The sequence below is a fragment of the Enhydra lutris genome, unplaced genomic scaffold (genome assembly GCF_002288905.1).
Source record: "Enhydra lutris kenyoni isolate GAN:26980312 unplaced genomic scaffold, ASM228890v2 scaffoldscaffold12, whole genome shotgun sequence".
NCBI classification, from domain to species: Eukaryota; Metazoa; Chordata; class Mammalia; order Carnivora; family Mustelidae; genus Enhydra; species Enhydra lutris.
The window spans coordinates 55,731,180-55,874,179 of NW_019154096.1; the positions used below are offsets into that span (position 1 = coordinate 55,731,180).

Sequence of the window (143,000 nt, forward strand, 5' to 3'; positions counted from 1 at the left end):
ACAATCATCCTCAGGAAAATGAACACGTTGAGGAAATACAACGAAATGCATCCAGACTCTACGTTATCCAAGGCGCACAGACTGCCAGGGAGATGTTCTTTGTCCCCTAGTTCAACTGCCTTCTATGTTTCCACAAGTAGAGCAAGGACACAAACCCAGGGCAACACAACAGAAAGCAACACCGCTAATTAGAGCAAAGGTTTGGAATCCAAAGTTCAGCTTCCCAGGAAATACCCAGCTTGGCCTCTTAACTGTGGAGACTCTAAGAGCTGCACAAGGCAACAGATTAAAATGCTTACATTAAACTCAATGAAAAAACTCAAGACCCACAACGCTAATTGCTGGTGTCCAAACTACAGAAATCCTTTATTTAGTTTGTATCATCATGAGGAGACAGAAATTTTCTGATAATAGATATTCAGCCCTGAGTACCAAAAGGCCTTTTAAAATTCCTGTTCTGAATATAAATCTTGTCAATTATTTTTCATACCTCCCTGTCTTCTTGGGAGAGTCTTCTTTAACATTAATCTCGTCTTTTTATTTTTTAATTTTATTTTATTTTAAGATTTTATTTATTTATTTGACAGAGACACAGGGAGAGAGGGAACAGAAGCAGGGGGAGTGGGAGAGGGAGAAGCAGCCTTCCCGCTGAGCAGAGAGCCCAATGTGGGGCTCAATCCCGGGGACCCTGGGATCATGACCTGAGCCAAAGGCAGATGCTTAACGACGGAGCCACCCGGGTGCCCCTGGCCTTTTTATTTTTAAAGGTATCGATATAACCATCTGCTACCATCCATTGCTATTTACGGCTACGCCCTCCAGTATCAGGTGTCTGTCCCTGATCAACAAGGTCATATTCTAATTCTTCTACCTCCTAACTCCCCATCAGCTGTCATTCGACAGTATTCATCAGCTTCATTCCTACATTTTGCCTCATTTTACACTCAGTCCACGTCGGTGGCTCCAAGGGACTCCTAAGAAAGGACAAGTGTATGGGCTCCATAAGCGTCCCCAGCCACTCAGAAAGGCTGCCGTTGCTTCAAAGGCAATGATCAGCTAAGTGAGGTCCTTCCACATAAACCCCATGTCAGACACAATTGTTCTTACCTCCATAACTGTAGAAAGCATCTTTTTCTCTCCTTCCAATTACAGTTCCCAAGATCTCTACCTGCTTTATTGGGTGCCCCTTGTAAAAAAATACACCTGAAATTTAAAAAAAAAAAAAAAAAAATCAGTCCTTGACAAATGGCAAGCCCTAAGAAATTCAGATGTCTTTTCCTTAAGGGTCCAAAATAGACAGTTTGGTTTTAAAGAAGTCTGTACTACTGCAGAAAAGAGAAAACCAACGTTGCCCAACTAGATTTGGTTAACCTTCTTTCCGTTTGCGAAAATGAAATGTGCCTTCTTGTGGACCTCTCACAACAGGCCTGAAAATAGTCATTAGATTATGAGACCAAATCTATTTTGAGGGATTGCAAAAGAAAAGAGGACATCACAGGAAAGGCTTGATTTTTTTTTTACTAGCACTTTTCTAGAAAGCCAGTCATCATTTCTATGAATTAACATTGATTTTTTTTTTTTAAAAGAGAAGATAAATTAGGTTACCAAAAAAAAAAAATGCTGCTCTTTGGAGCCAGCAGATTATAACTCAAAAACTTCTCTCTTTAAAAAAAAAAAAAAAATTTTACTTATTTGAGAGAGAGGAAGAGAGCACATGTACACAAGTGAATGCATTGGGGAAAGGGACAGAGGGAGAGAATCTTGGAGTAGACTCCCTGCTGAGTGCGAAGCCTGATGCGTGCTTGATCCCAGGACCCCTGAGATCCTAACTTGAGCCAAAACCAAAAGTCAAGTCAGACGCTAATCCAACGGAGCCACCCAGGTGCCCCCCAAACTTCTCTTTTTTAAAACTATTTTCCAAACTCAGAGGACAGATGCCAGCAGGCAGGTGCCCGCCAGAGGAGAAAACTGAGAGGAGAAATCTTACATGCTTTTTTAGACCTGGGAAGGGACACAGACAGAGGGACTCCTGGCTGCAGGGACTCCCTGATTCCGATCCTGGGTCCCAGTGCTGTCCTGGCCCCTGCAGGCTTCCCATCTGCAGCCCCCCGATCTCCTGACCCTTTTGGTGTAAGCTACTTGCACATGTGTCTGTCTCCTGCAGCTCCTAAGTCCAGACTAAAATCTTCTCCAGCCTGTTTTTTCCCCCATGATGGCTGAATTCTTTACTTGCAGAAAGAGGCTATAACTGTCTAAGTGGCAATTTCCTTTTTCAATGAAGATTGGACCTGTAAACAAACATTCATCAGCAAAGACTTCTAGCCACCTCCTCCCTCCCCACCAAACCTGGTCAGAGCCTCTGTTCTCCACATCCACGGGGTTAGACGGTGGGACAGATCTGTGGCCTGAACCCCAATGCCCTTCAAAACCCCCAGATTGGCCTCTGCTGATGGTTCTCTTGTATCCCATGTGGATAAAGGGGTTGGGAACAAGTCACTCATGGGGAGTCCCAGAGGATGGATAAGGAAGCTCTGAGCCTCAGCCCGCTGGAGATTCTAGGAGAGTAGATGTGGTTGGAAGGGAAAAAATGGTGGTAATTTAGCCTAAAGAAGGGCCCTCTCCCAAGCAGGGCATCTTTCTAAAGAATACTTGGTCGGTTAGAGACCATGCGCGGGGTAACCGTGTGGGCCATGAGCTGAAATGGCAGGGCCACACAAGAGAAGGAGCCGGAGTCAATGTGTCATCCCCGAAGGAGGGTCACCCTCTTCCAGGAACACAGGTAGAATGGGGACAAACTGGCTCCACAGAAAATCCATGCAATTTTAAGAGCAGGACAGTTCCAATCGACTCCTCCTGAGTTCTTAGGATTGCTATCTAGGTCCCTTAGTTACTACGTTTGGTGAGACCCTTGGGGCCTTTGCCCCCACCTGCCTCCACTGACCAAACACAAAGGGAAATGGGTGACTTCAGAGGGAGAGCCCTGCAGGACCGCTGTAGGCAAGCTCAGACTTCCCAGCGGCAGAAAGAAGGGTAAATCGGGAGACTATGGGCCTCCCCTAGGGATGTGGACACGGAGTCCTCTACTGAAGTGTTCCCCAGCACCATGGCCTGACATGCTTGTGTCCAGAGAAGAGCTATGGCATGGCACTAGTGGGTCTGCTACGGGCTGGGGGGCTTGGAGTGGCCTGAGCTCCATGCTGTTTTCTGGCTGCAGCAGCCCTTTCTGCTTCCCCAAAGGCACTGGACAGGTAATAACACTGTCTACTGGTGCACTGAACAGAGCAAAGTTAGAGAGAACCGTTTTCTAGAACCTGACTGGTCTTCCCCTACCCCCATCTCAATGGCTGGTCTGTCCTGGTTGCCAGGCATCTGTTGGCATTAGAGACAGAACACTCTACAGGGTTCCACGTGGTCACTTGTGGCCCCCAGGACATTAGTAGTAGGAAGCAGAACTATGGAGGCCTCTGGACCCATTGGATAGCCCACCGCCTATCCCTGAAATGTCTTCCCAGCCACTGCAGGGTGCTCTTCTGGGGACGTCTGGAAATTCAAGATAGTCCCAGGACTCTCTGGGTTTCCCTGGGACACCCTGCCACGCGCTACTATGGTGGTTTTATAGTAAAGAGCCGACACACTTTAAGAAGGGAAACAGAGCTAGCCAAAAGGTGTTTTGCCTGGGTTGAAGTGTATGAAAAAGGTGATAAAAAGCCAGGACTAATGACACAAGCCAGTGAGGGTGCTCAAGTCACCTGCAATGGAGGCCAACCCTCCAAGGTTACCAACTGTGTCAGGCCACGAGATAAAAATCTGAACAGGTCTTCATCTGAAGACACAACAGACTCTCTCTCAAAGAAAGCACTGAAAAGGGCGCTCCGTAAACTTTTATCTTCTATGCTGACAATGGTTCGCCTTGAAGGGCAGACAGAGTCACTCAAAAATGCAAAAAATCCTTCCAATCTCAAGCAATTGATATTGAAAACATCTCTAAAGCATCTCTGAATAAAGGAGAGCAAATTCAGGAGAAACTAATGCATGGGTTGAATCAAAACAGAGGAAATCAAGTGAGGAGAAAACACACTGCTTGGGAATAGAGAAGACAACGTGTCCACCTGTAGAGAAACATGACTACACGTATCAGAAACGCAACCATGAGAAGAAGCTGAAGGGACAGACAAGAAGTGGAGAGGACCACGTCCTTCTATCAACAGAAGATTCTCTTCTACGACAGAAGAGCTTAAAAATAGTTGGAGACACCTGGGTGGCTCAGTTAAGTGGCTGCCTTTGGCTCAGGTCATGATCCCAGTGTCCTGGGATCGAGTCCCACATCGGGCTCCTTGCTCGGCAGGAAGCCTCTGCCTGCTACTCTGCCTGCCTGTGCACTCTTTCTTTCTCTCTGACAAATAAATAAAAATAAAATCTTAAAAAAAAATAATTAAAAAAAATAAAAGTTGGATGGTGGCTCTGTCGACTGAAGGAAAGCTCAGGAAGCAAACAACCGAAAACCACCCAAACAACAGATACTGGCTGACGGGGGAGTTCAAGCTGCAGCCTTCCCCACATGGTCCTTCTGTTCCTGCTGCCTCTGTTTCACATGCAGCCCCCAGAAGCCCAAACATACTGGGGGATCTCCTGGACCATTAGGTCCCCAGGAAGGAGTAGGGTCATGTGGGGAGGGTTGAGGGACCTGGGTCACACAGCAAGGACTAAGTCAGCTTTCACGGCAGCCCATCCCCAAACTGCCACCACCACAGCAAGACATTCACCTGGTTTCTCTCTTTGAAAAGTACTTTTGATTGATCTCTTTTTAGTCTGCCATTATCTAATTGATGTCTAATAATATTCAAGTGCCCAAGATACTATTTTGCATATAATTCTTACAAATGCACTATTCCCACTTCATCGGACCCTCTAAAATTAGATAATATAAGTAACATTTTTTTTTTAAAGATTTTATTCATTTATTTGACAGATAGAAATCACAAGTAGGCAGAGAGGCAGGCAGAGAGAAGAGAGAGAGAGGAGGAAGCTGGCTCCCCGCCGAACAGAGAGCCCAATGTGGGGTTCAATCCCAGGAACCCGGGATCATGACCTGAGCCGAAGGCAGAGGCTTTAACCCACCCAGGTGCCCCTAAGTAACAGATTTTGATTTAAACATCAGATTCATTATTTATCCCATTATTAAAGTCTGACACCGATATTTAGAATAATAAAGACTATTTCTACATGCTATAAACGAAAAGATAAAGCAAAAAAGACCCCAAAACTGGGGCACCTGGGTGACTCAGTTGGTTAAGCAGTCAACCCGTGATTTTGGCTCAGGTCATGGTCTCATGGGGGTGAGATCTCATGGGCTCCATGTTCAGTGGGAAGTCCACTTGAAGATTCTCGCTCTCTGCCCCTCCCCCAATGCTCCTTCTCTTTTTCCCTCTCTCTTTCACAAATCTTTTTTTAAAAAAAGACCCCAAGGGGCACTTGGGTGGCTCAGTCATTAAGCCTCTGCCTTCGGCTCAGGTCATGATCCCAGGATCCTGGGATCGAGCCCCACATCAGGCTCCCTGATCCCCAGGAAGCCTGCTTCTCCTTCTCCTACTTCCCCTGCTTGTGTTCCCCCTCTCGCTGTCTCTCTCTGTCAAATAAATGAATAAAATCTTAAAAAAAAAAAAAGACCCCCAAACCTATAAATACCACCACCACCACCACAAACTTGATACTATTTTTTCATAATATTTTTTATTAGTTTAAATTTGCAGATTAATTTAGAGAAGTAGACATTCTGCAACCATTTTTCAAGGCAATTCTGATGGATGGCAAATACAAAGTCAGGTCAAATTTCAAGTCAAGGGCACAGTCTACCACAAAATTGCTTTCTTCACTCACCAGCCCTGAATCGGGGTGTTCTCAAGCCACCCACACTTCTGACCAACTGGCTACAACTTCAGGGGGCCTACAACTCTCTCAGCTTTGGTGTTTTGTTAGAATGGGACACAACTCAGGAAGGTACTAGACTTATGACTATAGTTTTATAATGAAGGGTACAAACCAGGGCTCACTCACTAAAGAGATCCATCGGACAAGGTCTGGAAGAGTCCAAGCGCAAAGCTTCCACACCCACAGAACAGATCACCCTCCTGACAAATCAATGCACGATTGCCAACCAGGAAAATTCACCTGAGCCTCGGTGTCCAGAGTTTTTATTCGGGTTTCATTTTGCAGGCATGACTGAATCGTTGGCAACATGACAACTCAATCTCTAGCCCGCTCCTTTCCCCAGGGGTCGGCATGGACAACCCCTCTCCTCAAACCAAACCAGAAACAACAATGAAAACAACACAGAAAGAAAAACCCAGACTAGGGGCATTTCCCACCCCTTGAGCCCTACAGTATAATCTCAAGATCACTCTCTTGCAATTATGGTTGGTGCCTGCTTCAAGCATGATGTTTCATTTTAAAAACTGTTACAGTCAGCAGTTAGGTTTTTATAGGATGCCTGGAGGCCAACAAAGGGGGAGTCATGGCTAGCTATGGGGGAAGTCAGAGACCTGTCCCTGCAGCACTCCAAAAACAAAGCCATAAGAAGCTGGATCAAATCAGACAGTCTCAAGACAAAGAGAGCCAAAAACCTGGATCAAGTAAGGGGGAAAAGACACAAAGCCCCGCTCCTCAAAAAAATGCCTCCCCAAGTAATAAATATTCCAACCCCTAATTAACACCTGTCAGTAAAAGACAGGAACCCAAAACCTGGGATGCAGCTCTCCCTTGAGCTCGCCTGCATTCACTTTATTTTTTTTTAATTTTCTTTAAATTTAATTTATTAGCATATAGTATATTATTAGTTTCAGAAGTAGAGTTCAATGATTCATTGCATACAACACCCAGGGCTCATCACATCACATGCCCTCCTTAATGCCCATCACCCAGTTACCCCATCCCTCCACTCCACCTCCCCTCCAGCAACCTTCAGTTTGATTCCTAAAGTTGAGTCTCTTATGGTTTGCCTCCCTCTGTGTCGAGAGTGTACTCTCACTTTAATAAACTTTCCGATTTGCACCGTTCAACCCTTGCCTCGGGTCTCTCCTTGAATTCTCTCTTGCAATGGGACCAAGAGCTTCTGGCAACATCTCTGGGAAAGGATGGACGGAGGCCTCGGGGTCAGGAGTCTCCCCAGTCCACCTGGCAACAAAATCACATCTAAAATAGCTTTACCAGTGACCTAGCAAAGACCATCAGGATCCGTTTTCCTTGGTTGGCTGTTAATACATCATGAGGTCCTTTGCCCGCAGAAAGAGTTAAGCCCCTATCATGCCCAGACATTTCCTTGAGCCACTCTATAAGAACTTTCTTTCAAATGCAAAGCTGGCATTTGGTGTGAATTACTTTCTTCCTGAGATGAGCTATGAAGAATACCAGCCTGTTCTGGAAAATGGACAACTGTGGGGGAGGATGGCTGCCTTCCAAGAAAAAACACAAAAAACCAAACATAGATCATTTCCAACAATAATTAGGAAACCAAGGTGTTTTGCACACAAGGCTTTAGAATAAGGTCCTCCAAATATATTTGTACATAGAACTGGAAACACACAAAACATCCTCTCATTAAAACCGTGAGCTTCTTGACTACTTGATAGTCAAGTAGCTTGACTTGATTCAAATACTTGAGCTTCTTGACTACTTCTGACTCACAGCTTGCTTTTCACTTAAAAACAGCAAAGAGTTGAACCAAACTTTCCACCTAGCACCATAAACATGTGAAGATCCACACACAGCTATGTGAATTACTTAAATCTACCCCAAATTATATTTGTTATGTTTCTAGGCATGAAGAACCTATCTTTAGTAACCACCTTTAAAAGAAAAAAAATGATTTCTTTAACTTTACATTTATAATACTTTGTTGCTCCAATTACTTTCTGAGGGCCCACCACATGCCAGGCACAGTTCTAAGCACTGAAGTTATGTAGATGAATAAGACAGATAATGTATTTCCTCTCAGGGAGTTTATATTACTTGGTTCTGAGTAGTTGAAAACAAAACAAAACCCCACAAGAAAATCAGGCCTGGTTAATCTCCATTTTTTACAAAGAAGACACCTAAGCTTTGCAGGTGAGTCACATGTCCAGGCCAGGGAACAGGCCTGGAGATGTCTGGTCCGCTGAAGCTTTCCACCAACAGCTGTCCCAGAGAAAAACACTGAGCATGTTAAAATATTAAAGACCTCAAAGCCAGACCAAAACCAACAAAACAAAAAAACCAAAAAACCCCAAACATTCCAGGGTACAAAGGTTACTTCCTCACGCATTTATTTTAAAAAATAAAAATAAGACTTAGATTCTGTAACTTGCACAGAAAAGTATTCATTTGAGAGTCCACGCTAGGTCATCTTCAGAGCCTGCAGCAGGAAGGTTCTCCTGAAAGCCACTAAGCCCCAGCTTCCTGCAGCTTTGGAGAAAGAAGGGTGAGGTGCAGGTGCAGCCCTTGGCATCCTCCAGGCCCACCAGCCACATACCTGGTACCTGGCGGGACTCCTTTAAGTCCAGGATATCCCCGATGTAGAGTTTTGCAAAGGCTACAAACACTGGATCCAAGCCCCACAAGAGGGAAGGGGTCTCTTCTTCATACTGGCTGGATTCGGGCTGCATCGGGAAGCCGGGGTTTGGCTCGCAGCCAACCCTGAAAGGCTCTGCGTCACTGAGTGGAGGATCTAAATGTGAGACACACACACACACACACACACACAAAATCAGGATGCAATGCTTTTAAAGGGTGAAATCGGCATGGCCCCGAAGCCGCTCGCAGGTGGCTATGCCGAACTCCGGGAGGGATACAAGCAGGGGTCCAGGGCCTGGCAAATTCGCGCCACGGGCCTAGAGCAAAAAAGCACTCCTTGGGTGAGGGCCTGTGCGTTCCCTACGGCTCTCCCTCTGGCATCTCCTCTGCCCCCACGGGAGTGTTTCTCCTTCCCCCCAGGTACGAACTTCAAAACGGCTAAAGGCTAACTTTTCACCTTGGGGAGCTGTGTCCATACAGGCGTAACCTGAAACCGCTTGGATGGGCGAGGTCTAGGGAGGAATGGGGGCCCGCGTGGCCAAACACAAGGGGGTCCGAGTGGGTGGGACTGTGCGTCGCTCGGCCCTGGCACCTTCCGGTCTGGGAACGAGCCTCAGACTAGGAGGAAAACGGAAACGACTAGCAGACCCGCTCGAAGCCCCTCCCGCCGCGCTCCCGCCGCGCTCCCGCCACCAGCCCCCGGCCCCCAGGAGCGCGCAGGCCCGGCCCTTCCGGGAGCTCCGAGGCCGCGGGCGCCTCGGCCCCGCCCGGCGCTAGCGCGCGGGGGCCCAGGGCACCTCCCGAGTCGCCGCGGGAACCGCTCCCGGCCGGCCACCGACCCACCTCTCCCGGCCGGGGCCTGCCCTCCTGCGGCCCGCGCCTCGCCACGGCTCCGCCCCGTCGCGCCCGCCGCTCCGCCCCAGCCCGGCGAGGCCCCGCCCCCAGCTCGCCGGCAGGTGGCGGCCCGGCTGTCTGCGTTTGCGGGGTCCAAGCAGTCCTCTGGTCCCTCCATCCGTCCTTCATGGGCTTCCGCTGGAGCACCGAGCCCGAATCTCTGAGGCCTGGGACCTGACTCTGCAATTCCTGCTGCCCAAACCCCATCCTCCAAGTCTCCCTTTCACCCGGTCCCCCGCTGGTGGTAGGATGCTGAGTCAGGCCCCCCAGGAGCCTGGGACCGGCTCTTGCGTGGGTGGAGGTGGGAGTAAGGGGGAGTTGGTTCCTGATATATTAAATAAACAAATAAAAAAACGCAACACCAAGAGCAGGATTGCCCTGTGGCATATTTTAAATGTTTATTTACACTTGGTGAGTGATCTGCTAACACACACACACACACACACACACACACACATTGGGATTCTACAGTCTCACTTGGAGATCATGTCAGTATCCAAATGTGAGCTCTTGAATGAATGTGAGCACTTGGTTCTCCCAAAGCTAGCCCCACACAATTATGACAATAAATTTTGTCTTCTTTCCTCTTATTCCATTTACACTCTGGGATGTTGTGCATATAAAGATTTTTAAAAACTGACATTCTGGTAAATCATGGCTACCTTGAGGTTGCTTGTCCCCAGTGGTCCTAAGTTAAAGTGAGAAAAGATAGCCACATTCCACTCCCATAAATAAATAAATAAGCTACATCATGACATTACTCAAGATGACAAGAGTTCTTCCTAATTTATAGAGACTCTAAAATGGAAGGAGGAGTAGAGGTCGTCCTGGCAGGCCGTTCCCTGGGGGAGGCAGGTAGTGGTCAAAGAGATAATTACTAAACTATTTAGCAGAGAAGGAACTTCAAGCAGCTGGGATGGAAAATGTGTATCATCGGAATGCTGGCATTTAATTATATCCCTGACCACTGAAGAAGGTGAAAAACAGAATCCTTGGCAAAGTACAGCATTGCCCATATTTTATTGCAATGAACAGTTGTTTCTATGGAGCTTAAAATACAATTAAGAGAAGACACCTTTTTTAATAGAAGGGATCTCTCTTCAAGAAAGCATATCCAGTAGGACACCCAGAAGAATTGGTGCTTCTGGCTGACCTATCAGATGAGGAGAGACAGGTCGGGTGACATTTTCCTGATTGTACACATCTGCTCCAGGGTGGAACCCAAGAAGGAAATCACTACTGTGCATCCTCAGAGCCTGAGACTTCAGGAGTGACTCCTGTGGTTCACCCAGGGGTAGAGCGCTAGCGATAAGAGCCCTTGGGGACTCCAAGCTTACTAAGAGCCTTGGGGAGGACCATCCCCATATGGGGGTAAGCAGAGTAGATTGCCTCTGAAGTCATCTTTACGATGAAGGGTGGATTCCTTGGGGAACAGGGATGTTTCCTTTGATCTGAGCTCAAAACTTGAACTAGCAGTTTACAGCTGAAACCCACGGTGAGATGTGGGACAGAATTTCCAGACTGCAGAAGAATCTAGAGGAGTTTGGGAGGATCTTCCTCCCGCCATCTTCATCAGGATAGACTCCAGGTTCTCCTATCCACCGCATGTGCAAAGGGATTCCTGAGATCATGCACACCGGAGGGCACTTCAGCTTGGGACTGCATGACACAGCAAAGCAGACATTTCAAAACCCAATGCTTCATGCTGGGAGACTTTCTTAAGGAACCTGCCTCAGCGCTTCTTTGTGTGAGATAATGCTGGGTTTTGCAAGCACTTTTGCCAGGCTGGACAATTTTTCTTCTAGAAAGTTAAGATTTTTGCAAATTCTTCTGGAAATGGAGGGGTTCGAACTGCATATCTCCTACCTCAAACCTCAAACTATCTAGCCTTGACCATTTTGACATTTTACTGGTTGAATGGCGTTTGACCCCTTGTATATTGGGTTCGATTTTCTGTCTGTCTGAAGTTTAGAATAAACATAACTTATCAACATCTAAAAAAATTTTTTTAAAGATTTTATTTATTTATTTGACACAGAGATCACAAGGAGGCAGAGAGGTAAGCAGAGAGAGAGGGAGGAAGCAGGCTCCCTGCTGAGCAGAGAGCCCAATGCGGGGCTCCATCCCAAGACCCTGGGATCATGACCTGAGCCAAAGGCAGAGGCTTCAACCCACTGAGCCACCCAGGCGCCCAACATTTTTTAAATTCTTAAAAAGATTTTATTTTTTTATTTGACACAGAGAGAGAGAGAAAGCACTAGCAGGGGGAACAGCAAGCAGAGGGAGAAGCAGGCTCCCAGCTGAGCAAGGAGCCAGATGTGGAACTGAGCTGAAGGCAGATGAGCCACCCAGGCGTCCGCCTTATCAACACTTTTATTATGTGAATCTTATAACCTGGGGGGAATATCTTTAGTCACTCAGCATACCTTGAACATTCTGAGTGCTATGGGGGAGCACTAACAATTTTCACTTCACTGGAGCAAAAAGAGTGATGCATATAATATATCAAATAACAAAGCAGGAGTCTAAATTTCAAGTAAACACAGAATGTGTGTCCTGGTTCATAAGTACTGTATGAGTTACAGGAGGTCAATGGGGGAGGGGACTCATTAAGTAAGATAACATATGTGACCGCTGGCACAAAGGAAGCACTCAATATATATCAGCTATTATTATTATTATTATTATTAACTAAGTAGGTGGGATTTAAGCTGGGGTTTGAGAGCGTGGAGGAGCTGTTCGTTTATTAATGAAACACACTCATAAACCACTTGTCAAGCACTACACTGGACACTGGGGGCAAGAAGGGGATAGGACAGACTGGGAAGAGCCCTCATGGGGCTTCCATTCTGTTGGGGGAAGGAGGGAAGGACAATAAACAAAATAAGCAGAGAGAGTTCTCAGTGCTTTGAAGGAAATAAAAAATGTATTATGATCGCTCATAATGGGGTGCGAGATGTACTCTGCATAGATCGACTTTCATCACATGAGATGAAGCGACATTCAGGCTGAGACCTGAAGGTTGAGAAGGAGCCAGCCACAAAAAAATGCCAAAGAAAGAGCATCCCAGGCAGCAGACTCAGGGCGAATGTCTGAGGGCAGGAAAATACTATCCCGTTGGAGGAGCAAAGAAGGCATGGGGGAGAGTGGTTTCAAATCCAATTGGAGAGATGGGCAGATGGCACATTCCTAAGGGTCCTGTAGGCTAGGATAGGTTGGGATTGTATTCTCAGTCTCCCTATATATACAGAGGGGGATAATATTGTGATAGGGTGGGAGCAGGGCAAAGGAAGCGGGATGAGCCAGGCACATTTGTGGGCAAGTCAACACAGCATCCTGACCAGAGAGGACAGCCACAGTGGAAAAAGGAGCAGCCTGTGACGTTAGCTAGATGCTAAAGGACTTGAATGGGTTTCTACATTCATTCCCTGTCAGCAACAGAATGTTGTTGAGTCTGGATCAGAGGAATGATTTAATACATTTTAAGAATCATAGGCATATCTGCCCCATCTAGCATGCTATGGTAGAGAATACAAAAATATGTAACAAGAGTTCTCTATCTAATTTACTGAATCTATCTTAACAGTTCTGTTTTAAGGATATTTGTCAAATGATGGGGAAGCTACTAGAGTCAGAAAACATTGCTGGGCCTGTTATCATGGGCCTCACCTGTATCACATCTCCTCCTGTCTGCTCAGTAGCGTTGCTCAATCCCCTGTGATGACACCTTCCCCCCACCTCCCTCTGGCTTCTCTCTAGCACATTAAGTGTGCTCTACCCCTCTCCTGAAGTGCCATCCACCTTTAAGGAAACAGCTTCTCTGAGGACCCCAGCCCCTTGAGCTACTGCCCTATAGTTCTCTTGCTCTCTTTTCAAAGCTGAACTACTTGCAAGAGTAATAGGTGTCCACTATTCACATTTGCCTCTCATTCAACTAACCACAGTCTGGCTTACCTTAACTTTCAACTAACTTTGCCCCTCTCCACCCCTCTACTAGAACTTTCCCCCAAGGCTAGCAATTCCATTCACATTCTTATATACAGTGGCTACTTACCATTCCTCATTTTTTTCTGATTTTCTAGAACTTGCTGTTGATCTAATCATATTTTTTCCCTATCCCATCTTGGCTTCCTGATATCCTTTTTTTGGTTTCCCTTCTCCTTCTTCTCCTTCTTCCTTTTCCTCTTCCTCTTCTAAGTATGCTCCATGCCCAGTGTGGAGCCCAATATGGGACTTGAACCCAAGATCCTGAAATCAAGACCTGAGCTGAGATCAACAGTCAGGCATTTAACCAATTGAGCCACCAACGCGCCCCTGGTTTCCCTTCTACTGCTTCATTTCTTCCTTCTTAGTTAATCCTTCCTCTGTTGATCTCTCACATATTGATTTCCAAGGCTCAGTCTCTGCTCACTTCCTTCTCACCCTACTCGCTCTGAATCACCTCATTCAAACCTCTGACTTCCACCGAACCAGTATTTCTATGACTCTCACCTCTTCACATCCACCCCAGAACTCTCTGGAGCTTCACATCTGAATTTCCAACTGAACTTTCCTGAGTACCTCAAACTAAACCTCTACCCCCACAGTTCTGCCCATCTCTTCTCTGTCAAATGAATGTCATCACCACCCACCAACAGTCTAAGTCAGAAAACTAGAACGTTTCATGGATACCTCCCTCTCTCTCACCCTTAGATGAAATTGATCATGAAGACCTGTCAATTCTGTTTCCCAAATATGTTTTCTTAGTTCAGTCCCTCCTCCTCACTCCTGTTACCACAGACTTAGTCTAAGCTTTTATCATGGGCTGCTGCCACCACTTTCCCAACCAGTTCTTCTGCCTTGAACCTGGCCTTCCTCCAATACATCATCTATGCTGTTGCCAGGATGATCCTTATGAAATGCAAGTTGCACAATAATACTCCCTTGTCTAAGTAAAATTATTCAATGACTTTATGTGGTCTGCAAAAATAAAATTCAAATTTCCTAGCATTTCTTACCAGGCTCCTTGTGGCCTGGCTCCTGCCTACCCCTCTGGGCTCATCTCCCACAACTCTTCACAGCTATCCTACTCTCTAGGTTCATATCTCCCCAGTGCTGTTCTGAGGAGCACTTCTTCAAGATATTATTAAAGTCTGGTCAAATCGGTTTGAGAAAGGATGGAAACAAATTTCAACACAGTAATGGACATTGAGAATGTCCAACAAAGGAACGCAGTGGGTTTAGTTTGAGCACTAAACTCTGTTAACAGCTCAAGGAATTCAGTTTCAGAAATGCTACTGAAGGCATTTGGAACATCTTAGAGTTCCTAGAATATGCCATATTCTCTTTAGTTTCTTGCCCTCTGCCTGGAATACCAGTCAGTTGTTGGTTAATTTTTAAAATATACTGCATATGCTAAAGAGTGCTCAATACTGGGCATGCGAAGGGCAAAGGGGCTCTGAGTGAGCCAAACAAGTAAATGTGTGATTACAGCATGTCAGTATAAATGCTGTGCAACTTGGCCGGACAGGCAGGAGACCAGAGTTGGGAGGACGGAGAGACAGCAACCTTATCTTTGCCTCTTTCACCTGGGTTAACTCTGGGATAGGCATCCATTTTCACTTCATATATTTTGAGACCTACTTGTTAAGTGCATATATATTTATAATTGTTCTATCTTTCTCGGGTACTGACTCTTCTATCATTATGAAATGTCCCTGTTAGTCTCCGGTAATATGTGTCTTTAAATCTACTTTGTCTGAGGGGCGCCTGGGTGGCTCAGTGGGTTAAAGCCTCTGCCTTCGGCTCGGGTCATGATCCCAGGTCCTGGGATCGAGACCCCCAGGTCCTGGGATGGAGACCCGCGTCAGGCTCTCTGCTCGGCGGGGAGCCTGCTTCTACCTCTCTCTCTGCCTGCCTCTCTGCCTACTTGTGATCTCTGTCAAATGAATAAATAAAATCTTTTAAAAAAATCTACTTTGTCTGATATTAATAAAACCAATCCAGTTCTCTAATGATTATTGTTTGAGGGGTATATCTTTTCCATCCTCTCAATTTCAATCTGTGTCTTTGAATCTAAGGTCTCTCTTAAAGACAGTGTATGGTTGGACTGTGTATTTTTATCCAGTCTGACAATCTCTGCGTTTTGACTGGGGTGTTTAGACCTTTCACATTTAATGCAATTGCTGGTTTGGTTGGATTTGGAGTTGCCATTTTTCCCTGTATGTTTTCTACATGTCAATTCTTTTTTTCAGTCGTCTGTTCCTCCTTGACTGGCTTTTTTATGTCAAATATTTCAATGTATCCTTAAATTACTTTGTTAATTTTTTAAAAAGATTTTATTTATTCATATGACAGACAGAGATCACAAGTAGGCAGAGAGGCAGGCAGAGAGAGAGGGGGAAGCAGGCTCCTTGCTGAGCAGAGTGCCCGATGTGGGGCTCGATCCCAGAACCCTGAGATCATGACCTGAGCTGAAGGCAGAGGATTAACCCACTGAGCCACCCAGGTGCCCCTACTTTGTTAATTTTGAAAAAAAAAAAAATTAGTTACTTTTTTAAGGATTGTAATTTAAGGGTTACAATATGCATTTTAATTTATCATAATCTAGTTCAGATCAATTCTAATTTAATTTTAGAAAAATGTAGAAACTTTGCTTTAATAAACCTCTATTTCCTCTTCCCTTTTGTTATTATTGTCATTTTTATTACATTTGCATATCTATAAGTCCAACAATACAATGTTATAATTATTGTTTTGTATAACTGTATGTCTTTTAAAGAAGTTAAGACAAGACATGAGAACAAGATAACTATAGTCTTTTGTACTAGCCCACGTAATTAACATCTCTGGAGCTCTTCAAGTTTCCCTGCAGGAAGGGCAGACCAAACTGATGAACCCTTTTGATCATGGCAGAGGTAGTGCTGGTACTCGTGACCTGTTCTGCCAGAACATCATCGACACTGGCCAACCCAGGCTTGGGGACAGGGAGGGAACGGGGGCAACCCCAGGCCAGAATGCCGCAGACACCCACCATTCTTCCCTCAAGTCCAAACATACGTGCTTTTCAGATTGTTGTGGGCTTTTCATCGATTCTCAGAATACTGAAATAATTGTTCTAGTCAATTTTGTCCAGTTTTATGGCTGAATTTTGCAGAGTTTATTTGCTGACTTTTTCAACTAGCTATGGTTAAAAGTCCCTGATGGTAGGTCTTCTTTTAAGAAGGGCCACTGGGTTAGGCAAGGTGAGGTGGCTCAAGACATAAGGGGTGAGGGACTGAATCATAAAACAGGTCAGAAATTACCTAGTGTGAGAAAAGAGTCACTCACAGCCCATCCTGCCTCATGGACTTTGAAGAAGATTCCTAAGTCAGCATGAGGCATGGTGTGAACCAGCATGCAACTCACTGGAACACTCTAGAATGAGAAGAACCAGAAATGACAACAAGAGATGGCTGAGGGTGAGATACACTCTAAGTCCTTAAATTTAAAACAAGGAACTCCTCCTACCTGCACAAATGGTCTGAGATGCCAAAGGGAATCCTGAGGTTAGGGTGATGACCTTTGCAAGGATGAAGAGAGGAAAAGATAATGGGCTGGAGTTCATCCTGGAGAGCAGAGAACGACCTTCTTATAAGGAAAACTTGGGTCCCCAGAGCCAGGATTGAGTACATGAGCAAGAATTTTGTATTTTGTAATTTTTTTAAAAGTCTGTATCTCAAAGAAAGTGGAATGGTGATTGCCAGAGACGGGAAAGAGGGGGAATGGGGAATTATTATTTAACACTGCAGAGGTTCAGTTTTGCATGATGAATAGAGTTCTGGAGATGGATGGTGGTGATTGTTGCACAAAAATGTGAATGAATGTACTTAATACCATTGAACTGAACACTTAAAAATGATTAAGAGGCTAAATTTTATGTTATGTGTATTTTACAATAATTTTAAAAACTGAAAAAAAGAATGTCTATCTCAGAGCAACACTGGGTATAATTTGTGGCTAATAGTATGTAAATTTCTGTGACGGTTATCTGTGCACTACATTATGCCTGATCATTCAAGCCACAAATCCACACAGCATTTTGCTAAGAGTGGAGGTTCCCTTATTTACTGGGTGGCTTATGAGATAAGTGGGCTATTTTCAGCTGAACTCATGCTCATAATAAGGTGAGCACGAACAACCCAACCTTGCTTCTTCACTGCAACTCTTGGGCACACACCCACTCTTCTGAGAAAAGTCCCAGAGTATCACTCTGACAGATGACAGATGTCCTTACAGGGGCAGAGCTGGCAACATAACTACTTTCCTAATGGCCACCAGCTACCAGCGAGCACACCAGCTGAAAAATAAACTGCATCTTATTCCTGTATTTCTCTTCTCATTATAAAGGTGCTGCAAAGATGGTAAGGCACTTGGGGCTGGCTAAGGATTAAATTTTGGAGAAATGGGATAACAGACATAATATTAGGCCAGGATAAGAGGATTAATAAAAATATCAAAAAAGAAATGAGAACGTTTCTTTTTGCTGAGGACCTTTATAAAAGCTTATAACCTTGATCAAATAAATTGTGCACAAGCACATGTGTCATTTTAAAGCTAATGAAAAGCAATCGTGTGTTCTCCAATTTTTTAATGTGGGGTACATATTATCTATTTCATAACAAAAGTCATTGTAAAATTAGCATCCCTTGAATTTTGCAAAGGTAGTGTTGAGTGATTGAGAGAAGCCAGATACAAAAGAAAGCAGATACTGTATGATTCCATTTATATAAAGTACAAAACTAGGCAAAACCCCTCTGTGGTGTTAGAAGTACAGATAGTGGCTATTGTTTGGGTGGAGGGGGTCACTTTCCAAACGGGAGTGCGAAGGGGGCTCCTGGGGATACTGGTTATGTATCCTGATCTGTATCTATATTATATTTCAATAAACTATTTTTTCAAGTTTTCATCCCTAGTACTTGAATTAGTGGTATTTGAAGTTGAGAGGAATTAAAAAGCAAAAATTTACTAAATGTATGACCCTAGATTTTGTGCCATTAACACATGCATAAGAAAATAGACCATTTCAAATGCTAATGCAATTCAAGATATGAGCTACAGCATCACCCTGAATTTTTCCTAATTATTGGACCTATGCCTATAGGCTCAAGTAGCCAGGATGTTTCATAAGCATGATCATAAAGCTGGGCATCTGAATAGAATTTTGTTTCTCTTATCAATTTATAATTCTCCCCAGGGCTACTTTCAATCAAGAAAAAACTGAACTCCCCAATGATGTCAAAGACAGCATATTGCAGAGGTTAATTAACAAGTCATCCAGAGAAGATTGAACAGCCATTGTGCTGACACATTCAAGGGCTAATCGGTTCTGATGAGGTAATTTGCAGTAGGGCTTGGTGTATATTAGCCTGATGGGTGACAGCTGCTGTGGGCCCTGATGATTAAAGTGTGAGGCCTGGGGGTGGGGGTGGGGGCGGGGAGCAGTAAGTACTTTCAAATGGAGAGAGACTTTTATGGAGCCAAGTGAATACAATCTGGTCATGCTGTTACCTTACCTGGAAAGCCTGCTCATCTCATCTTTATTCAACAGCTTTTACTGGGCCTTACACAATCCCAGCTCTGGGCTTGTTTCATCCAAGACCATTCCTGTCAACAGTGATGCTCCCTTCTCCAGCCTCCTGTGCTCCTTACAGTAGGCATTATAGACTTTAACACTAATTTCTTTACTAGTTATTTTAGGAATGTTCATTGCGTTCCCCCCACTTGAAGGTAATCTATTTAAGGACACGAGTTTTTTTCTGCATTCCCCCCCACAGCATGGAATAGAATGATAGGCACAAAAACTAAATGAAAAAACAATTGGGGCGAAATGTTGATAATTGTCCAAGCAGAGTGATGGTTATATGTGGGTTTGTTCTACTATTCCTTTTACTTCTGTATGTTTGAGAATTCCCTTGATAGCCATGTTGGCAGATTTAGCAAATAAAAATGCAGGGTGCCCAGTTAAATTTGCATTTCAGATGAATACTGAATAATTTCTTATTATTCATAATTTATATTTTATCATAATATACTATAATATTCCATACCATTTAATTTAATCATATAACTTATAATATTATTCATATATTCTATTTATTATAACATATTGATATTATACTTTTATATTATTTTATATATTATCATAACACATATTTACATTAAGAAGTTATTGTTTATCTGAAATGCAAATTTAACCAGCTATCCTGTATTGTACCTGGCAACCTGACTTGCTAGAGACTTAAAAATGTCATTGATGATAAACCAACGGGCTGAAAGGGAGGGGATAGTAGAAACAGTACAGCGTCTCTTAAAGTATGATCTAATGTCACTTGCACTGGAATCCCGATGAAGCCCATTTAAAAGGCGGCTCCCTGCGGTCCCCTACCCTCACCCTAGAGATGCCAAATCAGCATTTCTGCTGGTAGGATTCTGCATTTGCAATGAGAAGAACCCCAGGTTTTTCTGGTGCTTTTGCTAGCTGACATGGTGTCAAGACATCTAGGACGTTTGTAGTTTTTCTGATACTAACTTTTATTTCCTCAGAGTGGCCTTATTTGAGCAACTTTTAGTGTGTTTTTCTATCAGGGGCCTAACATAAGAGAGGTGGATATTCCTGTTCCATGACTTGCCCCCTGAAGATTATAAGTCAAATTATCACAAATACTCTAGCACCCTTTTGTAGCTAAGCTACCCCCTTGAAAATTCATCCAATGGCCCAGCATCTTAACTGCTGATGACTATTCCACAGATACACATTTATTGTCACAGAGAAAATCGTAGTGGGTAAATTTGCAGCTCCCATTAGTATTTTGAGGTCAGGAGCTGTAGGGCAACCAGATGTCCAAGCTCATTTAGGACTGGTTCAGTTTTAGTGTTGATATTCCCATGTTCTGGGCTATCTCTTACTCCTGGTTGGCCTTGGTCATTTATCTGTAGTAGATGTCATGGTGTACCCCCAGATCTCTACTTCAGAACGAAGACACTCATTTCACCAGCTGTTGGTAGCGTCAGCCCACTCAGGAAGCTGTCTCACTCCAAATACGTCCTGTCCTCAGGAGCAGTAACTCACTGACATGGTCTCAATCCTCAGTTCAGGACACCTCTGACTGACCATCCCAGCTCCAGAGCTCCCTGTGGCCCAGAGACCCAGAGACCTCTGCTCCAACTGTCCTTCAACTCAACTTCTCCCTCAGGGTAGCAGATCCGGAAAGCACTCCCTAATATACCCCTACAAGCAAATCTCAGAGTCTGAGAATGGGGAAGATCCTGCCTTCCAGTAGTTGGTATGGAGGTGGTGTGGTCCTGGGAAACACATTCTAAAATAAGATTTTGGAGATGGGTCACCTACAGACTGGAGGGTAATAAGAAGCCTTCACTGGTGGTAGGCAGGGTCCCTGATAAGTTAGAGGTACCATAGGAAAATTTTTAGCAGTGGTGAGCTGGGCTGGAATGCCACCAGGAGGCAATGCCCTGGAGGGTTCGGCCTCTGAGGGATCTGGAGCTTCAGGGAAGGTAGTGATGGAAGGACAGTGGATGGGATGGCTGTTACTGGTCACTGAGAGAGACAAGAAAGCCTGGGAGTGATTAATCACCAACTGAAGAGGCCAGACCTTGTGAGGCTGAGGCCCAGAACTTAATGTGTAAGGTAGCTGAGCCGCAGTGAAGACAGAATTCTCAATCCTAGCGAGTTAGCTATGCCAAAGTCATGCCCTTAATGAAGAAGGAATGAGATCCTGAGATATGGGGTAAGGACACATGGGTTGATGTTCTTGCAAATCTTGACTCCCCAGATTTCCTCCCGAATCCTCTGGGCTGTAAAAGGGGCCCACTCTCCAAGTTAAAATTTAGCACTCTTCACTTCTGAAGTTGGTACAGAGATTTTTGCCTTATGGGAAAATACCATTTTCCCTCAGAGGATCTTAACCCCCTGCACAACCCCCATCTCATACCCCCAAACTGATAACAAGGGTTCGGTCCAACATTACCGACAGGCCTGCTAAAGGGGAAACCAGACAATGCCTCAAAGGAGCAAAAGTAGAAGAGGGTGTGTAGATCCCGAGTGCAGGGTTAAGGAGGGGGCAGAGAAAGTGAAGTTGAATAAGGAAGATTTTGCTGGTAAGAGCATTCTCCCATGACACAGAAGTTCACCCTGGCAAGGGCCCCAGGAGATGGTGTCACCACGCTGCTGGGATGACTCTTAGAAGCTTGAAGAAAATATCCCTTCCAATTGGTCTGTTCTATCAATGAAACCATATTAATCACACTGGTGAGCCAGAAGAGTAAGTTGAAGGCCTCAGTAAGATCCTTGTCTTTCAGAGGGTGGAGATCCAAGGTTCTGCTGTATCTGTGAAATGTTTAGGGGTCTAGAGGCTGGCCTGTACTGAGACGTTCCCCCAAAGTAAAGGACAGATTGTTGCATTTCTTCCCTTCCATTACTAAGAAAGAAGCACAGAACCTGGTAAGCCATTAGGGTTCTTTGGGCAGCGTTTTCCACATTCATGAACGCTGCTTCAGCCCCTTTCAGGGGACTGAGATGGTTTCTAGCTTTGAAGCAAGTCCAGGATGTGGTGACAGCAGCCTGGCCACTTGGGCCTTTCTAGTGAGTGGAGCTGTGCACCTGAAGTCATCTGTGTTACCATGTAACCACCCCGGCCACACCCCCGCCCCCATCACTCCTCTGAAGTCTTTTTTTTTCTTTTTAAAGATTTTATTTATGTATTTATTTGACAGACAGAGATCACAAGTAGGCAGAGAGGCAGGCAGAGAGAGAGAGAGGAGGAAGCAGGCTCCCCGCCAAGCAGAGAGCCCGACGCGGGACTTGATCCCAGGACCCTGAGACCATGATCTGAGCCGAAGGCAGAGGCTTAAACCACTGAGCCACCCAGGCGCCCAGTCCTCTGAAGTCTTAAGTGAAGACGTGGCAGGGTTTCATGTCTAGGTTCATGTGTGACAAAATAGAGTCCTAATTATGGAACGGTAAAGCTCCAGGCCATAGAGAACGTAAGTACCCTGAAAACCTTCAGAAAACCAGGGAAATTGAGCCAAAGATGAAATGGGCAGGGAGGCCCCAGTGGACCCCCGGTCTGCATACCTAATTCCTCATTATACAAGTTGAGAAGGTGGAGAGAGGGTGTTGAAAATAAGCCAGATGAGTTATAAAAGGCACCAAAATATTAATGCTTTTTACTGTTGTCCTCAAACAATTTGCCTAGAAAACATAAAGGTGCTGCTGAAGCTTTAACCCGCATTTCCTGGCTTGCCCATAACGGGGATCATGTTGGGATCCCCCTACAAAATCGTGTTTCTCTGGCTCTTTCCCCAGATACCAGGTGTCGCCACTGGCTCAGGTCCAGCTCCCTGGGATTCTGTCTGGGTCTGAGGCAGCTAATGTCTGGGCCAAAAGTGCCCAGTTTTATTTTGCAGGTGTCCTTGCTGCCCCAAGGGCAGAGCAGAAGCCGCTGAGGAGGCCAGCCCAGCCTAACCATACTCACAGACTTGACCTCCCTCCCTCACAGACTTACCCCAGGACAGGAGCTGGGCTGGGGGACAACCTGGGGACCCACTCTCGCTTGATCTCAGCAGTAGCATATCTAGTGATTTCCAGCGGGTAGGAACCCAGAGGGGACAATTTCTAAACATCCTTTTGTATGACAAAATTATTTTCAATAATAATCATGAAACAAAATGAAAAGTGACAAAATTGAAAAGTGACAGAAGTGAAAATTTTCTTCTTCTCTTTTATTTAAAAAATTTTTTGAAAATTTTCTTCTTTTGAACTTTTATAATCATGCTGGTAAAAAAATAAGAAAGGGGGAAAAGGACAAATTTCAGCACAAAAAAAATTAATAATATTGCTTTTAATTACATGAGCCTATTTTCTTTATTTTATATTTTATAATGAATTTCTATCATCCATATTTTATATTTATAATGAATTTATATTTTTTATTTTATTTTATATGAATATTTTATAATGAATTTTTTATATTCATTTTATATTTTATTTTATATGAATATTTTATAATGAATTTTTATATTCATTTTATATTTTACAATGATTTTTTTCAAACATAGAGCAAAGCTTGTGAATACTTACATGTGCAGCACTAGATCTTATCAGTAATATTTTACTATATTTTTTCATCACACAATTGCTGATCTATCCATTCCCCTATCCATAAACCAATCTTATTTTTTATATTTAAATAAATGCGTAACTTGAAAATTGTGTTAGATTTATAAAAAAGTTGCAAAGAGGGGACATAGTGTTCCCACATACACTGCAGCCAGTTTCCTCTATTATTAATATCTTAGATTAGTAATTAAATACAAATAGATCGGTAATCTATTAACATTAGATGAGTAATTATAAATTTAAAATTCTTAAAAAGTATAAAATAACTGCAGAAACTAATGGGAGGGGGTGAAACCCTGTATTTCTCGGAATTTGGCATTATCCTAGCTACAGGGGGAAAAAAGTGCAAGGGACACAGAGCACAGCAAAATGACAGGTGGCTGATATCCTGATGACTTCCCTGCCTGGTAGGGAAATAACCTGAGTCCAAAGATCGGACATCGATGTGAGGAATACAATGTATGATAAATACGGGCATTTTTGTAAAACTAGATGAGAAAGCATTCTAACAATTTGAGGGAAATATTTATATTGAGGATTGGGCCTGGGAGTCATCTTGGACTTCTGACTCCTTCCATTTACGTATCTATGATATGTAATACCATACATATGTAATACCATTACCAGGTCCTATCAATTTGGCCACCAGAAGGTATCGCCAATATATAGACTTTCCGCTCCCATGGCCTTCACCCAAGACTTTACCACTCATTACCCCAGACTGGGATAATCCCTCCGGTCTAAATTAGAATCCCTAGTGGTCTCTATTCCCCTTCACAGCACTCCTTATTTTTCTTCATAACTCATCCATATATGAGAATAATTTTTGGTGTGCTTGTTTTTTTTTAATTGTCGTATAACCGACATACAGTGTTCTGTCAGCTTTATGTGCACAACAATTCTACAATTCTATCCATTACCCTAAACTCGCCATGGACAAGTGTACTTACCAACTGTCACTATCATCGTTACATTATTACAATATTATCGATGATATTGCCTTTGCTGTACTGGTGTGCGTGTTTGATTAATGCCTACTTCCCCAGCTGGACTATAAGATCCATGGGGTCAAAGACCATGTCTGTTTTGCCAATCATCGACCCCCCAGCTCAAACATTTGTGTTGAATGAGTGAATGGACTAGATTGTGGAACTCACTGGAAAGACATAACTGTATATTTTATGGCAATATTCTTAAACTACACTGAGGAGAACATAAGGAGAGAAGGTAACAGAAGCAAGTGTGTACTTGGTCATGGAAGGCGGTCTGGGAAACACGCTTAGCCTTTTTTTTTTTTAATTTGTTTGAGTAATCTACACCCAACCTGGGGCTTGAACTCACGACTCCGAGATTGAGTGACATGGTCTTCCAACTGAGCCAGCCTAACACCCCATACTCTGACTTCCCCGAGTGAGCTAGGTGTTGACAGCTATCAGTCTAGTTGCTCCAAGGAGGCACAGGACTTCAATATTAATAAATGGAACAATCCCCCTTTCCATTGGGAATTGTTTCTATTCTGCTCTTACATGCAAGATTGAAGAGCTTATTTGAAGACAAAAGGTCAAAGGAAACTGTATATATTATTCTTGCAGCTTTTCCCTAACAAGTCTCTGCAGGCTGAGTATGAATCGGGTGGAGTTTGTGGTAAAGTTTTATTTCAGGAATTTCCTGAAATAACTCTCCAGAAAAATTCAGCTCTCATAACCGAAGATTACGTTGACCTCAGGCACCGCTAGCACACATTTTAAAACTTACTGGGAATCAAAATCATTATGAAGAAGTTTCCAGTGATTATGTGACCAGGTTATAATGGTCAGGAGCCCTTTGTACAGACTTTTCTTCACATCCCATTGTAATAATTGTCACGTATTGCAATAATTTGTTTATTATCTGTTTCCTTTAACTTTGGACTCCACTCTCCTCAAGGGCAAGAATAAAATAGGAGCTCAATAAATATTTCTTAAATGAATCTCACAGTATCTGGATTTGACTCTTGAAAGAAGAGTTTCTTTGAGACAGTTCTGGCCAATTCACAATGTTATTAGCTCTCCAACCCTAGACAGATGGTTTCATCTCTTTTCATTTTCCTCCTTTTAAGAAAAATTTGAAAACCGTGAAAGTAAAGAATATGAAGAATAATACAATTAACATCTATCTACCACGAAGTTTCATGAAATTTTAATATTTTGTGAAATGTGGTGGAGAGAACGCCACGTGTTTATCAAATCCTGTTGTGTTTTCCTCTTCTCAGGCACACAATGGTCTGCATCTCCCAGCCTCCTTTGCAGTTAGACTGGTACCGTGAGACTAGATCTGCCAATGGGCTATAAGCAGATGTGGTGTGTATTTCTTCCAAGGTAAGCATAGAAAAATGGCAATTTTTTGTGCTGTCTTCCCCAGCTGCGGGGGCCATGAAGCCATGTTTTAAAAAGGCAGAATGGGGCGGGGGCTACTTGGTTCAGTTGGTTAAGCAGCTGCCTTTGGCTCAGGTCATTATCTCAGAATCCTGGGATCGAGTCCAGGATCGGGTTCCCTGCTTCTCCTGCTTAGAGGAGGGGAGCCTGCTTCTCCTTCTCCTCTGCCTTCTGGTCCCCCTGCTTATGTATGCTCTCTCTCTCTCTCTCTCTGTCAAATGAATAAACAAAATCCTTAAAAAAAATAAAATGGCAGAATCAGAACTCTGGAATCTCCATCAACCACCCCCCTTCCCCCCTGCCCACCAAGTTTCACTACGGATCAGTGTTTGAGAATCTCCCTTGCTCTACATCCTGATTAACACTGAGTTTTGTCTGCTTTTAAAGCTTTTGTGCCAGTTTGATGGTGTGGAATCACTGCTTCAATTTGTATTTTATTGATGACGAGTGATACGGAGCATCTTTTCAAATGCTCGTTTGTCATTGGGTTCTTCTTTTGTGAGTCCCTGTTCTTATCCTTTACCCATGGTGATAGTGGAGCTCATTAGCCTAGTGGTTCGTAGGAATCCTTTATACATTTTGGAATCTAATCAGTTACACTTCCTGCAATACCTTCCCCAGACCTGTAGCTTATCGTTTTTCTTTGTTTAAATTATCCTTGTTATAATGGAAGTTTAAATTGATCAGTTTTGTTCTGCTTTGTGTAAGAATCCTTTCCTACCTCAAGGTCACAATGACATTTTTTTTCTGTACTTCCTTTGGAAAGTTTCAAAGATTTGCTTTTTATTTTTTTAAGTCTTTAATACACCTGTAATAATGTGTGTGTGTGATGTAATGTAAGAACATTATTTTTTCCCATAAAAATAGCTGATTACCCAACACCATTTCTTGAGTGGTTCATTTTTTTCTATTCCATTGATGGTGATACACATATCAAGTGTCTGTTTATGCAGGGGTCTGTTTAATAGGCTCTTTAGTCTATTTCCTTGGTTATTTGTCTGTCTCTGGGTCAAGGCCATGCTGTGTTAATTACTATGATTTTACAAGTCTTGATATCTAATAGTGTGAGTATCCCTTCATGTTGATCTGCATAATTATTTATTGTTGTCCCTTTGTATTTCCATATGAACTTTAGGTTGATCTTGTCAAATTCCACAAATAATGAGACTGGGATTTTGGTTGAAATTGCATTTGCATATTGTGGTTGACAAAGAGTTTTTTTATTATAACATTTTCTGGTTAGCATCAATGATGCAGAGAAACACTATTGATTTTCCTTTTTTTTTTTTTTTTGGTAAAGATTATTTATTTGTTTGTCAGAGAGATTGAGAGCACAAGCAGGTGGAGTGGCAGGCAGAGGGAGAAACAGGCTCCCTGGTGAGCAAGGAGCCCGATGTGGAACTTGATCCCAGGACCCTGGGATCATGACCTAAGACGAAGGCCGACACTAAACCAACTGAGCCACCCAGGTGCCCTAGGCATGTGATAGTATTATGAAAGAGAAATTCAGGAATCGAAGGTTTCTCATTTCTAAAGGTTAATAACCACAGGAGGGTTGCATAACCAACAGCATATGGAAAGTCCATTCTAATTGGTTTATTCTTTCTGTGCATTTCCACAAAAGGTGAAAACACAATGGTATGTGCTAAGTGAAAAGCTACATCGGACTTATACAAATTTTTATTCTTTATTAGTAAATGCTTTGTTTATAAATTTATCTCTGTTATTATACTGCTAGCTGGAAATGAGAACTGTGAGCACAATTTTCATAATTGGATTAAAGGACTTAATCTTAAAAAGTCCTTCCAGCAAAGTACGCGGAATCTTTTATTTCTGATGGATGAGAATTGAGATGAATCATTGATTAGTCATCCTCTCACAAACAAGAACAAATGAACACTAAACTTACAAAGTAATTGTAAAGTACTTAATTTTATTTTGTACATTTATATTGCTTCTCATATTATATTTCTTATGTTCACATCTTCTGTTATTAATCTACGATTTCATGTAAAAAGGGACCTTGCTGAGTTCTTCTTCTCTAACATTTCCTCCTGCCACTTCCTCCTACCTACCACAAATCCCTGCCAGTTTTTACCCTAGAATATACAAATTTTAGACAATAAAGATGAAAATATAAGGCACATGTAATTGCCTTTGGACACGTTCATTTACTGAGAACTAGATGATCAACGAAACTTAATACCTGGTATCAAAAAACAAACATTCTATATCCTGGAAAGATTTTGGGTTTCACCGTGGTCCTTCATGATGCTTGTCACTTCCTGCTCTTTGACTCTTCAGAGGAATGGACATGCTCCAACTTTGTACTCCCACTGCTGGGCTTTGAGGAAATGTGTCATAACATTCAGAAAAGTCTGATGCTATTTTCTCCTCCAACCAACTTTGCTAAAATCGAGCCTTGAGGCTCTTATAAAAGATTAAAAGTTCAGCTAGTGCCTTGCTGTGAAGGGCATATGCCATTATTTTGCTCTAATCTGCAACCACCTGACAGACTCAAGAAGCAGTCACAGCCAGGAACCCAAATCTCAAATATTATAAAGTCACTGTTGCTTTTCCATTTTGATTTAGTCCATTCAAAAGCTATCTAATAAGGATATTTGCATTACATAAAATTACATCAAGAAAGGGAGTTTACAATACTATGAGATATGTATATATTCATGCATGTATATGTGTGACATCAGGCAAGTTAGCAAACACATCTAAACCTCAATATCCTCTTCTGTAAAATGGAAATAAGGATAGTATCCATCTCATGCAATTGTGGTCAATGTGGAACGAGGTAATCTATGCAAACTTCATAGCACAGTGCCTGGTAAGAAAGTGTACAATTATATGCAGTTTATGTAGAATATATATTATTACCAATATTTTGGAACAAAGTCTGGATGGATATATGCTTAATCTTAACAATGCTTATTTTTGGGGTGGTGGGATTATGGGTGATGGCTATTTTCTTTCCTTTGCTTTGATAAGATTTCTAAATGTTCTCCTATAAGCCGGTATTATTTTTTTCTTTAATAAGGAAAACACAGAAGTTAATCTTCCTTGACAAAAAATACTCAGGGGGTTCTCACTCCCTAGAATAATGGGGGGTATAAATGGGATGAGCGACATTAATGAAGTGTATAGAGCTGCCTGAGGGAGGTCATTATCACGGCCCCTGGAGGAATGGCACCTCCTAATGTCCATGCCCCGTTGCCATGTGACTTGGCTGTTCTTACCATCAATAAATGGAGTCTAATTTTCCACCACTTGGTCTGGTTTTGTGCCTTGCTTTGACTAACAGAATGTGATAGAAGCGATGCTATGTGAATTTCAGAACCTAGACCTTAAGAGACCTTGCAGCTTCTGCCTTTACGGTCTTGAAACCCTGAGACACTCAGTGCTGTGTGGAAGCCTGGTTTAGCCTAGATGAAGGAGAGCCACTGGGCCCCGACAGCCAGCCAGCACCAACTGCCAGACACTAAGTGAGACCATCTTGGACCCTCCAGCTTCAGGCAGGTGGTGAGAAGACTGCAGCCACATAAGTGACCCCAGCTGAGCCTGAAGCACAGGAGCCCAGATTGTCAACACATAGGATTGTGAGATGTAACATATCAACATTTTATGTTACCATGTTTTGGGATGGTTTGTTACGAAGGAGTAGATGTTTGAAGCACTGTTCTCCATGATGCTGACATTGCCCATGTAACTCATACCTCACAGGGGATGCAGAAAGAAGGGATTTCTCTCCAAACATATTAATTTACCAGGTGGTTAATAGAGAGTAAAAAAGTACTGCCTTTTATTTTTGCTTTGTGACCTAAACTTAACCTCACATTGCTATAATTCTATAAAGTTGTCACTTGGTAGGTATGGAATTGAGGATTTCCTCATCTGTCTGCCCTGGAAGCATGAATATTCATTTCCAAGAGTCTGGTGTTTGAAACTTTTGAGAAACATCTCACTCTCACTTCTTGTTATATGACTCCCATTTTCTGGGGGTATGCTGGCTGGGCTATCCAGGGATCAAACATTTATTTGTTAATCCATTCCTCACATGTTTATTGAGCACATACTATGTATGAGACAAGGCTAAGCAATGAAGGCAAAAAATACTTTAAGACATAGTCACTGCTCTCTACAATAGGAAGATAAGATACACAGATAATGCTGATAGAAAATAATCCAGGTTAAAACACTAAGTGAGTTTACAGGCAACTCATAAACCAGGTGAGTTGAGAGGAAGGAGGTTTTCCAAATAGGAGGATTGGATTTATAAGAAACATGCCATTTTATTTTAGTCCTAAAGATTGAATTAAGCATTTGGTGGAGGTGAGATGGTGAGAAGCCATCCAGACAAGGGAATTTTCATGGACAAGGGCAGGAAAGAGACACAAGACACATTTGAGAGGTGTCCAGGAGACAAATTTAACTGAAAAGGAGGATTCATTTGCTGATTTATTTATTGATCTAATGACTATTAACTGAATGTCTGTTAGGTGTCAGATCCTCTGCTAGTCTCTGGAAATACTAAGATAAATGACAGAGGGAACTTCGCTAAGCAATAAGTAATCGAATTGTTTGCAGCAGCAAACAAACCATTATAGTGAATAGGATAAGTTTGTAGCTATCAAGGAAGATAAGTCCGGGAAAGCAGATTAAGAACAAACTATGGAAAACCTTGAAAACCAGGATTTCCCGTGGCTCAGGGTAAGTTTCACTTAAAAAAAAAAAAAAAGAAACTCTTCTTCAAGTTAAGTTTTATTTGGAACCACAGCATAAGAGACTGCTGAAAGAGGAACAATTCTGATTGAAGAGTAGGGTCTAGAAGCCTTACTGGACTTCTCTCTCTCATGGTCCTTTTCCCTGTGGCAGCCCCTGGGTGCCTCTACATTTCTAAGGAACAGTTTCAAAAATAACATTATTGTGCAGGTGGAAGGGAATCACTGGAGTTCGTTAGGTTAAATCAGGAGCCACATAATGTGTGTACAACACACAGTCAACACAGCTCACAGTGCTCCCTAGTTGAGCACATACTAGATAGTGGGCACCATATTAAGTGTTTTTCATATACTATATCTTTTAATCTTTAACCTCATCAGGGAGGTAGTGCTATTGTTAGCCCCATTTTAGAGGCAAGGAGACTAAGTTTCTGAGAGGTGAAGTAAATTATCCAAGATGCCCAGTTTGTAAGAGGCAGAGAGCAGAAGCCAGACTAGAATCAATGAGACTTCAGAATGTGTGCCATAGGTTTGGCACAGCTAGTGAGTGTGTGAGGCCTCCTCATCGGCTCCCCGTATCCTAGGCACTGAATTAATGATATCTGTTATCATGATCATTATTTCTAGTGCTCTTAAAAGAGGGCAAGTACCTAGGAATTACTTCATACATTTGGATATACAATTTTAGTTAAGGTTAATGAGCTAATGGCCCGGAACAACAAAAGGTAGACAGGACTTGTTTTCATACAGTACGTCAACTACCAAATCATATTATTTACTAGTCATCTGTGCCATTGCAATATCACCAGATTTATGAAAATAGCGCCTTGATGGGTTTTCAGCTACTCAGAATAGCTCTCCATAAAGAAAAAATGAAAAATAAATGGCCAATAAAAATACTGAGGGTTGTATGGACTAGACTCATAGTTAAAGAAAAGCAGTTTCAAACAATGTGTTTTCAGCCCTGCATGCACAGTTGCTCAGTTTGAGCGCTATGCAAATGTGACTAGTCAAGGAAGGGAGTAGGGTGAATGTGAAGTTCTCAGTGCCAAACTCCATGTTCTGGCCTGGCTTCTGTCTACTTAAAACGTTGAAGGACTGTAAGGGTGGCGCAAAGAATTTTTAAAATTCATTCACCCACGGGGACACCTTTTTAAAATTCATACAAAGGCACCCCATGCGATTGCAGGGGACCTGTGAAATAATATTTCACATCTATTGTTATTGGCAAAGACTAAAATGTTTGTTATGTCCATAGCTGCTGAGGGTGTGAGGAAAGAGGCATTCTCTTGCATTGATTTGGGGAATTTTTGGAATTTAAATTGGGGCTGCTTTTTAGGGAAGCAATGTGACAATGTCTTAAAAATTTTTTTTAACTCTCACAATATTTGATCTACAAATTCTATTTCTAACATTTATGCTATAGATAGGCCGCAGAAATGGGGAAAGATAACGTTCAAGGATGTTTCCTGCAATATTATTTGTGAAAGAGGAAACCGAAAACTACCTACTTGTTCATGTAGGAAAGTCTGGTTAAAAAAATTATGGTTTATCTATACAATGATATAATATGGAACCACTCTGCAGAAATCTGTAATGATATGAAAAGATACACAGAATGTATTTAAATGAAGTCAATCAGGTTGCACAACCCTTACATAGTACACTCTCAGTGGTAAAAAAATATATAACATGTATGTATATGTGGTTGCAGACTTAAAGGGCCTTTCTGGAAGGAAATACAAGCAATAGTTAAAAGTGGTTCCTTCTTGGGGCCCCTGGGTGGCTCAGTGGGTTAAAGCCTCTGCCTTTGGCTCGGGTCATGAAATGAGTCAGGGAGAGAAAGACAAATATTGTAGGATATCACTTATATGTGGAATCTAAGAGCTGAACCCATAGAAACAGAGACCAGAAGGATGGCTACCAGGGGTTGCAGTGTGGGGGAAAAAGGGAGACGTTGGTCAAAGAATACAAGTTTCCAAATGAATACGTTCTGGGGATCTGTGATTATAGTTAATAATAATGCATTATATACTTGAAAGTTGCTAAGAGGGTAGATCTTAAAATGTTCTCACCACAAAAGAAGAGATGGTAATTATGTGAAGTGATGGAGGTGTTAGCTAAAGGCTCTGATGGCAGTCATTTTGCAATATGTAAGTGTATCAAGTCAACATGTTGTACACCTCAACGCTACACAATATTACACGTCAATTATGTCTCAAAAAAGCTGGGGGAAAAAGGAGGCTCTGGGGAAGCCAGCTCAAAGACAGAGATAGGTGTGCTGGAAGTTTATTACTTGGCAAGCACTTTTAGGTTCAACATGCATGGAAGAGAGGGGAAAGGAAGGAAGCAGGATCAGGTGGGAATAAGGTACACTGTGAAACAATTTCAATGAAACCCATTGTGATCTCTGGGGCTGGGATGGCCCTTCAGAGCTGTCCTGACTCCCAGGGGAAGAGCCTGGCTTCATGGACCCTGGCAGCAAGCAGTCAATGGCTGAAGCCATCTCAGAAGAACCAGGTGACCTGGGGAGAGGAAGCTTTTGAGTGGAGCCATTTCTGGAAATGGCACCTGAGGAAATAAGCCCTTCAGAAAAGGGAAATGGGTGACACATTCAGCACCATTTCTGTAGCAAAGCCCATTTTCTGCAGGTCTGACAACACTCTGATTTGTCGGTAAAACCCCACACAGCCCTTTCAAAGACAGCTGATACAGTTAAGGACAGCACTGGCTTTGGGCTCTTGGTCCTCAACTCTGGCTTCCCATATTAAGGTATCAACCAACATCATTAAAAAAAAAAAAAAGACATTTTATTTTGCAAGAGAGAGGGACAGGGGGAGGGGCAAAGGAAGAGGGAAAAAGAGACTCTCAAGCAGATACCCTGATAATCAGGGATCCCGGCACATGACTTGATCTCAAGTCCCATGAAATCATGACCCGAGCTGAAATCACCACTTAACCCGTTAGGCACCCAAGCGCCCCTCAACTAACATCATTTAGTTGTCAGTCTTTTTGAACTCTTAACTCTCATATTCATCAAATTGTAAATGATGAAATGTAAATGATGAAATGTCTTCTATATCAGAGACATCACTTTCCTGGGGTGCGTTGATGGCTCAGTCTTTAAACATCTGCCTTCTGCTCAGGTCATGATCCCTGGGTCCTGGGATTGAGCCCCACATGGGACTCTCTGCTTGGCAGAAGGCTTACTTCTCCCTCGCCCACTCCCCTTCCTTGTGCTCCCTCTCTCACTGTGTCTCTCTCTGTCAAGTTAATAAAATCTTAAAAAAAAAAAAAAAAAAAGAGGCACCTGGGTGGCTCAGTGTGTTGAGCCTCTGCCTTCAGCTCAGGTCATGATCCTGGGGTCCTGGGATCGAGCCCCGCATCGGGCTCTCTGCTCAGTGGGGAACCTGCTTCCCCCTTTCTCTCTGCCTGCCTCTCTGCCTACTTGTAATCTCTATCTGTCAAATGAATAAATAAAATCTTAAAAAAAAAATCACTTTCCTCCCTCCCTCCCTCTTTTCCTTCCTTTTTACTTTTCCTTCCTTCCTTCTTTCCAAACCCTACTTCCACCCGCTCACTGTTTGAGACTGCTACTAAAACAGTTGTAAATCCTCTGGTTCATTTGTTACCTGATCTCCCTTAAGAGAAGACTGAATTTTTCTTTCTGCATAGCATGCAAAAAGTAATACTTTGACTACACAGAAACCCTCATTCTTTAATAAAAATGATGTTTCACTGAAGCTGAAGAAACATCACCTTACAGTGCTTTTACATTAATAATCCAGCTAGCCTGTTTTGCTAGCTCAATAAAGGGGTGAGTAATTTGAAAATAATTCAGATGGCCTGGTTTACAGGAGTGTACCACATTGTAAATGAGTTTATCTGGAGAATCTGGATGCTATCAAAACATAATGGAACATAACCTCCCTTTGGGAAAGTAAATCATGGGACTCGAGAGGAAGACAAGGAAAGCCTTCTGGAAGAGAGCTATTGCTTCTGAGTTTGTGGGTTTAGCAAGATTGGTTGGTCTGGTAATACTTGGCTTCAAAGCAGTCTTTATCCTTTAATAATTTCCTAATCCTCGTTGTTATGCGAACCAGCAAACATCTGAAAGGCAAAGCTGTACAATGGAATTAGGATGGTCTCTTGAGAGAGGCAGGAAGTTTCAACGGAAGCAGAGCTTGCAGGGTTCCACTCGGAGTCCATGTTTTAAGAAATTGAATGAATACTGCTTAGAAGCAAAATGTTCTACAAATCTCAGCATAATTATTGGTGCTAATCACAGGTATGAAAACCACCCAAGTGGTTTCCATATTATAGGAAGGGTCACAAAAAGGCCAAGTCTCTCCTACTGGTGACCCAGAATTGTATGTGGGGATGGGAATCTTATTAATTTGGAACTGGAAACCAGAGGACTTACCTCCAAGCTTTATTTACGTAGCATTTTGTGTAACGTTGAGAAAAACTACATCTATAATATTTGTCCATTTCAAAGAATGGAGGGCATGGTTGCCAGTAGGGATAATGGGACTACCAAAGCCCCCTCAGTTCACCCCTCCATGCTACAATTTGTCATTTCTATGAAAATGGATTTTCAATTTTCAATTACCAGTGAAGGATCACTTTTTAATGTTTTGCTTAGGGACCCTGAGTCTAAACGTTAGTTAGGTACATCCGTGATATAAACCTGGTTTTATTATTATTATTATTAAGACAAACCTATGAGTTGATTTTGAATAAGGTACAAGGTCCCAATAATCATGAATTGATTATAATAATTAGATGATAATTATTATTTGATTAGATAACATGATTAAAATGTGGTTTTCCATTTCTTTCCCTTTTTAAGATTTTATTTGTTTGAGAGAGAGAGAGAGAGAAATTGACAGAATGAGTGGGAAGAAAGGCAGAGGGAGAAGCAGACTCCCTGCAGAGCAGGAAACCCAATGCAAGACTCAATCCAAGACCCCAACATCATGACCTGAGCCAAAGGCAGACACTTAACCGGACGGAACCATGCAGGCACCCAGGTTTTCAGTTTCATCAAGGTATAACTGGCACAATAAATTGCATATTTAAAAAGTACAATTTGGTAGGTTTTGACATATATATTGACCTGTGAATCCATCACCATAATCAAACTAAGGTACATATTTACTGTCCCCCAAGTTTCCATGTGACTCTGTGTAACTGCTCCCCCCCAACCCCAGACAACCATTGATGTGCTTTCTATCATTATATTTGAGTTTGCATTTTAGTTTCCATTTAGTGTATAGATGGAATGTACTTTTTTTTGTATGGCTTCTTCTACTCAGTACAATTTTTTGTTATTGTATGCATCTAACGATTCGTTCTTTTCATTGCAGAGTAGTGTTATGTGGTATGGTGTGATGGTTAACTTCATGTATCAAGTTGACTGGGGTAGGCAACGCCCAGCTAGCGGTAAAGCCTTATCTCTGGGTGTGTCTGTGAGGGTATTGTGGAGGAGATCAAAATTGGAATTGGTAGAGTGAGTAAAGGAGACCCATCCACAGCAAGGCAGGCGGACATCATCTACCTGTTGAGGGCCTGTATAGACCAAAAAGTCAGAGGAAGAGTGATTTAGCTCTCTGAGCTGGGACTCCATCTTCTCCAGTGAGGTATATACAACATGTTACAATTATTTTAGATTTTTCTCTGAGGAAAAAAAAATGACCTCATTAAAAAGTGATCATAGTTTTCAACTCTTTTAAAAGTTGTAAGAGAGGTCAATAGGACTTACCTTTAAATTTTAATTGGGTGTTTGGTCATCTCTCTGAGTGAGGGGATGATGTCCAGGAAGATCAGAAAAAACTGAAGAGTCTGCTGTCGCAGGGGTAGGTGACAGCTTCTGAGGTAGAGATAGGCCACCAAGTCCATAAGAAGAGGAGAGATAGCAAGAACAGAATATGGAATCATAGAACTTGAGGGCACAGACTGTTTCAGAAGTCACTCGTCAAATCTCTCATATTTAAAGGACATGTCTGAAATACTATGGAATGGGACAGAGCCTGAGGTAACAGAAAAGATAGGAAAGAGAATATCCTGGGTGTTCAAATGATGCCCCAGAGGCCTAGCTAGAAGCCAGTGCAAACACTACTTTATAAATCACCTTTGTTATATCCAGGAAAAGATGTCTCTTTGGGCTACAGACTCCCAGGCACTCAACCTCGTTAATGAAATGTGGCCTGGATTTCAGCCTTCTCCTGCCCTTTTGGTGGTGTGCTTCTGTGTGGTACACAAAAGCCTAAATGAAATGGTCTTTCCATTAGCCAAAAAGAAATTTAGAAACCAGAATTCTTAACTCAGTTGGTTTGGGAGTGCAGTGATTACTGTCAGCACAGTTTGAAGATGAAGGTTCACACAGACGATAACTTTTCCAGCAATCAGGTGTAGATGAGGTGGCTAAGATTTGGTGGTAAGGGTCTGAGATGGAAAGCAAGGCACTGTAGGTCTAGAGTGAGCATGGACTAAAGAAGACTGATTGGAGAACTCTACCTCCAGAGATCAGCTTCCAGCAGAGGGTGTGAGAGGCTGAAGGGGAATGATGCCAACGGGCTCCTGTGGGAAACTGGTCAGCATCTTAGCCTTCATAATGCTATGCATTAACACCATGTTTTGTTTTGTTTTGTTTTTTTAATATTTTATTTATTTATTTGACAGAGATCACAAGTAGACAGAGAAGCAGGCAGAGAGGAGAGGAGGAAGCAGGCTCCCCGCTGAGCAGAGAGCCCGATTCGGGGCTCGATCCCAGGATTCTGAGATCATGACCTGAGCCGAAGGCAGAGGCTTAACCCACTGAGCCACCCAGGCGCCCCAACACCATGTTTTATTCCAAAGTTTTCTCATGCTGAAATGAAATGCTTGGGCTGAGACATAGGGGAACTGAGGATTGTTGGTCTTTGATACGAAAACCAAAACAAAACCTCCATTTGATTTTGGATGATGACCACGAAGAATAAACTTGAGTTCCACCAGACATGAGACTTTCTCAATTTATCCTCATCAGTCCAATGTTGCTTTTAAGGCCTACACAAATAAACAGCCAACTTTGTATCAGGTTGTATAGTTTAACCCAATATCACGTAAGAATTTAAGGAAACATGGAAAGCACTTGGTAACATTCAACATCTCAATCAGAGTATACATTGCTGCTAATATTTTCCAAGTAAAATGGGATTTAGTGTTCTTTTTAAAAAAGTATGTAGCTGGAGTGCCTGGGTGGCCCAATGGGTTGAGCCTCTGCCTTTGGCTTGGGTCATGATCCCTGGGTCCTGGGATGGAGCCCCTTGTTGGGGGAACCTGCTTGCCCCCCCCCCCGCCTACTTGTGATCTCTGTCTGTCAAATAAATAAAATCTTTTAAAAAATTAAATTAAATTAAAAATTTATGTAGCTATTGATTATGACCTTAGGGACTTGAAATAACTGCTGGTATGTCATCTAAACTTTTTAACTACCATTAAAACTTTTCAACTAATTAAAAAATATTTCATTAGGCAAATTTAAGGTATTTTACCTTATTACCAGAATTAACTGTATTACATATGAATTTTCCAGTTCAAACTATGCTGATATTAACTCTGAATTACTGAAAGGTTAGTGTAGTTTTCTTAAGTTCTGGCCCATGGAGCCCCAATCCTCCCAGATTATGCCTTAAAACACAGATTCTTGGGTTAAAAACGTTTGAGAAACACTGGCTACTCTTCATGCAGAAACACAAAGCACATTAGCCCATTAAAAGTTCCATAGTAAGAAAACGTTTAAAGTTTTATTTAACCAAGCATTCCCCAAAGTTATGTGGCTGTGGTCCTACTTTTTAAAGTAAAATTTTTATTTACTTAACATTGTCCCAGTTATAGACTATTGCTTAACAAACTTCCCTAAAACTTCATGGCTTAAATTAACAACAGTCGCTTATTTAGTTCATGAATCTGCAATCTGGGGAGGGCTCAGTGGCAAAGGCTTGGCTTTTCTTCACTTGATGTCAGCCAGGGTGGTTTGATTAGCGGCTGAAAGACCAACGTCCGGATGGTTTACTCACATTGCTGGCAGGTTGATACCAGCTGTCAGGGGAGGTCAATCAGTTCTGAGGGTCTGGGGCCTCTGTTTCTTTCCACACAGGTATCTCCACCCGGGGCCTCCCCCGAGCTGTTAAGGCTTCTTGGGCTCATGGTGGTTGCATTCCAAGAGAGGTGTCCCATGTGATGGGAAGTGGAGGATGCTGATTTCTTAAGGTCTGTGTCTGGAAGCTGGCACAGTCTCACTTCAGCTCTATGACATTGATCAAGCAGTCACAGATCCAAGATTCAAAGGCAGGGGACATTGACCCCTCATGTCTTGATGGAAGGAGTTTCAAAGAATGCAGTGACTATGTATGGTAAATTATACCTACAGAAACAGAAATCACAAGAGCAGTGTTTAGTGGATTTTTGCATAAAAATTTCACTCATGTAATCAGCTTCCAGAAGCCTCCCCCACCTCATGCCCTCTTCCAGTTACCCCCGCAAAGGTAACCAACATTCTGACCCCTAACCCTAAAGATTAGTACAGGGGTTCTTGATCTCAGCTGGATAGCTTTTTGTTGGGGGTATGGTGGGGGTTGTTCCTTAAAGCCTGGGCCCGATGTTTGGCAGAACCACTGGCTTCTACCCATCAGACACCAGTAGCATCCCCCTCCCTAGCTGTGACCACCAAAACTGTCTGCAGAAATTGCTAAATATCCTGGGGGCCTGGGGAACAGACAAAATCACCCCTAATTGAGAATCACTGGGCTAGAAGATAATATCTCTTTTATTATTTGTTTAAATCCCTCTTATCCATTTAGAATATAAATTCCAAGAAGTATAGATTTTTGTTTGTTTTATTTGGTCTGTTTTGATTCTGATACTCCAGTCCTTAGGAGATTGTCTGGCATATAGCTGAAAATCACATTGTCAGTTCAGTGAGGGAGTGAATAAAAAGTAGCAATTCTTTTTTTTTTTTTTTTGTACAGGTTCCACGCCCAGCCTGGAGCCCAAACGTGGGGTTTGAACTCACGACTCTGAGACCGAGAGCTAAGCTAAGGGGTGCCTGGGTGGCTCAGTCGATTCAAATTCTGCCTTCAGCTCAGGTAATGATCTCAGGGTCCTGGGATGGAGCCCCACATAGGGCTCCCTGATCAGGAGGGAGTCTGCTTCTCCCTCTCCCTCTGCCACTTCCCCCCATCATGCACAATCTCTCTCTCTCTCAAATAAAATCTTAAATAAATAAATAAATAAATAAATAAATAAATACCTAAGCTGAAATCAAGTCATTCAACTGACTAAGCCACCTGGGTGCCCCTAATTTTAAATAGTTATTTAAAGAGTCAATATGGGATACATATTTTGTATCCAGCTGAACACTCCATCACAAATAATCTGTCCATTTTTGTTAGAAATGAAGTTCACAGGGATATAGAGAACAAATATATTTCTAATAGGAATCTATATTGGTTCATTTCTTCATGTAGCAATATGAAAGATGAGCCACCGAAATAGAGAAGATTGTGATTTTCCAGACAAATGAGGAGTGTCTCATGATTGTGTTAATAATTTACTGTAATAAACCACAAACTGTGGTTTGTAATTGCTGTGATAGCTTTGTGAAAGAGGAACTTGCAGTCGCAAAGTTTTCATTAAAAACCTGGGTGAGATGTCAGATTCCGGAAGAGTAGAAGAGGAAATGAGGAAGAGTGCAAGAAGGTAGCAAGGACCTGGGAAGTTATTTCTTTAGAGCAAAAGCCTGAACATTTCTCGTAGAAGATAGGCATTGACTTTACTCTGAAAATATCCCTCCTTCCCTAGATAATGCATGTAGTAGGATTTCTCAACTCACTTGATAAATTTCTTTTTTTTTTCTTTAAAGATATTATTTTTTAAAAGATTTTTATTTATTTATTTGACAGACAGAGATGATAAGTAGGCAGAGAGGCAGGTAGATAAAGAGCGAGGGGAAGTAGGATCCCTGCTGAGCAGAGAGCCCGATGCGGGGCTCGATCCCACATGACCTGAGCCGAAGGCAGAGGCTTTAACCCACTGAGCCACCCAGGTGCCCCTAAAGATATTATTTATTTGAGAAAAAGAGCATGTATGTGCACGAGTTGGCGGGGGGGGGGGGGGAAGAGGGAGAAGCAGACCCTCTGAGCAGGGAGCCAGATGTGGGACTTGATCCCAGGACCCCGTGACTGTGACCTGAGACAAAGGCAGATGCTGAACTGACTGAGCCACTCAGGCGTCCCTCACTTGGTAAATTTATTAAGGGTCATCTCAAGAAAAATTTTCAGGGATGCCTAGGTGGCTCAGTTAAGCATCTGACTCCTGATTTCAACTCAGGTCAGGATCTCAGGGTTGTGAGATTGGGCTCTGCACTGGATGTGGAGCCTGCTTAAGATTCTCTCCCTTTGCTTCTCCCCCTGCCTCTCTCTCTCTCAGAATAAAAAAATTTTTTTTCAGTGTATATAGGATTCTCAATGATTTTTGATAGATACGTCCTGCTTTCTTAAGTTCCAGCTGCATTTATTTACTCTTTAGTCACAATTAGATCAGAAAAATGGACACAGGGTGCCTGGGTGGCTCAGTGGGTTAAGCCTCTGTCTTTGGCTCCGGTCATGATCTCAGGGTCCTGGGATCGAGCCCCACATCGGGCTCTCTGCGCAGCAGGGAGCCTGCTTCCCCTCTCTCTCTCTGCCTGCTTCTCTGACTACTTGTGATCTCTGTCTGTCAAATAAATAAAATCTTTAAAAGAAAAAAAAGAAAAATGGACACAGGTACTAATACGTAAGGCAACTGAAGTTAGGCTCACAATGAAAACAGAATTTTATAGTTGCAAGGGCTCTTAGAGATCATTTGATCATTTTGAAGAGGGAAACTGCTACAAAAAATCTTACCTGATCAGTTTTCCTATTTTCTGGGTGATTCTGAATGGTTTTATTTCCCTGAAGCCGTCTCTGTTAAAAGCTCATGTGTAAGACTCAGTGTTGAGAAGCCACTTGCCCTTAGAGCCAGTTAATGATGGGACAAACAATTTTGAGCCAGTGTTCTAAAGTATCAACATATATCTTATGAAACAAAGACTGAAGACATATAATACATAAGAGTACGGAGCAATAAAATAGCACAAAGGCTTTCATCAACTCCAGAGGACTGACTTACCAAATTCTGCAGTTAGTTAATGTCTGAATGAAATAAATTCCATATTGACCATTCAAGTCTTTATGGTTCAAAAGATGTTAGTGTCTACGTTTTTTAAACTGTAATTTGAATGCCACTTGTAAAAGAAGTATGTCTGTAGAGTTTCATTTTTTAATTTCTCCAGATCTGAACATGTTAAGACTTGCCATTACACTGCCAAAAGCTTATGATTCATTTCAGCAGAAGTAGCTAGGAATGAGGAGAGGGTGGGAGTGTGAGTGTACCAATTTTGTATGACGCAAAAAGGGAGATGAAGTAGAAAGGAGGATATTTTTAGATTCCCCCTTTGAAACAAAAACAGCTTAAATCAGGTGATTTGTTTACTTTAAAATAGGAAAAAATAACCAAAAATCAGATTTGGAATTCCTGAAAGACACACAATCTTATTTTAGGAGAATAATTGCTATAATTGCAGGTTATTTTCTTAAAATACCTGAACAAATGCTTTCTAAAAATATAACTCCACAAGGACAGAAAAAGGTATTTACACCACAGAGCACTTGAACACCAAAGGAATTTGCTACTTCCATGTAACCTATGCAGTAGTATTTAAAGAATGTGCTGGTAAATTTAGTGCCCAAGTCAGAAATAAGGAAGAGGAAAGAAATGGACATGTAATTTACTTTCAGTAGGTATAAAGTTCTTTCAGTTTCATTCATTATTCAACAAAAATTTATGGAATTGGAAGACACTGAGTTTGACACATGGGATGTAAGGGTGAACAAGAACCAGTCCCTGCCTTCAAAGCGCCCTGGCCTAAAGAGACAAACATACACATATCCTCACATATACACATTTTCACACAGAAAAGTACCCACACATACCCATATACACATACATTCACATACCTATACATACATTCACACAATATATGTACGCATGCTCATACACAAATATACATACATGTATACTCACATACATATACACCCAGAAATACACACCCACATACATGTGTGTTTGGGAGTTAAAGACATAGAGACAGTGAGTAGAGAGTATGTTTTCAAATTAAGAAGGGCAGGAGAAAGAAATCTCAGTGCTAACAGTCCTGTGAGACAGCTATTACAGAAGCTCAGAAATGCTAAGGAAATGGTCTCAAAGGAGTTGCTAAATGCTAGGGAGTATGGTTTCCCAAGATTCAGATTTAAGTTCCAATCTGCCGTTATTACCTCTGAGGCAATGACCATGTTATTTAACTCTGTCTCAGTTTTCCTTGCTTTTCTATCAGGTCAGCAATAACACCGGCCTCACTGGTTTGATAGGAGGTTGAGATGAGATGATAGGTGAAAACCACTTAGCACTTAGCCTGGCATGTAGTAACCACTCAATACATTTTCAATTTTTGATGATATCCTAATGGTTATCCGTGAAGGTTAGTCATCTCGTAAATTGTGAAGACGGGTCTCCCCTCACCCAGGTGTTAGTGAGAATGTTTTAAACTATTTTTAAGGTGGGTGGAGCCAAAATTTGTGTACTAAATGAATACATGGCTGCTGCTTAAACTTCACTTTTAAGGGTTAAAAATTCAAGGAAGCCAAATTATAATTTATAAATAAATAAACATCTCGATATCATGGTCATAACTGGGAAAATCTAAATCTGTCTACATGACATCTCCTCGGTATTATTAAATAATTTCTGTGGCTATAACTTCATGGAAAAAATGTATAAGCTATTATTAACTCCACGATCATCTCACCAAAACATGTTAGACTTCATCACCTCATTGATACAATACTAACATCATTTGATATTATTGATTGATATGATAAGTAGGAAATAAAGGCAGCCAACATACATATGGAAAGGGGTTACACCACTAATTATCAGATAATTGCATATTAGAGGTTATTTTGGGTTATCAGCTTGGCAAACATTAAGAATATGGGACAATCCCTTGGTGCTATTGAGGGTATGGTAAAACTGGCACTCTCATACGTGGTTGGTAGAAGTATACATTAGCACAACCTTGTAGAAGCCAATTTGGGAAAAAGAAGTTCTAATATTAATATAGTCTTTGACCCAGCAATTCCACTTGAATTTTGTAGTAAGGAAATGTAATACACAAATAAAATACAAAGATGTTTGTACATGCATGCTCACTGCAGTGTTATGATGTCCCAAAATTGGAAACTACCTATACACATAACAGTAAAGAAATGGTTAAATAAATTATGGTAGAGCTGTACACTGGGACTCCCTGCACCCATTAAAAAGGATTAGACTGATCTATTTGTCAAGGAAAGATGTCCATGATCCATACTGGATACTATTTTTATATTTAAAAAGTGTATGCATTGGGGTGCCTGGGTGGCGCAGTGGGTTAAAGCCTCTGCCTTTGGCTCAGGTCATGATCTCAGGGTCCTGGGATCAAGCCCCTCATCGGGCTCTCTGCTCAGCAGGGAGCCTGCTTCCTCCCTCTCTCTCTGCCTGCCTCTCTACCTATTTTGTTATCTCTGTTTGTCAAATAAATAAATAAAATCTTAAAAAAAAAAAGTATATGCATAGAAAAAATATGGTTAAATATATCTGTATAAGTCTATCTAACTTTTTAAAAGCAGCCTTATTATGGTTTAATTTATACGCCATAAAATTTCCCATTGTAAGTGTACAATCGAATCATTTTTAGTCAATGTATGGAGTTGTGCAATAGTCACCACGATCCAGGAGTGCCTGGATGGTGCAGTCAGTTAAGCATCCAACTGTTGGTTTCATCTCAGGTCATGATCTCATGGTTGTGGGATCTGGTGGCCTGTGGGGCTCCCATCTTCACACTGTGCACTCAGTGGGGAGTATGCTTGGGATTCTCTCCCTCCCCTTCAGTCCCTCTCCATGCTCTTGTGTATGTACACGTGCTCTCTCTGAAATAAATAAATCTTTAAAAAAATGACCACCATCCAGTTTTAGAACTTTTTTGTTACACACCCACCCCCAAAGTTCCCAGATGCTCATAGGCTTAAATATCACAGTGTCAGGATGGAGATGAAGTCGGGGAGGGGAAAGCGGGAGGAGAGAATGACAGGCAGCTTTGTAGTTTATAATTTCTGTATTATTTGAATTAATTTACAACAAGGATATGCTTGCTCTCTTTTAATTTGAGAAAACAGTAAAGGGTTTTCCGTTTTGAAAAGAACAAAAAAAAAAAAATAGGAAACAGGTTTATACCCTTTGACCCAAATCTACTTCTGGCAATTTAGTCCAAGGAAATAATCAAATATGTGGAAAAGTATTTGTGAACAAAAGTATTTATCAGTGTTTTATCTAAAACAGAGAAAAGTTCTAAGTAATCTAAATATCTCATGATGGAAGAAAATAATTACTAATAATACTGGAATATGAAAAGTACAGGATGTAAACTCATATATGCAATACAATTTTATCCTGGTTTTAAAAAAAAGCTAATGCACAGCCAAAAAATTCTGTTTGGAAATACTGTATGTATAATAAAATCTTACCAATGGTTATCTCTGGATGGTAGAATTACAGTGCTTTTTATTCCTTGCGCATTTCTTAATTTTCCATAATGAGTATGTTACCTTTACATGCAATGCCACCTACATAAAGGACACTAATTAGAATGGGTTATGATATTGTTTTCACAGGTGTATGCATTTTTCAAAACATTAAATGTTCATTTAAAATACATGCAACTTATTGCATGCCAATTATACCTCAATAAAACTATTTGAAAGACAAGGGGATCTTGAAAAACAAAATCATCATAACCTCACTGAAAGAGGAGTTTATTGTGCCATTTTGGGGCTGGAGGGCAAAATGGTTGGGGGTGGGTGTTATATAGATAGCAACACAACATTTGCTCTGATAACCAACCTACCTTCCTTCCTTCCTTCCAGGGATCTGCCTTCCCATTATATGTCAGGAATGTTGCCAGGGTCTTGGATACCAAGATGAGCAACAAATCACTGCCCTGAAAGAGCTCTCTTCTGCGGGAGGAGGGGAAGGCAGGTCACCAGCGGCTGATTCCAGCCAACGCCCACATGGCGGCCCTAAGCAGTCTTCCACTAAGGCTGTCCAAGGGGGCCGGAGCCAGATCAAGAAGTGAAGTTCTTAGTCAGTGGTTCAGATGGAGTCACGAAGGGTGGCACCAGGGTTACGACTGTGGAAGTGGATAGGAGAAGGTGGATGACCCTCAAGGGAGTGTCGCGGTCATCACTTGAGAAGTGCGCTTAAGCTGTATTTATGTATCAATGCCTCTCTTACCGGCACACTTGTACCAACAGCAAGATCGAAAACAGCGTTTGCCTGTGCAGGCAGCATGTTAAGGGCTTACATCAATTGCCTCATTTATTCTTCGCCACAACTCTCCTGGGTCTGCATTTCACCATGAAGAAACTAAAGCTCGGAGAGGTTACCCGCCCAAGGTCACAGAGCTGGCAAGCTCTGGCTCCCAAGCTCCCAGCCACAAAACAGACTCCCTTCTCACAATACTCTGGGACCCCTTAGAGAGGAAAAGTTCCACCTTCGGGCCCCAAACATCAGCTCCCCTTTCACTCTTTACATAAATTTTCCAGATCCACAACGGAGGCAACATCGGCTAGCACAACCAACAGGGTCGTGTCCACCCGGCAACGCCACTAGAGCGGTGGGCTGACAAGGATTTGGGGCTCGGAGAGCAAACCTGGAGCGACCGTCAAGGGGCCAGGAGCCCCGGCGCCCCTACTGCACGCCCCTCCAGGCGGCCTGCAAGCCCCTCCCCGCCGCCACAGGGCCGAGCTCAACGCGCGTGCGCGGGGCCAGAGGGGACGCCCCCGCGCGAGCGCGCGGTGAGCGGGGCGCGCGGCCGCGTTGCGGCGTCGGCGTCTACGCGCGTTCCAGGACGAGGCTGTGTGGGCTGGGGAGCGAGCGAGGCGGCGGCGGCGCCTCAGAGCCGAAGGGACGCGCGGGCCTCGCGCCGCGGGAGCAGACGGCTGCGGAGGCGACCCTGGGCTAGTGGCCCGAGGCGGGAGAGCTCGGCCTGTCGACTGCCCGGTTCGGGGGCCGTCGGCCGAGTCCCTCGCGCGGAGTGGTTGCCGCCCCAGGAGACTCGCCGTGACACGGGCCTAAGCCGCGGCGACCGCGGACGTCCGGACCGCTCGAACCCGTCGGGCCGGCCCGGGTGGGGACTAGCGTCCGGGCAGGTGCCGCCCCTCGAGGGCCGGCCGGGCGCCGGGCGCCCACCCGCGCGGCACGCGGGCCGGGCTCGGCGGAGGGGCCGCCCGTGCAGCCCGCAAAGGGCCCCCCCTCCTCGCCGGGAGGGCCAGAGCGGGAGTCGCGCCCCGCCCTCCCGGGGCACGGCCCGGCTGGAGCGGCGGGAGCCGGGAAAGCCCGCGCCCGCGGTCGCCGCCCGCCCGCCGGGCTCGCGCGGAGAAGAGGGAGGAGAAACTTTGCCTTTTATTGTTGCCTTTAGTCCTTAAGTGCAAGGAACTCTGCCAGGAGGAAAAATGTCCTTCTTCAATTTCCGTAAGATCTTCAAGTTGGGGGGCGAGAAGAAGAAGAAGCAATACGAACATGTGAAGAGGGATCTGAACCCCGAGGAGTTTTGGGAAATTATAGGAGAACTGGGGGACGGAGCCTTTGGAAAAGTGTACAAGGTAAGAAGGAGAAAATGGGAAGTTGCACTTGTAAGATAAAACTGCCCCTGGTCCGGAGTGGCACGAGGATTTCTCGCTCGCCGGGTCCGTTTCCCGTCTCTTGCCCCTTCTTTTGACTTCGTAAAGGTACATTAGAACTTTATTGATGTTCTCATCCAAGGAGTCGCTAAGACCGGAGGGTGTAAGGTTGAACAAAATGGGGCCTGTTTGTAGTTGAGACTGATAGCTAAAAGGAGGCAGGGTTATAGAGTCGCCTCTGTCAAACTTTAAAGGAAACGACGGTGTTCGTTAATTTAAAGGAGGGGTCTGGTTTTTAAAATCAGAAACTCGGTTTGCTTTTCAGTGGATTTATATTTGTCTGTAGCTGTTCGCATTCATCTAGTATGCCTGGACTAAAGCAGTTCCCTTTTTAGGGTCCAGGGGCATGTAGTTGGTTTTATCTATGGCTAATACACAGCCAGTCTCCTTGGATGAGAGCAAAGTGATTGCTGATTGCAGGCTCTTCTTCAGTTGGTTGCTTGACAGCATGCTATAAAACGGAATGGAATTTCTGATCGAAATTTTCCAGAAGAAAACCTGCATCTGGTACTAGTTTCTAAATATAATTACAGCAGTCACTGACTAGAAGTCAATACTGGTGCTTAAGAAATTTTAAAAATACCCATATTTGCAGACATATTTTTATATGTATTTATTTCAGTTGAGTTTTGATGTCTCAACGTGAAGGATTAGCGTTAACTGTTTGTTACTTCATAAGCAGTATATGAATGATGTCATTGGAATATTTTCATCCTGAAGGGTGAGGTTTTTATGAGACACAGTTCAGGAGGAAGGACCCACAGGGTTGCCTAGAAGTGAAAACATAAATAACTTACTTTTGTACAGGGTTTTGCAGTTTTTAAGTCACTTTCACATAATTCGGCCCCCCACCCCCAGACCCTGAGACTCAGAAAATTTTTAAAGTCACTTAAGTCACAGTCTAGATTTGAACTCTCATCTTCTGACCCTGTACTTACTGTTGTTTTTTACTTACTGTCCATTGGTGGAAAGGATAACATTTTTCTCCTAAGTATCATCACACTTCTGCCTTTGCCCTGCCTCAAATGCCTGTCACAGCTCCCAGTCCTTATTTTTTCACTTAAGCTGGAATAGCCACTCCTCTCTGTGTGCTTTCAAAACATGTTGTCACATGGCTACTATAGCACTTGTTACATATTGTAGTTAATGATAAAACTAGGGCCCAGAATTATGATACACATTTGTGTGATATTCATGTATTGCCTGAGCACATGGTGCATCTCTGTATCTGTTGGATTGAAAGAATGTTTGTTACCTGCATGTGAATGTTATGGAAGCTCTCCTATGCTGTCAACGTTGGCAAAATAAACTTCAGTGTTTGTGTGGATTGCAGCAAGAGCTTACAGTATAGTCTAAGTAAGACAGGAAGAGCTTTTAGTGCTGTGGGAAGATCACTTTTGGGAGTCGAGAATTGTCTTTTAGTGCTAGCTGTCACAAACAAGCTTTGTGGTCTTGAACAGAACACTTAACTTCTGTGGGTCTTCATTTTCTTAGCTGGAAATTTCTGCATTTCCTAAACATTTGTTTAGGTTCCTTCATGAATTATGATACCATGAGTATGCAGTTATCTAAGAAAGGCAAAAATAAATCCTCAGGGCATCTGGAATCCAGTAGTTAGAAGGCGGTAGGTGATTATGGGCAGTTTTCATGGTATAAATGTTTTATCAAATAGAAACAGTGTAGTATTAAGACACTGGCTCTGGAGTTGGACTACGTATGTGGGCTCTCTCAATAGCAGCCTGTGACCTTGGACAAGTTCCTTAACCGTTCAATGCCTCACTTTTCTCATCAGTAAGACTTGCTTGTCAGTGTGTGAGAACTAAAGGAATAAATGTAAGGCATGTGGAAAGGGCTCAGCGAGTGGTAGGAATTACTATTATTACATTAAGAGCTCAGAAGTAAAATAAGGGATGAGACAGGAAAAGGGGCCTACAAAGATAGTAAACCATTTTCTTGTTTTCCCATGGCACAGGCAGATTGTGGGGATTTCATTTTTTTTTTTTTTTTAAAGATTTTATTTATTTATTTGACAGAGAGATCACAAGTAGGCAGAGAGGCAGGCAGAGAGAGAGGAGGAAGCAGGCTCCCTGCTGAGCAGAGAGCCCGATGCGGGGCTCGATCCCAGGACTCTGAGATCATGACCTGAGCCGAAGGCAGCAGCTTAACCCACTGAGCCACCCAGGCGCCCCGGGATTTCATTTTTTAATGACACTTTCTGCAAAATGTAACATATCTTCCTATAGTGAAACGTCAATTGAAATTTTTCTGAAAAAATAAGAGGCTTACCCCATGTAGTTGAACCCTACAAAATTGTGGTAAAGATAATATTTGTGAGCTTGATTACTATTTTAGGGTGATATTTAAAGAGTATGTGTTCTTTGCATTTTACTTTTTCATTTCACTATTCTATACTTCCAAGGAATGGGCTCAGATTTTTTTTTTTTAAGAAAATTTAAAATTTAAGCTTACCTGGCCTGCTTTGCCTTTTTCCTAAAAGTTTTTTTGTTTTCCAAGATCTCTAGAAATTTTAAATTTATAAACTTCCTTTTTGTGGAGGAACAAGCTAGCAAACCTTAATATTGTATGTAGTAGTATGTAGTAGAAAACTGTTTCTAAAATGATTCTGTCATTTGCTCATAAATATTAGTAATTGTTACAAAGATCAATGGTGAACAGGCAATCATCTCATGTACATATTTAGTTTATTTGAAACATTTTTCTGTCATACAGTTGTATTCCTTCGACTCCGTTCAGCACTATTCAACTGTAACAGTTACTTTCTTGCCTGAAAAATCTTCACTATTTTAAATTTATTTTCTCTTTTAAATGTAGTATTATTTAACTTATGAACGAAGATACGTAATATCTCTCACAGTTTTTTATGTTTGGATTGACATAAAATCATGTATTGAATAGAAACTGAATTCCTGACTGTGTGCGGGATGAAAGTGATTCTTTTTATGGCCCTGATGGGCATGTGCCTTTTTTCAAAAAATAGTGAAATATGCATGTGAGGTTCATCTTTATCACCTACAGCTGTAGTTTATTTCCATTTTGCATGGATTCCATTTTATGATTCTATCACCATTATTTACCATTGTACTATTAATGGATATATCATTCCTTTCCAGTTTTGGGCTGTTATACACAGTTCTGGTGTATTTATATAAAGTTTTGCTAAGAGTTAACTCTGGAGGAGAATTGCTGGGTTATAGAGTAGTGTAACTTTAATATCACTAGTGATACCACACTGTCAATTTACATACCCACCAGGAGTGTATGAGTATTTCCTTGCTCTGCATCTTCTTTTCCACATTTGGTATTGTCAGAATTTTTAATTTTTGACAATCTGATGTGACGTTTTTCATTATGGTTTTAATTCATCTTTCTCTGACTACTAAGTAATTCTTTTATAAGCTTATGGGTAATTGGATTTCCTCTTTTGTGTTCAAGTTTTTAATTCATGTTCCTATTGGATGCCCTTTTCTTGTTTATTTGTAGTGTATTCTGGATTTTAACCATTTACTAAATATATCCTTATTTTGTGACTTGTCTTTTCATTTTCTTTATGGTGCCCTTTTATGAATAGGAAGTTCTTGATTTTAATGTGGTGCAATTTGTCAGTTTCTTTGTTTCAGTTAATACTTTCTGTACTGTATTTAAGAAATTATTTCCTAACCTGAGATCATGAAGATAACCCCTTGTATTGTCTTCTAAAATCTTTATGATTTTGCCTTTAACAGTTAAGTTTCCATTTCACCTTGAATAGGTTTTTATAAATGGTTTGAAGTAGGGTTCTAATTTCATTTTTTTACCTTGTCTGAATGCCCAGTTATCCCAGAACCCATCATTAGGGGTAAACTTTTTTTTCTCACTACTTTTCAGGGTCCTATTATATAACATCTGTTTCTGTGATCTCGATTTTCTTCCATTGATCTGTTTCTGTACCATTTCTTACTTAGTTAGGAAAGCATTAAAGTCCTCTGCTAGAAGACAACTTCCCCATGTTCTTCATCAACAGTATCTAGTATGTCCTTGGCTCTTAGTGCTTGCATGTACATTGTAGAATTAGCTTAAGTTCCACAAAACCCTACTGTGCTTTTTGGAGAGATTTTATTAAAATTATAAATCAATTTTGAAAAAATATCTCTGATATTGAGTTTTCCTATTTATGCGTATGTTTAACCTCTAGGTCTTTTTTAGTATTTCTCAATAATGGATTATAATTTTTCTTCCTAGAAGTGTTGGGAGCTCAAACTGCTTCCAGAGTGTCTTTTTTTTTTTTTTTAAATGGATTTATTTATTTGTGGTGGGGAGAGAGAGAGAAAGAAAGAGAGCAGGATACAGAGCATGAGTACACGGAGGGCCAGAGGGAGAGGGCGAGAATCTTCAGTGGACTCCCTGCTGAAGCACAGAGCCTTGACAACCCGATCTCACAACCCTGAGATATGGCCTGAGCTGAAGTCAAAAGTTGGACACTTTTTTTTTTTAAATTTTCATGTATTTGAAAGAGAGCAAGTGAGCGAAAGACAGAATGAGCAGGGAGAGGGGCAGTGGGGGAGGGAGAAGCAGGCTCCCCACTGAGCGTGGAGCCCAATGTGGGACTCAATCCCATACCCTGAGATCACAGCCCAAGCTGAAGGCAGACGCTTAACCAGATGCTTAACTGACTGAGCCACCCAGGCACTTCAAGAGTGTCTTAAATGCTTTGTATTTCCTTTTGGAGTTTCCTGTTTGTTTTGGTTTTATATAGTATTGAGTTAGTCTTCTGAGAAAGGATCCATGGGAAGGTACTTTTTAAAAAAACTTTGTCTTTCTGAATACATCTTTATTATAATGTTATGTTTGATATATAGTTTGGTTATAGAATTCTAGTTCAGAAATAAGTTTATCTGGGGCACCTGCCTTTGGTGGGGTGCCTGGGTGGCTCAGTGGGTTAGGCCTCTGCCTTCAGCTCGGGTCATGATCTCAGGGTCCTGGGATGGAGCCCCTTGTCAGGCTCTCTGCTCAGCAGGGAGCCTGCTCTCCCCCCACTCTCTGCCTACTTGTGAGCTCTGTCTGCCAAATAAATAAACTATTGAAAAAAAAAAAGCATCTGCCTTTGGCTCAGGTCGTGATCTGACTCGGGGTCCTGGGATCAAGCCCTGCCTCGGGGCTCCCTCTTCAGTGGGGAGCCTGCTTCTCCCTCTCCCTCTGCTCCTCCCCTTGCTTGTGTGCTCTCTCTCTTCTCTCTCTAACTAATAAATAAATAAAATCTTAAAAAAAAAAAGAGCCCCATGCTATTTTGTTTTGTGATTCTTTGTGGTCTTTTTCTTATCATAGCTTTTAAGATTTCTTTTAATCCCCTCCCTGTTCATGGTGATACATTTTTTTTTTTAAGATCTTATTTATTTATTTGAGAGAGAGAGAGAGAGTGCACGCATGAGAGGGGTGAAGGTCAGAGGGAGAAGCAGACTCCCCATGGACCTGGGAGCCCAATGTGGACCTGATCCCGGGACTCTGGGATCATGACCTGAGTGAAGGCGGTCACTTAACCAACTGGGCCACCCAGGCGCCCGGTGATACAAACTTTGATACAGGTTTTCCCTGTGCTTTTCATTTTGCTGGCCTCTTGGTTAGTTCTTTCAATCCAAAACCCATATCCTTTGGTTCTGTGACATTTTTATATTATTTATTTGGATCAACCCCCTAGGTAATGGTTTTTGCTATGGTCTCAGGATTTCCCATGTTTCTATATTCAGTGGATACTTACACCATACTTTTATTCTCAGACGCATTTGAGACATTTGACCAGTCCTTTTCTTTAAAAAGCTCATCTTTTGGTTTTTAGATCACCACATTTTTTTATGTTTTTCCCATTTCTGTGTCTACTCCTTGGACTTTTGCTGGCTTTTTTTCCTTTTTTGACTTTTAAGTATTGGGCTACCACAGGACTTGGGTATAGGCCCTGTTTTCTTTTTCTTTTCCTATGAGAGTCCATCTTCTCCCGTGGCTTCAGTTACCGTCTAAATGCAATTTATGTCTCTATTCCAGGACCTCTTCCCTTTTGAATTCTAGATGCAAGTATCCAAGTATCTATTAGAGATTTCCACTTAGATATCCCACAGTTTTCTTAAACAGGTCCAAAATACAAACTAACTGAACTCTTGATGTCAGCTCCATATTTGCTTCTTTTATGTTCTCTGTTCAGTAATTGACATCTTTATCTACCAGTTACATAGGCCAGAGACCTGGAGGTCATTCTTAACACCTTCTGCTTCCTTACCTACCAAACCCAATGTAATTACCAAGGCCTGTTAATTCTATTAAATATTTCGTGAATTATCTTTTTTCTTCACTGTCGCAGTACTATTCAAAACTGCCATTACCTCTTACCTAGACTACTGCAAGTTATTGGTGCATTTTGAGCTTCATATAAATGTGATTATTTATGTGTTCTTTTGTGTCTAGCGTTTTTTGCTCAACAGTTTAATTTTTTCTGTATAGGCATCCAATTATCCTGGCACTATTTACTGAAAAGTCTATCCTTTTCTTACTGCTTTGCAGTGCCTCCATCATATATCAAGTGTCCATATACATGGTATAACTTATTTCTTTAGGACAAATTCCTAGAAGTAGAATTGTTAGGGCACAATAGAAATCATTTATTAATGCTTGCTATGAAATTATCCTAGAAAAGTTGTGCACATTTTTTTTGCAAATTTATTTTTCAATTAATTTTTAAATATACAATAAAGAATGTCTATTTATTATAAAAATTAACTTACTAGAAATAAATTTAGTCTTCTTGACCATTACTCCAGTTACTGTTCCTTCTTTATATCCATAGTTGTACCTATTACCAGTTTCATATATATACTTCCAGATTATTTTTGTGTGTACTTTTATATGTGTACATGAGTTCTACCTGTTAAGACAGCCCAACAGTGGTCTATTTCTGTGCCTTTCTTCCTTAACCTGAATTCAGTGTTCTTATTCTTTAAAAAAAGTTATTTGGTTTTTCAGTGGGCAAAGTATCAGTTTATTTCATTTTACATTTCTTTGATTTCTAGAGAGAGTACACATTTAAAAAAATAATTGAATTATTCATATTCTAATAGAGTGTTTTCTTGTTGATTTGAATGTACTTTATTATTAATTTTTTAAAGATTTCGTTTATTTGGCGGGGGGAGCACTGGTTGAGGGGAGAGGCAGGGAGAGAGAGGGACAAGCATACTCCTCACTGAGTAGGGAGCCCTATTCCGGGGCTCGACTCCAGAACCCCAGGATCATGACCTGAGCTGAAGGCTGACTGAGCCACCCAGGTGTCCCTGAAAGTACTTTTTATGTACTATGGAAATGAATACTTTATCATAGATGCTGCTGTTAGTTTATAGTTACCTTAGTTTATGCTGCCTTTTTTTTTTTTAAAGATTATTTATTTATTTATTAGAGAGAGAGAGAGAGATCACAAGTAGGCAGAGAGGCAAGCAGGAAGAGAGAGAAGAGGAAGAAGGCACCCCGCTGAGCTGAGCAGAGAGCCCGATGTGGGGCTCGATCCCAGGACCCTGAGATCATGACCTGAGCCGAAGGCAGAGGCTTAACACACTGAGCCACCCAGGTGCCCCCTGTGCTGCTTTTTTTGATATAAAGACATACAATATTCCTTAATCTAGAAGATCTGTCAGTGTGTTACTTTGTTCTTGTTTTTTCTTTGCTTTCATGCTTAAGAGAAATCTTTCCTACCCAGAAATTAGGTAAATATTTATACATTTTTCTTGACTTTTTAATAGTTCAGTTATAAAGAATTTTACTTTTAATTCATCTGGAATTTAATTTTCTCTATGGATTGATATGAGGCTCCATTTCTACCCGAAAAAACAAAAAAAAGTATATTTATCATTTCCAGAAATTTAAATGCTATTGTTTTGAAAGTATAGCAAAGTATAAAGAATATATAAAAAAATTTTACCATCCAGATAATTTTTGTTAGCAGTTTTTTAAAAACTCAAGGGGGTAGGGGCGCCTGTGTGGCTCAATGGGTTAAAGCCTCTGCCATCGGCTGGGGTCATGATCCATGATCCGGACCCTGATCGAGCCCCGCATTGGGCTCTCTGCTCAGCAGGGGGCCTGCTTCCCCCTCCCCCTCTGTCTGCCTCTCTGCCGACTTGTGATCTCTGTCTGTCAAATAAATAAATAAATAAAATCTTAAAAAAAAAACAAACTCAAGGGGATATTAATATGGTTAGATTTTGAGCAGTACAAAAATGAGAAAATTAAAAAATGAAAGCCTTCCCCACCAGTTCTTCTTCCCAAACGGGAAAGAATTCTTGTTAAATAGGTTTGTTACTAGTAGTTATATTAATATAATTCTGAAACTACCTTTGTATATATTATAGGATAGAGCAAATGAGTTGATATATTGATGTTTTAGAAACTAGGGTTGAAGTTCTGGGAGAAAGGAGTTAGAAACTTGGAATAGGGAAAAGATGAGGAAGAACTCCGTGACGTTGATTTTTGAATTTGCAATTTCAGTTTTTTAGATAATAAATATACATACACACATACACACACACATATTTCTGTTCTTTCTGAAGTGGCCTACAAATAATTATACTATGACTGGTATTCCCAGCTCTTGGCTTCTTCTTTTTTTTTTTTTTTCTTTTAAAGGGACTTTAAATATCTGTTATTTAAGTTTTATTTATTTTTAAGTAGGCTCCGTGCCCAACATGGGGCTTGAACTCACAACCCTGAGTTTAAGAGTCACATGTTCTACCACCTGAGCCAGCCAGGTGCCGAACTAGCTCTTGGCTTCTAAATACCATTCCCCACTAAAAAGAACCAGAGCTCATTGAAATGGCTCATCCAGGTGTAGCGTAGGAAAGTACAGAAATGATAAAATTGAAAAGTGTGAAAGCCTTCCCACTAGTCCTTTTTTCCCCAAAGGAGCCTGGAATATGCCAGAAAGCAAGGACATGCTCAAAAACTAATGGGGACAGACCAGAGATTCACAATAGTTTGAACAAAAAAAAATCAATGACAAAATAGTAACTTAATAGAAGAATGGTAGTTAATATACACAGATTGATAAAACTAGAAAAACCACTGTTTTGCAACCTTACTATAATAATTCAGGCAAAGATTATTGATAGATGCTAAGATCATTGTGTGAAAAGTTTTGGAGGAGCAGGATTTATATACATGGTTTGAAAGTATCACCCTATAAGGGTACTTTTTACATTAGAGAGATCTTGTGTGTACTGTCTTAAGTGATCAAATAAGGTTAATGACCAGTAATAGGACAAACTGTCATTATGTGTTTTCTGATGTAATTCGATAGGAAATACATAATCATCTAATGTAGTATTCTTGTCAAAAATAGTTAACTTAAATCTAATATAAAGAACAAACAAATCCAGATAATGGACATTCTACAGATAAAAGGTTAGGGGCGCCTGGGTGGCTCAGTCAGTTAAGTGCCTGCCTTTGATCCAGGTCACAATCCTGGGGTTCTGGGATCCAGCCCTGTGTCAGGCCACCTGCTCAGCATGGGGTCTGCTTCTCCCTCTGCCCCTGCTCCTCTTATCTCTCTTACTCATTCTCTTTCTCAAATAAAGTCTTTAAAAAAGAATGTTAACAATAAAGGATTTTTTTAAAGACATTTGAGGAAGGACAGCTTAGTCTTTTGAGCATCCAACTCTTGGTTTCAACTCAGGTCATTAATGTCATGGGTCTTGGGGTCAAGCCTTCTGTTTGGGCTTCCCGCTCAGTGGGGTGTCTGGAAGATTCTCTCCCTCTGCCCCACCCCTCATGTGTGCTCTCACTCTCTCTCTCTCTCTCTCTCTCTCTCTCTCTCAAATAAATAAATAAATAAATCTTTAAAAAAGTAAAGACAGGGCGCCTGGGTGGCTAAGTGGATTAAAGCCTCTGCCTTCAGCTCAGGTTAGGATCTCATGGTCCTGGGATTGAGCCCCCGCAGCGAGCTTGCTGCTCAGCAGGGAGCCTGCTTCCTCCTCTCTCTCTGCCTGCCTCTCTGCCTACTTGTGATCTCTGTCTGTCAAATGAATACATAAATAAAATCTAAAAAAAAAAGTAAAGACATTTGAGGACATTTGAATATGGAATAATATTAGATATTAGATCTATGTTAAATTCTTTGGGCATGATAATTGTGGTTATGTTGGAGAATGGCTTAGTTCTTGGTGGACACATGCTGAAGTTTTGGAAATTGAAGTGCAGCTTACTTTCCATATGGTATAGTAAAAAAGAAATACCTGTATGTGTGTGTCTGTGTGTACATATCTATATGTAAAATATATGTGTATGTATGCTTGTGTGTGTATATGAGAGCCAGAGTACCAGATGTGACAAAATGTTAATAGTTGGTGACTTGGTGAGGGTTAATATGAGTGTTCAGTGTTCAGTTCATTCACTTTCTCTGTAGGTTTGAATATTTCAAAGTGAAGTAAGTACTTTTGTTATTAAACATTTTAAATTGAGGTGTAATTGATATATAACATTATATTAGTTTTGGGTGTACAGTGCAATTATTCCATATGTGTATATATTGTAAAGTGATCACAATAAGTCTAGTTAACATTTGTCACCTTACATAGTTACAAAAACGTTTTTTCTTGTGATGAGAACTTTTAAGATCTAGTCTCTTAGCAACTTTAAAAAAAAAATTTTTTTTTTTTTAAGATTTTATTTATTTATTTGACGGGAGAGAGACAGTGAGAGAGGAAACACGAACACGGGAAGGAGGAAAGGGAGAAGCAGGCTTCCCACTGAGCAGGGAGCAGGATGTTGTGGGGCTTCATCCCAGGATCCTGGGGTCATGACCTGAACTGAAGGCAGATACTTAACAACTAAGCCACCCAGGCACCCCTCTAGCAACTTTTAAATATACAGGGCAGGGGCACCTGGGTGGCTCAGTCAGTTAAGCGGCTGCCTTCTGTTGCAGTCCTTCTGGGATCAGGCCCTGTATCAGGCTCCAGGGAGCTTGTTTCTACCTCTCCTTCCGCTGTTCCCCGTGCTTGTGCTCTCTTTCTCTGTCGAATAAATAAAAATCTTTAAAAAAAATAAATATACAGGGGCGCCTGGGTGGCTCAGTGGGTTAATAAATAAATAAAGCTTCTGCCTTCAACTCAGGTCATGATCCCAGGGTCCTGGGATGGAGCCCCTGGAAGTCTGCTTTCCCCTCTCTCTCTCTACCTGCCTCTCTGCCTACTTGTGATCTCTGTCTGTGATATAAATAAATAAAGTCTTTAAAAAAAAATTCAGTACAACATTGTTAACTATAGTTACCATGCAGTATATTCCATCATTATGACTGGCTTTTTTAATAACTGGTAGTTTGGTACTTTTGACCTCCTCCACCCATTTCTCCCACCCCTTACCCCCTGCCTCTGGCAATCACCGGTCTGTTGTCTGTGTCTATGAGCTTGGTTTTTTGTTTTTACATTCTGCGTATAGGTAAGATCATATGGTATTTGTCTTTATCTGTCTGACTTAACCTCACTTAGCATAATGCTTTCAAGGTCCATTTATGTTGTCACAAATGGACCCGCATATACTGGGTCATACTTTTAAATACTTTGCACCATTATTTTATTTCACTTAATAGTTCTCCTTTTCACATTTTTCCCTCCCTCTATATATTCATTCATTTTTTTTTTCTCCTTTTTTCTATGAAAGGAAAAAGTCTCCTTTCAGGCAGGTGACTACTTATACTATACTGTGAAAATTATTTGGCATTTATTAAATATTATGCCTTTTATTCAATATCACATGAAGTCCAGATTCCTAGCACATATATATTTATATTTTAAAGAGGTAGCTGAAACTTTGGACTGTAAAAATAACTTTAACATGCTGGCTTTCTGTTTTCTTGTACATTTCATGGTGAGTTTCTTACCTTAATAGCTGGTGCATTTTGGTCCTTTATAATTTTAGTGTTGAGAATATTTGTGTGGAAATGATCTTTGCCATGTAAACACCTTTATTTTTCTTGAATGAATTTTCAGAAGTGTACTCTTTGTCATTTAAATTTTTTTTGTAATTGCCTTTTGGGTTCTCTGTTTTCCGTTTTTACAACTATGCGATCTGTGCAGATTTTTATCAGCTATCTATCACACAGTTGTCAATATGTTTTAGTTTATTCATGCTCCTCAGAGTTAGCAAGTCCTTGAAATAAGTGGGAGGACTGTGTGATCTGAGATTGGTAAAACATTTGGAAAGTGCAGATTTAGCCAATGTTAACTTACTGACATCATTTTGTTGGTGGTTATCTTGACCGATCAATGACTGAATTTTGAATAAATAACCGTAACACTGTAAATAAAATAGTTTCTTGAAATAGAAGGAGAATATAAAGTATATTCTTTTATTTCTGCAGAATTGAGAAAATGACGTGAAAATGATTTTTAAAGAAAGGATTTCTGTAATATTTTGTAAAAATTTTAGAAAAAGCATGTACAGTTAGTCCTCATTATTTGCAGATTCTATATTTGTCTACTTGTTAAAATTTATTTGTAGCCCCAGAGTCTGCACTCAGTGCTTTCATTCATTTGCTTATATGTGCAGAGCTGGGGAAATTGAGTCCCTAGACCTGCACATTCCCAGCTGAGATGGAACTTGTTTTCAGCCCTCACGTCGACTTGACCAGAAGATGGGAGACTGTAGAGGGCAGTGCAGTGTAGTGTAAGAAGTCTGGCTTTGGTGCCAGTTGGATGGGATTTGAATCCCAAACTCTGGCACCTACTTTGGGGCAGCTTCAAGCAAGGCATGTGATACTTTTGAAACTCATTTTCTCTTTTGTAAAATAAAGAGGATAGAATCTACCAGAATGAATTGTATTTAGTATGTAGGATTATGATCTATATGAGAGATGTGTGTTTGTGTACATATTTCTCCTAGGAGCACAGTGGGTCAGTATTTGCTAATTTAGTGTTTGCAATGACTTTCTAGGACATAACTGCCACAAATAATGAAAGTCAGCTGGATATCTTTATTAAGTTATGTTTAATAATTTTACTCTAGGGGCGCCTGGGTGGCTCAGTGGGTTAAAGCCTCTGCCTTCGGCTCAGGTCATGATCCCAGGGTCCTGGGATCGAGCCCCACATCAGGCTCTCTGCTCCATGGGGAGCCTGCTTCCTTCTCTCTCTCTGCCTGCCTCTCTGCCTACTTGTGATCTCTGTCAAATAAATAAATAAAATATTAAAAAAAAAATTTTACTCTAATGCTGACACTTGTTCCTACCAAAATCTTAGCAGGACTCTGAAGAGATCACTAGAATTAGCATATAATTAGAAACAGATAACAACAGTAGCAGTAGTCTAAAAGTATATTATATGCTTTCTTCAGTGCTGTTTCCTTTCTTTTCATTTAATAGCTCTTTGGAACTCTGTAGATATTTTTTACCCAAATACTTCATACTACTCTGTTCCTTCCTTCTCTCATCTGTTATCCTCATCAGTTTTAGAAAGATTAAGGATTATGCCAGCAACTATTAAGTTATTGTCTTTCAGCTCAAACACACCCTTCCATGCTCTGCTTTATAATGCTGTTCTCAGTATTTGCAAACCACATTTCTGCCTTGTCAGCTGCTCACTTTTAGGTTTCACATGTACAGGGTGCTAGAGGTAGGCGGTAGGGAGGAGGAGAAAGAAGGGACTTGTATGGATTTTCTCTTTTGTCTCCTGTGGGGTCCTTTTCTCTCTGCTTTTGTGTTAGTGTGACCACCATCCTAGTAGAGTTGTTCACCCCAGCAACAGCGGTTTCTCTCTGTAGCAGCAGTTGAATCCAGTTTGTAGTTTTCCAGGACTCAAGAGCTGGCCTCATCAATGTCTTTCATAACACCAGCTGTATTTGGCTAGCCCTCTCTTCCTTGAAAGACACCCCAGTCCCACAGGACCCCCTCTTCCAAATCAGAGATGTTGGCACCAGCCAAGCAGCACTTTCTCCTCAGGGATCTGAGTTTCAGCTGTGTAGAACCTTCCCTGCAAGCCTTGGGGTCTTACTGATTCCAGTCTTCTACTTTGGCTCCTCTGGTCCTAAGGATGGTAAGTTTCTCCCTGCACTTGTTACCTCCCTCATCTTTAATATTCTTTCTTTATCTTTTTAGTTACCTACATACTAACATAATTAATAATGATATTAAATTCTGTTGAGATACCTTTTTTATTTCCCTGTGTCTGGACCTTTTCTGATACAAAGATTAAATAAGTTAATAAATAGGAGATTTATAGTGAGATTTTTTATAGCCTGTTTCTTTGCAAAATACTAAAATTTCCAGCTTACATAGCTCAAAAAAACATAATCATTGGAGTCATTAATTTCGATTTGCTCAAGTGATCACCTTCTCAGTGAGGTCTAACTTAACTACCCTCTTTAAATTGTAACCTCTTGGGGCGCCTGGGTGGCTCAGTGGGTTGGGCCGCTGCCTTCGGCTCGGGTCATGGTCTCAGGGTCCTGGGATCGAGTCCCGCATCGGGCTCTCTGCTCAGCAGGGAGCCTGCTTCCCTTCCTCTCTCTCTGCCTGCCTCTCTGCCTACTTGTGATCTCTCTCTGTCAAATAAATAAATAAAATCTTTAAAAAATATATAAATTGTAACCTCTTTCCTGTGTACCTGCCCACTTGACCATCTCCTCATCTTACTACCCTATTTTTTCCATAGTACTAATTGCTAATGTATTTTTTATTTGCCTATTGACTGTCCTCTCCCCACAATTTTTAAGTGCCATGAGGGCAGAGAAATTTTTTATATTCTTTACATTGTCAGTGTCTGGGACAGTGTCTGACATAAAAGGCACCCAATAAGTATTGAAAGGATGATTGATTTTAGCAGATCAGCTCTTGAGTGCACTTTAATGGATTGTGTTACTGTGTTTCTTTCCTACAGCAGATTTTTGTGGAGTGTTGTGTTTGTGTTTCTACAGCTTTGACCAATGACTGTATGTAGTTGATGTTCATTAGCTGTGATATGGATTGTTTAGTTTTTATAGTTTGTTATGGTTGCATGTCCTTATGCACTGGACAGTTAGGGTCTTACCTCTTGTGTTGGTGGGGGGAGGAGTATCTTTGAGTTCTCAACCTTTTGTTCAGATCATCCAAATCAGTAGAATCAATCTCAGTGCTTATTGAATTCTTCTCTTTCTTTTTTCATTCTTTGTCTTTTAGGTTCTTTCTCTGTTTATCCTTTTTTTTTTTTTAACCTTCCCCTTTTGATTAACTGACACCTCTCTGGTACTAAAGAAGTCCTCTAAAATTTTTTCTGTGCTGGTATTTCAATTTCCAGCTGACAATTTTATTAACATATATTTCTTATGGAAGTATTAAATAGTCTTAGAAAATAGGAAGTAATAGAAAGTAGGATTAAAATAAATGAAGATTTAAAAATTACTCATAGGTTCACCACCCAGGGAATAAACTATTAAAACAAGAGTAATATGGGAGGAGATAGTTTTTCTTTTAGAACATAAAACCAGTTCAGGAAATTCATAGATAAGTTATGTTTCCCTGCAGTAATATGGCCATACTCTATTCATGATTCATGAAAATAAAAACATTGAGGGGTGCCTGGGTGGCTCAGTCCGTTAAGCAGCTGCCTTTGGCTCTCGTCATGATCCCAGGGTCCTGGGATTCAGCCCCACATTGGGCTCTTAGCTTGGCAGGGAGTCTGCTTCTTCCTTTCCCTCTGCTGCTCCCCCTGCTTGTGTTCTCTCTCTCTCTCTGTCAAATAAATAAATGAACTCTTAAAAAAAGAAAAGAAAAGAAAAGCATTGATTTTTAGGTGATTATGACTGATCTTTGAAAACTTTATCAATAGAAGTTGTATTTTCTTTAATATCTAGGCATTCATTATTCCATTATCATTTTTATTAACATCTGTTTAGTTATTTCATTAAATCTTTATGTGAAGAGTTTTCATGCTTTTAGGTAGTAGATGAAGCTATTTCTTTTTTAACATTTTATATTTGTTTAAAGTATATTTTCACACATTTACCAATATTTTGGTTTTGATTTTCAGAGTTCTTTAGAAAGAGGTCCTGATAAGTAATCAAGTTATTTTCAAGCAATTATGTAAAATGCACTATATTTTCTAATGTAACTTTTATTTATTATTTACAATAAACCAAATGGTAACATTGTTGGTTTAATTATTACATCCAGAGGAGTGGAATAATGGAGTTTGTCGCTATAAAGTACTTTAGAGATTATCTAGTATTAATTATTTTTTCCCCTTTATGTCATCCATTTATAAGAGAGATCTTAAAAATCTCCAAGGACATCAGTAGAAGCATGCAGAAACTGGATGACTTTTAACCCCATTTGGTCTCTTACCGGGGCTCATATTTTATAGTGTTCCTCTTCAAGGACAGTTCCTCTAGTCTTTTTCCTCCCAAAGTGTTACATGAAAATAATGAGAGTATAGCTTATCTTTCATTGGCTTATTTCCTCTGACTCAGAGGAGGGTGAGTTCTAATTATTGTTGGTTCAACTGTAGTCTCTTTCTTTGAGAGACAAACTTGGTGCCATGTTTCACTAATTATGACAGTTTTTACTTTTTAGCATTTCTGAAATTGGGATATGTCTTTTATCTATAGATAGCTTAGTATTGTTGGCTGAGTGACATTGTGATCTATCTGTCATTGCCTCTGCATGTGAACTTAGTTGTATCCCTAGTGTCATATAGTTGCAGCCCCTTGATGTTTCAATCAGTAAACCTTTTGAAGGAAGAATGTGAGACCTGGTTGTTATCTAAAAATCTTTTAGCACCTTGGTTAAGATCAAGAAAATATCAGCTCTCTAATTGCAAAATGGGAGACTGTGGTTTCAGAGAAAATCTTGGTTGACAGTAGTAGAGAAGCACTGTTTTAAGCCCCAAAGCTTTTAATGGCCAGAGAATGATATCCTGTGGAAAAACAGACATTAGATAACTCTGAGTGAAAAGGTGATTCAAAGGAGTCAAACTTTAAGTATTTTACTTCTTATTTGTGCACAAGGAGAATAGACATACAATAACAATTCTTGTCTAAATGTGTCCGAAAGAGCTAAAGAGGTATAACAGGGGGCGCCTGAGTGGCTCAGTTGGTTAAGCATCTGCCTTTGGCTCAGGTCATGATCCTGGGATGGAGCCCTGCTCAGCAGGGAGTCTGTTTCTGCCTCTTCTTCTGCCCCTCCCTCCAGCCTTGCGCTCCCTCATTCTCTCTCTATCTCAAATAAATAAATAAAATCTTTAAAAAAAATAAAAAGGCATAACATTAAGAGTTCAAAAAGAGGGGCGCCTGGGTGGCTAAGTGGGTTAAAGCCTCTGCCTTCGGCTCGGGTCATGGCCCCAGGGTCCTGGATCGAGCCCCGCATCAGGCTCCCTGCTCAGCGGGGAGCCTGCTTCCCCCATCTCTCTCTGCCTGCCTCTCTGCCTACTTGTGATCTCTGTCTGTCAAATAAATAAATAAAATCTTAAAAAAAAAAAAGTCAAACAATATGAAAAATACAAAAAGTGGATGTGTGGTTTTTGTAAAATTATATCCACTGTGTTTAGTAAGTTGGCTTTTATTCCATTAAGTGTTGTGTTACAGCTACTGTTCCATCTTAAATATTAATTGATTAGTTATTGATTTTAATGGCTACATCATTTTCCATTGTAGAAATGTGCTGAATTATTTAAGCAGGTTCCTGCTAATGAACATTTAGGTTCGTTCAGTTTTCCTTATTATAAATAGTGCTTTGATGAATAATTTTGTGTATGCATATTTTTTATTTTGTATAATTATCTGCTTATGATAATTTTTTTTAAAAAGATCTTATTTTAGAGAGAGAGTGAGCACATGCAGGGGGAGGGGCAGAGGGGGGAGAATCTCAAGTAGACCCTGTACTGTGCACGGGAGCTGATGTGGGGCTTAAATCTTACAACCCTGAGATCATGACCTGAGCCAAAACCAAGAATCAGAGGCTTAACAGACTGTACAACCTGGTGCCTCTTCTTACGATAAATTCTTAAAGTGGGATTTGGACATTATTTATTGAAACTTTTACTAGCTTTTAAGAGTTTGGTATTTTTTTTCCTTTGTTTAAGGTATTAAATGGAGTTTCACTGAAGCAATGATAACATATAATATTGAAATGTCTTTTAAAAACCTAATTACGGTACCTGGGTGGCTCAGTGGGTTAAGCCTCTGCTTTCAGCTCAGGTCATGAGCTTAGGGACCTGGGATCAGGCCCCTCCCCCACCTTCATCAGGCTCTCTGTTCAGCAGGGAGCCTGCTTCCCCCTCTTTCTCTGCCTGCCTTTTTGCCTACTTATGATCTCTCTCTCTCTCTCTGTCAAATAAATAAATAAAATCTTAAAAAGAAAAACCTAATTAGTATTTTAAGATCTGATTCTTAACTTTTCAACAAATGGTCTTGGCTCCTACAGTGTATTTGGAAGCCTTTCATTTATAATAAATGGAAATGAGAAGTTATTCAGCTAAAGAAAGAAAATGGAAAAGTTAAAGTACTAAGTACAAAGAAAAATAACTGATGGAAGTATAGGAAAACTGGAAAGGGTAATGATTCAGGTAAAGAAAGGGCTTTGGCAACAAACCTGGATTTGAATCCTGATTTTGTCTCTTACTACATGACCTTGGGAAAGCTTTTTAACTTCTCTAAGTTTGTATATCCTCTTTTAAGGATAATAATATATCATGCAGTTGTTGTGAGGATTAAACAATAGTAATAATTACACCTAACATGATTGAATCCTTACTGTCTATGGCAGGCATTTTGTTAAATGTTTATATGTATTTTTCTCATTTGGCTAATATATATTATCTTAATTCTCACAAACTTGTAAGATGTTAATATGTCTTATTGATGAGGAAACTAAAAGATTTTTTTTTTAAGATTTTATTTATTTATTTGACAGAGGGAGAGAAGGATCAGAAGTAGGCAGAGAGGCAGCAGAGAGAGAGGGGGAAGCAGGCCTCCCGCTGAGCAGAGAGCCCCATGTGGGGCTCGATCCCAGGACCCTGAGATCATGACCTGAGCCGAAGGCAGAGGCTCAACCCACTGAGCCACCCAGGAGCCCCGAAACTAAAAGATTTTGTGAGTTGCCCTAGGCAACACAGTTAGTAAGTGATAGAACAAGAATTTGAACCTTAACAGTTTGACCCAACAGAGCCTGTTATGTGAAACACTGTTCTGTGTGTGTATGAAGCACTTAGCACAGTGCATAGCTTTTATTAGTTAATATATATGTTTAGGCTATCTTTTATTTTTTTTTTTTTAGATTTTATTTATTTGACAGACAGAGATCACGAGTAGGCAGAGAGGCAGGCAGAGAGAGAGAGAGAGCAGGGAACCAGGCTCCCGGCTAAGCAGAGAGCCCAATGCGGGGCTCGATCCCAGGACCCTGAGATCATGACCTGAGCTGAAAGCAGAGGCTTAACCCACTGAGCCACTCAGGTGCCCCTAGGCTATCTTTTAAAAATAAGTATGTGAAGAGAATGAGAAGAGAAGCCACTGATTGGGAGCAAATATTTGCCAAAACATATCTGATAAAGGAAAGTTACTCAAAATGTATAAAGAACTCTTAAAACATAGCAATTGGAAAATCAACAGTTTCATTAAAAAATGAGCTAAATATCTGGACAGACATCTCACCAAAGAAAATATACGATGACCAGTAAACATATGAAAAGATTCTTGACATCATATGTTATTGGGAAATTGCAAATTAAAAAAGGAGGTACTACTATACACCTATCAGAATGACAAAGAATTCTTACTGACAATACCAAATGCAGGCGAGGATGTTAAACAACAGGAATTCTCATTCATTGCTGGTGGGACTACAAAATGGCATAGCCAGTTTGGAAGGCAGTTTGGCAGTTTCTTATAAAACTAAACGTACTCTTACCATATGATCTAGTGATTGTGTTCCTTGGTATTTACCCAGAGAAGTTGAAAACTTACATCTAGGGGCACCTAAGTGGTTCAGTTGGTTAGGCGACTGTCTTTGGCTCAGGTCATGATCCCAGGGTCCTGGGATCCAGCCCCACATTGGGCTTCTTGCTCAGTGGGGAGCCTGCTTCTCGTCTTCTTCTACCTGCTACTCCACCTGCTTGTGCTCTCTCTTTCTGTGTCAAATAAATAAATAAAAATTCTTTAAAAAAAATAAAAGGGGGCACGTGGGTGGCTCAGTGGGTTAAGGCCTCTGTCTTCATCTTGGGTCATGATCCCAGGGTCCTGGGATCGAGCCCCACATCAGGCTCTCTCCTTAGCAGGGAGCATGCTTCCTCCTCTCTCTCTGCCTACTTGTGATCTCTGTCATCAAATAAATAAATCTTAAAAAAAAAAAAAAGAAGAGAAAAGAAAACTTAAATCTACACAAAAACCTGCACAGCTTTATTCATAATTGCTAAAACTTGGAAATAACCAAGATGACTTCAGTAGATGAATGGATAAACTGTGGCACATCTATATGTGATGGACAATTCAGTCCTAAAAAGGAATGAACTACCAAACCATGACATGGAGGAAGCTTAAATTCATGTTACTAAGTGAAAGAAGCCAATCTGGAAAGGCTACATACTGTATGATCCCAGCTATGTGACATTCTGGAAATGCTGAACTATGGAAGCATTAACAAGATCAGTGGACAAGATCAGTGGTTGTTAGGGCTTAGGAAAAAGGGAAGGTTGAATAGGCTGAGCATAAAGAATTTTTAGGGCAGTGAAACTATTCTGTATGATATAATGGTAGATACATGTCATACATTTGTCAAAACCGATCGCGTAAACTCTAAGAGTTAACTCCTAATGAAAACCGTGGTCTTTGGGGATGATGTGTCAGTGGAGGTTCGTCAGTTGTAACAAGTGTACTACTATGGTACAGAATGTTGATAGTGAGAGAAGCTGTGCCTATGCAGGGGCTGGGACCTGTACTTTCTGCTCAGCTTTGTTGTGAACCTGAAACTACTCTAAAAAAAGTTCATTTTAAAAAAATGGAAAATAAAATTTAAAAAATCACGTATGCATTTTGTGACATTTGTGATGCTTTCATTTTTAGGCCCAGAATAAAGAGACCAATGTTTTAGCTGCTGCAAAGGTGATTGACACGAAATCTGAAGAAGAACTTGAAGATTACATGGTTGAGATTGATATATTAGCATCTTGTGATCACCCAAATATAGTCAAACTTCTGGATGCCTTCTATTATGAGAACAATCTTTGGGTAACTATTTTCTGTTGATCTATAAGAGCCAAAATGAGTTAATTTTCTGAAAGAGGTTTATAAGTTGTAAAAACCTATTACCTCTACTGTTTACTTATGTTACTTGAATTGATCTATTGAGAGGGTCATTAACAACATAATTATCCCTAGCTTCAACAGATGTTCAGATGTGTTCAGATTTCCATTTGTACAGTATTTCATGATTGACATTAGACCCAAATAGAAAAGCTTGGTTAAGAATATTAAATTTCTGGGGCACCTGGGTGGCTCAGTTGGTTAAACCTCTGCCTGCCCAGGTCATAATCTCAGGGTGCTGGAATCGAGTCCCACATAGGGCTCTCTGTTCATCGGGGAGCCTGCTTCCCCCTCTCTCTCTGCCTACTGCTGCTCTGCCTACTTGTGATCTCTTTCTCTCTCTGTCAAATAAATAAAATCTTTTTTTTTTAATAATTAATAATTTTTTAAAAAGATTTTTATTTATTTGACAGAGATCACAAGTAGGCAGAGAGGCAGGCAGAGAGAAAGAGAGGAGTAAGCCGGCTCCCTGCTGAGCAGAGAGCCTGATGTGGGGCTCCATCCCAGGACCCTTATATCATCACCTGAGCCGAAGGCAGAGGCTTTAGCCCACTGAGCCACCCAGGTGCCCCAATAAATAAAATCTTAAAAAAAAAAAAAAAAAGGATATTAAATTTCCCAAATTATGGAATTATATGGTCTTTCTTGTTTGTAATTTAAATTTAGACATTTACTTAAAAATTTTTTTTGGAAATACCTTTTGTTTTCTTAGAAATTATTTATAATTTCTTACCCTACACTTTTTGTAGATCATGTAATGAATTATAGAACACTTACTACAAATGTTAAATAGTTATCTTCTGTATTATCAGACTCACCTTTGGTGTATGATGTAGTGGCTAAGGCTGAATATATAAATTTTGTTCATTTTTAGAAAATATTAGGCACAAATACATATAGAAATAAAATAATATTTGTTATAACTGGTCAGTCATTTTCTCTGTACTGACACTAATTTAATCAGGAGGCCTTACTGAAATGAGAGTTTTTGTTTTTCTCCTTAAAGGAAAGTGTTACGATGGAAGTGTTAGGAGAGAATTGTAGGTCGTGTAGTGCAAGTAATACTTTGGAAATTGAAAGCCCTGTATTTTTTTGATCCTGGTGCTGCTAGGTAGGAGCTTGAGTAAGTCAGTTAACCTCTGAATCTGTTTACTTATCTATGAGATGAGTGAGCTACCTTCCAAATTATTTCTCACATGATACAACAAATTTGAAAACAATTTGTAGTTGGCAAGCACCTGTAAAAAATTACAGTATATACAAAAGTGAAAAAATCAGGAAGCTAGACAATTTGACAAAATAAATAATTTTTAATAATTATCTGTAGTTTTCATCAGTGTGGTGTCCTCTAATGTAGTTGTTCAAAGCTCTAGTAGAATGTTCTCAGAGATTATAGTGAAAGTGAACTCCTGGACAGTAAATAGGTAAGATCTTTAGTTGAAATTGTTGCAAAATAAAAAGTTGGACATCTGTGAGGGACAGGCTAGTGAGAGATGTAGAATTAATCATCTATAATTAATACTTAAAGGAAGTATATATATAAAATTACAGGTGTGATGGGGTGAGACGGAAAGTACATGGTGGTTTGTACCAGGGAGATCTGGGAAGACATCCATCAGAATGTGATTGATAATTGAGCAGGGATTGGAAACTTTTGTGTGTGTGTGTGTGTTTGTGTGTGTGTGTGTATGTGTGTGTTTTAAAGAAGTCTCTAAGTATTTTGAGGATTTATTCCTATTAGAAAAGTTAAAAAATAGGTTTGATCACTTAAATCACAGTAGTTACATTAAAAATGAGTATAGTAAAATCTCTCGGCAGTGAAGAAATGGATATAAAATACTGTTCCCAAGAAAAATTGTGTACCTAGTAATTTTACAGAAGCAGGGACACTAAAAATGGTGATCATATGTCTACAATGTGTTTGTGCTTTTTCAAAATGTGTATCATTAAGACTCAACTTTTTTGACAGGAAATCTTTATGGTGTAAAGATATCAGCATAGAATTGTTTCCATAACCTAGTTATTCCTTTATCTTTTTTGCTAAATTGAAAAAAAAAATACTCAAACTCAGTGTTGAGTTAGACACATGCTTTTTTTTGTGCTTGCAGATCCTTATTGAATTTTGTGCAGGTGGAGCGGTGGATGCAGTGATGCTTGGTAAACATCATTTTGTTCTTTATGTTTGTATTTTAAATTATATTTAATCAAAGGATTTCAAACATTTAACCATATATATACATCTTGAATATATATCTTGAGTGAAGCTCAGTAAATTAAGAAATCAGCCTAATTACATTATATATTCTTAAATAATTCTAACACAATTCTAAAATGAAATGTTGAATATATAAAGAAAATAATCTTTGTAGATATTTAGTTCTTCTAAAATAATTCACTGAATGTTACCTTTGACATTGATGGTGAAGGTATACACCTTGTTAATGTGTTTTCACTGTATAACAATGCAGATTTGTTTACTCTTTCGTTCTAGAACTCGAGAGACCTTTAACTGAGTCCCAAATACAAGTAGTTTGTAAACAGACTCTAGAGGCCTTGAACTACTTGCATGATAATAAAATCATCCACAGAGACCTAAAGGCTGGCAACATTCTTTTTACCTTAGATGGAGATATTAAGTTGGGTAAGTTTCTTCCCTTAAATCAAACATTTGAATATGTGCTGAGATTTTCCCCTGGATGTATGTGACTTAATATTGTTTTGTTATGACTCAACTGTGTGAAACATGGAGAAATTACTCCATGTTAATTTTTTAAATACTGCCTTGGATAAATAATTCATTAACTCCCAGAATTCCTAAGTATAGGCAACTTATGTAAAGACACTTTAAAAAGAAGGTAAGAAAGGATGGACTTCATTTTCAAAAAGACAAACTTTAGAAAGCTGGTTAATTCTTTTTACTTCTTAATTTTTATATGTAGTTACTTGTAATACATTTAGAATGAGAGAATATATAAAACAGCTAACTTAGTTTTATCTTCATTTCCAAAACTCATGTCTAGTGAGTTTCTTTACCATTGTTTACTTTTATTTATTTATTTTTTTAAAAGATTTTATTTATTTATTTGACAGACAGAGATCACAAGCAGGCAGAGAAGCAGGCAGAGAGAGAGGAGGAAGCAGGCTCCCTGCTGAGCAGAGAGCCCGATGCGGGGCTCGATCCCAAGACCCTTGAGATCATGACCTGAGCCGAAGGCAGCAGCTTAACCCCCTGAGCCACCCAGGTGCCCCCATTGTTTACTTTTATACTCCATTTTATAAATATAGTGTCCTGGCCAAACTAACCAAGTAGACCTGAAAAGGATGCCTAAAATAAGTATCAAGTTTTTAATTTTGTTTTTTACACTGAGCAAATAGATGATAACTTCTTAAGAAGAAAATAGATGTAGATTTTAGATGGAAAACTGATTAATTTCCTATATACACAAACATATGGAAGATACAGTTATCTTTAAGTATACTCAAGATAAGAATTTTTTAAAAAATTTGGTAATAAAGTCTAAATTTATGTAATTTGGAAGGATGAAAAGGAAAAAATATATTTACAGGCCATCTTGTGATACCGTTGATCATAGTCATTTCACTTTTTTCATGACACCTAAACAGATTGAATTTGGGATGCCTGGGTGGCTCAGTCAGATATCTGCCTTCAGCTCAGGTCATGATCGAAGTGTCCTGGGATTGAGTCTCTCGTTGGCTCCTCAGTCAGCAGGGAGCCTGCTTCTCCTTTTGCCTGCCATTTCCCCTGCTTGTATGTGTGTGTGTGTGCTCTCTCTCTGACAAATAAATAAAACCTTAAAAAAGAAAACAAGTATAAGTTAATATACTAAATTTTAACCTTTTTATTGTGAAATAATACAAATATAGAAAACCACACAAGTAATTGTGTAGCTTAGTGATTTTGTAGCTTTGTAGATGATAGCTTTGTAACTACCACTAGGTCAAGAAATAGAACAAGCAGCACTTCATGTGTCCCATCTTAATCAGTGTCCCTCTCTTCTCCACAGGCAGTCTATCCGGACCTTTATAGTAATCACTTGAGTTTTGTTTTTTTTTTTCTCTTTTCATTTCTTTATGGCTCTATTACCCAATGTTCATCTCTTGACTTTAGAATTTAGACTTGGTTATATTTAAAACCTCATTTTTGTTCTAAGTCTCTTAATTTATAGGATCCCACCCCCCTCCCATCTCTTTCTTTTCTTTACATTTTATGTCATGCATTTTCATGGGGGCCAGAATTGGTTCTTTTGGGGGCAAAAAAATCTTAGATATTACAATATTTAATAATCCTCCAAATGGCCCACAGAAAACAAACATATATTATGTCTGTGGTGTTAAAATTTCATGGAAGAAAGGAGGATTAGGAAAGAAAGTCTAAAAAGGTTCTGTAGGAGAATGATGATAAAAAAAGGTTGAGAAGCACTGAACTAACTATGAGACCTGGGTATTGGACCTGTTGAGTTTTCCTCAATCTGCATTTTGCCAACTGTATACTCATGATCATTTTTAGTAAGTTTCTCTTTGTATTTCCTTTAGATGTGCAGATAAATGCAAAGGCCTCATCAGTCTCAAATTTGATTCTTTGGCAAGACTATATATAGGTGGTTTTGTGTCCTTTCACTGGGAGGCACATGTCTGCCTTTAGCTTTTTTTTTTTTTTTTTTTTTTTTAATGTTAACAACTGTTGATGCTTAATGCTTAGATCTGTTCTTTGGTTTGAGTTTACAGAATGAGAATTCTATCACTTTGTTTTCATTTACTTTTTTGATAATAATTTTGATATAATTATTCACCAAGTATTTTATTATCTTTATTTATCATTATAAAATTAAGAATAATTATATAAGATGACACTTTCCTTCAGCTATTTGGTTCCTGAGGAATATAGTTCATATGGACAAGACAGGAAAAATCCTTGATTCCTTCTTTTTATTCATATAGCTTTAAAGACCATGAATTGGTTCTCTCTCACCCTCAGTTGGTGACCAGTATTTTTAAAAATATTTTTAACTCATGAATTTAATTTTGTAGATGTGAAATCTACTATAATTTTTATCTTAATTAAAGCTCACATTATGCCATCTTTGATCAATGGGAGCCTCTTTAAGTTGGTATGTTAATCCCTTTGATATGACTTTAGTACCCTTTGATAGCTTCCTTGTTACTACAGGTTAGGTTGAGGTGTTTCAGGATTATCTTGTATATTTTCTTTTTTTTTTTTTTTTCTTTTCATCCTTCCAAATTACATAAATTTAGACTTTATTACCAAATTTTTTTAAAAAATGGTTGTAAATTCTTTTTTTTTTTTAAAGATTTTATTTATTTATTTGACAGACAGAGTTCACAAGTAGGCAGAGAGGCAGGCAGAGAGAGAGAGAGGGGCAGGCTCCCCGCCGAGCAGAGAGCCCGATGCGGGACTCGATCCCAGGAACCCAAGATCATGACCTGAGCCGAAGGCAGCGGCTTAACCCACTGAGCCACCCAGGCGCCCCTATCTTGTATATTTTCTGCCTCCAAACTGTAATTAGCCATTTCTTAAAGAAGCTCTAGTTTCTTTTTTTTTTTTTTTAAAGATTGATTGATTGATTGATTTGACAGACAGAGATCCCAAGTAGGCAGAGAGGCAAGCAGAGAGAGAAAGGGCGAAGTAGGCTCCCTGCTGAGCAGAGAGCCCGATGCCAGGCTCAGTCTCAAGACCCTGAGATCATGACCTGAGCAGAAGGCAGAGGCCTAACCCACTGAGCCACCCAGGCGCCCAAAGCCCTAGTTTCTTTTAGTAGGATATGGTATTTCAAGATTGCGTATGAATGTTAGAAGTGATTAACAGTTTCTGGTTTGGCCATGATTCTAGGCCTTTCCAGAGGACACAGCTAGGCTCTCTGAGTTCCTATGTATTTCCTAATCAAATTCAGGATGTTTGTTTTTGTTTTTGTTTTGTTTTTTTATCCTAGCCTCTTCTGTATTACATGTGTATCTCCTTCTATCCTAAGAGTCCTGGTTCTCAAGGGCATTGATGATAGATTTAGAATATCCCATAATTACTTATTTTCATTCCCTTTTCTGTATTTAATGCTCACCACCAGTCCTTACTATGATATCTCTTTGGTTGTGTTGGTTGTCTGAAGTTTATTCTCTGGTAGATAACTCTGGAGGGGTTCTCTGAGTTCTTACATAATGATAAAAGTTCTACCCATATTTATACTTTGAAGGTCAGTTTTGCTGGATAGAAAATCCTTGGCTTACATTTCTTTCCTTGAGTTATCTGAAATATGTTACCCTGTTTTCTTCTGTTATAAAGTGTTATTGTTGAAAAGTCTGATGATAATCTGATTTTCTTTCTCTTTCAAATCATGTACTCTTTTTGCCTAGATGCCAAAGAGTTTTTTTCTTCAAGGACCAATAATTTGACTAGACTTTTCTCTAATATGTTCTTCTAATATTCAAGCCTTTTTTTTTTTTCCAGGAAGGTTTTCTGGAATTACAGGTTTGATTATTTGTTCTGTTCCCTTTCATTGTCTATCTTTTTTAGGAACTTTTTTTGTTTGTTGGCTTTTCTAGTCAGCAATATTTAAGAACTTTGTCCCAGATTCTTTTTATCTTTCTTCATTTTTAAAAAATTGTGGCGAAATATAAAAGTTTACCGTTTCAACGATTTTTAAGTGTACAGTTCTGTAGCATATTCACATCGTTGTGCAACCATCACCACTATCCATCTCTAGAACTCTTTTCATCTTTCCCAATTGACACTCTCTACCCATTAAACACTAACTCCCAATTCCTCCCTCCACCCCTAGGTCCTGGTGACTACCATTCTACTTTCTGTCTCTATGAATTTGACTACTCTAGGTACCTCATATAAGTGGAATCGCACAATATTTATCTTTTTGTGACTGGCTTATTTTACTTAGCATAATGTCTTCAAGGTTCAACCATGTTGTAACATGTCCATTTTCTTTTAAAGGTTGAGCAGTGTTCTGTTACTTATACGTACCACATTTTGTTCATCAATTCAGCCATTGACACTTTACCTTCTACCTTTTGGCTCTTGTGAATAATGCTGCTATGAACATAGATACACAAATACCTGTTTGACTCCCTTTTTTTAATTCTTTTGGCCATTCTATAAGTGGAATTGCTGGATCATGTGGTGATTCTATATTTAATTTTTTGAGAAACTACCATTTTCCATAGTAGTTGTACCATTTTACATTCCCATCAGCAGTGCACAGGGGTTCCAGTTTCTCCACATACTTGTCAACACTAGCCATCCGAATGAATGTAAAGTGGTAATGGGTGTAAATTTGTTGTGCTTATTTGCTCTTGCATTTCTTCTAGTTTAGTCTTTGTTTCTAAAATGACTTTTTCTAATTTTTCTTGAGTTCTCTCACCTCATAATTGAGGTTTTGTAATTCTGATGTATGTTACTCTTTTATGTTTTATATCTTTTTTTTAAAACTCTGGTAGCTCATTTAAAAATAGTACATTATCGGGGCGCCTGGGTGGCTCAGTGGGTTAAAGCCTCTGCCTTCAGCTCAGGTCATGATCCCAGGGTCCTGGGATCGAGCCCCGGCATTGGGCTCTCTGCTCAGCAGGGAGCCTGCTTCCTCCTCCCTCTCTGCCTGCTTCTATGTGATCTCCGCCTGTCAAATAAATAAATAAAATCTTTAAAAAAAAGTACATTATCATTTTGATCCATTTTGGTGCACATTTTTCTGTAAATGTATTTAGAATCTTAAATATAGGCACATACTTTTGTGTAAAAGAGTGCATACCTTTAAAAATAACTAAATTATTGAAGATTTAGGAATACCAAAGTAGTCTTGAGTTGGTTGACATTTAAAACGGTTGCAGTTTTTGTTTTATTAATTTATAAATACTTAGAGAACCTTCTATTTCTGCGATACCCTGTTACATGTACACAAATGTAAAGTACCATACTGTCCTCAAGAACTATTTAATACACCACAGTAACCAAATTTTTATGATTTTATCAGGTCACGTGGTTACAAATGGAAATAAATGGGTAAAATGCTATTTTAACAGACCAACATATGCATGCGGCATAATTATAAATAGAACTACAAAGTGTATAGCAATCTTAATTTTCCCCTTTGCACAACAATTAAGGTACCTTTTTGTCCATCTTTAGTTTACCTCCTGTTTATAAGGGTGCTTAGAGAAATGTGAGTGTTGACAAGGGACAGTTGTTTAGGTCTGTTTCTGGATCTCCTTCCCCAGTCATATTTGAGGGGGGGATAGAAAGTTGAAAAGAAAAGAGCATTAATAGCCTCTAGGAAAATACTTGAATAAGTACTGAGCTCATTTTACCTGAGTACAGAACCTCTTCTGGCAGGAATTCAAATTGTGGTTTCAAGTCCTTCCTCCAAAAGCATAAGAGAAGCTTGTAAGTTAGGAGGTTGGGATAGTGGTAGAGTCCTGAATAAATCTATTTACATTGTATCTTCTACAGATGTATCTTCCAAGTTTAATATGTTTTATTTGCTTACTCATTTATGAACTTCATTATAAAACATTAATGAAATATCTAATGTAATAAAGGACTTTGTACACCACATTAGGAAGCTTTAAATTCATTCTACAGGCAATAGATAGCTACCACTGTCTTTTAAGTGGGAGAATTATGTGGTCCAAAACCCCCCCCCAAAATTATGTGGTCCAAAAAAACCCTGCACCATATAATAGACATAAATAATTAGAACACAGTCAGGATTTCATGAGCTTTAAGAGTTCTACCAACAAAATAGCAGAAAGGTTAAAGTTATAGATATGGCTGCTAATGGTAGCTACCATTTATTGAGTATATATATTCTGTGTCACTTTTGGAGGTATGAGCACCAAATACTGGATTTTTGATATTTATTCATTTTGAGAATTGTGGCATTTCAAACAAGTAACTTTAAAAGTTAGGTATAAATGGTATGAGGTAATTATGCAGCAAGAGCAAATTGTGTTCCTATTGTTCTCTAAGCTGAAAAGGTGAGATTAATAACTGATAAAGCTATAATGTTGCTGTTCTCTATAATTTAAATCAGAAAACATGGTTTTTGATTTTTTCTTTATAATATAATTTTATGAGGAAATTAGCAAGACATATGCTGTCATAAAGGCTACTTAGTAATTTCTGCTTTTTACCCTATAGAAAAAAATGTTTATCAATTTAATTATATCATTTACCACTAGTTGGCATTTGCTTTGAAATGTTATTAGACTGGTCTGTTTTAAAGTTACTATTTGTTTTTATCAATTCTGAAGAATTCTTGATCTGAAGATGTATAAGGGTGGTAATATTAAATGTATTAATGATAAGATATTTTCTTTGGCAGTTTTTTTGGAGGGTGTTGTGGTAAAAAGAGAGCGGTCAGAATTAGGATGGTAGAGAAGTTACTCTATTTTGTTTACCCTTCAATAAGAGTGGTCTTGTTAAAGACTTGAAATGCTTTTCCCTGTGTGAAGTACAGTGAGCTTTGCTAGAAACTATTAATACTTTGTATGATTGCTTTTATTTCTAGCGGATTTCGGAGTATCAGCTAAAAACACAAGGACAATTCAAAGAAGAGATTCCTTTATTGGCACACCATATTGGTATGTATTCAGCTTTATGGATTTATAGTATTATGTCAGAAGCTTTTATCACCTATTATCACTCATTAATTTTGCTCACATAATTGATTATACTGTCTCTCTTTTATGTGGCTTGCAATTATTATTCTTAAGTTAATCATCTTAACTTTTCAATTCTCTGTCTTCATAGGATGGCTCCTGAAGTAGTCATGTGTGAAACATCTAAGGACAGACCCTATGACTACAAAGCTGATGTTTGGTCCCTGGGTATCACTTTAATAGAAATGGCTGAGATAGAACCACCTCATCATGAATTAAATCCAATGCGAGTGCTGCTAAAAATAGCAAAATCAGAGCCCCCTACCTTAGCACAGCCATCAAAATGGTAAAATACTCTAAACGAAGCCTTTTACAAAGCAAAACTTGATGTTTTATTCTCCCAGCTTCTCAAGGGTATTTAAGTTTAGTTACATGGTACAAAGACTGTATGAGTAGAAAACTGATTTTTGGTAGGTTTTTTTTAAGACTTAAGAACCACACAAACTCTTATAACTAACTTTTTCCATAAATTTGAAAGTATCAGTGATTTGAGGTCTACATGAAGCAACTGTATATAATATAGTATTTTTTAAAAGATTTTATTTATTTATTTGACAGGGAAACATAGCAAGAGAGGGAACACATGCAGGGGGAGTGTGCCGTGAGAGGGAGAAGCAGGCTTCCTGCTGAGCAGGAAGCCCAGCGTGGGGCTCCCTGGATCCCAGGACCCTGGGATTATGACCTGAGCCAAAGGCAGATGCTTAACGACTGAGCCACCCAGGGGCCCCTATAATACAGTATTTTCTATACTGTAAGAAAGCGAGGAATATATGTGGTTAATTTATATTTGTGGAATTTAATAGAAGAGTTTCTGTGATTTTTGGCATACTTGGGAATATGTGACTATATCATAATGTCTGAAACCATGACTCTACATACATATATATTTAATTTTATATTTACAGATGATATCAATATTCATCTTAATATTATTATGAAATCTTAGTATTCCCATTAACCAGTTTTGTTATGTTGAATAGTATTACATACATTAAAAAACACAACTGTAACTTACCAGAGTTTTGTTTGATCTTAATAACAAGAAAATAAAACAGTATCATTGTTAAAATTTTATTTTGAAGGTCTTCAAATTTTAAGGACTTTCTAAAGAAATGCTTGGAAAAGAATGTGGATTCCAGGTGGACTACATCTCAGCTACTGCAGGTAAGAGAAGAGAAATATGATGACAGTGATCATGTCATTGTTTTAACATCTCTTATGAAGAATACAATTTTAGATTCATTCAGTGTATTCTCTTTTCACTCAAGTTTCCCTGTGGAAAATTGGAATACACTGTAGTAGTAAACATTTGCTTTACAAACATGTGCTGCCATTACCAAAAGGCATTTAACTTATAAGTCATTCCTTTTGTGCTTTTTTGATTAATTGTATTCTTTTTATTCTGTTATTTCCATTTTGTTAGTTATTTCCACTTTGTCTCTCCAGTTTCTAGAAAGCAAGCCCCTTGGGGGCAGGGGTAATGAGCTAATTTTTTTTTTTTTAATATCTCTTACAGTGAGGATAAATATTCAATAATATTTGACTGTTGAGTTTTAAGAAAATGGTGTTAAAGTGATTGGATCAGTTTGTTTTATAGGAGGACCTATTTGTAATATCTGAAATAGAAACCTATTAAATAATATTACAGGTAAACAAACAGAATGACAAATCTTGAGGCAGTTACTGTTAGATTGAGTTACTTTTGCATCCTGGTATTTTAGGTTGATCTATTTATCTTGGGGAAAAAGCAGAAAAAATTGCCTTGCTCTGTGCAACAGGTAGATCCCTAGAACACACTTTCTCTTATTATTTTATTACTCCCACTTTAGAAGGTCTTAGTCTGTGACAGGCACTATTAAGTACTGCTGAGTGTACAAAAATGAATAAAATGTCTTCTTACTCTGAAGAATATTAGAACCATGTCATAAAACCAGGTATATGCGGACCTTTTTTTTTTTTTTAAAGATTTTATTTATTTGAGAGAGAAAGGGCATGAGCAGGTGGGAGGGAGGGGTAGAGGGAGAGGGAGAAGCATGCCCCCTGCTGAGTGGAGACCCCAGTGCAGGACTGGATCTCGGGACCCTGGGATCATGACCTGAGCTAAAGGCAGATTCTTAACTGACTGAGCCACCCAGATGCCCTTATTTGCAGACACTTTTAACAGAACTCTAAAGCTTTTTGTAATTCTTTTATTGAGGCTTTTTCCAGGATTTATATATATTGTTACTTTTTAAGAGCTAAAAATGTATCCATTTGAAACTTGCTTTAAAATTTAATTTAGATTATGAAATTTCAAACATAGGAAAGTACATGTACCCAGATATGTGTTACCATTTTTGACATATTTCCTTCAGATTCTTTTAAGAAAGTACATAGTTGCAGGCAGCCCTATTACTACTGCTCAGTCCCCTTCTCCTCCTTCCTTGCCCAGATGCAACATTATCTGAAGTTGTTTATATTTTTGTTATCCACGTATTTATATTTTTACCACATAATGACATGTGTATTATGTGTCTGAAATTTTATAAGTGTTTCAACTGTTATTAAGTATGCTCTTCTTAATGCTCAAACAGCATCCCTTTGTTACGGTTGATTCCAACAAACCAATTCGAGAGCTGATTGCAGAGGCAAAGGCTGAAGTAACAGAAGAAGTTGAAGATGGCAAAGAGGAAGATGATGATGAGGAAACGGAAAACTCTTTGGTCAGTATTTAGAAACGAAATGTTATTTAGGTAATATTTAAAGTTAGGTTTTGAGGTGTAATTGCACCTGTGTCTAAAGATTAATTGATAGGTAGCAGTACAAAACCTTTAGTTTTAGGGGTGAAGATTAACAAGTTTGCCTTTTGCTACCCATTTTTGTCATATTTATTTGAAGATTTGTCAGTTCTTTAAATTATTTTTATAACTTCATCAAATTTTAATTAAGATATTAAATCATTATGTATTGTTTAAATCCTATATCTGTATACAAAATATATATTGTTTTGGACTCCATCTTGAAGTTATGTTTTAACACTAAAAATGTATAAAATCTTTTTTAGCCAATACCTGCAAGTAAGCGTGCCTCATCTGACCTCAGTATTGCCAGCTCTGAAGAAGATAAACTTTCACAAAATGCTTGTATTTTGGAATCTGTCTCAGAAAAAACAGAACATAATGCTTATGAAGATAAATTTAACAACAAAGTTCTTAATGAAAATCTCACTACTGATGAACCTGAGAAAGCTACAGAGGGTGTTAATGAACATATTAATGATGCTCACTTAGAAGCTATGGCTGAATTTCGTAATAGAACAACAGTAATCGAGGAAAATGGAAGAGAGGAGAAGAGACCCAAGCTTGAAAATTTGCCTGACACAGAAGACCAAGGAATAGTGGACATTAATTCAGTCAGTGAAGGAAAAGAGAATAACATAACTTTAGAAACAGATACTGAACAGAATCTGAAACCTGAGGAAGAAAGGGATCAGGAAAAACAACAGATATTTGAAAATAAGATTATGAAATCTGAAGAAACTAAAGATATTGCTCTTCAGACAATGGATTTAGTTTCTCAAGAGACTGGAGAAAAAGAGGCAGACATTCAGCCAGTTGAAAATGAAGTTACATTTACAAAGGAAGACAGCCAAGAGAAATTGGGAAAAGATGACAAAATTCTAGAAGATGTGATCAGTGATACAAGCAATTTGATAGGAAGGAATGAGACAGGAGATGTTGTTCAGAAAGCAGTTGAAAACAATGCTGAGGATGCTCAGGGTAATGATGGGAAAGAAGTGACTGAAGTAGACCAGAAATTAGTAAGTAAGCCCACAGAAGGTCCCGAGGCTGGTGTTACTGAGAAAGTTCCTATTAAAGATGTAGTGGAAACTAATGAGATAGATCAGAAATCTGTGGAAGGTAAAGATGAGGAACAATTAATCAGCAGTTTAGAGAACATAGTGAAGACCAATGAGGAATCTGGGACAAATGAAGGTGAGGAAATTACTGAGTCCAGTAGCGCTGAAGAAAGAAAGGTCAGACGTGCAGTAACTCATACGGACCACAAGGTTTTAGGAAGTGAAACTCGGGATGCTCATGAAGCCACTGTTCAGTTAGATACAGAACAAAAAGCAATTCCATGTGAAGTGCCAATTAAAACAGAACCTCAACTGACTCCGTCTTCACAGCCCAGTGAACTTCAGCCTGTTCCAATACCGAGTATTAATATCAACTCTGAAGATGCAGAAAATAAAGGGGAAATAGGTGCATTATCAAAAACTGAAACCATGCTGGTTCCAGAATCTGAGAATCAAAAGGAAAATGATACTGATTCAGGCACTGGTTCCACTACTGATAATAGCAGCATTGACTTGAATTTATCCATCTCCAGCTTCCTAAGCAAAACTAAAGACAGTGGATCAATATCTTTGCAAGTAAGTATATGTGGGTCCTTGTTTGGGTTTTTCATCATTTTGGCAATTTACAGTTTAGGTGAAACAGACATTTTGAAAATAAAACAGCACTCAATCAGTGTAGTACCAACCCTGTAAAACTCTTAAGGCCTATGAAGGCAATCAACTAAAAAGAATGAAGGAGGGGGCGCCTGGGTGGCTCAATGGATTAAAGCCTCTGCCTTCGGCTCAGGTCATGATCCCAGGGTCCTGGGATCGATCCCTGCATCGGTCTCTCTGCTCAGCAGGGAACCTGCTTCCCTTCCTCTCTCTCTGCCTGCCTCTCTGCCTACTGTGATCTCTGTCAAATAAATAAATAAAATCTTAAAAAAAAAAAAATGAAGGAGAGAGATGCTGGATGTAATCTTTTAATTTTTTGGTAATACATATTTTTGCCAACCTGATGTAAACAGTAGAAGTTACTTGGTGTGGTTGAGTTCTCTTATTGCACATATTTAGATATATTTTAGGAAGAATCCTTAATATATGAAAGAATTGAGGAAAGAATGATCACTTTTTAAGCACATTTAGAGTGTAACAGTCCTTGATTTACCAGTGGCCCATACATTGTTGCCTCCTCAGTCACAGTTATCACTACTGCTGTGAGAACCACTATGAGAAAACAAACGAAAAGTCAAAAACTAAAATGCAGAACACTTAGAGCTTTTATTTTTTATTTTATTTATTTATTTTTTAAAGATTTTATTTATTTATTTATTTGACAGGCAGAGATCACAAGGAGGCAGAGAGGCAGGCAGAGAGAGAGAGAGGGAAGCGGGCTCCCTGCTGAGCAGAGAACCCGATGCAGGATTCGATCCCAGGACCCTGAGATCATGACCTGAGCCGAAGGCAGCGGCTTAACCCACTGAGCCACCTAGGCGCCCCACTTAGAGCTTTTAGAGCCATTCTCCAGTCTTAGTGTGCTTAAGAATTACCAGGGGTATATATGATTTAGGGATATTAACTAGACTTAATGGTCTTAAATGGTATCATTTACCAATACATGCAGATGTTGAATTGTTATGTTGTACACCTGAAACTAATATGCTATTTATTATATGTCAAGTATACTCAACATGAATAAATTATTTTAAAAATGAGTTTCAAGGGGAGCTATGTGGAGGTCTGGGGTAGGGCCTAAGAGTCATTATTTGTAACAGAAGATCCATGGAATTCTGATACAGGTGAGCCATAGACTACTTAAATACTCTGGGTTGACAGCAGAAGAGAAGACTGTACAAAGCAGGAAGAACTTAGGAAACTGACCTAGAAGCTCCTGGGCATGACTGATGAGTCTGCCTCTCTGCACCAAATTATTACACTTATTATCTAGATTGTTTGCAGTTAAATTCCATTAATTTGAACTGAATAACCTTTTTAAAAAATTCAAATACTTTTTTTGAGAATTAAGGTGATATTAATTGTAGATACTTGAGTAGGGACTGAAGAAAATAGGATGTTTGGATTTACAGGGTGGCATACCCACTTTAGGTTTTAGGGGAAGCCTGGCTAGATAGGGTTCCATAGTCCAGGGCTTAGGAAGAGAAGCATGAGTATACTGGCCGCCTGGAGAGTTGAACACTGAGATATTGCAGAAAGATGATTGGAAAGTGCTAGAGACAAACTAAAATCCTAAGGCATTTTGGAATTTAAGTACTTTCATATTCTCCTTTTGCTCCTTCTGCTTTCAAATCCTTCCCCCATTTCAAAATTATTTGCTCTTAGTATTTATATGTATGCCAACTATCTTTTTTGGAATGTTATTCTTCTGTTATTTCTATTTGGACTTAAAAAGCATTTGGATACCAACTGAGGAATGGAATTTGGTCTTGATAGAGAATTGTAGGCAATAACTCAGGCAGTAGAAGCGTTATCTTTCTAGTAACTCTAAAATCACACGTTCATCTCTGTTTCTGAGATGGAGGAGAGCTGTTGATATTATTGTTGCTGATGAAATGGATTTTGATTACAAGTCCTGGCAGTGTGTAAAAATTACCTGGGGAGCCTTTCTAGAATGCAAATTCTCACCACCCTGTTGATTCAGATTCTTTAAGGGATGAGCCCCAGGCATTCATTTTTAAGTGTTTTTTCAGTGATTCTAAAACTGAAAAACAGAGGTATCTGAGAACTTAAGGTCAAAAGAGGAAGAAAAATGATTAACATGTAAAAGTTAGCTAATTAGTCATTTATGTGAATTGTTTTTTACCACCTGTGTCTAATTACAGTGTGGTGTCATAAAAATTATACGTTCACAGCTCTGTGTTGTGTTTTGTTGAGGAGAAAATGTTTTCTGTCTCCAGTATTTTCCGTATAAAGCCTAACTAAAATAAAATCTCACTCAGGAAACAAGAAGACAAAAGAAAACATTGAAGAAAACACGCAAATTTGTTGTTGATGGTGTAGAAGTGAGTGTAACAACGTCAAAGATAGTTACGGATAGTGATTCCAAAACTGAAGAGTTGAGGTTTCTTAGGTGAGTAGAGAACATAATTAAAACCGGTTTTATGACTTCCTTTCAGTCTCTGCAAAGTGTGAAGAAATAGAGAAACAGGAGTTAAGTCTTGGCTAATTTTGGATTATTCTTATTACTTTGGCATTTGAAAATATTATTAAAGTATTTTTTTTTAAAGCATTACTTCAAAGATATAATTTTTGCTATCTTCCCCATTATTGCTGTTAAATTTTATCAGACGTCAGGAGCTTCGGGAGTTAAGATTCCTTCAAAAAGAAGAGCAGAGAGCCCAACAACAGCTCAATAGCAAGCTACAACAACAGCGAGAACAAATTTTCCGGCGCTTTGAGCAAGAAATGATGGTAAAGTCTTAGATTTTGTACCATTTTGTTAGTACTGAAATTTAGTGCTTAAAAAAAAAACCCACTTTTAGAATTTGTTCTTTGATTATGAGATTTTTCTCTGGCTTTGTTAGCATTTCTAGACTTTATCTCTTTGGTGTTCTAATATGTCTTTTTTCCTTTTGCATGAAAGGATCTTCTATCTCAGTCTTCCTGTCACTGACTTAACAGTGTGATGGGTGTCTTCCAGTTTTCTTTGCTTAAAATTTATCATGAAAATCATAAAGCTAGTGGATGGTCTAGAAAGTTCTTAGGTGTGCCTATTTCTGGATAATTTTTCAATGTTAAAATTTGACCTCTCAGACTTAGGATCCAAGATTATAAGGCAGTCTAGAATAGTTTTCCTCAAGCCTGTCTGGGTATTAGAACTACTTGGGGCTTGTTCAAACACACTTACTTCTCTGCTCCTACAGTTAAGCTTCCACATCCCTATTCACAACTTCTAGAGAAATTGGTGCCGACGAGCCAAGGGTAATTGTCATGGAGTCTTTCAGTTTTTACCTTGTTTCCAAACTTGGAAAAGGAATAAGTTATGTGTTAAAAAATTTTGGTAATTTATTGAAACATCTAGCTTAATGAATGTTTTAAATATAGTTCTTTGGCTGTTCTTATAAGTAGTAAGAATTGTTTTCTGTGAAATATGGCATTGTTGATTACATTTGTTGAATCATACCTGAGAATTCTTTTTTTTTTTTTAAGATTTTATTTATTTATTTGACAGAGCAGGCAGAGAGAGAGAGAGAGGAGGAAGCAGGCCCCCGCTGAGCAGAGAGTCCGATGCGTGGCTCGATCCCAGGACCCTGGGATCATGACCCGAGCCAAAGGTAGAGGCTTTAACCCACTGAGCCACCCAGGCACCCCCATACCTGAGAATTCTTAAGAAAATAATGAACTTTTATTCTCATTGACTATTTTTATAGTACTCAATATTCTTTTTTTTTTTTTTTTAAGATTTTATTTATTTATTTATTTGACAGAGATCACAAGTAAGCAGAGAGGCAGGCAGAGAAAGGGGAAAGCAGGCTCCCTGCTGAGCAGAGAGCCCGATGCAGGGCTTGATCCCAGGACCCTGAGATCATGACCTAAGCTGAAGGCAGAGGCTTAACCCACTGTGCCACCCAGGCGCCCCAGTACTCAATATTCTATTTTCAAGAACCTTATAAAAATTGCACCTTTTTTCCCCCCAAATATTTTCTAAAATGTTTTGCTTTTTACTTATTTTTTTGTCTTTTATTTTTAGTTTTTAGAGCTGGGGGGAGGGGCAAGGGGAGAGGGAGAAAGAATCATAAGCAGGCACCATGCCCAGCCTGGAGCCTATTGTGGAGCTTGATTTCACAACTCGGAGATCATGTCTGTGCCAAAATCAAGAGTCACATGGTTAATAATAGCCTCCCAGGTGCCCCTTTACTTGTTTTTTTTTTTTAATATTTTATTTATTTATTTGACAGAGATCACAAGTAGGCAGAGAGGCAGGCAGAGAGAGAGAGAGGAGGAAGCAGGCTCCCCGCTGAGCAGAGAGCCCGATGTGGGGCTCGATCCCAGGACCCTAGGATCATGACCTGAGCCGAAAGCAGAGGCTTTAACCCACTGAGCCACCCAGGCGCCCCCCTTTATTTGTTTTTTAAATAGTCTTTACAAATATAAACTCTATGTATATCCAAAATTATATAATATTCAAATATTAAATAAGCAGGAATTTTTTGTTGAAAGAGCAGATTTATAATTTCAAAAGATTTGTCTCAGTGAAATAGGATGTTTAAGATTCTTAATGGGGGCAGGCACCTGGGTAGCTCAGTCAGTTAAGTATTTGCCTTCAGTTCAGGTCATGTTCTCAGGGTCTTGGGATTGAGCCCCTTGTTGGGCTTCCCACTTGGTGGGGAGTCTGCTTCTTCCTTCATGTCTTCCTCCCCTGCTTGTGCTCTTGTGCACGTTCTGTCTCTCGCAAATAAATCAATAAAATCTTAAAAAAAAAAAAAAGAATCTTAAGACTAAATCTGAATATGACAAATAATGGTACATTATTAAAATGGACTTTGGATAATACCTTTGATTTATCAAACATTTATTGGATAAATGTTGAAATTTTTCTGACTTTAGTACTTTATAGCAACTGGATATTCTTCTGGATTGTTTTTTTTTAAAATTTTTAAAAGACTTTATTTATTTATTTGACAGACAGAGATCACAAGTAGGCAGATAGGCAGGCAGAGAGAGAGGGGGAAGCAGGCTCCCTGCTGAGCAGAGAGCCTGATGTGGGGCTCAATCCCAGGACCCTGAGATCATGACCTGAGCCGAAAGCAGATGCTTAGCCACCCAGGCGCCCCTTCTGGATGGTTTAATAATTTTAAACATTCTACTCCTTGTATAATAGACAAAAGTATTTTCTGTGTTAGAAAAAAAACTACTCATTTTTTTTCTTTTAAGATTTTATTTATTTGAGAGAAGAGCGATAGCACATGCATGCATGAGTTGGGGGGCAGAGGGAGAGGGAGATGCAGACTCCCCGCTGAGCAGGGAGCCTGATGTGGGGCTTGATCCCTGGACCCGGGATCATGACCTGAGCTGAAGGCAGATGCTTAGCCCACTGAGCCACGCAGGCACCCCAGAATTCTTACCTTTTAAAAAAATTCCTTAACGTGTTTTAGTACATTCAGTTTTTTCAATATTGCAAAGGTTCTGTGTCACATCACTAAATTTTCTTTTTAAATTTTATTAACATATAATGTATTATTTGTTTCAGGGACACAGGTCTGTGATTCGTCAGTCTTACACAATTCATAGCACTCACCAGAGCACATACCCTTCCCACTGATCATCACCCAGCCACCCTATCGCTCTCACCCGCCTTCCCTCCAACAACCCTCAGTTTGTTTCCTGAGATTAAGAGTCTCCTATGGTTTGTCTCCCTCTCTGGTTTCGTCTTATTTCATTTTCCCCTCCCTTTCCCTATGATCCTCTGTCTTGTTTCTCAAATTCCTCATATCAGTGAGATCATATGATAGTTGTCTTTCTCTGATTGACTTATTTCACTTAGCATAATACCCTCTAGTTCCATCCACATCGTTGCAAATCGTTGCAAATGGCAAGATTTCAGGGGTTTTTGATGGCTGCATAATAGTCCATTGTGTATACATACCACATGTTCTTTATCCATTGATCTGTTAAATTTCATCACTAAATTTAAATGCTGGGTATGTACTCTTAGTAAACATCGTCATTATAATGAGTTTAATATGAATGATACATTGTTTTACAGAGCAAAAAGCGACAATATGATCAAGAAATTGAGAATCTAGAAAAACAGCAGAAACAAACTATTGAACGTTTAGAACAAGAGCACACAAATCGCTTACGAGATGAAGCCAAGCGCATTAAAGGAGAACAAGAGAAAGAGTTGTCCAAATTTCAGAATATGTTAAAGAACCGAAAGAAGGAGGTAAGTGTAACTACTGTTTTTAATTACGAAAGCTGGTTTTTTTTAATGTACACTTAAGACTACAGAATTAGGAATGATACTTGAGAGTTAAATAGTAGTCATTCATTCTTTATCTTGGTCTTCCCAACAATTATGTAGGGTAGTAGTAAGGTGAGGTGTTATCCCATTTTACTGTCAAGAATACTGGAGTAGAAGAGGTTTTTAATGGTCTGTTCAAGTTCACAAACTACTATTAAATGTCCAGCTAAACCTTGAACCAAGTCTTCAAATTAAGTCTAGTTCATTTTCCTTTCGGTCTGTCATTTTTCCTTTATTAATGTAATAGTAGAAATTGTTCTTTCAAGAAAACAGTAGAAAATAGTAGAAATTGGTTCTTTCAAGAAAACTTACTATGTTGTGTTTCCAGGTGCCAACAGTAATTCATCTTATCATTTATTTGTAATATTTAATTCATACTTGAAGACTTTTTCTTGAAAAAAAATTTTTTTCTTGGTTAGCATTGTGCCAAAACAAAAGCTGAGTACCATTGAAATTTGAAATTATAAGTCCATCAAATTGAGAGATACTTTAAGAATCACATGTGGAAAATATCTTTGTAAAGTCGTTTCTTTACAGTGAATTATTAAATTTTTCCTGAAACTGTTCCATATTGTTAGAGTCTGTGCTGTTATTTACTATGAAAGATGTTCATTGATTCAGAAAGAAGATTTATATATTGTATTAATGTCTTTTTCTTCCCCAAATTAAAAGAGTTTTACCTATTAGTAAATGTGATTTTATGATTTATCCGGTACCAATACACTAGAGGTGTGGGGGAAGAATTTACCTTTTCATGATAGAAAAGACCCCAGGGATAATAATTATGATTTAGTTCTGTTAGGACTGGAATAAAACTCTCAGCCAAACCTGTAAATGCATATTCACTTTTGTTGTACTTCTAAAATACCAAGGCTCATTGAGATTTAATTATGCATAAAACTGAATATAATATTGAGGATCTACTTGAAAAAGCATAGAATCTAATATTAATAAATATAATGCATTCTATAATTTCTTTAGGTAAATAATGAAATGGTGTATAATTTTATTTGAAGTAGCTACCATTTCTAAAAATTAGTCTTCTTTCCATTTAATATTTTATGTAGGTTTCTCTATATTATATGATGTATGACTTGACTGAGGCTCCGTGTCAGTTTTCTTGAAACTATGAATAGTTTTTATTGAGAGGTTATTTTTTTTTTTTTTGAGAGGTTATTTTTTAATACCAGATTAAATTTTTAAAAATGTATAGTTAAATATGTGATTTAATCCTAAATATATAAAAATCTGTAGTTATTTCTGCTGTTTTGGGTTTGGAGATTTTTAGTTGGTGAACGTGTTTGAGATGATGATATGCATATTTTAAATAATTATATTAATGTATTTTCTTCCTTATCGCTAATTTCTTGCATTTGGGGAGTCTCTTCCTTTTAATGGTGATTTGGTTTCATGAGGGATTACTGATGGGGAATTTTAAATACACTCTCTTCAATCAAAATCCGTCTCTTTCATAGACCATCGGTAGCATGTGGTGATTTGGAATCTGATTGCTTTTGGTGCTTCTACTTGTATAAACACATGATTGTTTTTCATAGTTGGGTTACAGGTCTGCTGTTAGGTGGAATACATATCTAGGATTTTGAAATGATTAAAAGAAGGAACTTTAAATTATACTTCTTTTTTTTTTTTTTTAAAGATTTTATTTATTTATTTGACATAGAAGCAAGAGCAAGCACAGGCAGACAGAGTGGCAGGCAGAGGCAGAGGGAGAAGCAGGCTCCCCGCCAAGCAAGGAGCCCGATGTGGGACTCGATCCCAGGACGCTGGGATCATGACCTGAGCCGAAGGCAGCCGCTTAACCCACTGAGCCACCCAGGCGCCCCTATATTTCATCTTACAATATACTTTACCTGGTGTAATAATACATCATAGCATACTAAACTCTTATTTTGTGAGCGCTTATAATGCTGACATTGACAATTAAGTCTGGCTTAAATTGTCAGCAGAGGAGAATATTACTCTAATCCAACACAAAGTCATCAAATATGTTCATTTTTATTGCGCCATGTATAAAATGGTGTGTTTTCTGAAAAAGGAAAACATAGTCCATTTATTTCTCTTTTGTTTTTTGTTTTTTGTTTTTTTTGGACTCATTAAATGAATTTAATTTAGAGTTATTTCTTTGGTTTTGTCAAGCCAGTTATGAAATTTTGCACTTTCATAAGTGGCATTAACTTTGCTTATTTTCAACATTTCAAACAATGTCAATAGATATGTTTATAGTTTTATGATCTTTCAAGAAGGTCAGTTGAGTTTATCATCTTTAGTTCAGAATCAATGCTGCTGGTAATCCTTTACTGATTGTTTTGGATCTTTAAGAGAGAATAATATGTAGGGATAATTAAGCATCTGATTAACCTTTATGTGGTGTGATGGCCCTTTCTGCACTGAGATTAAGCATGTTCTATCCTTTCATTCTTTTTCACCAAACTAACACCTATGTTATTGCATGTTGAAAGGAACTTTTTAACAGCTTTAATCTTTGACTTGTAGCTTGTCTGCTCACATAAATGCTTACTGTGGAGAAAGTATTATTTCCCCACCTCCTGCATGCTTATACACTGTAGGTTATAAATGAAGTGGAGAAAGCACCCAAAGAGCTGAGAAAAGAGCTCATGAAACGCAGGAAAGAGGAGCTTGCACAAAGCCAGCATGCTCAGGTAACAGCAGCAGCTTAATGCTACTAAAAACAGAAAGCAGTATTATTCTCGCAGCTCAGTAAACCATGGTTGAAAGGGCAAACTCCTGCTTTACTTATTATATGATGTTTACTTCTGCTCATACAAAGGTTCCCAGAGCATTCTTTATATAGAACTAAAATCACACTAATGGTGACATTTAAATGTTGCTAATAAGAAATTAAGTGGAATGTTTGGAAAGCTGACTCCAAATGAATTAAACTAGTATATTAATGTGTAATCCATTGTATTCTTATTATAATCATGATGGAAGCTTATATTTTTAAGTAGTCAGTATTTGCTAGCAGATTTTTATGACAAAATATAGAGGATTAGTGTATAGGCTTTGTGCATATGAAAAGAATGCCTCTTTAAAAGACCATTATTTTATAAAGTTGGAAGTTAAAAGAACAGTGGTGAATGGTAATGTTAAATGGAGATCTAATATTTATTACTATTAAACTCAACAACATAATTACCTTAAAACCAGATTTTGAATATTAAGTATGTTTTTCTTTTTGATTCAGAATCGAGCAGTTAAAATATACTGCCTGTATAAACTTGATTCTAGATTATGATAAGGCTGGGCCTACAAAGAAGGGTGAATTATTTACAAAACTAAACAAGATAGTATTTTAAACAGATTTTTCTAGAATTAACTCATATGACTCTATAAGGTCTTTTTTACTAGGAATCGTTTTTTCTTTAAGTTTACGCTCAGCCTGGAAGCTAAGAGAGAAGTGAGGTCAATTTGTAGTTACGTATCAGTTAAAGGAAGAAGAGACATGGATTATATATTAATGACTGTTTTCCATTATCATTTTAATGTGGAATGTGGTTTTATGTGATTTAAAAAGTGTTTCCCAAACTTTTACAGACCCATGAATAAAGATAGAAGAAACAAAAACCACTGGGGACCATAACAAATGGAATGACATTTAAAAATCTTCTCTTTTTGCCCAGAAGGATATTTTTTTTTTAAAGGTTTTATTTATTTATTTGACAGAGATCACAAGTAGGCAGAGAGGCAGGCAGAGAGAGAGGAGGAAGCAGGCTTCCCGCTGAGCGGAGAGCCCCAATGAGGGGCTCCATCCCAGGACCCTGCCGAAAGCAGAGGTTTTAACCCACTGAGCCACCCAGGTGCCCCAGATTTTTTTTTTTTTTTTAAGATTTTATTTATTTATTTGACAGAGACAGCGAGAGAGGGGATATAAGCAGGGTGAGTGGGAGAGGGAGAAGCAGGCTTCCCACTGAGCAGGGATCCTGATGTGGGGCTCCATCCCAGGACCCTGGGCTCATGAACTGAGCCCAAGGCTGATGCTTAATGACTGAGGCACCCAGGCACCCCCTGAAGGATATTTTTATTTTATTTTGAGAAGGGTATTTGAAACTGCTGTTTACTTGTCACCATCATTTTAAAAGAGGGAATATTTAACACCATGAAAAATAAGGAAGATATTTTGGAATTTAAAATTTTAACAAAACTAGCCTATTTTAATAAATTTGGTGCTTTAAAAAATTTTTTTTTAATTTGAGCCAGTGAAATATTTTGTCTTAGCCTAGTGTGGGAATTACTAGTTAAAGTAAGGGGTTCTTGGGTGGCTCAGTTGGTTAATCGTCTGCCTTTGGCTCAGGTCTTGATCCCAGAGTCCTGGGATTGAGCCCTGTTGTTGGGCCTCCTGCTCAGCAGGGAGTCTGCTTCTCCCTCTCCCACACTCTCTCTGTCAAATAAATAAAATCTTTTTTAAAAAAGTGATAATAGCAAGCACAGCATTTACTATGTGTCAAGCACTATTCTAAGTACTTCACCTGCATGAACTTACTGAAATCACAACATATGAGGTAGTTACTCTGACTACTCCTCTGTTCTGCAGGGGAGGAAATGAGAGCACCTGTGAACCACCACACTGTATTGCCTCTCCTGTCTAAGCTGTTATTTCTGTGTCTAATCTAAACTCCTGTCAGCTTAGTCCAGTGGTCATTGGTCATGTGTGGGTAGTTGAAGAGGAAGTCCTTGCTTGCCACACATTTAATTTTGGATAATATGGATTTCAAACAAGAACAATATGATTTCTCCTCCTATAGGAGTATAGACTTTTTAAATTCCAAAAGGTAGTGTTTCAGATGCTAGAGTTGAAATTGAGAATTTGGTGTTGAAGGAGTTAGGTGATTCTTTGTTTACTAAATCTTTGTTGGTGATTTTTCATAAAATTTTGGACGCTAGCCTATGTTTTCAACTAAAGCTGAAAGCAAGAATGAAATTCTTTTTGTAAATTTAATGAAGAATTTAGCAATCTAACAAATTTAAAAATATTTCCCTTTTGCTGCTGCTTTTCACGAAGGTGCTAAAACAGTAACTTTGCAGAGTCTATTTTAAATTTTCTTAGAATTTGTGAATCATAGTTATACAGTCATGGAGCCAGGATGTATTTGATCATGTAGTTCAGTGGTTTTTAAGCTACTCCCAGGAGCTCTTGAGTTTGGAAGAAGCACCTCGAGGATCCTTCAAAAAGAGAGGACTGTGGAGCTCTGGATCCCTGCTTCTGCTTCATGTAACACAGCACTGTTTCTTCTGTTTCATACATTTTATGGTACATTTTTTAAAAGAGGATTTGACTGGTTTAAGAAACAACAATGCAAACTAGAGTTCAGAAACCACTGATCTAGTTCCAAACCTTCCTTTTACAGATGAGAAAGAGAACTGTCTGTTAAGTAAGTTGTTCTTACTTAAGAACTCAACATTTGTGTGATTATTCTTTCCATTTACAAAAAGTCATCAGCTATGTTCTCACCTGGGAGGTGCATTGTATTCTAATCCACAGGGTGTTGCTCAGGTCATGATTCAGTCTTTTCAGTTGTCATCTTGTGCAGTCTTCAAGGCCCAGTTGCAGGACGTAAGTCCCACGTGTCTGTGGGAGGATGCCTTCTCTTGTTTTATCTGCTTTTTCTTCAGCTCACATGTGCCTTTTCATTGTTCGCTTCATTTGTTAAAATCTAGAAGACTGATAGATGATAATGTCAGTAATGACAATAATAGTAATAACCTGAAACAAACTTTATAGTGTAGTATTCTTCAAAGAGTTTCCACATTTGATTCTCACTGCCGCTACCCTAATACGGGGATGGAGTGTATCCATTTTACAGATAAGGAAATCAAGGCACAGAAGACTAAGTGGTATGTTTAAAGTCAGAAAAGACATTAATGGTAGAGCTGGAATTGGAACACTTATAATAGTGTTCATTTTTCTGTCTACCCTCACCCCAAATTTTGAGATTTTCATCTTTTTCAAGAAACACCTTCCCAGTAGTATTTTATAAGCTTTGCACATGTGAGAAATTGAATGCTGTGAGTAGATTTTTATCTTTGTGTGAAGTGACATTTTGATTGCATTTATGTTTACATATATGTTTTAATTATGGATATGGTCAGAAAAGCCATATTAAAATTGGTGATTGAAGTTCCATTTAACTCTAGTTTTCACTATTCAGATTGTCCGTAATGAATAGTGAGTTTCTGTTCTCCTTGCTGTAGTTTTAACCCACTGAGCCACCCAGGCGCCCCTCCTTGCTGTAGTTTTAAATTAAGTCTGGAATTCCAGGCTGTATTCTTTCTCACAGTTTCTATGGGGAAGTGACTAGCTCATTTAACTCTGTAATTTTTGTTTGTGATGTTTGATATACACAACTGGAGTAGATAGAATACAGCTTGATTTCAACCCCTCCCTTCCCCTCTCCTGAAATTAGACTTTTTCTTCTTTTTATTGGCAGCTGCTGGGCTCTATAGTTACCGAAAGGGTAGGCAAAACATTAATTTTTTTTTTTAACGAGAGGGAGAAATTTTGAATTACGATCACTTTTCTGATCATTACCATTTTTAGCTTTTCTTTTGAGTTAGGATCAAATTCTGTACAAATAGCCCAATATATCATAACCCTTTCCTACAGTTTTCTAGAACCCAAAGTTGTACTTTTAATATTAATAGTTATCTGATTAATATGATAAAATTTCTTATCAGCATTTAAACTTGTACTTTGAAAGGGCATTCATTTTACAGTTTATGTGTTCATTCAGTTAAAGTTATTTGTTACTTTTAGTGATCAATTCCCATCTTTTTTTTTTTAAGGTAAATGTAATTTGTTCAATCTTTTTGGAATGTAAGATTCCTTTTCTTTTAGATCCTAAGAGTAATTTCTGATGAAAAATTCCAACGTGAATATACTATACTTTTATTAGTTAATTTAGGAAATTTAATGAAAGCTCATTAATATTAAAATTTCATTTCATGGGGCACCTGGGTGGCTCAGTTGTTAAGTGTCTGCCTTTGGCTCAGGTCATGATCCCAGGGTCCTGGGATCAAGGTCCACATCAGGCTCCCTGCTCCATGGGAAGCCTGTTCTCCCTCTCACACTCCCCCTGCTTGTGTTCCCTCTCGCTGTGTTTCTTTTTGTCAAAAAAATAAATCTAAAAAAATAAAAATAAAGTTTCATTTCTTTTGAGGTAATAAAATATATGATTAGTATGTGAGGGACCTGGACCTTTCAGGTAAATTTTAGCTTTTTTTTTTTTTTTTTTTAAAGATTTTATTTATTTTATTTATTTATTTGACAGAGAGAGGGGCACCTGGGTGGCTCAGTGGATTAAGCCTCTGCCTTTGGCTCTGTCTGTCAAGTGAATAAATAAAATCTTTAAAAAAGAGAGAGAGATTTTTATTTATTTATTTGACAGAGAGAGAGAATAAGCAGGCAGAGTGGCTGACAGAGGGAGAGGGAGAAGCAGGCCCAAGGCTGATGCTTAATGACTGAGGCACCCAGGTGTCCCAAATTTTAGCTTTTTTTTTTTTTTAAAGATTTTATTTATTTATTTGACAGAGATCACAAGTAGGCAGAGAGGCAGGCAGAGAGAGAGGGGGAAGCAGGCTCCCCGCTGAGCAGAGAGCCCGATGCGGGGCTCGATCCCAGGACCCTGAGACCATGACCTGAGCTGAAGGCAGAGGCTTAACCCACTGAGCCACCCAGGCACCCCTCAAATTTTAGCTTTAATATAGAAAATTATTTGAGTCACCTGGCTGGCTCAGTTGAAAAAGCATCTAACTCTTGATCTTGGGGTCGTGAATTTGAGCCCCACATTGGCTGTAGAGATTACTTAAAATTAATAAATAAATAAGTGAAGGAAAGAAAGAGAGCAAGAGAAAGAAAATTATTTGCACAGTATTCTTGACTATGTAATTATCCAGACTCTGCTTAATTATTTAAGTCTCTGAGTCTGTAAGGCAACTGGTGTCTTTGCTAACTCTTGTGATCAGAAGCACTTGCATACATAGCCTATCTTGACTCTTAACCTGTTAATTGTTGTTTTATCTTCTGGAGCAGTTCTAACCACAATGCTAATTCTGCCTCCTCCTATATAACAGTCTTAGCTTTTCTTTTCTCCTTATGTATTAGCTGTTTCAGGACATACTTTTGTAGTTCTTCCTTTCATTCATTGTGTGTCATGCTTTCCAGACCCTGTATCCTACCTTTCAGTTTTCTGTGGTTTACATTTGAACTTTTGAAAATGTGATACTAAGGGAAGGGGCCCACTGCTCTCTGTATAGACAGACAAAACCAATTTGTAACCACTAGAGTAGAAGCTCCTTAAAGGCAATATTGTCTTTTTTTAATTTTAGTAACCCCATACCTAGTAGTGTCCAACATTTACTAAGTACTTAGTAAAGGTTTTCTTTGAACTGAACTCTCATCTTGCTTAATATAGACATAACTATACTACAGTAATATAACCAAGAATTGAATTGACAAGCAACTGCATTTACTTTTTTAGTGGCACTGGCTTGTATTTATATTTACTCTTCTTAATTTTTACATAAATATTAGTTCAGCCCCTCTTAAACTTTTGCATTTGATTTGAGTCTACATGTAATGTTTATATCTAGAGTAATTAAATACTGAGCCCATTGTTTCTTTCTACACAGATATATTTTTAAAGTGCTTTATGCAAATTAACGGTACAAATGTTGAACAAAAAGAAAACCCTTTGATATAGCTACAGATTATATTTTTATTATACAAGTTTACATTCAGAAATTTTACAATGAAATTAGAGGAACAATGTAATTTTTATTATAGGTGATATTTATTGTTGGGAAATGTAAAGCTTAAACAACTTTATTTGTTTTAATTGCTTAAAAGATAGGCATGGAGATTTTGCATCTCTTTAAAACTCAAAAGGCCTTATTCTAAATAGTTAAAATTAAATATTGTGAATATTTTTCTGTGATAAAGTGTTGTAGGTGACTGTAGTCAATTCACAGTTGTATTTTATAGAGGTAGTTCGTTACTCTTTCTGCTAGTGTGTATTTGTAATTATGCAAAAGTACAAATTTTGACACAGATGAGAGAGCAGTATTTATTTCTCTGTATGATTTTAACAGGACGTCAGGAATGGTACAACCTAGTTCTTGCCTCCAAAGTCATAGTAGTAAGGCAGACACCTTGAGGAACACTGCTAGACTCATTCCTCATGTATTGAAGATGAGGCTGGTAGTGATCCAGACCCTGTCAGATTCTGTCCAACGCATAAAGAATAGATCCACATGGATCTTGGGGTTTTATCTTCTCTAGGATGTGCAAGGGGAGGGATTTTCGTAGAGGGCTGCTTCAATCCTAAATTTCTAAATTCACACTCAAAATTATCAGAATATCCCTTTTCTAGTCACAGACTGCTGTAACTGCCAAGAGAGGGATGAAGAGCTGAACATTTACTGGCAAAACTTAGGTTTCTTCATTTTGGATAGTATTTCTTCCTTCAGTAAATGTGTGATCTAGCACAAAGACCAAAAGTCACTTTAACATTTCCTTATCTTAAGCATTCACTTTAACATTTTCCTTTTCTTACACAGTTACTGTAGGATTTTTTTTTTAAGCATAAATTTGGCACTTGGGCAAAATAGTATGTACTCAGTAAATATTTGTTGAATGAATGAGTGAATCCCCAACATGCTGGTAGAATTCTCTGATTATAAGGAATTTTGTATATATATATTTATAAAACTTAACTCACTTTACTCTTCTTAGTTCACTTTTCTCTAGCAATGTACTATTTCTCATTTTCTACAAACTATTGTTCCTTTTAGACAACTACTGTAGATATAGAAGCTATCTTTCTCTGTTAGTGTAGTCATGGTATTTCTCCCTAACTCTATTTCTTGGAAAAATAGAGATATTTAAAATTCTGATATGTGTTTTACTTATTTGCTCTTTATTCTCTTTTTCCTAAAAGGCATTTCTTGTTTATTCTTGTTGTACCCACACCGTAGTGTAACGAATAGTCAGTTTTGAAGCTCTAAATTGTTTTTTTCCTAAAGCTGTTCATGTAATAGGGCATTTTAATTATGAGTGAATTATAGACCTCTTTTGTATGTATTTCTCCCCCCTCTGGTGGGCAGCAAAACAAAGTTTATTGAGAGTTTAGTAAGGGTTATTGAGTGATAGTGCAAAGCTCCTGAAGAGGGAGGGGACCTGAGAGGGTTGCCTGTGTGTATTATTTTTAATAGTGAGTTTAGAATATTATCTATTCTAGTACTTTTCCTCTGGGCTTGAATTGAGTGACTAATACATTTATATTATACATGCTATATAATTGGTGATTTTTAAATCCAGTTAACTTTAGAAACTTGGCTTAGAAATCTTGTTAACCACTAATATAGTCATATAGATAAATGGATGTTTCACTCAGTAGATGCTTATTAACTGATGGTTAACTGTGTCTAATAGGAACAGGAATTTGTTCAGAAGCAACAACAAGAATTAGATGGCTCTCTGAAAAAGATCATCCAACAGCAGAAGGCAGAGCTAGCCAATATTGAAAGAGAGTGCCTGAATAACAAACAGCAACTCATGAGAGGTATATGAAATTACGCAGCGTATGTGTGTATACAAAATGATACCTGAAGACATGGCTCTGATGTGTGGATATATCTCATATCCATTATATCAAATAATTGGAAATTATTTGATTGCTCTCCTTGGAGTGGTGAAAGATAAAGAAAACTGAGGTTAATAGAAAAACTATGTTAAATTTTAAGAATTTAAAATTTTTTATAAAGTTATATACTGTAAGACATCGAATAATTGCCTTTATGACAAGAGAAGTAAACAGCAAGCACTTATCCTTAAAACATCTTTTTGTTCAGATCATGCTAGAACTTTACCTGAATAGTTTTGTATACATGGTATGCCTTATGATTGTTGGTATACTTAATGGCTACATAATGGAATGGAATTTTAAGCACTTATTTCCCTTAATAAAAAGCTGATATTTTAAAATTTCTCATTAAGATGATTAAAAGGAATTTTGGTGTTAGTGATGGGACATTCTGTGTTTATAGGACATGAGAACAGAATGGTAAGGGGTGATAAATATTACCTGTACTCTGGTAATATTTCATTTATAGTTCAGAATGTCATTGTGTGTTTAAGTTAGTATTTATAGAACACTTTTATGTGAATATTAAAATGAAGACCAAAGTACATGTGTAAAAAGAACAAAGTGACATTTTGAAAATTGCTTTCTTCTTCTAGCTCGAGAAGCTGCAATTTGGGAGCTTGAAGAACGACACTTACAAGAAAAACACCAGCTGCTTAAACAGCAACTTAAAGATCAGTATTTCATGCAAAGACATCAGCTACTTAAGCGCCATGAGAAGGTTAATGAAAGGAAAATTGGTTTACTTTTTAGGGGCACCTGGGTGGCTCAGTGGGTTAAGTGTCTGCCTTTGGCTCAGGTCATGATCCCAGGGTCTGTAGATCGAGCCCCGTGTGGCAGGCTCCCTCCTCAGTGGGGCGTCTGCTTCTGCCTCTCTTTCTATCCCTCTCGCCATCTCCCTGCTTGTGCTCTCTGCTCTCCCTCTCTCTACCTATCTCATAAATAAATAAAATATTTTTTAAAAAAATAAAAGTTTACTTTTTAAAGTTTACAGTTATTTCTGGAACTTCTACTTAGAGAATGAATTTTAGATTTCTTTCTTTTTTTTAATCCTAAAATGTATTTGGTGAGGTTTAAAGTAATTAATCGTATCTTATCATGATTGCAAACTTCTTTCTGAATTTCACGGAAGGTGACTAGTACAGTGCTTTAAGTCCTCTTCTACATTATAATCCTCCTGTCTCAAAGGTAGCTGTTGTGGCTCCATTTATGGTCCAAGTATCTTAAAAATGTAGACTCCCTGACTTAGTAAAAGAATTTCAATATAAGACTCATGAGGGGCCCCGGCTGGCACAGGTTGGTTGGGTGTCCCGACTCGGTTGCAGTCAGGTCGTGATCTTGGGTTTGTGGGATCAAGCCCCATGTTAGGCTCCTGCACTTCGCATGGAGTTTGCTTGAGATTCTTCCTCCCTCTCCCTCTGCCCCTCCCGCTTGTGCTCTCTTTCTGTCTCTAATATAAGTAGATAAACCTAAAAAAAAAAGATTGTTATTACCAAAAGCTTTATTTTTATTATAAATTATATTTTGAGTGAAAGCTTGCTGGTTGATAATGCAACAAAGGAAAGAGCAATTTTGAGAAACAACAACAAAATGACATGTTTGAACACACATGTGGGTATCGAGTATTGAGTTATATCTACATCACAGGATTCTGTTTGATACTTTCTTAGGAAACAGAACAAATGCAGCGTTATAATCAACGACTTATTGAGGAATTAAAAAACAGACAGACTCAAGAAAGAGCAAGACTGCCCAAGATTCAGCGCAGTGAAGCCAAGACTCGAATGGCCATGTTTAAGAAAAGCTTGAGAATTAACCCAACAGCCACACCAGATCAGGACCGTGACAAAATCAAACAGGTAAATAAGCCAGTTACTCTCCTCTTTTTTAGATTTAAAAAAATTGAGTGTCCTTTAGAAGTGTCACGTAATTATGTTGTAAACATTTCGAGCCACCTTGGGCTTGTTGATGTTCTCTTTGGCTTTATGAGTTGGGGTTCGATATGTGGCATATACCAACTTAGTTTTCCTACACTGGTGGCCACAGAGGACAAAGCCCTCTGTCCCGTGCCCCACACCAGATCTTGGGCTAGGCTGGTCCTAAGACCAGTCTTGGGAATTAGGTGACTTGGACAACTTTTGAAGTTAAAACATAGGGCTTCAGTTTGCTTCTGTAGTCATAGGTCCCACACACAAATGAACTGAGGTCACTAAGCAGATAGGAGGAATAAGGTTTTAATCAGAAGCACCCCTTCTCCCCATCAAAGCCATAATGTGGACTCCAGCTCAGGTTACAGCATATTATTATTACTTGCAACTTTAGTTTATTTGTACTTTAAGTCTTGTTAAATTCCTTAATTACTCCTTTGGAAGATGAAGAAATTAAATTGCTTGTTAACCGTTTTTCTTATTTATAGTTTGCTGCTCAAGAAGAAAAGAGGCAGAAAAATGAGAGAATGGCTCAGCATCAAAAACATGAAAATCAAATGCGGGATCTTCAGCTGCAGTGTGAAGCCAATGTCCGGGAGCTGCATCAGCTGCAGGTCAGAAACAGGAGCATGGAAACTGAGCTGGTGGGGACGGGGCAGCACAAGCGGCTGGTCCGGACAAAACGGTAGCTGACCAAAATAGAGTATGCTTTCCTCATGAAAATGCTGGAATTGAGAGGTTTTGTTTTCTATATAGACCCAAATAAAGATCAGGTTAGTATCATAGGCACTTAGTTAGCTCTTATGTAACATGATTAATATAAACATGAGGCTAAATTATAACCTAAGAAGTTGAGTCTTTCAAAAGTAGTACTGAGTAATTTTAGTTTATTTTGCAGAGAAACTGAACAAAGTTTTCAAAATGAGATAGGTGGTTTTGTTATCAGATTTTGAATTTAAAATTTTATTTAGGGAGAAATAGATCGTTTTCTTCTAGGTGTTTGAAAATGATAAAGAAATGAGAATTTTTCCCCTAAAAAATTTAAAGGTTACTTTAGGGGGACTGTTTTGGGGCCTTGCATGGAATATGCAGCCCATCTAGTATGTAGCCTAAAATGTTTAAAATTTCAGAATAGTGTGTACATTATGGATACTCTACATATTTGCTTAATTTACTAGAGTAGAATAGTTCCTGATCCTACATTCTGGTAACAGTGGGTAAAATCCATATAAGATGCCCTTAAGTGTCAGTTTTATGAGCAAACCTTCTTAGAAGAAACAGGATCAAACTAATTCTATTTAAGTTCTTTTCATATGGTAAATAATAGATCTAGCTTGTAAACTTGCAGAAATGAAGCTATGACTCATTTCATAGTTCTTAGCCTTTGGTTTTCAGGGGAGAGCCTGAATCTCAGTAATAGTTTGATGTTTAATAAATGCTTTATTATTTGAAGATAATTACATTTGTAAAAAATTGCTTAGTTGATCTGAAAGTTTTTAATACAAATTTTGTTTTCAGAATGAAAAATGCCACCTATTGGTTGAGCATGAGACTCAGAAACTGAAGGAGTTAGATGAGGAACACAGCCAAGAATTAAAGGAATGGAGAGAGAAATTGAGACCCAGGAAAAAGGTAATTTTTTAAAGCTTTAGATAAAATATGTTTGTGTTCATCCATTTGTCCACCCAGTTATTAGCTGTTTAATATTTGTCAGGGACAGGAGATGAAAGACCAAGTCCCTGTCCCCGCAAATGTTCAGAATGTAGTGACAAGCAATTACAGTTCAGTAGGATCATTGCTGTGAGGGAGGTGAGCACAGGAGATAGGAGCACAGTGTTGAGGCCAAGGACAAGGAGTACTTCAGTCTGCCTGGGAAGTTAGGGAGGCTTTACAGAGAAGATGCCTTATAAGCCAAGTGAGACTTCAGGATGAGTAAGAGCTTGCTAGGCATACACACAGGTTGGGGTGTGATGGGTGGCGTAAGTACAGTGAAGTGAATGGGTGAAAAGGATGTGTATAGGAATCACAAGTCGCTCCCTGCCCGTTGGGGCACTGGGGGAGTGTGCCTGTGTGTAGGCATTAAGGAGGGAGAGAAGGAAGGAAGGCGGGTAGCTTAGTCTGGACAAGTTGATAGGAGCCAAATTACAGGGCCTTTGTGTGATAGTAAATTCACGATCTAGTAAAATAGGAAAGGCTCCCCTTTCCCCTATCTAGCTATCAGCCGTCGTTACCATTTTGTACTTCCTTTTTGACTCCCTAATGGACTGGCCTGATTGGTCAACCTCTTCAACTCATTTTTTTCTATAAATATGTGATCCTCTCCCTTTGCTAACTTTCAAACTCAAACCTTTGTTTTCTCTTGGCTTTTCTGCTTGCTACAGCTATTCCTTTCTTCCGTTTATCCAGTTAATCAGTCAGTCTGTCCAGAAAAATCTGCGTTTAGCACCCACTGTGGGCTAAATGTTTCTAGAAGAAGTGAAATGACCAAGTCACTTATTAGTGGGGCTTTTTAATTTAAGGTTTATTTATTAAATTTTTAAATAGGTAATACATTCATTTGGATTGGAATTCAAAAGGTACAGAAGGGCGTTGTTTGTTTTTTTCTTAAAGATTTTATTTATTTATTTGACAGACAGAGATCACAAGTAGGCAGAGAGGCAGGCAGAGAGAGAGGGGGAAGCAGGCTCCCTGCTGAGCAGAGAGCCCGAAGCGGGGCTCGATCCCAGGACCCCGGGATCATGACCTGAGCCAAAGGCAGAGGCTTTAACTCACTGAGCCACCCAGGCGCCCCCATTTTTTCCAGTTTCTTTAACTTTCTGTAGTCTAGCTTTCACCTCAGACTCCCCAGTTGAACTCGTTGACAGTAGTCATAAGTGATGCTAAGAGCCAAATCCTATGGTATTATCTCACTGTTGTCATTAGAAGTCTTGTTTCTTAGAATTCTTTTCTCGGGACGCCTAGGTGGCTCAGTCAGTTAAGCATCTGCCTTCGGCTCAGGTCCTGATCATGGGGTCCTGGAATCAAGCCCCACATTGGGCTCCCCCCTCATTGGGGACTCTCCTTCTCCCTCTGCCCCTCCCCCGCTTGCGCTCTCCCTCTCTCTCTCTCTCAAATAAATAAATCTTTAAAAAAAAATTCTCTTCTCATCCGACTTTTATGACCTAACTTCTTTGTGCTCTTTATCACTTTTTCTTTGTCTAGACATCTCGCAGCTTTACACCCTTGATGATCCTGTGCTAGTCATGGCTTCATCTGCTGCATATTTAAGGACAGTCCCAGGACCTGTATAGTAGGGATTGTATAAAGTACAAATTCTGAAGTCCTAGAGATTTGGGTTCAGATCTCAGTGATGACATGATTAATTTTGTCACTTAACATTCCTGTGCCCAGGTTTACTCATTTATAAACAAAGATGACACTGGTTCCATAATTGGGATTGTTAAGACCCAAAAGAAGTGGTATGTGTGCACAGCACTTCCTAATACCTGAGCTGTGGTCAGGGCTGGATAAGTAGTTGCCACTGCTGTTACTGTTTCTTGTTTGTTACTATTGGTTCATGCTCTAAGCACTCATTTCCCACCTAGATGTTCCATTTCTTGCTTCATTCAGGCCTCTATTTCAACATCATCTCACAGAAGATTCCTTTTTCTGATGACTATATATGAAATAGCCTTCATGCCTACTTCAGACATTCCCTATCGCCTCACCTTTGTTTTCCTTCATAACATTCTTCACCACCAGACACATTTATTTATGGTCTGTCTTTTCCCACAAGAATGCATGCTCTTTGAAAGCAAGAGTGTTATTTCTTGGTTCACTGGTTTATATCAACTTCTAGAATAGTTCCTGGCATATTGTAATGATCAATACATACCTCTCGAACATTGACTAAAGATTGTAAGGTCAGTGGAGATAAAACTGAACTTAACAGGGGCGGCTGGGTGGCTTAGTCGTTAGGCGTCTGCCTTCGCCTCAGGTCCTGATCCCAGGGTCCTGGGATCGAGCCCTACATCGGGCTCCCATTCTGCGGCAAGCCTGCTTCTCCTTCTCCCACTCCCACTGCATGTGTTCCCTCTCTCGCTATGTCTCTTTCTCTGTCAAATAAATAAAATCTTAAAAAAACAAAACAAGACGCCTGGGTGGCTCAGTTGGTTAAGCAACTGTCTTTGGCTCAAGTCATGATCTCGGAGTTCTGGAATTGAGTCCCACATCAGGCTCCCAGCTCCGTAGGGTCTGCCTCTCCCTCTGACCTTTCTTCCCTCTTGTGCTCTCTCTCTCTCTCAAATAAATAAAATCTTAAAAACAAACAAAAAAACCGCTGAACTTAACAGCCCTTCTCTATCATCCCCATCTCACTCTGTTCCTGTGTCCCCACGCAGCATCAGTGTGCTTCCTTATATCCCTGCCCTCTTTTTTTTTTTTAACATCTCCGCCCTCTTAATTGACATCCAGTCTAAAAACCTGAATTGTCTTTCATTTCTATCACATCTCATTTCAGTGAGATGACAAATAATTTTAACTCTCTCTGTGTTATTTCTTTTTCCCATTGCTATCATTCTGCTGCTTAAAAATGTTCAGTAATGTCCTAATGGGCCTTCTAATCTCAGATTCCTTTTCCTTTCTTCCTACTTGTCTGCCATCAGAATATTTATATTCAGGAACATCTCTGGCACTGGCATTGTGGTGTTGATAAATCTTTAGTTCTATCAAAATAAAATAGAAATGCTTCAGTTTGACTTTGTGGCTGTCATAGTGCCATACATTGGCCATGGCCACCAGCAAACTTTCTAGTGCTACCTCCCACAAGCCACTTTGTTCCCTATTTGTATTCTGGTATTGGGTATAATCACCATTACTCATACCACATCTGTGGTTTCCTGCCTGTGTGCAGGAATTGTCTCGGGCCCCTCTGTCTGGCACGCCTTCTACATCCTATCAAATTCTTTTCTTTCCTTTAAGACTGAGCTTATGTTTCACCTCTTGTGAGAAATGTTCCTGTCTCTTTCCATCTTCTGCTCTACTTTGTGCCTTTGCAGCAGCACGTATCCCTGAGTCACTTGTCTGCAAAATCTCTGCTCCCTCAAGTGTTTCTCAGCCCTTACTATATACACTCTGTATTATGGGGATGTAAAGATGATCTGGCTTAGGGCTTACCTTCAAACAGCTAAAAGTTCGGTGTAGAAGAAAAGACATGCACATCAAAAATCAAAATAAAAAACAGAAAATGGAAAGTGCTGGGGTGCCTGGGTTGACTCAGTGGGTTAAAGCCTCTGCCTTCAGCTCAGGTCATGATCCCAGGGTCGTGGGATCGAGCCCCACATTGGGCTCTCTGCTCAGCAGCGAGCCTGCTTCCCCCTCTTTCTGTCTGCCTCTCTGCCTACTTGTGATCTCTGTCTGTCTGATAAATAAAATCTTAAAAAAAAAAAAAAAGGAAAATGGAAAGTGCTATGTGGGAGAGAAAGGTAGTAGTTAATAATAGGAGCCATCTGTTGAGTGTCTGGTATGTGTTGAGTATATCACGATCGCATTTAATCCTTACATAACAACCCTGTGAGGTAGGTGATACTCTCCCTGTTTTACAACAGAAGAATGGGATGATTCTGTAATAGAGAGAAGTTAAGTCATTGATCCAAGTTACACCTTCATATGGCTGAGCCAGAGACTTCAACCTAGGGCTGTGCACAGCCTAATCTAACAGTTGAGCACTCTGGTCTTCTTTAGGAGAGGTCTTCCTATCCTTAGAATAAGATACAGAGTGTTTGAGCAAATAGTTTTATTGTTGGCTGTCCGAGTAAATTCTGTTTGTGATACCAGCATGTAATTTCTTTTTCCCTTCCTTTTTAAGACACTGGAAGAAGAGTTTGCCAGGAAACTGCAGGAACAGGAGGTGTTCTTTAAAATGACTGGGGAGTCTGAATGCCTTAACCCATCAACACAGAGCCGGATTTCCAAGTTCTATCCTATTCCTAGCTTGCATTCCACTGGGTCATAACAACAGGAAGCATTCTGTGGTTGGGTTTGGCTTTTTAGATATGTCATTCTGTTCTCTTCATCTTCTGCCACAATCTATATCAGAGAGCTTATGAAGACAATCACCTGCCTCACCTTCCAAGTGTTTTTTGTTTGTTTGTTTTGTTTGTTTAGCAAAGATGAAGGGAAAGGAACCCAGACAGATGCTGGGCCATGTTGGCAAAGTGGCGTGTTGGCAGTAATTCCCTAAGGTGATTTTGTATATTAATCTTAAAAATTGTTTTCTTTAGACACTGTTACCTGAAAAACTGTTAGTATTGATGTTTGAAGTTATTATTATTTTTTTAAAAAGCTGTTAGGCCATTGAGTATTAGTAAATATCTTTTTACCTGGCCTGACTTCTCAGTGATGCCTAAATTCTATAGCTACAACTCTGCTGTAGAAAGTTGGAATAATTTTCTTTTGGGGAATCAGCTCTCAGTGATAAAGCTATGAGTTGCTCAAAATACCATATTGATTGAATAAATAAATCTATTTTGTCTTTACATAGCAAAGACTCTTTTAAAAAAGAAACATTATTGAAATAATTTGTCTAATTACCTGTTTAGTCATGAGTTAATAATTAAGGGTGCTAATTTTATTAAAATAGTGCCTAAAACACTAAATTTCAGTTGAGTCTGAAGTACGATTTCCTTTTTTGATCCCACAGGAACAAACCTCCTTAGCATTAAGCATTATTGTTTTTTAAATCTTGTTCCTATTACCATTCGATAGAAATTTTCATCCTAAAATATATGTTGTGCAAAGTTGGAAAGATTAAAAAAAGGTAGCTTTTAGATATTGAAATTGGAAGTATAACACTCACCAAATTGAAAGAAGTATAGACTTAGGGTCCTAGCTTACTGCCTACAATAATCCGTGAGCTGGCTAAGTGACCTCTACCATCCTAGCGCATCTTGTTCATTGGAAACTCTGCCTGAGGCCTTCAGGCTCTGAGTTACACTTATAAATGTATTTTCTGACATTCATTGTAAAAGAGGCATATGTTCAGAATACTTTTTTCTTAATCAAAAAAGGATTTAAATAAAGTATTTAGGCAATGTCAGAGATGACTTTGTTGTTGAGAGAAAGTCATTTGTATTTTGGTTTTATTTAGTTTCATGTTTAAATTATTTACTTTGATTTGAGTGGGAAAAGCCTGAATATCATGTGGTTGCCGATACATGTAATTATTAATGAGATGTTCAATCTTGGTCCCTCTTGTGACTCACAATTCCAAGCCCAAGTCCGCTCAGACAGTGTTATGCAGTGTACTTTGGTGGCTGAGATGGCCCATTTGTAAATGCTGTTTGCCATTTTCAACCTATTCACTTTTAAGAGTACTAAGTACCAAACTGCAAACATTTCAGTTTTTAGTTATATGATATTTGAGGCTGGTGAAAAATTTAAGTGTAATTTTGTGGGAACACGGATTCATAATAAGAAAATGTAAATATCTGTAGCACTTTCTTGCAGTTAATTTGAAAACTGAATGCTGGACCTTATTTCGTCAGTGATTTAGAGGATTTGAAAATGCATGTGATTTTAATTTTGTAATTGTTTTGACAAGCATAATTTCTTGGACAACTTTGTAGGTAGCCTTAACTTCTGGCCAAGTTTGTTTTTTATATAAATATATACATATATATATATATTATGTATGGTTGTAAATTCATACACTTATCACATTGAATGTGTTACTGTATACAAAACTCTTTTAATGCTTTATTCTCAAATGCTGGGTTGAAAATGTTTTGAAAGCCTTTTAAAGTATATATCTTTATAAAGTAATATTCAGGATGATGATGGAAATTGTTTATATTGTTATGCTAAAAATGACAGTATAATGTTACCCAATATATTTAATGATTTATTTGCAGAGGGAGAGAGGAGGAAGGTTCTCATACCATTCTCTGTTGAAATTTTCAGTTTATTGGCTTTATAAAAAAATATTTCAGGTAGTGTACACTTTTTCAGTATCTTTTAAAGAATAATCCTGTGTCTTAAATAGTTTGTGGCACATAATTAATTTGGTCTGAATATTTGATTCTTTTTATTCCTTTCAACTTGACATGAGAGTATTGAATAAAGAAAAGAGGCTCAGAGTAGAATGGTTGACACTCTGGTAAGTTTGTTAGCAAATCTTGTAAAACCCTTAAAACTGCCTTTTGGATTCAGTGTTCATGTAGGGGTTCTCTTTCAAATACGACCATATTCTTGTGGGGGCAGGACTGCAAAATGATACATGTGTAGAGGTGGAACATTCATTTTAATGCTTAAAGTTACATAAATCTTTTCAAAGAAGGTGTTTTGTTATAGAATATGCTGTTCTAACCCATCCCTGATCACTTCTTGTTGGGCCCTATATCCAAATAGATAATAGTGATCTTTTTTTTGTTTTGTTTTTTATTTTTTTTAATAGTGATTTGTTTGTTCTTGCATGAAGTGTAGGTGAGGAGTTGGGGAGGGGCACAGACTTCTTTGAAAGAGTACAATCAGATCTATTCCTGACTTGGAGGTTTTGTTGGCGGTGGCAGAATGTGCTATGAAACGCGTAAAAGAAATTGTCTGTGTGCGCCTTGACGACAGCCTCCCCCTTCTCTCTGTGCTGTGGATACGCCACACACTGCACTTCTGCAGGCCTAGCTCGCAGAGCTGGTCGCACCAGGTTGCCTTTCCTTGTCCTATCAGTCGTAGTTGGGTGTGAATTGCTGAATTAGCTGCTATTCTTTATGAAGTCACAATTAAGCTTTTTCCTACCCTTTTCAGTGGGGAAGGGGGGGGGGGGGGGGGGGGGGGAGCGGTGGGGATAAAGAGGAAATTGAGAGTGCTTATACTTTGTTGAAAATATTAGAACTTTCCTGTGACAGGATACAACAAATTGTAATTAAATATAAACCAGAACCAGAGCTACCTCTAAGTAGTGTTTCCTCAAGCACAAAGCTCTCAGGCATATGAGACCCTCTTTAATGGAGAGTCTCTGATTTCTTGAGCATCAGCGAGTTCAGAAGTGACTGTCTTTTGTACTCTGTTAGTTCCCTGGTAACTACACACTTTCTCCCATTCCACACTGTGCTTAAATGACAAAGACTCTTCTGAGAAGCCAAATTCTGTCCAAAATGAGCTCTAGGTATTGTTAATTAAAGGAAAGCCTGGAACTGGAGTGGAAGAGTAGAGTTACTTACCAGTTCTGAGAGTCTTCCAATGAAATAAATCACTTCTTTTCGGGGAAATGATCTTTTATAGAAAATGGGATATTCTAAGTGCTTTTCTTGAAGGCACAACAGTTAATGCCGCTATTGTTGCTAGTCTGTGGCTGACATGGTTTTGACATGGCTTTAAAATTTCTGCTAAGCTTGAGTAGAATGTTACAGCAGTTTTAAATGTTGGCTGCAGCTTTTGGTGATTCTTTGCTGATTTTTGCATAATAACTTCATGAGCTAAATTTTCAGGAAGAATTTTGTTTCCGATTATGCCTCTTGTCTATTTGGGAGCAACATGTCTTTTCAATCATGGGATTGACAAATGAAAAATAAAGTTATTTCTTAATCTACTCTGGGAAGCAGTCTTTTGTTAAGAATCTTTGATACTGCGTTGTCCTTCTTGAGAACATTTTGCAGCATTTTTTAGTCCTAGTTTTATTTTTAACCCGCACAGTCCCCCAGGCCTTTGGACCCTCTAGACTTACCTGTGTTCCTACCTGACTCGTCACCACACACAACAATGTAATTTTTACTGGTAACTCAGAGGGGGGTGTCTTTCAGCATATAAACCTCTCCTTTGGGTGGTGCTTAAAACAGCTCTGTTTATACATACTTTTGTATGTATATATATGTAAATTTTTCTTCCCTTGGGATGGATTATTTTTCTCACCAAACATTTCACTTAACTGTATGACCTCACTTCTAAAAATAACCTCTTTTCCTCATTAATATGTTCATGCAAGATCCAAAGCAAGATTCATACAAGATCCAGGTGCCGTCATCTGGCAAGTGTTCAGCTTGGCTGGAGGGAGGCATGATGTATCCATTTCTAACCCAGGAGCATCACACACTATCAAGCTCATTCTTGACTTCTTGTTGTGTTTTTTTAAGTGAAACAAGAGGCTCAGATCCATCGCCATCCAGCTGAGGATATATCTCATGTCTGCCCATCTTCTGATTCTGTCCAGAGAAGGTAGCAAATTTGACTTTTACCCTTTTTCAGTCGCACATAGGACCCTGAAGATTCTGGATAACTTGGAAAGGTAAACGACGTAACTAAGGACCACTGTGCTCACGTGTGATTAATATAAAGGTAAGAACCAATTAATGGGGATCTAATACTTGATCCCCCAAAGCTACTATTACAAAAATAACTTGATTCAGCCTTTAAACAGTTAAAAAAGGTGTGATGCAGTCATTCATTTATACACAAGAACTTTACATGGTGAAAAGTTTGAAATTCTGAAGGTCTTACGAACTTATTTTGTAGACTTCCCATGCTGATTCGTAGCAGGTAGTGGTCAGGTTGTGGTCAAGCTGGCCAGCGGACCACACAGAATGTTTGGTGCCTCACCAGGTGTTGCTGCTAGCAGTTTTCAATGCACAACTAAATGGTATGTTTTTTCCCCAGGATAATATGTGAGGTACTTGGGAGAGACCACATGGAAAGTAAACTATCCAGACTTGTAGAAGGTAGACCCAGAGAAGCCGATTCATTTTAGTCCCATTTTTTAATGATCCAGAAGTGGAGAGTTACCGCTGGTCACATTTCACAAGTTGGCCCAGTGTAGCCTTCTCTGAGGTTGAGTGATTTTACTGTGCATTTCTGTGGGGCTTTTGATATTTGTGCATTTTTCTTTTAGGGAGTTTTGGTCGTTGGTCAAACATACATTGTTATGTGCACCCTACAATCAAAATTCTTTTGTTCCAGGGTAAATCACTCCATTAATTGCAAATTAATTAAATTGTGGCCCATCTGTTGCATATGTGTTTATTTCAAATAGTCTATGTTCAGGAAAAACCTTCAGATGCTTTGTAATCGTCCAGAGTGAGTTAGTAGTTGATCAAGGTCTCCCTTTAAAATCTTGGTGACTAAACAAATGCCCAAAATCTGTGTTCCGAACACAAAGAGTTTTGTTTTCTTCTATGGTAGTATGAAGAGTTCATAGTATATGGCTGACTGCAAACTTTTTTTTTCCCCTTTATCTTTCCCTTTCTTGCCCTTTGGTTTTCTTTCCCTCTTTTTCATTCTTACTCCTTGTCTTCATTTTTCATTCTTTCCTTGTCTCCCTGTCTCCCTCTCCCTTTTTCCACCTTTGCCTCTCTCTTCCTCATTTTCCTTTTCTCTTTTACCTCTTTCCTTTTTTTCCATTTTATTCCCTTTTTCATTCCCTTCTGTCTCCTCCTTGTCTTTCTTTCCTTCTGTCCTGCCTCTATTTCTGTCTCCACCTGCATCCCCCATTTCTCTTTCCTACTTTGTCTCCCTCCCCCTTCCTCCCCTTCTCTTTTTCATTCTATTTCTTCCTCTCACTTTGGTTAGATGGATCACACTAAACATAATATTAAGAAAAATTTAATAGGAAATTTTTGCAATTGAAATGACTTTTCATCTAACAGACCACAAACATGTTTTAGATACTGAAAAGTGCTTAAAACCCAACTCTGCCCAGTCCCCTGTGCCATTTCCCAACATCGAGTTTTCTATTTTCCTTCCTTCTTCACTGCCCTTCCCCCCTCCCCCCTTGCTGTGGTCTATCTAGTTCAATAGAACACCTCTCTAAATGCTAGCATGCCCCTGTAGAAACAGACCATACCTACAATCAGACTTTCTAAGCAAGTGGGAATAGGATATGTGGTGAGAAATGACTATTAGAAACCCTGTCACCACTTCAGGGGAAGTGAATTTCTTAATTTTTTCAGTTGCAAGAATTGCTTCTTAGCCAACTCCTTTCTATGACTAGAGAATGCAGAACAAACGGGGAGGAAGGAGCAGACAGCACAGCCTCGCAGTGATAACCAGAACACACCGCATCCCTGTCTTCCCTTCTCTGGCTCATTCTTAGGCAAAGCTCAAGGACTCCTAAGCCTACTTCTAGGTGCTGGGCTTCCCTGGGCTGCAGCTAGAACTAAGAGCTAAAGCAGCCCAGCGCTCAAGTCGCCCAAGCAGAGCAGCCAGGCTTGAGCTCTGCAGCTGCCGCTGCTGTAGCGGCATGCTGTGGAATGGTTCGGGTTTCCACTGGATGATAGGTCTATACAGAGAATGTTCCAGACTAAAACAGGTGTTCTATTTAACTGTCTGGCTGTGCTGTTGCAGTAGGAAGGGAGCCTCCAGCTTCCGCCCTCCGACAGATGCTGACCCGAACGCCATAAGCCACTGCAGGAAATGGAGCCAGCGGCTGCTCTTCCAAGCTCACGGCTTGATGGCGATGCTTCTCTTCCTCCGCCCCACATAGACTTGGTCACCTGGAAGTTAGAAGAGGAGGAGGAAGTTAAATATCTTGTGGCCTATGGGCCTTCAGCTTGGGCAATTATATAGCAACTGTGACAACTGCAAAACAGGCTTGAAAGATGAACTCTTTTGTAAGACTTGGTGTATTTAAATTGTTTACCCCATTTCATCACCAAGTGGTTAAGCTGTTCTCTTTTCCTGCTCCTTTCTGCTTGAATTGGCGGTCTCTTTCCTTTCTCCCTGGCTGTTCATTTCATTGTTATGCAAATGGTGCTGATGGTAGCATCTGCCTTTAGTAACTGGCATTTGCCTTAACTTTTCAGACTTGCTCTGGAACAGACCGCCGCCTGCTCTGAGCAGCAGCCTCCCAGCACTGCAGAAACTCAGGCAAGGCTTACCTTTGTCTCCTTTTTCTCCCTTGTGCCCTCGAGGCCCGGGTGGCCCAGGCCGACCTGGTGGTCCTGCGGGGCCCCGCTCACCTGGGAGTACAGAGAGGGCTGTGCTTAGTCAAGGGAGGGCTTGGGGCCTGGAGAGGCCACACACATAGGTTCCTAGACAGCACTGGCAAGGGGGTGGCTTCCCAGCAAGAGGGGGTGGTTACACAGGATCCTGGTGGCTGTTTCCCTGCCACCACTTACCTTTGGGTCCTTGGGTGCCCACCTCTCCTTTCTGCCCAGGGGGGCCTGGAATGGCTCCATAAGCTGCAGGGGGAGAAGACTGGCCTCAGACAAGCGGTCACTCTACAGCTTGAGAGGTAAAGGGATTTATTCAGGGAAGCACAGGAAGGGAGTGGTAGAGTTGGGACCCAAAGAAAACAAAGTAAATGAGAGTTTATCAGATTTTCAGCCTATCGGGTGTTAATAGCCCAAGGTTTTTCAGGAGACTGGTTTCCCCCGTGTGAGACTGTGCAGCAAAATGAGTGTCGGGAAAGCGCCCGGAGCTGCCCTTACTTCGGAAAAAGTCCATGAGGTCCTCGGTCACATTGCTGTAGGCAGAGAAGACCTTGCTGATGCCGGGGGGGCCCTGGGGCCCTGGCTGGCCCGGCGGGCCCTGGACAGTGTAGGCCATCCCCTGCAGCAGGCCCTGACCTGTGAAGCGCCAGACTGTGGGCACAAGCAGCAGAGTCCCTCGGCCCCCTCCTCACAAAAGAGAACCCTCAGATTGCCAGCGTCCCACTAGATGAGGTGGCAGCAAGGGAGAAGCCCTGCTGGCCTCTTTTGTCGGCCTCCCCCGCCCCCCCACACTGTGGACTGGCCCGGGACTCTGCTGCCACAGCCTTTCATCAGAGGCTTGCTGATAGCAAAGCTGTGCTGAAAAGGTACAGGGAGAGAGGACTTCTTAACCGAACAACCTTCCCTCAGCCCCACCAGAAACCATCCTTGTCATAAAGACTTTTCAGAGCCACCACTAGTTAGCTGGGGAAGCAAGTCCAAAGACCCCAACATGCCGTTCTCCATAGCACAGGCCCTGTCCTGACTGGGGCTCCTGAACCAGGCTGCCTGTGAATTGGGTCTGGGCCTCCTGCCTTCATTCAGTCCCTGCCCATCTGATTCGAGCAGTGCTGTCCCCACAGCCTAGGCATTCCAAAAATGAGAGGGTGAGTTTCTGGAGCCTATAATTTGAGCTGCTCGCGGACTCCCCGCCTCCACCCTCCCCACAACACCGAGGCCTACGGGTCAGGACTTACGTTGCAAGCTCTCAGATACCCGGACAGCCAGCTCGTTGTAGTCCAGACCTCCGGCAAAGCCAGCTCCGAACAGTCCACCTTCACCGCCGTACATGCCACCTTCTGCTGCTCCCCCATAGCCTCGGTCCAGGCCCATGTCCAGGCCAAAGGCCCCCCCTTCACCAAGGGAGCCTCCACTGGATCCTCCTATGCCCATGGAGGAGCTGTAGGAGGAGCTCCGACTGGCCGACGCGCTGTGAGAGGAGGACCTGCTGCCCCGGCTGTAGGAGCCATCCATGGACACGAGACGGCTGTCCCCAGGCGGCCCCTGGGGTCCTGGAGGGCCCGGTGGGCCCACGATGAAGCTCCGCACATCCGGGCCTGCAGGAAGGAGGCCGTGTTAGTTGGGGCTTAGGTCTGGGGATGGAGAGGAAGGGAGTTAAGAGGCCTCTCCCAAGGTCTCACGGCCTCGAAGCAGGATGCAAACCTTGCACTTGCACTGGAGTAGGAGTGCTGGCGAGGAAGAACGTGGGCTCTCCCTGCATTTGGCATTTGGCCCCCCGGGTTTGTTCAAGCACCAGCTGCCCTCCCCCAGGGAGGAGCAAGGTCTGGGAAGGGGGCACCTACTCGTGAGGTAGCTGATCAGTTCACTCCGGAAGCTGTCACTGTTTTCGGCCGCGTAGGTTGCCAGAGCTCCCGAGACCCCTGGAGGCCCTCGAGGACCCGGAGGACCAGGAGGGCCTGGAGGGCCAGGGATGGAGGACACACCAGCAGCTGAATGGGAGGCCAGAGAAAGAGAAAGGTCAGGGATGGCCCAGTGGGGAGGCTGAGTTCCCAGCCTGTGCTCAGAGGTGCAGCATCTCTTAGAAAGAAGGGGAGGAGGGAATACCGGGGGCCCGGCTCCTGGCATTACCCTGGAGCCACTGCTCAGACCTGCCTTTCCACTCCCAGTTTGGAGCCTCACTCAACCCAAATCCCATCCCCCTCCTCCGTTCTCCGGCCACACGATCACACTTCCGTTCATGACACACACCGTTCATGATTTCTCTAAGGGCTGCACCTGGGAGTGTGGTCTCTCCCAACCAGTCCCCTTGTCATAGCTGAAAACACCTCAGAAGCAAGGGTGTTGCTCTCCAGGACCTAGCCCTGTATGTGCTTTAAGAGGACTGGGTGACTGGTCCAACAGTTTAACTCTCTATGGCTGCCCTCCTCCGTGAGCCTTACTGTGCAGGTAAGAAGAGAGGTCCTCCACGCTGATGCTGGACCACACGTTGCCTGGGATCCCTGGGGGCCCAGGGGGGCCAGGGGGCCCAATGATGCCTCTGTATTCAGACCCTGAGACACCAAAGAAGAGGACAGAGTCCATGGGGGGTCTGGACCAAGGGCCTCTGCCTTCCATCCCCAAGCCACGTGGACAGATGGCTCCTGACCAGCCTTACCTTGAAGCAAGGAGAGGAGCTCTTCATAGGATGTTCCTGGCAAGCCAGGGGGTCCCGGGGGGCCAGGAAGCCCAATGCTGATTCCAGAGCCTGAGGAACAAGACCCCAAGTTGTGACAGATTCACACTGCGTGGGTGTATGCGAGTTGTGTGTGAACGTACAGGACAGTGGCCCAGCCACTCACTCCTGGCTTCCCTGGCCAGGCTCGGCGGGCGACCTGCTCTGGGGCCACAGGTGGGAGTGGCTCTGAACAGGCCCAGTTCCTTTGGGCTTGGTGCCACCTGGCAGGGGAACATCAGGGGCTGGTGCGGACAAGTTCAGTGCCCTCCCCGCCCCGCGCAGCCCCGCCAGGGCCCTGCTGACCGTCTGCCTGCGGTGGGCAGGCCTGGAGGGCAGACACTCACTGGACATGTAGCTGAGAACGCGACTGCTCAGCTCGGCGTAGTCCAAAGACTGGAGGGACCAATCTCCAACCAGATACTGACGCAGATACTGCCTCACGTCATCCCCTGCAAGGAGAGGCTGCACTGGCGTGGGCACCCCCAGGCCACAGGGCTCCCGCACCACCACGCGGCCATAGCTAGGTCCGCCCCCACAGGCTGGCCCCGGAGCTCTGGGGTCTCAGTCCGTAGAGGGGAGCTTCCAGGTACCCAATAAGGCACCTGCTGGTTACCTAGCACTGGGGATGGGGACATCTGCTGCCCCCGTTCCCCTGAATATGGACTCAAGGGGCCAGGACTGAGGAGGGGCACCTCCTCCCTCTGCAGCCCTCACCAGGCTCAGCTCAGACCTGGACCAGCTGTGCCTCCAGAGCCCCCACCCACAAGCCCACGCTGCGGGCACTCACGTTTCAGCACAGCCACGATGTCCTCAGAAGAGATGGAGGTGGAGGAGCTGATGCTGTACCCTGAGGCTGTGGGGAAGGAGACTGTGTTTCCCGCGCAGCAGGACTAAAGCACCCCCTCTCCCCGCTGCAGCCCCACCAGGACCGGCCAGCCAGCCGGTCCATTTGCGGAAATGAAATCAACGGGGGCGGGAGGGGCTAGTGGGGATGCGTGGAAAAAACCAAAGATGGTTTTGGTTTTGTATTTGTTTTGTTGGGTAAGAAATGAAGTTTGTCTTCCAGAGTATGCTCTAGCCCAACTCCTGCCAGATCCCGCCAATCTTGTTCCCTTTTCACACCCTTAGGACACGTCTGTTCATCACAAAAAGGCTCGTTCCGCGTGGCTCTGCAGTGTGGCCTCTTCTTAACCTGAGCAACCCCTTCTTGCAGCTCAATCCCAGTGGCCCAAGAGCCAAGAATTCAGAACTGAACTCCACATCCAGAAGGGCAAAGTAAATGCGGGTGCTCTGGAACAAAGTGACCAAGGGCAGGAGGGGTCATTACAGGGGTGGGGCGAGGCTCACTCTGCAAGTAGCTCCCGACACGGCTTGCCAGCTCTGAGTAGTCGAAAGTCTCCCCCGCAATGGTGGTGACAGGCCCTGGGGGACCGGGTGGTCCAGGGGGACCCTGAACTCCAGAGAGATAGGCCCGAATGCTGTCGCCTGCCAACAAAGAAAGCAAAGGGCGTGTCTTCCCCACAGAGATGAGCTGAAGCACTTGGTGGGATGCCCTCCCACCTCCTCACCACATACATGGCCCAAGACGGGGCCAGCAGGAAGCCTAGACTCCTGGTTACAGATAGAGAAAACAGGCCAAGCCCTGCGCTGGGTCGGGTGCTACTTGAAGACTGTGGACAATGAAGCTCTGACAAAGCTCTGTGCCCACATTCTTGGGCTTCTCAGCCTCACATACATGAGGAGTACAAGGATGAGGCTGGGGGCGTACATTTGTGTGAAAGTGTGCGTGTGGCTGTGTGCACATGTGGACAAGCGTGTGAGTGTGTGGGTGAGGACCGGACCAACCTGTGTGGGGAGTGGTGAGAAGGTGGATGTTAGGGGAGCGCATGGACAAGCGGTCCTGGCTGCAGGTGGATTTCTGACCTAGGCTTGGCCTACACACTGCTGTCCTCTGCCACACGCATGCATGCACGCGCGCACTCAGGCACACGCAAGCACACCCCTCTGGCCCTGCTCGCCACCTCCAGCTCCCACCCTCTTCCCTCCCCCACCGCCCCGCACTGGTACAGGCAGTGGGACCTGCCATGTTTACTTACATAAGGAGGAGGAGACTGGAGGCTTCCTGAAATAGCCGGGCTCCAGAAAGCACTGGAGATGCCCCAGCCAGAGCAGACGCACGTGCATACATACACACTCAGACCCCGGTACTCACTCTGCATGTACTCAGAGATGTACTGCTGGATCTCCCGGCCAGAGCTGCTGATGGAGCCTGGGGGGCCTGGGGGGCCTGGGGGGCCTGGGGGCCCTGGCATGAACATTGTGCTTGACGACGATCCCCCTGCAGGAAGGAAAGCCTTCTGAGTCTACTAAGAAAAGCCCACCAGAGGGTCAGAGAAGGCCCCAGACACTGCTTCCACAGCCCAAGGACAGAGCATCTCTCTTAGCAGGAGAAAGAGGATGGTGGCAAAGAGGAGGGTCCCTCCAAAAAGAGAGGAAGGGAGTGCCTGGAGCAGCCATGTCTGAAAGGGGCTCAGAGTTGAGCTTGCCCAGGCCAGACCCTCCCTTCAGCAACCCAGAGGCTCCCTCACCTCCGCGTACCCCTGGCTCCACTGTCCATTCTGTTCATCATTGCCCGTCGTTAGCCACCTTGCTGGGCAGGGTCCTCCCCTCCCAACCCCACCAACTTAGAACCACTGTAAAGGCAGCACCGAGGCCTAGCACGTGGAGAAGAGACCTGATCAACACTGAATCGTGGCTGGGTCGGGAAGGGACTGATGAGTGAATCCGTGTCCTTGCTTTAATTAGGGGAAAGGAACTCTGGTCACCTTTGGTTCTTACCTGGAGAGAGACCACCAGGAATGCCAGGAGCCCCTGGGACCCCAGGATCACCTGGAATCCAAAACGAGAGGCACGGTTGGCATCCCCTCCTCCAGGAACCCTGCCCTAGTTAAGCCCAACCTCGTTTATCCCCATGTGACTCCACAGCTGTCCCCCATCTCTCCGTTTCTGCAGTGCCACCACAGGCTCCGTTCAGGCAGAGGTTGTCCTCACGTCCTCATCCCCCTCCCCCTCCAGCCTCGCCTTCCTCCCACGCCTTTAGCATGAGTGCTCCCTGCCTTCTGTTCGGACTTTGGGTGGCATTCTTGCGCTGAGGCCTGTCTTCTTGGCTGTTCCCCTCACTGACCTTTGTCCCCCTTGGGTCCCCGGGGGCCGGGTGGTCCCTGCAGGTTGAGTCCAAGGGAACTGGAACCTGGAAGCCAACAACACACAGAGCGGTCAGCCAGGGCTGAGGGGCTCCGGTCAGAGCCAGCAGTGGGGGCGGGGGCTTAGCACTTACCGGAGGTGGAGAACCCGGGGAGGCCTTGCTCGCCTGAGGGACACACCGGAGAGGGGTCAGTCAGCTGCGCTCCTCTCCCTCCTCCCCAGGCCCAGCCCTCACCCCACCTTCCCTCCCAAGGCTCCCCAACCTAGAGCGGCCACAGGCACACGCACCGTGCGCACACCTTCCCAACCATTCAGACGCCCACACGTCCACCCGCATTTGGACAAAATGCATTCACAGGAAGCTCAAGGCTCTCAGAGGATCAGCTTTTGCCACCCCAACCCTCCCCCACCCCACATTTTGTCTGATGCCAGCTCTACTGTACCTTGGTGTCCTCGGGGGCCTGGGGGGCCTGAGGGAAGGAGAGAGACAGGAGTGAGATGCATACCTACTGGGTGCCGTGGCTTCAAGGGGCCTGTAGGGGCAGGGCTGGGGCTCTGTGCTGGAGCAGACACGGGGCGTGGGGCTCCTCGTGCCTCTGCTCCCAGCAGGCCAGCCCCCGCCGAGGCGGGGGTTCCGTATGGAGCTTCTACCCACTGTGACCCTCACCCCACGCTCCCGCTGGCCGAGTCCCTGAGGGGATGCAGGAGGACACACACATGTCCCAGGTCGTCCCGCCTCTCCTGGCCCCCTTGAGTAAGCAGGGGCACACAGCCTTCTGTGCCCTGAGACAGGACTCACCTTGGTCTCCCTTGGGGCCGGGGGGTCCTGGGGGGCCGGGGGGCCCTGAGAAGAAGGTCTCTGTGGAGGAGAAGGAGTTTGGAGTGCGGGCATGGTGGTACTTGTGCGACCACAGCACCCAACACGGAGCCTGGCACACTGCAGCTGATCCCTCCGCGCTTGTCAGAGGCACGGATAAATAGACAGAGAACCGGAAGGTTGGGTAGAAATGTAAATGAGAGAAAAAACTAACAAGGATGGTTGGATAGAAAGATGGCGGAGTGGATTTTCCACGAGGGACAAATTCTGGGCTAACGTTTGCTCAGAAGTTATTTCCATATGTTTCCGTGTCATACTGTCAACATTTATCTCCTTTCACGTGTGTGTCCTGTCTATTTATCAGACCAAGGCTTCCCAAGGACGGAAACCAGGTGCCCAGTCACAAACCAGTCAGCCCAGAAGCTTCCCAAGCGCAGAACTGGCTCCCTCCCCTCGAATAGGTTAGTGGGCGCGCTCAGGGTGGCTGGGCTGGTATGGGTTCCTATTCTACCTGCAGAACTCCTGCTCTATGGAGTTTATGCAAACACCCTGTGGTAGAAGGTCCGAAGGAGGAAGCGTGGTGAGCAGGTCAGGAAGACCACATGCCTGGGACCACAGCACTCCTGGAGCCAGGGCTGAGGTGGAAAATGGGGGGGTAGGGTGGGCTTGACGTTTGACTCTGTAACATTACCTGAATTGGTCAGGAGAGATCCCGGTGGGCCTGGTGGGCCTGGCAGGCCTTCTCCTAGATAAAAGAACCACCAAGACTTTGTCAAGCCCAGTCATGGACCAAGATCCCTCTGCCCGGGAAAAGTGGCAGGGAAGCTCTTTCCTGAGAGCTAGGCCTGGGCTCTGGTCTTATGTCTCTCACCAAGGAGCTTAGCTCTCACCTGCTGGGCCTCGGGGTCCTGGCGGGCCTGGAATGGAAGGTCCTGCACAAGAGAATAAGCAAGAGGCCATGCTGAATTCGGGGAGCTGACCTATGCTATGAGCAGGATCTCAGCTTCCTAAGTGCCATGTCCCCCACAATTCCCCACCTTCCAATGACCCCTGAGATGCTCACCTGGAGGCCCAGGTGGTCCAGGTGGGCCTGGGGGACCTCGTAAATCAAGACCTTCTGTGGAGGGAACAAAAACAGAAATGAGCGGAAACTTTCATGAGGCTGTTCTCTGCCGGCCTCACCCCTCATTAGGATCGTCAGTGCCAGGGCCCCGCGCCCTACTCACACCCCAGAGGCCGGCTCTGAGTCATGGCACAGGGCCCTCTGGGACCCCCTCTGCTAGCAGTGCTCCTCGCTCACAAGCGAGGCAGGCCAAGGCCGCGGGCAGACTCCCTGAGAGCTAAGTACGAGGCTTTAGGATCAGTCCAAGTTCAAGCTCCTGCTCTGCTCCTTCCAGCTGGTGGCTTTGGGTGAGTTCTCAGTCTCTTTTGGCCTCTGTTTGCTCTTCTCTAAACCAGAGGCATAAGACCTATGTCACAGGAGCCCTGTGCAGACCCAGGGAGGTCCCGCGACACAAGTCTAGCACACGGTGACTGTTGGGCCAGGCTTGGCTATGGTCTTTGCTATTCAGCTAAGTGGGAGGCCCAGTGCATGTTTGCAGGGACTCTTTAAAGGACTCCGGGAACAGAAGAACCAAGAATTCACCCTCCCAGGCCAGGCCTATGGCCAAGAACCCATGGAGCCCGGTCCCTGCTGAGTGGGGATGCAGACTCCTGCCAGCCATTCTCCTAGCACCCAGCTCACTTTAGAAGCCCTATGTGACCCCAGTTCCCCTAGAATCCCAAGAACCTCTGACAGCTGCCCCATCCCAGTGACTCACCCTCTAGACCTGACAAAAGCCCTGCTGTTGCTTTGAGGCCAGCATCGCCTTTCAGAGCCACTTGTCATTCCCAGTCCCAACTGGGGCCCAGGATGACGCACTGGTCCAGCTGCTATGGGCCCCCAGTGCACTACCACCCATCCCACTCCCGTCCCAGCATCACCTCATCACCAGAGAACACGGGGGCACTCACGGGTGGAGAGGACCTCAGCGATGGAGCTGCTGCTGCCCATGAAAGATTCGCCAGTAAGTCCTCGCTCCCCGCGTGGGCCTGTGTGAAGGACACAGGGTCACGTGAGCACCCTCTGCAGTGACCCCACCCTGCTTTCTGTCCAGAGGGCTTGGAGCCATGCAGGGGCGAGGGCTGGGGCCGGAGCCGGAGAGCCCGCTGGGAACATTCCTGTTTGCAGCCTCAACAGCCGCGGAGCAACTGGACCACCTTTTCCTAAATCCGGTTTTTGGTGTTTGGATAAATCACTCAACACTGGCACAGTGATCGGGTCTGGTCACAAGAGGCGTGACACCTATGAAATAGCCAAGCTTGACCCTGACTGGAGGCCACAGAGCCTTGGTTCCCGGTCTGGAAGACCCCTACCTTCTCAGAAACACAGGAAGAAGAGCAGGGTTTCCCCTTGCAGTTGAGGCTCAGTGAGGCCCTTAGGGAAGCACCAGGTCACCCCCTCACCTCCCTTCCCCAAATGCAGGTCTGTCACCTCACTTAAAGATGGGGTCCCAAGTCCAGCCTGGGAAGGAAGCCTTCCCCACTGAGCCCACAGCCCTATGTTCTTGTGGGACTGACATACCTTGCTGTCCAGGGAGACCAGCTGGGCCCACAGGACCTAGAGATGAAGTCGGGAAGAAAAGGCTTTACCACACCTCTAGGGTTACAGTTCTAGAAAGAACTGAAGAAAGGGCAGATTCCTGGGGAGACACGTAGCTTCCTCCCAAGGCACAGCCCAAAAAGGTCAGCTTGCTTCCTTGAGAGCAATAAGCAATTTGAGACCAGCTTTGTGGTCCATCCTGTGAGAGTTCCTTTCCTGAACCCAGGGCTCTGAGACAGGCAGGGCTGCCCTCTCTGCTCACCCTCCCCCACCCCACCGTGGTTAGGGACTTTGCAGCACCCTCAGTATCCTCCTCTCAGGGGAGGGAGCATATCAGAAGGCAGATCTATACGTGCATTGGTTCTATTAAATCATCTACATCACTTACATGTAACATTTTTTAAATTAAAAAATAGCGGGCAGGGGGCACCTGGGTGGCTCAGTGGGTTAAAGCCTCTGCCTTCAGCTCAGGTCGTGATCCCAGGGTCCTGGGATCGAGCCCCGTATCGGGCTCTCTGCTCAGCGGGGAGCCTGCTTCCTCCTCTCTCTCTCTGCCTGCCTCTCTGCCTACTTGTGATCTCTCTCTCTCTGTCAAATAAATAAAATCTTAAAAAAAAAAAAAAAATAGCGGGCGGGGGGGAGCGCCTGGATGGTTCAGTGGGTTAAGCCTCCGCCTTCGGCTCAGGTTATGATCTTAGGGTCCTGGGATCGAGCCCCCCATCGGGCTCTCTGCTCAGCAGGGAGCTTGCTTCCCCCCCTCTCTCTGCCTGCTTGTAATGTCTGTCAGATAAATAAATAACATCTAAAAAAAATAAATAAATAGCTAGGGGCACCTGGCTGGCTCAGTCGGGAAAGCATGTGACTCTTGATCTCAGGGTCATGAGTTCCAGCCCCACATTGTTTTTAATTAAATAATCTCTACACCCAAACAAAAAAACGCTTTATAAAAAATAGATAACACAATCACAGGTATTTTGGAAAAATAGAAAAAAGTATCATCTATAATCCCTTAACTTGTAAGCATTTCATTTTCTTACAGCATCTTTTCTCATCTTGTAAAAACACAGGTGCAGCCTCAAAGGACACGCGCTTCTCAATAAGGCTCGATGGCTTTGTTGTTGCCCAGCGACTGTACTGTGGCTGGACAATGTGGAGAGGGTTTCTCCAGATTCCTAGCATTTTTGTTGCCCTTAATGCATTTTATCCAATTGTTTTCCAAAAGGCAACAAATCGAAGTCACACACAAGCTCCAGAGGCGGAAGGACGCGGGCCAAGTTGTGCCTCTGCAGCTTCTCAGCCAAGGGAGTCCTGGCCCTGCCCGAACCGCCACGGGTGTGTGGGGGCCTGGTGAAGCAAGGCCTGCGGGTGCGTGGGGTACCTGCTAGGGTGTGATGGGCACTCACTAGGCTGGGCCAGAGGGGGCTTCTTACTCTTCTTAGGGTTCAGGATTTGAGCCAACACTGCTGTCCTTCAATGCAACCTCAGAGTAAAGCAAGAAAACGACTGACCTGGGGCACCTGGAGGTCCTGGTGGTCCCATGGCTCCAGGAGGCCCCGGCGGGCCTGGGACAGTGATCGTCGATGACCCCTCTGAAAACCGAAAGCACATGAACAGGGACCCTCAATCTTCTTGCTCAGAGGTGCTTGGCCCCAGCCAGCCTGTGGGCAGATCAGGCTGGGGCCTCCTGCCCCCACCCGCCCCCGTGACCTCGACCCAAGAGCCCTCCCCCAGCTGCCAGAAGCCCCGACCGGCGCTGCCTGAGGGTGCCAAGTCAGAGCCAGGGCAGATGCCCTGACACGAGGAGGACCACCCTCCCGGGCCTGCCCACCTGAGGTCACGATCCTGCCTGGAGCTCCAGGTTCACCTGGGAGGGAAGGAAAAGGCGAACAGTTATTCCCAGGATCGATTAGTGGCTCCGTAAATCATTTCCAAGGCTTCTGATCGAGTGTGAGAGCCACTTCTGCGCCTCCCACCCTTAGGCTAAAGGCATTTTAATGACTCACAGGGGAGCTGAGCTCGCAGGATGCATTAAGCCCAAATCTCAGGGCCAGAAACCCTGAGGCCACATCAGGCTTCCGGGCCCATATCAGCTCTTGGGAGCAGCTGGGTCTCCACGGAGGGGCTTCCTCCGAGGTAGGAGAGTCTCCCTTTCCACCAGGCCGGAGGGAGGCTGATGAAGAGTCATCCCCACTCCCAGGCCGGGCCTCTCAGGCTCTCCCTGGGAGCTGCCTCAGATGGAAGAGTCCCAAGAGGCCAAAGGACAGAGGCTGAGAGCCTGGGAGGGACAGCCTGGTCCGTGCAGTGCCCCTCAGGATGCTAATTCTTGGGACAGTAGTCACAGGCTGTGCAGAGTAGACTGTGGCTGGTAAGTCTAGGGGAGCTTGAGTTACACGGGGGTGGAGAGAGCTCTTTCCTGCCTGTAGCTGAGAGGGTCAAAAACACAAATGTGGGTAGAGGACTTTCAACAAGGGGGTTCGGGTTCCCACTTTCCCAACTTATGGACCACCGGACACTGCCTCCATGAGGCACCTCTCGAGACTGGAAATGGATGGACTCCAGGGAACTGAGTGAACAGAGTGGAGGACAGAAAAACCCTTCCCCTGGGAGCTCCTCGGGGGCCTCTTCTGTCATTTCCATGATCTGTGGGCAAGCCCATCACCCGCACCATGATAGAGAGGAGGATGCCCCTTGGAGGAAGTAGAGTGTGGTTCTGTGCTTCCTATCTGCCATTCCCTGGAGTCAAGATCAAGAGGAGAATCTGAAATCCCTCTTGGACAGGAAGTCAGAGGCCCTCGAGAAGGAGAGGGTGTCTGGTATCCTCAGGGATCCCCAATCCGTGAATAGATCTATAGCCCCAGAGGTTAGTCTGTCTGGGATGCAGGAACCCAGCTGTTATCATTTTGGAATTACATTAATTTGTCCCAAATGAACTTCCTGGCCCAACTAGTCATTGGCAATAGTTTCTGGAAAGTAGTAATTTCATTCCTAGGGTTTCCCCAAGATGATAGTGACTGCTCATGTCAGAATAGCTCCACGGAATGTCAGGATTTGGGACAGGAGAAAGACTGATAAAGAAAGACTTTATCCCTGACTGGCTTGGGGTTGGTATCTAGGGGTTGCAGAACTGGACAATGGCAGAGGAGTAGAGCAGGACTAGAGTGTCCCCTGCATGTGGGGTTATCACGCTGGCTCTGGTCAGACCCCTGCAGAGGACTTCCCCCTCTTGGAACTTAGACCTTGCCCTCTGAGGGGCATCAAGGTGCTTCTCCCCTGCTAGAAATGGTTGTGGGGTGCACAGGTACATGGAGGCCTGCGTGAATGAAAAGGACAAAGGAGGTCCCTGTCCCAGGGAAGGGTCACGCTGTGGGGGACCAGCCCTAAGCCAGGGAGACAGAATATGAACAGGGATGTTTTAGAGGCAAGCCAGGAGATGCAAAGGCTCTGAGAGGCAGCACCCTTCCAGCTCCTGCTCCGACAACAGCCTGGAGACGCCTGGTACAGGCAGGGTGCGGGACAGAGGCAGGAGGTAGGAGGTGCGGGTGCGGAGCTCGAGGATTTAGGACTCAGGGGATCTGAATGAAGGAGTCCCTGGCTCCCCAGTTGCACTGCCTTCTGCTAAAACCACTAGATGCCACTGTTGATCCAGATTCTGGCCAAAGAGGGGATCCCTCCTGCCCATCTCTCCCTTCCTGCAAAAATGACTAGTAAAAAGAACGAGTTTCTGAACTGGAAAACCACTTACCTTTAGCTCCTGGTCGGCCAGGGGTACCAGGAAGTCCTGACGAGAGGAAAACAAGTCAGTGGGAATGCTTGAGGACCTGCAATTCCAGACCCCCGGGGCGGTAATGGCCATGGGGCTGCGCCATGGCCCCATGGAGACCCCAACAGAGCCACCTGCCTTTGCCTTCTGCTTTAGTCTGGGGCCCCTCAGGGACTCCTGCTCTGAACCCTTCTCCCTCTCTGAGAAATGGGGTGGCCACTGGGCTTGAGGGAGGCAGAGGCCCACGGACGCAGCTTTGGGGGATCCCAGTCAGTCTGGATTATGAGCCCCACTATAGCCTGCAAGGCAGCCATGGTCCCCACATTTCCCAGCCATGGAGGGGAGTAAGGGCTGGGCTGCTTCTTTCTGCCTTGCTTTTGTCTGTTGAACTCTACCAGGAAGCATGTGAAGGAGGCCCGTGCACTCAGCTTGTGCGGGGAGACCTGCCGCTTCATTTTACTTCACATCTTTACCTAATTTCCTTTAGGAGTTGGGGCTGGGCATGGTGACAACTTCTCAAATCCAAATGCCAGTGCAACTGTAGAACAGACTGCCACCGAAGTTGTCCCAGGGACACTGGGCCTGTGCATGCAGGGAACCCCCTTTCCTACCCTGCCAGCGAGAGAGGGGGGCCTCCATGGGGCCAGTGCAACTCCTGTGCCTGGGGCTTCCTTGGGGCTCCTGCAGCCCGCACCAGGCAGACCCAACCGGCCCATGGTTTAACTTCACTTTTCCACAAGGGCTTTCTAGATTGTTTTGTGTGTATTTATCCTTCCTCAGGTGTTTAAGACTCACAGTGAAAGGACCTGAACCAATCTGTGGGGTCGGGGGACCACAGGGAGGAGAGGAAACCCCAAGGTGACTGGTGAAGCATTTGCCAAAAGCTGGAAGCAGGAGGCCGGGCAGGTGTCATCTGGGGGTGGGAGGGGCCCATGACTCACCCTGAGGTCCTTGGGGTCCAGTGAGACCTATGGAGAAGGAAGGAGGGAGGGAGAGAGAGAGAGATGGATGAAAGGCTAAGGAGCCACAGCCTCAGCTGAGGGAGGACAGACTCCAGGGTTCTCCCAGCACCGGACAAAGTGTTGTTTGGACTTTGCAGTGACAGGATCATTGCCCCATCGGGCTACGGATCTTAGCCTGCTCGGGGTCACACACTTCAGCATCTCAGAGCCAGAACCCAGCAAGCTGATACACTCATGCCGGCCCCCCAACATTCCCTCCCTTGGTGCTCCCTATCTGCGTGCCCACCGAAGGAGCCAGGCGGCCCCCTGGCCCGGAGTAGGCCCCTCGGTTGAACGCCGCGCTGCCTTTGCGGCTCTCTTGGCGTGCTCTGGTCTGACCTCCCGTGACCAGTGGCTCTTGCTCCTACTGGGCCTTGAGCAGAAACCCTAACAACGGCCCCTCTCCTCAGACTGGGGGTATTTGGTGAGGGCCCAGGGATGGCCAGAGGGGAGAAGGACAGGGGTGCTCAGAGTAGCAGAGTATGGATGGAAATGGCCTTAAACTCTGCAGTTTTTAAGACATTCCTTGTTCCTGTCTAGAACTCATTTTCTGTTAATCTGTCAATTGTCCATCTCTGTTGTCCAGATCGCCAGAGTTGGTGACTCAAAGGCGTCAGAACCTGCAGTCACCGTACACAGCACAGGCCAGCTGCTGTGACAGCTGAGATGCTGGAGGAAAACGGGATAAGGCACACGCACTGGCGCGAATGCACATAGACGCGCGCGCGCACTCGCACACGCACACACACACACGGCTGTGGCTCCCTCTTCCCACTCTGTTACCTGGCTTTCCTGGGTCTCCAGAAGGCCCTTGTGGTCCTCGGGTTCCAGGCATCCCCATCAGACCTTGTTCACCTGCAGAGAGCATGAGCAGCATAGAAAGGTTTTCCTTTTAGGAAAGCTGAAGCAGCCAGCATATCTGAGCTGCTGGTTTCTTGGGGTTTTACTGAGGAACTTGCTGGCAGGTGGAAAGGAGAAGGGGAGTAAGACTTAGGCCTTGCAGGGTCCACATGATGCGTGCCCTGCTGTCATGATGGTTCGGAGGACTGGGCAGGCCTGGCAGGGAGTGTGAGGACAGCAGGACAGTGACCCACCTCTTGGACCTTGGTGTCCATCGGGGCCAGCGGGTCCTAGGAAAGCAGAACCACAGCTCATCAGTTACCCCAGGGAGTGACTTGGGGCCTCCCTCCTTCAAATGCCCTGCAGCCTCTCAGCAGGTTGTCTCCCAGGTGGGAACCAGTGTGGCCCCTCCCACAGCTGCCAATCATGGAAGCAGCCTCATCTGTGGGACCCCCCCTCCGGCTGCCACTTTCTCCCTGGCTTCTTCCCCTCACCCAGGAATTGTGTATTTTCCTGCAGGGAACTCACAGGTCAGCAACGCCCTGTTGCATCCCCAGGGCCTACTGTGAGACTCCGCTCACACCAGATGCTCAGCGCATGTCTGCCTGGTTCACTCAAGGTCCTGGGAATCAAGCTCCTCCAAGCTCTCCTCTCTTCTGGGCATTACGCTAATCTCTGTCTGAAGGGGCGCCCTCCCCTTCTCCCCTCTTCCCCTACCTTTGTCTTTCCTCACTCATGTTGCCTCTCCATGGATTTTCCACGCTGACCACAACGCAATCTTCCTTACTTTCTAAGGCCACATGAAATGCCCCTCCTCACCCCTCTGGCTGGAAGGAGACTTTCTGCTGTGCTCTCCTAGCACTCTGTACCTCAGGGCACCTGTCACCTTGTACGAGCTTTGTCTTCCCTCATGGGAGATAAAGCATCTGACCTGCCCCACACGGCAGCCTGTGGGCATCCAGAGCTTTCTCGCTTTTAAACGAACGAGAAAGTGAACACACCACAGCCCCATTGGTGGAGCTCAGACCCTTTTGGGACTTGGTGCTAAATGCCCCTCGGAGGGTCGGTGGCCAGCTTCCGAGTCCTGGTTGACAAGCACTTTGCTAAGCGTCGGGAGAATGCTTAAGCCCCGGATCTGGCCGGGACACCCGCTCTGGAGGACCGGGGCCTGCAACGCTGCGGGTCCCAGAGGACCTCGATACTCATCTGTCCTCCCCAGTGGCCAGAGAGGCTTAGAGGCAGGGACCAGTGTACATGGGCCACTCACCCCCCAGCAGTGAGAAACCCAGAGACGACTGCCCGGGCCCAGCAGCGACCTGCACACAGGCCCTCTGGCAGGGGCCGGCAGACTGGGGAACAGGAGAGGCAGCTCCAGAAGCAGATGCTCAGCTCTGCGGCCATGCCTACCGGCAGGGCAGACCCATAGCCTCGGTTCCTCTGAGACACTCACCGACTGCTCCTTTGGCTCCGGGCTCACCGACAGCACCAGGCAGGCCTCTCAAGCCCGGCTCACCTGCGAAGGAAACCGGCCAAGCTGCCTGGAGGCCTCCAAGAGACGCGTGCTAGACACCTACGGGACGCTCCTCTCTCTCCGCCCTCCCCCAAGACTGCCACCCGCCGAGCCAGGGAGCTTGAGGTGACCGACAGGGGTTGGGGACCCAGCCTCTGCTTAGTGGCAATGGTCAGGGTCCCCAGGCGGGTGTGGATGCGCTCAGAGCCATGCCGGGGCTGAAGCTTACTCCCCCAGCCCCACACGGCTGCCCCCATAGCCAAAGCACCATTGCTCCGGGTTCCGTTTTCCATCATTCAAGGTGGCAGGAGGGTAAGTGCATTAGAGGCTCCCAAGCCTCTGCGACTTTGGGAAGAGTGTCATTGTCCCCACGGGATCCCCCCCAAATCATCCAAGACAACCAGAAACTCCCTTTTCTGTTCCAAATGTTTACTATCTGGACTAGGCATACATTATGATGCTGGCTTCCGCTCCCTTCACTATTTTATCTTGTGTTCTTGTTTTTTGGTTTGTTCTCTTAGATTACAGGTTTTCTGGAGGTTTTTAGACAGAGATTCTGTCTCATGCTTCTGTGGTTCTTTCTGCCTCCAGGGCCCAATGGATTTGCTAGAAGTCTTTAATGGATCACAGCGGATGCCTGTGCAAGACTGACCTGTGAGGCCTCGGGGTCCTTTCTCCCCCTGGTCACCTGAAACAAACACGGGGCAGGGCAGGGTGGCAGGAGCATTAGTCGGGAGCCAGGAAAATCCCCTCACTCAGCGGGACAGAACCCCAGCGTCGAGCAGTTCTGTGCCCACGAGCCTCGGTCAGGAGGATGATGGTGAGGACTGGGCACTGGTGAACCAAGGAGCAAGCCTGCCCTCCCCGCAGGGTCACCCACAGACCGCCCCCAGCCCTACTGGCACTCAAGTAGGTGCGACGGGTACGAGGAGAACCAGACTACAGGGCACATGCCTCAACCCTGTATCCCGGACCCTGTGGACCACCCGACCATAGTGCTGGGACATGGCGGCTGTTTCCCCTCTTCCTGCCTCAGTGCCCCTCAGTGAGAGGCTGGGCTGGAATGGGCCCTCACACACCCCCCCAGACTCTGAGGCAGGGGTCCCTTCTGGGCTCCTAGGAGTCAGGCAACAGGGCTGTCTGAGCAGCAGCAACATACCTTTGGGTCCTGGTGACCCCAGAGGTCCTTTGTCACCTGAAAAGATAATAGACAACTCTGTGTAAAGAGCCCTGGGGTGGGGAGGAGCAGTGACCAAGAGAGGGCAGGGTCTGTGTGTGCAGACAGGCTCTCCCGCCATCCTGACCTCCCCTCTGCTCACGTACCTGTCAGCCTGCACCAGCCACTGGTCACAGCTGCCAGACCCTCCTGGCCCCCCAGACCTCCTCCTTGATCGAGTGGCATCTACAGGGCAACATCCCCTCCCCTTCCAGGCCCTCTCCCAAGCTTACCTTTGATACCAGGAAGTCCAACTTCCCCTCGGAGCCCTTGGGGACCTATTGGGCCTGCAAACGAAGGAAACCACACAGGCAGATGAGCGGCCCCAGCTCTGGGGCTGAGGGATGTGCACACGGGCACAGATGGGCATGGATGTGCACACGCAGGGGCACACGCACCCTGGGGCAACATTAGGGGCTTTCCCCGCAGATGCCTCCCCACATCCCTGCTCCCTCATCCAGGGTCACCTCCCAGCCCGTGTTACCAGGCCCTGGGTAGGGAGTGGGGTGGACACACACACAGTGGGACCTGGGCAGAGACAATGGCCTGCGGTATGGTGTGTGCTGCGGCAGATTCCCATGGCGACAGAGAGGCATGGGCCACGAGGGAGGAGGTGGTGCAGGGACTCTGCTCGGGAGCAACAGGAGGGGACTGCCTACTGCTGGAGCCACATCGGACTGGATCTCACTGGAACTACTGGGAGCCGGACCTCGGCTTCAGGGGACGCACGTACAGACGGGTCTTCCGAAGGCTCACTTTATAACTAGCTCTTTTGCTTTAAAAAAGGCTTTTCCTTTTGGCATCCTTTTCCTTTCCCCAGAAAGAGCATCTGTTTATATAAACAGCACACTGACCTGGGACACCCCGTGGGCCAGGAGAACCGCTGGAACCTGAGAAGAACAAGACAGCCACCATCAGGGGCAAGGCACAGGCCAGGGAGGTCCGACCCTCCCTGCGGGGAGTGCGGGGGGTGGTGCTCACTCCCAGGTGACCCCACGTCAGTGGGTCTGAGGGTGACCCAAGTGCAAAGTTCTCCTTCGGGAGGCAGCTGCAGTTGGTGGGACCGGTCAGAGTAAAACGTCTGGGCCCGGGCAGCAGTAGGGAGGACAGTTGGCCACATGGGCATCAAACTGAGAAGGCCCCGTTCGCCCTGAGTTGTCCACACATGTTGCTTCTGAACAAGTGTGTCTGGGCACAGTCAGGTGTGGAACTTATCTGACTGTGGACTTCTTGGCCCATATACCCAGTTAGGGGCCACATAACGGGGCCACTGGAGAGAGATGGAAACATCCCAAATTTCCATGAAGCCAAAAATACAGCCCCAGTCCTGACCCCGAGACTGTTTTTCAGGGGGACACTCTTTGGGCCCACTGTCCTTATGCAGGCTCGGGGCAACAGGTCCTGGCTGCCAACATCCCCGTGCCTGGACCTCTGTAATCTATCCTGGTCCTGGACGTGGCAAATCTGGGCACCATCCTGGCACCTGTCTTACCTTTGGGACCCACAGAACCTGGGACTCCGGGTGGGCCCTGAACACCAGGTTCACCAGCAGCCCCTGGGGAGAAAGGAGAGTCCCCTCAGTTTGGTTGCCACCCAGCCAGGTAGTGTCATTTGTGGGGGGCACTTCCCAGGCTGCTAGTGGCCTCTGATCCATCGGATACTTCCTCGAGACCACGAATCTGCAAAACACCTTCAGTCTCTGCCCCCAGAGCCTTTATTCACGTTGCACGGGGTCTGGCACCCAGCGGGTATGTGATAATTGCTGGCTGGTTGAACAATATTTTTAAGGGAAAGTCGAACTAAAACTAAAGCTTCTTGCTCATGATCTTTTGGCGTTTTGAGCATTTCTGGTGTCTGTGCTTGGTTTCCCCTGACCAAAGCAGACTCGTGGTTAGGAATCTAATGTAAAATCTTCCCCACCTCCCCCAGGGCTGGGCCTGGGTCTCCTTCCCTGCCCAGTTCTAGCCACGAGAGGCTTAAGGACTTACACCCTAGCCTGCCTTCAGCCAGGCCCTGCTCTGCCCAGAGCCCTTCACCTCAGCCATGACTCTGCTTCTCCCCGTGACTGTGTTCTTTGTGGATTCTATGCCCTACAGGTTCTCAGCTCCAACCCGAATGCACAGCCCGGCCCACCTCCCCCATGAGAGCACAGTTTTTGCAGGGCCTGGCACAGAGCCCGGCTTGAGGCAGGTGCTCAGCCAAAGCAAGTGAAAGGAAGGAGGAAGGAAGAGCCTCTTACCTCTGTCACCTTTCTCTCCAAACCCAGGAGGCCCTGGTTCACCACGAGGTCCCATGGGGCCTTCTCGCCCTCTCTGGCCCATGGGTCCCTCCATGCCTGGCTCTCCTAAAGAAAGGACCAGCCATCTCAGAGTTCGGGTCCAGTGCCATGGCTCAGAGCTCCAGCGGCAGCATGTCGCCGGCAGAACACCTGCCTGGAGCCTCCACACTGCTCTCCTGGCTTCTCCCCTTACCCCTGCGGCCCAGGCTCAACCCAGAAGCTAGAGTGACCCTTAGAAATCCAAGTGGATCACAAGCCACTTCTGCCCCAAACCTGCAGATGGCTTCCTAACTCACTGGGAGGAAAAGCTCAGTGTTACCACACCCTCCCAGGCCCCACCGGACCCTTAGTCTTCTGGTGGGCTCCAGCCCCAGGCCCCCCTCCTCCCCCTCCCCACTCCTTGACCATGGCACACTCTTGCCCCAAGGCCTGGGGCAGTGTTTCCCCCAACTCCTCACCCCAGCTACCTCACCCCCTTCCAGTCTGCTCAAGTCTGTTCAAATGGCACCAGCTTCTCAGTGAGGCCTTCTCTACAGCCTTATTTAAATTTACCCTCTTGGCGCTCCCAGGGCCCTGTCTGGCTCTGTCTTCCCCACTTCACGATCCATGATCCATGCCCGACCCTGCTCTGTACTTCACTTATTTGTCAGGTCTGCAGGCTTTCTCCCCAACCCAAAGATGGGCAGCTCCTAAAACATGGCCTGGCACAGCAGACACTTAATAAACAGCTACTGAGTCAACAAATGAATAAGGAAACGAAAGAATGGACAGAGGTTCTTACCCACACTGCCTTTTTGTCCCTTTGGTCCTTCTGGACCCGGGTGGCCCAGGAGCCCAGGGAGGCCTGTGGAAATACAAGACTACCTCAGCCCTGTTTTCCCCCTAGAACCAGAAGCCAGGGCTGAGCTGCCCACGACACCGGCCACGCCATCAGAGGTTACGCACCTGGAGTCCCAGGGAGCCCTCGGTCGCCTGTGGGGACAGAGAGAAAAGTGAGAAGTCAGAGGACCCATGCTCGCTACCTCAAAGAGCCACTGGTAGGACTAGTTGGTTTGCCAAATTTAGTAAATATACAGGACACAGATAAACACTAAGTATGTTTGTAGCCTAAGTATATTCAACGCGATATTTGCGACATAGTGACAATGATTTCTCTGAAACTCAAATGTAACATATTGTATTTCATGGCAACCGGAAAGTCGGGGACTCCAGGACCAGCTGTCTTCACATCCAGCATGCTCAGGAGCAGTGTGTGGTCTGCAAGCTGGAGCCTTCCGGAAGGGAGCTCACGCAATGACCCAGGTAAGGGGTGGGGAGAGCGGGGTCCGGAAGGGAAGTGGAAGCCATCGGATGGAGGAATGCCCATTCCTGCACTGGGATCTCTCCGGGAGGAGGTAAAGCTGGGGACGGAGGGCCCCCCCCCGTCACCTTGAACAGTGGTTCTCAGAATGGACCATGCTCCCCTGGCCTCAGAACCACCTGGGTGAGCAAGACCCTGGACTCCCAGCACCACCCACACCTGCTGGATCCCAGGTTCTGGGGGCGGGGCCCAGCCTCTTCTGGCACTTCTCTCCCCTCCACACAGAAGCTTTCAAACCCCACTCTACTAGATCAAGGGGTGCTGCTGTAGTCATTGGTTTGGAAACCTCTTCCACCCATGGGCCTGTCCCACTGATTGTCAACCACTTTTCTGAGGAAATAGATACATTTCCTATGGCAGATGAATGTGTGTCACACAAGTTAGCCCACAACTGTTCCCCAACTAAGACGGTGGGGCCCCCTTTCCTGGGAGTATGTCCCGCCTCCTTGCTACACTGCCCTTTCCCCGAAGGCGGGTGGTGTTGCCCCTGCTGGATTCCCCCAGAGGACCCCCCTTTCTGATTGCTGGGAGTCACTTCCAGCCTCCCCCATGAAGACCCCCGGGAGCATGCTGCCCCTGACCTGGGTCATCAGAATTAACTTGCGGGGAGGAGGGAGAGATCCAGTTCCACAGGATCTGATTCCTGGCAGGGCCCAGGAATCTGTATTTCTAGAAATCTCCCTAAGGATTATGTACAGTTCCAGGCCCTTGAGCTACCCTTTGGAGCTGAGGGAGACACAGGCCCTTGATACATTCAGAGTCCTTGTGGGGGAGTTCCGAGAACCCTGAGGAGAGATGAGGAACAGCGATGCCCCAGAGACACAGAGCCCTGCTCTGTCACTAAACCTCCGAAAGCCCAAGGGTCTGCAGTCCCGACATGAGGAGAGTTGGCCAGGAAGACGGGGTGCGGGAGCCAGAGCCTGGCTGACTGCCTTAAGCCGGCCCTTGCTAATATTCCAGGTCAAAAGCACCGCACTTGTTTACCTTTAGGGCCTTGACTTCCCATGTCACCTGAAATCAGACAGATAATGAAAAGTATGAGATGGGATGAGAACCCGAGGCCGTTCTCAGCCCTCCCGACAGATACCACAAGATCTTTCCACTACTCATCCTTCAGTCTGGAAAATTTCCAACCAGGAAACCACCCCCCCACCGTCCAAGGGCAGGGAAAGAGACCAGGGTCAAGGCCCAGTCTACCTAGTACCTTTCGGGCCGGGGCTTCCTCGGAGATTTCCTACAAGGGAAGGTATGCCTGGAGTTAGTGGCACATCCCGTGTGTGTCACACACATGCACACACACGGACACACAGACATACACGAGGTGGACTGTGGTGGGAACTAGCACCCAGACTCTAAGGGGTGCCGGCTGTGTGACCTGGGGCAGCTCTCCTCACCGGGCCTCCAGGCCGGCGTTCCCAGCAGTCAGATGGGATGGCAAGGCCAGTCCCCCTCCCCCTGGGGCCCAGCCCCCAGGTCCCAGCCTCTACCTCACCCCCCTCAGGAGCAAATGAGGGGGAACAAGGATGCTCACCGCTTTCCTGCTCGGCCTTCAGCTTGTCCCTCACAAACAGCCAGAGCACCTCCTGACTGTGGTGATCAAGCCCCAGGCCCCCGGCATCTGCTCCCACGCCAGGGGCGGTGCCCAGCAGCCGGTCCTTACTGGCGCGATCCATCTTCTGGTCGTAGAGCAGGACGTCGCCCCGGCCCTGCTCCAGCGCGGCCACCCGCGCCTTCAAAGCCCGCACCTCCTCAGCTGCAACAGGGCAGACAGGCTGTCAGGGGGCCTCCATGCAGCCCGGGCTGGAGCTCTAGGGACATCGTGCTACAACCCCTACACGTGTACAGGGCACCTGTTGTGACGAGCGGGGGTGGGGGGTGCACGTGACATGGCAGCCAGGCGCTCAAAACACTGGGCCTGGGGGTCGGCCTCATCCTGCGCTGTGGCTGCAGTGCGGGCCCTCCTCCTCCTCCTCCTCCCTGGGGGTGGGGGCAGGGGCCACACAGAACGTGCAGAAGGTGCGAAGCGGCTCCGGGAAGGCCTGGCTTGGTTCCTAAGAGCCGCCCTGTGCTTGCTTGGCAGGCTGTTCCGCGGACAGAGGGCCCCAAGCTGGGAGCCACACCGGGACCCCAGCGGCCTGGGGGACCCTGGCCAGGTGCCTCCGCAGCCCCATCTGCTCATTCACGGTAACAGGGGGTCCACACCCATCCTCTCCAGCCCCTCTACCCTCCACACCCGGGACCTGCGAACTCCCGCCCTCCGCTCAGGCAGTGGGCCCCTCTGCGGGCACGTACCCAGAGCGATGAGGCCGAAGAGCAGCCCCAGGAGCAGCAGCCAGGTGAGCAGCAGGCCCAGCAGCCACTTCCACCAGCTGCAGCAGGAGCCGCAGGGGCACCAGGCGGGCGCCGCCCCCCACAGACCCCCGCCGCCCCCGCCGCCCCCACCGCCCCCGCGGTGGTTGTAGTTGTGCATTTCTGTGGAAGACAAAGGAAGGGTAAGGTGAATGCAGTAGACTCGTGCCCTCTTCCCTCCGAATTCTCTAGGTTTTGGAGACTTCCTAGGGGCTGCGCGAATGCTGGTCGGGGCTGCAAGGCCCTAAAGGAGAAGCCGGGCGCGAGGATGGAACACAGGCCCCGGCTGGTGAAGAGCACGCGCCCGACCAGCCTGGCTGTGCGGGCCACAGGGGGTCCCTGCACCTCGGTTTCCTTTCTTATAAAATGGGGTTAAGAGCTTGCCTCCTTCTTAGGATGGTTGTTGGATGAAGGAGATAAGGCACTTAAGGTACTTAGCACAGGACAGGGCACAAAGTTTAAAAATCCTGATGACGACCCCTGATTTCATACCACCTCCTGCATTTGATTATGGCTAAACCCAAAGCGTTCCCATCTCCCCATCTCCGTTCCCACTGCTCCTTCTTTGTAATCCCTGCTGTGCCTGGAATTAAACTCAGGGTGGCCAGGAAGTTTTGTGGGTTTTGTTTTTAGTGGAAAGGGTTTTTAATGTCTAAAATAGGCGGATAACCCTTGACCTGCTTCTCTCTCACTTGTGGAAGCAAGTGAGCCAATGTAAAGGGCTGGAGGTGTGCATGTGGTCTCCGTGGCCCTCGAAGCCCAGGTTGGGGGTTCTGGCTCCTGGCCTGCTGGGAGACCCTGCACCCTGGGCGGCAGCGCCCAAGGGCACAGGCAGGGCCTCCTGCTGCAGCCCTGCTCCAGACCCCAGCCTGCGCCCCTGCCGTCCTCTACCCTGCCACCTTCCAGAATGATTTAGAGGTGCGGCTCCTGTGTGCCCCAGCTGTAGGCGAGGGGGTGGTCATCCTTCCATTCATTACCACCAGCCCCATCAACTCCTGTCCCCGCAGGACCTGCTATTGTCACCCACCTGCAGAGGCGGCCTTGCCCTTGGTGGACACAGTCTTCACGTCTCCTGGAAGGCAGACACCGAGAACACGGGTTTGAACCTGAGCTTTTGAACTGCAGGAGCCCACAGGACAGCCCGTGAGCTGATTGTGGGCAGAACCTGAGGGAGCGATGCCATCCCAGCAGCTCCAGGCAGGGACATTCACTCACTCAGTCCTCGTTGATAACATGTTTGCAACAATTCCATCGAGAGATACATGGCTTGACAAGCAATTAATGGTTGGTGGGAAAAGCAGGGTCTCAACCTTCTTGTGACCTTAAATCTTTCAAGCCAAGACAGTTTTGGGGTTCCACGTTAGGGGCAACATTCGCATCCAAACGATCAAGGTGCTTGTGAGAAAGGGCTCTTGATTTCTTAGTTCGGGGATTCAGAACACTATCTTCACCTGGGGCAGGGGGCTGGAGGGCTAGTGCAGGAGCTCCTCCTGCTATCCAACCACGGAATGCTTGTGAGCACATGTGAAGTTTTTTGGGAATACTGTTTACAGCTTTCATCAGCTTCTGCAAAGCCTCTTTTATCTCCATAGCCCCATTTCCACCCTAAAATATAAATCTTCAAAGTGAGCATTTCCTTAGAGTAGGGCCTGCTAAAGACTGTAATGGATTGCATTTGCATTTTTGAAAAGATGTCCTAGGGCCCAACTCTCCTCTTTCTTTACTGACCTCCCTGAAATCAGTGATCTGGGGAGAGTCTACAGGGCCCAGAGCATGCAGACAAGTGCAGTTAGCTGGGAGAGAACCCAAGTATTTGGAAAGAAAAAAAATATAATAAACGTAGCAAATGCTTTGCGAAGCATTTTCTAGTAGTTCTGAAAATTATGGGATAGGGAATAAGCAGAGAAAAACAATCCCACCAGAGACGGCAGACGCACCCCGGGAAGGTGTCTGCTGTAGTCACAAGCGTGTGCGTGCACATACACATACACATACGCATGCACACACAGCCCGAGACCACTGCGGGGTTTGCAGGAATGCAGCCTCTGATTCAGCAGGTCTGGGCCAGGGCCCGGCACTCTGCATTTCCAACAGGTTCCTGGGTGGCGCCCGTCCTGCAGGGCCAGAGGCTGCATTCTGAGCCGCGAGGTCTCAGAGGATAAATAAATGAGAGGCAGACAGATAAAAGTCAGAGGGACAGTCTCCGATTTCCTCTCACCATTAGCTTCTGATACCAGGCAGGTGTCAGCCGTGTAGGCAGCTTGCTTCTCTTTCTTGAGGGTATCATCTGCAAAAGATGCTGTGAACACCACCCAGGATCACCCCGGGTATTCTGTGCTCCCGCCCCACCCACCCCAGAGCCGCTCCTGCGTGGACACCGGGGTAGGAAGAGGGCCCAGCTTCCCTGAGTTCATCTCCCGCATCTGTGTTTGTGCTTAGGCTTCCCATTGCCCAAAGACCTCTCTGGGAGTATTTTACCAGAACTTTCTTGAATGTTTATCTGCATTCAAGGCAGACCCTGGAACACCCTATTCAGGCAGACATTTTTCATTTGAATGGAGTGACTGTGGTTTTCTTACTAAAATGTCTCCAGCCACCTTGCGGGGACATTCTGTCTCCTACAGGGTCTGCCTTTCTTGGGAAACCTGCCTAGAATGGGCCCCCTCGTACTTGCAGCGATGCTGGCTGGGGAGGCAGTGAAGACCTTCCCGCTGTCCTTGGTCATGATAAGCAGCTCCATCTCCTTCTTGGCTGGTGTGTTGTCTTTCTCCAGAATCAGGAATTTACAGTCCTTGTGCAGGACATCATCACTCTGGACATTTGTGGTGCAGGCTGGAAAGGAGAGGAGCCGGCAAGGAGGAGGACAAGGGAGACAGAAGAAACGAGAAGAGGAAGGAAGAGGACAAGAGGAGCGGGGAGGGAAAGAGAGGGATCAGCGGGTATGTCCAAAGGCCTGTTCTCGCCAATAGCGGTCACTAAGACCCTCCTGGGGACCAAAAGCACCTCCCCTGCCCGGCTAGGCCTGGCCATCAGAGGTCAATGCCAGAAATGCTGGGGGGCTGACCTCTGATGCTGCCTCCACACCTGGACGTTACAGGATCTTTAGTGAAAGGGCCACAGTCCCCTTGTCTCTCAGGCACTTCTTTAATTAATGTGGCCGGTTCATATCTAGCCTTCAGCCTCCAGGGTTCCCGTCCTGGGCTGGCGTGAGCTCTTCCTGACCACCCGATCTAATGCGCATGCGCTCCTGTCTCTAGCGAACCACCTATTTCTTCCGAAGGTGGGTGTTATTTTTTCTCATCCTCTCCTGTACTTGGTCTCCTGGTCTATCGGCCTCCCACTGGGTGGTCAGCCTGGTGAGGGTGGGAATCTAGTCTGCCTTGTTCACGGCTCTGCTCAGTCACGGAGATTAGCATCTCATACAAAGCAGGTGCTCAGTCTTTTTTGAATCAACCAGTTGTTGAATGGAAGGAAGCAACAGGATCAGATCAATGGAGGAAAGAACCCACCAGCTGCGGTGAGCCCAAGTTGATGAAGATCCTAGAAGAAATGTGTGCGGAGCTCCAGACGGGCTCCCTGGTTCTTACAATGGGGCACACATAAGAGGAGCAGGCCGGGGGCTTGCAGACATGGGTGGGGACTGGGGCACAAATGCCTGACCCTGGGCAGGTGTGGAGGATGGAGCTCCCCGCCCCACCCCTTGGACGGGAAGGCCAAGGTAGGGCCAGGGGCACAGCAGCCTCTGCTCTGTCATGGCAACTGGGGAGGCCTCAGGGTGAGTCGTGTTTGCAGACCTCAGACCAGCAGTGGGTTCTCTCTCCTCTCATACAGCAGGTGTCCCCGCGGAGCACTTCCCCACCTGCACAAGCTGCCCTCAGCAGCCGGAGGTCATGCTCACCGGCAGAGGTGGACACACCAGTGCTCACAACGCCAGGGCTCTGGGGCAGGTTCTTCTTCACACCGTACGCTGCAAGAAAGGAACCACTGAGTGAGCAGTCCAGTGTGGGAGGGTGGCTCCTTGAGGCTCAGAAGTAGTCTGACCAGCCCTAGCAGCTCGGCAGCCTCCCCAGGTGAGGAGAACACAGAATAAATAAAATGAACAATAATAAGGAAGACAACTCTCTCCAGCCACAGGGGCGGCAGTGAATTTAGATGAACTTTCCTTGGTCTAATCCTCATCCTTTTAGGTCTGTTCCAAAATTCCTCCTCCTCCATGAAGTCCTCCTAGGATTCCTTCCATTCAGAACACCTATAACCTTAACACCTGCTCTGCATACCTGGATGCATGTTGTCTTACGGGATACATTGTTTCACATGTATTAGACTCTCTACTCCAAGTAAACAGTAAGCAAGTTGAGGGCAAAGGTTAAGGGTCACACCTCTTCTGCTCCCTGTGCCCAGG

At 42.9% G+C, this 143,000-nt stretch overlaps 3 protein-coding genes across 7 annotated transcripts in view; 1 reads left to right on the plus strand and 2 right to left on the minus strand.

The window, feature by feature from the left end:
• The window catches only part of LOC111145169 (STN1, CST complex subunit), a 44,398-nt gene extending 35,192 nt beyond the window's left edge, over window positions 1-9,206 (minus strand). For 3 of the 4 annotated variants that reach the window (XM_022499875.1, XM_022499876.1, XM_022499874.1), the window contains exons 1-3: window positions 9,002-9,196; window positions 8,504-8,698; window positions 1,108-1,203 (exon numbers count right to left, since the gene is read on the minus strand). In XM_022499875.1, coding sequence (XP_022355583.1) covers window positions 1,108-1,203; window positions 8,504-8,698; window positions 9,002-9,020 — 310 coding nt within the window. In that variant the 5' untranslated portion in view covers window positions 9,021-9,196. Of the gene's footprint in view, window positions 1-1,107; window positions 1,204-8,503; window positions 8,699-9,001 lie in introns of all 4 variants that reach the window. The other variant, XM_022499877.1, reaches the window with a different exon arrangement.
• Window positions 9,207-47,186: 37,980 nt separating this feature from the next.
• On the plus strand, window positions 47,187-109,630 carry LOC111145295 (STE20 like kinase). 2 transcript variants are annotated; one of them, XM_022500128.1, is made up of 19 exons: window positions 47,187-47,557; window positions 68,672-68,836; window positions 71,020-71,068; window positions 71,403-71,552; window positions 78,460-78,532; window positions 78,702-78,896; window positions 79,693-79,774; window positions 81,184-81,312; window positions 81,654-83,024; window positions 85,385-85,515; window positions 85,733-85,856; window positions 89,152-89,331; window positions 91,998-92,090; window positions 99,878-100,007; window positions 100,685-100,809; window positions 101,759-101,947; window positions 102,505-102,630; window positions 103,535-103,648; window positions 107,862-109,630. In XM_022500128.1, the coding sequence occupies exons 1-19, from the start codon at window positions 47,408-47,410 to the stop codon at window positions 108,006-108,008; spliced, it is 3,723 nt and encodes a 1,240-aa protein (XP_022355836.1). In that variant the 5' UTR covers window positions 47,187-47,407; the 3' UTR covers window positions 108,009-109,630. The 2 variants fall into 2 exon arrangements, with proteins under 2 accessions (XP_022355836.1, XP_022355837.1); XM_022500129.1 differs by lacking the exon at window positions 91,998-92,090.
• Window positions 109,631-114,418: 4,788 nt separating this feature from the next.
• LOC111145089 (collagen type XVII alpha 1 chain) overlaps window positions 114,419-143,000 on the minus strand; it is a 51,949-nt gene continuing 23,367 nt past the window's right edge. The window contains exons 13-56 of the mRNA XM_022499719.1: window positions 142,497-142,565; window positions 141,269-141,430; window positions 140,817-140,897; window positions 139,626-139,670; window positions 138,542-138,721; window positions 137,781-138,002; window positions 137,454-137,483; window positions 137,234-137,260; window positions 135,835-135,861; window positions 135,671-135,733; window positions 134,851-134,955; window positions 134,104-134,166; window positions 133,466-133,501; window positions 132,845-132,898; window positions 132,555-132,590; window positions 132,048-132,083; window positions 131,336-131,398; window positions 130,140-130,175; window positions 129,829-129,900; window positions 128,986-129,012; window positions 128,027-128,062; window positions 126,113-126,148; window positions 125,793-125,873; window positions 124,267-124,302; window positions 122,707-122,760; window positions 122,534-122,575; window positions 122,335-122,388; window positions 121,626-121,685; window positions 121,270-121,296; window positions 120,960-120,992; window positions 120,807-120,872; window positions 120,461-120,511; window positions 119,835-119,960; window positions 118,970-119,107; window positions 118,410-118,475; window positions 117,967-118,071; window positions 117,563-117,652; window positions 117,348-117,458; window positions 116,751-116,897; window positions 116,145-116,504; window positions 115,408-115,545; window positions 115,096-115,158; window positions 114,856-114,936; window positions 114,419-114,471 (exon numbers count right to left, since the gene is read on the minus strand). Of these exons, the coding sequence (XP_022355427.1) occupies window positions 114,419-114,471; window positions 114,856-114,936; window positions 115,096-115,158; window positions 115,408-115,545; window positions 116,145-116,504; window positions 116,751-116,897; window positions 117,348-117,458; window positions 117,563-117,652; window positions 117,967-118,071; window positions 118,410-118,475; window positions 118,970-119,107; window positions 119,835-119,960; window positions 120,461-120,511; window positions 120,807-120,872; window positions 120,960-120,992; window positions 121,270-121,296; window positions 121,626-121,685; window positions 122,335-122,388; window positions 122,534-122,575; window positions 122,707-122,760; window positions 124,267-124,302; window positions 125,793-125,873; window positions 126,113-126,148; window positions 128,027-128,062; window positions 128,986-129,012; window positions 129,829-129,900; window positions 130,140-130,175; window positions 131,336-131,398; window positions 132,048-132,083; window positions 132,555-132,590; window positions 132,845-132,898; window positions 133,466-133,501; window positions 134,104-134,166; window positions 134,851-134,955; window positions 135,671-135,733; window positions 135,835-135,861; window positions 137,234-137,260; window positions 137,454-137,483; window positions 137,781-138,002; window positions 138,542-138,721; window positions 139,626-139,670; window positions 140,817-140,897; window positions 141,269-141,430; window positions 142,497-142,565 (3,488 nt within the window). The remainder of the gene's footprint in view (window positions 114,472-114,855; window positions 114,937-115,095; window positions 115,159-115,407; window positions 115,546-116,144; window positions 116,505-116,750; window positions 116,898-117,347; window positions 117,459-117,562; window positions 117,653-117,966; window positions 118,072-118,409; window positions 118,476-118,969; window positions 119,108-119,834; window positions 119,961-120,460; window positions 120,512-120,806; window positions 120,873-120,959; window positions 120,993-121,269; window positions 121,297-121,625; window positions 121,686-122,334; window positions 122,389-122,533; window positions 122,576-122,706; window positions 122,761-124,266; window positions 124,303-125,792; window positions 125,874-126,112; window positions 126,149-128,026; window positions 128,063-128,985; window positions 129,013-129,828; window positions 129,901-130,139; window positions 130,176-131,335; window positions 131,399-132,047; window positions 132,084-132,554; window positions 132,591-132,844; window positions 132,899-133,465; window positions 133,502-134,103; window positions 134,167-134,850; window positions 134,956-135,670; window positions 135,734-135,834; window positions 135,862-137,233; window positions 137,261-137,453; window positions 137,484-137,780; window positions 138,003-138,541; window positions 138,722-139,625; window positions 139,671-140,816; window positions 140,898-141,268; window positions 141,431-142,496; window positions 142,566-143,000) is intronic.

Excerpts from the sequence above, each read along its gene's own strand:
- LOC111145295 (XM_022500128.1), top strand. The coding sequence starts at position 47,408 with ATGTCCTTCTTCAATTTCCGTAAGATCTTCAAGTTGGGGGGCGAGAAG. Across the intron at positions 81,313-81,653 it reads AGGAAACGGAAAACTCTTTG|CCAATACCTGCAAGTAAGCG; the intron begins GTCAGTATTTAG and ends AATCTTTTTTAG. Across the intron at positions 83,025-85,384 it reads GTGGATCAATATCTTTGCAA|GAAACAAGAAGACAAAAGAA; the intron begins GTAAGTATATGT and ends AATCTCACTCAG.